The sequence below is a fragment of the Rhamphochromis sp. 'chilingali' genome, assembly GCF_963969265.1.
Source record: "Rhamphochromis sp. 'chilingali' genome assembly, chromosome: 9".
Taxonomy (NCBI): domain Eukaryota; kingdom Metazoa; phylum Chordata; class Actinopteri; order Cichliformes; family Cichlidae; genus Rhamphochromis; species Rhamphochromis sp. 'chilingali'.
In genome coordinates, this window is record NC_137936.1 from 7,819,244 (window position 1) to 7,961,171 (window position 141,928).

The window sequence follows — 141,928 nt, forward strand, 5'->3', positions numbered from 1 at the left end:
TTAAATTACAGTAAAGTACTGGCAGGTTGTATTGTCAGCTTATGAAGAATTATACAATACCATGCTGTATAGAGTAAAAACCCCGTGCAATGCTGTGAGGTGTAGCTATTATAAAGTTACATTAGTGTTTTTTTTTCTCATGCTGCACCAAGAAGCCTACTCTAGTTATCAGATATCCTAAACAGGAATGCTGGCTGGATGTATTGTGTCTCAAACTTACTTCCATACATAACTTGCACCTTTGAATGTGGCCAGCCAGAATGTTTCTCCTACTGTTTGTATGTGAGAACATATTTGAATAACAACATTACTTAGCAATAAATTGGGAATTTAAATAATGAATATATGTCATTAAATATTTTGATATATTAAATATTTTAAATATGTCCATTTAATATTATACACGGTCATCTAAAAACTGTTCATTTATACTGAGTGTAGGCTGTCATTCAGCTGTCAGTATGCCAAGTGAGAGATGTCCAGATTTGTCTACTCTGGGAAGGCTGTAAAACTTAGAGAAAAGAGTCCATTTTGAATTAAAGAGACAGTGAAACTCCTTCTGTCTGGTGGCAGTGATACTGAGGCGACTTGTTGAGGATATACTGAACTATTATGTCAGTAAGTACTGTTGTTTTTGCCACTAGTAGTTGCTGTTAGCTGCTATTAGCGAGTGTTAGCTGCTATTAGCGAGTGTTAGCTGCTGTTAGCCAGTGCTAATGAAATTTTCTTTGAAGTGGATCTCTCATACCATGTGACAAAGTAATCCAACTATTTATAAGAGGGAAAGTGTGACTTGAGCCAAACATTAACTGGCACATAAGGAGAAAGGAGGGTCGCATGTCTAATCTGCTGACAATAATTACATTGATGTGGGGAATAAATTAGCATGTTTATGCACCTTTTCGTGTGTTAGAGCCCTGACACCAATACAGCTTCAGGTGAGAGGGAAGAGAATGACGTGTTGTCTCTTTCCTTTGTGTTTTCACTTTGGGTACCATATATAGGATGGGTCTCTAGCCACATACATAAAACACCATTAGGTAAGAACGCAGATGTCCATCTTGGTCACTGTATTCAAGATAATTGGGCAATACTTTCGCAAATGAGCACCTGCTCCTGTGTATTTAATTCTTTATAAGAATGCATCAGTATGCTGGAAGACATAATTACACACTAATCAATCTACATTCTAAAGTACTAATTCTTTTTTCTATTAAATAACCTAAAAAATGACTAACTGTGCCTGTAACTCTAAGATGACCAACAGTCCTCAGGGAGCAAAATTAGCATTGTCTTCTTTCCCATTCATGTGTACAACTTGTGTTATTTTTGCACTATTATTATTATTTGTCATTTGGTTTGCACATCTATTCTACACTATTGTATTACATCAGCCAAAATAGATGCCCTGCATTTTTAGAGCCACAAAGCTGGACAGCCTCAAGGTTAATATTTTCAGATTTCAGAAGTCTGTCTCATTTGTGTGTACCAAGTAGGTCAGACGCTGAAATGCTAAATAGGATACTTGTGTAAAAAAAAGAATTTACATATTTTTTCACACAATATTTTTAAACCAAAGAGACAGCATGTTATTTCGGGACCGGCCCACACACTGCTCCTTTGTGAGATTTATCTTGCAGAACAACAATCTAAAATAGCCAAATAAAAGAGTGGTTCTTCCCCCCCCCCTTGGACAGTATTTACAAGAAGGCTGTCTTCAGCTGTGGAGTGGAGGTGTGTTTGTTTTCACACTGCTCCAAAGAATATAAGCAGAGACACTATCTCCATTCCCATCTGATCTGGCCAGGTAAAGCTGCAGCAGAAGTGTTGGCAGGCAAAGACTCCTCTGGACCAAATGGAGTTGAGGTATTTGCCTCTAAGGCATCTGAAGTAGGACAGTGAGAGGTGTGTATGCAGCTCCTTCAATCAAGCCCTTTCTTTGCTAAATTAACACATTCCCCATCAGAGGAGAGTAATTTAAGGTAATCACTGATTAGAATTCATCATATTCAGTTATAAGTCTCCATATGTTATAGCTGTCTGGTAGTAGAAAATCTTTACAATCTTTTTTATTGTAGGTGGGATTTATTGGGCAAACAAAATCTTCTTGTGTGGTTCACATCTTGACTGAATAATTCAAAAAATAAATAAATAAATAAATAAAACATTTTTATTGAGCTATGCTATCAGAAACACAAATCGGGAATCAATTTTGTAATTTGATCAGATTTCATTAACAGTTATTGGACATTAGCAAACAGCTTCACCACATGTGGATGCAATCATTGCTGTTTGATGAATTCAAATATGTGGCATCGGTTCATTTAACAGGAAGCTGCTGAAATTTTTGCTGAAATATTCTATGTCCATGCGAGATTATGCCAATCATACAATATGTGGATAGAGAAAATAGGTCCTTGGGGATTTTTTTAATCAACAGAAAATCCAAACAGTGTCTTTGATGAATGGATCAATAAAAACACCAGAATGACCTTAAATTACCTATTTAATGTGCATTTATGAAACTCTCATGAGAGTAACATCAGAGAAAACTGCATCAATCACTTGATTATGTGGGCATGTGTTAAAAGTAAAAGTCTAAAAATACTTAATTTCAGCAGGCGTTGAGTCAAACCCAGACCAGTGTTCCCCATAAGGGAAAGCAATAACTATGACCTCAGTCTGTTATTTTGGTAATGGCTAATTAGAGGGGGCTTGTTTCCGATTAGCTCCTAATGTTACTTACACAGACCATTGCCTTGTTTCCGTGTATATTGAGTTATCCCCCCTTGCTGCTGTGCTACAGGAATAACTGGTCTGACTGTTCCAATCAGGCTGTTTGTTTATGTCTTTGATCACATACGCAATCATGACACTGTCAGTCCATCATTCTTGCTTTTCAAACCCTTGTGTTTTAATGTATGTTTCTCATTTAATCTAATCACTTCTCTGAAGTGATCCTGAGAAGTTTCCGGGGGAATAAATTATTCTTGGCAAAGTGTGATTTGGCTTATCATCGAACAAGTCGTTCTTCTGCATCCGTTTCTACGTGTTATTTTCTTTACTGGGCGATTAGAAACTATAATAGAAGTAAATCTTTAGAATAAGTGGGACCTCCTCCCTAACGGATTTATCACTGTCTTCCAAAAGAACTTATGATCTAGCACCCAGTCTGTTTTTTATCAGTGCCTACCCAAACATGACTGTCACAGAAACCAGACCCGCCACCTTTATGACTGGGGTTTGGTTGTGTTTAGGCAACTGAAACTACTTAGGGAACAATTATCATGATTCAAAGGCAGCAGTACTGCTGCAATCATCAGCTTCCACTAAACATCTACACCAAGTAGAAAGTAATTATCAGTTGTTCTTTTGACCACTGGATATTATTCTCAGAAATCTGCTGCCTCAGACGATGCTCTTTGTGCTTTAATACAGTCAGTGTTGTGTGGAGATTCTTGGATAGCATCGGAGTGAATGTCTCCACCTCCCTGGCTGTTGGTTCCTACAGGGCACCGGGGCACCACCTTTTCTTTTTCAGTTAGTCAGATAGAATAATTCAGAATGAAAGTATAAAAGAATAATTTTCATAATTTTTTAATATATGATAAGTACTTTCTGTCCAAGTACACACATTCATCTTTTGAATTTAGTCATAAATTTTGTATGTTAACATTTTTTGCCATAAGTGCTGATAGTTTTGGAAAGCTGCTGACCTCCTCTGTGTTGGTTGCTTCACATCCTGCTTTTATTGATGCTTTTTTTTAACATTTCCACTTTCCACACCCACCATTTATTCATGTCTTGTTGTAGAGCAGTTCATTATTCGAATAAACTGTTCACCTCCTGTAGTACCAAATAGTTTTTGAATCACATTTCTTCACTAATATAGTTATACTGAACCCAGAACCACTGATTTTGGTACCAATTTGTTGTCTATGTCAGCGGTACCCAACCTTTTTTGCACCACGGACCGGTTTATGCCCAACAATATTTTCACTGATCAGCCTTTAAGGTGTCGCAGATAAAACAACAAAATAAAACCAGTAGTGGTACCAAAAAAAGATTTATTCATAACAGACGGGAAAAGACCCAGGGAAACTGAGTTAACGATAAAAACAATAAAACTAATAAGGATAAAAACCCTGAAAACCATAAATTTCACACCCGAGCCTCAACTCTGGCGACCCGGTACCAAACGACTCACAGACCGGTACCAGTCCATGAACCGGGGGCTGGGGACTGCTGGTCTATGTGACTAAGCAGTGGGAATTCATGATATGCCTTTGCCAGAGTTTTTAACAGTTACAATGAGTCCATAGACTGTAAATAAAAGATGGTTGCTTCCAGGTCTGTAAAGTGCAGTCAGTGCAGAAATGCCTTAAACATGCATTCTTTAGGCAGCAGAATTTGACTCTTCTGGTTGTAAATGTCTAATTTTAGCGTTCAGTGTACTTGCCACTCGGTTTCTCAGTCACATCCAGTCCTTGCTCAGTACCCACTTTCCCATGTGTCCTTAAACTTCACTGAAATATACCATCTGCAACATGCACTACTCATTCTAAAAGAGACAGCCTGGGGAAGTTGGGATCTACAGAGTCCAAGGAATCATAGTCTAATCCGGTTTAATCACCTATTGCCATGTTGATGGCAGGACTAGTTTGCCAACTTACAGATAACAGAGATGTTCAAAGTCTTTTCTAGATGTCTTAGCTATGAGCTGTCACCAGGGGGCGGTGTAAAAAGTATGTACAATCATTATTCTTGCCCATGGTTGTGCATTCATGATTACACTCTCTGGGGGACTATAAATCCTGCATTAGGCTGAAGTTGCATTTGCATTGCAAAGTATCTTTGGACTGAATTTATAATAAATTATTCCAACATCATGCATCATGCCCATTTTTTTATGAGAAACAACAGTTAAGATTCAATTTAAAAAAAAAAGCCAACTTTGATGACTTTTGGCGTCTAAGTGAACAAAGAAGGAATGTTTTTTGTTTGGCAGGAGAATTCTCCATTAGAAACACCATCCGTTCTCTTCCCCTTATCCAATTCAGGGTCACGAAGACTGCATAGATCATTAATGTAAAAGACACATTGTTACTGTTGTGGAAAACTGCTTTATATTTCCACAAAACATACTGAGCAAGAGGTCCCAGCAGGATGAGTGTGTCCTTATTTCCCCTTTCAACTCAATGAAAAGCTGATCGGTGCACTAAATTTAATGGGATCCCAATATTCATCTTCAGCTGACCCATTTGGAACACCATTGCACTATACACCTGGGATATAAGATAAATGTGAAGCAAACTCAAGCCAAAACAGGCCTTTAATGCACCGTCAGAAACAAATGTGAATAATTTCTTTTGCAACTGTGGTAGATTTAATATTTAAGATATAAATAACAGAAGCTTGCAGTCAATTGTTTATATGCAGTGTTTGTCTTGTCACATTCATATATACTGCCTTATTCAAATATAGCTAATCTAATGAGCTACTTGTAGATTTGCATAATAAAGGACTAGAAATGTTGACAGCGCTCAGCTACTATATTCAGAATTGTCTGTGTTTGCTTAAAGTTGCATGCCTGAGCTAAAACTCAACTGCATCTGCATGTGTCCGATCCTGTCTACCAGCAGCTGCTTTACAGAGAGGATACACTGTCACTTCCATCGGCACTGGCCCACATATGATGTGACACAAATGGAGGCAGAATGGCCACTGAACTGAGAGCCTGCAGTGTTTGCAGTGAACAAGTGCCAGAGAAATGTGACTTCCTCTCATGCCGTCAGATCGTCTGTTTCGGTTGAGTTGAAATCTGGCTTCACTTTCTGCTGGAACTCAGCAAACTCTCGCTGGATCAGCAAAAGCAACCGATAAGGATTCCACTATCAGTTTTAACCCTTCCCACAGCTTTTAAATGCGATCTGCAGAAATGCAAGAAGTCCTTGTTAGTTGGGCTTCTTGTGTGCATAATTAAGTTTTTTTTTAACTTGTGGTGTTAAAATTTAAAAAATTAAAAAAGAACCTAGCAGTTCACTTGCAAAGTAAAAAAGCTCACATCCTGTTCATGCTCCACGAATGCGTGGTTTGTGGGAGTGTGCAAGTGTGAACTATGCCTGTTGGACGACCTGTCAACACTATAGTCACAGCTTGCTGGTTCATGGTCGCTGCTCTCATTATCAACAAGCTTTCAGCATAGCAGCTTTTATCTGCAGCTCCAGCCCTGCTGTCACCCTGCTTCAGGTGTTAGGCAAGAGCAAAGAACAGCTTCTCCAACACCACACATTGTTCACTCAACAGAGAAGTTCTGTGAAATCAAGCGACACTCGTGACACTCGCCGAAAAATATGAGCATGTCTTAAGTTTATTACAGTCTTTCTTTTTGCTTTTTTTTGTGGCCACTGCGGGGCTAAAGGTGTGGAGACTACGTTGCTGTATTATTATCACCTTTTATGGCAGCTGTGTTAGCAAACAGTTGATAATTTGCACATTCAACATTACCAGTAATTTGTGTCTTTGCGATATCCACACTACTTTTGATTTCTGCCAACACCTGAGGGAAATATGTGTCTCCTTGGCTGCTAAAACCTCCCTTATATTCACCTGATGTGTCTGATGTTTGGTGTTGAAATTTGTTTAATTAGATGACTTTTCATGCAAAGATTGAGTAAATTCCAGTGCCCCCTAGAGGATATGAGGATCATTAAATACAATAACACTGCATTACACAAAAAGGAAAGCTCACTGAGTATGCAAAGTGGAAAGCTGCCCTTCTTCTAAAAAACTAACTGCGCCTAGAAAATGTGATTTTTCTTGCATCAGCCAAATGTTTGCTTTGCTGAGAACGTTTGGCTGATGCTGTTACTGCAGGAAAGATCAGGCAGAGATTGTGAATGCTGAAAGCGAGAATTCTAGTGACAAATGAGCAAAATACTTGAAAACAAAGTTTTCACCAGATTCTTTGTAGTCCTGTGAAAAAATAAATACACCCCATGATTCAACAGCTTGTAAGACCAGCTTGAGCAGGACTTGTTTTCTGTATGATTTTATCAGTCTCTCACATCATTGTGGAGGAATTTTGGCCCACTCTTCTTACAACATTGCTCCAGTTCATTGAGGTTTGCAGGCATGCATTTCTGCACAGCTCTCATAAAGTCCTGCCACGTCATTTCAATCAGGCTGAGGTCTGGACTTTAACTAGCAACACCTTGATTCTTTTTCCTTTTTTCCCTCAGCAGTTCTCTGGATTTGCTGGTGTGCGTGGGATCACTGTCATGTTGCATGACTGAGTCTGGGCCAAACTTTAACTGTCAGACCTCACTTTTTAGTCTATGGTGTTGTAGTTTTTACATACACCTAACATAAAAAGAATCCCCAGTTCAATCCCAGAAGAAGATTAAAATCCCATTGGGGTTGCAATCATGTGGCAATACCTGCTCCTCTGCATGAAGTGCTACAAACAGCATTTCATGCAGAAGAGCGGATGGTCGATTTAGGCCATGTCCACACTAATAGGTTTTTGTTTGAAAACGCATCTTTTCTCTCTGTTTTGGCCTTCCGTCCACACTGAGATGGCTTTTTTGGTCAAGAAAAACTGAGCTTTTTTAAAAACGCTCTCCAAAGTGGATAAATTTAAAAACCAACCAATTCAATTAAGACGGCGGACAGCATTGTACAGCAGTTGTTTTGTTTGGTCTCAATTTTAACAGTCCTATTAAAGATTAATATCAGTTTGTACAATGTCCAGATAGCTCAAGATAAAACTCGGCAATTTTCCTTGAAAGTTTGCTGCAACGTTTCAAAGAGCCGGCAAGTAAACAAACGGCAGACGGAAATGACGCCAGTCGAATCGTCTTACGTTTCATGCATGCGCGGTACAGCAAGGTAGCTTTTTCAGTGTGGATGAAAATGACCGAGATGAAAACGATGTTTTCGAATTTATTAGTGTAGGCATGGCCTCAGTGACTACAAGGCGTCTGCAAAACAAGCCCAAATCATCATCCCACCACCACCGTGTTTGACACCTGGTGTGAGGTGTTTGTGTTGATGTGCTGTGTTTACTTTTCACCAAATATGGTGTTGAGCATTATAGCCAAACAGCTCCATATTGGTCTTGTATATTTAAAGGATGTTTTAGCAGAAGTCTTGTGGCTTGTTTAGATGCAACTTTACAAAGCTAAGCTGTGCTGTCACGTTCTTTTTAGAGAGCAGAGGCTTTCACCCGGCATCCTTTCAAAGAAAGCCATTCTTGCTCAGTCTTTTTTAGTTGTACTCTCATGAACTTTAACATTTGACATGCTAACTGAGGCCACACTGAGAGTTATCGCTTTGGTTTTTTGCTGTTTCTCTGAGTGTGGGTTGAATTTGCTGGGACGCCCCCTCCTGGGAAGATTGCATCATTGCATTAACACACACCTGAATGCTCCAGAGCAGCCAAGTGCCCAAACATCTGCTTTTATAGAGGTGTGAACGCTTGCTGATGATTAATTAATCAAGAGTATTTGATTAGCAGCACCTGGCTGCTACTTACCCTCTTAATTGCTATGGAAGCAGTAATGGTGTACTCAGTTTTCCACAGGGCTTCATTAAAATCCAGTGAAAACTTTCTTTTTCCACGACTGTATAGCTCCTTGAATTTTGCAAATGTGTTTAAGGCAAAGTTGCCAGGGTATATTTGTACTGATCAAAGTAATGGATGGACCGAACAAGTAAAGGACAAAGCTTTGAATTGCTAGGCCCTCCGGAGTGCAAAATAAATGAAAGATATTAACTATTAAATGTGTCTATTATAGATGTAAAATCAGAACCTTTAAACTTTGTGTGATTTATCTTTAAAGTTCCTTCGTTGAGCTTTTTTTTTTCTTTAATAAGCCACAGGGATAAGATACGCCAAGTATATTTTAAATGTTATTTATGGACTCACTGGGAACAGAGCTTCCAGAAAATCAGCAGTGCTTCACAGGCTTCAGAAAGGAAGATTTGATTGGAGATTCTCAAGTGCCTTCCTCCCCTCTTCTCCCCTGCAGAGCGACTCATCTGTTCCTAATATTGCACACTTGTGCCTTGGAAACCTCTGTAACTAATGCATTATGCTAGTCCTTTTGAAAAAATGCAGAAGGCTTTTTACAAGATCTATAGCGAAACACGGTCTGCAGATAGTGTCAGGTAGAGAATTTGTGATTACACGTTCTCGGTCCTTGAGTGTATGCGCTCTGATGCTACATAAGGGATAGCTATTTGATTCACATTATTCATTGATGGCCACACATTTTACATGAGCTTAGAAAGTATGGCTCTTTCAAGAGTAAGTTATAAAGTCTTACCCTTGGGCAGACACCGTTTTTCTTAGTAACCTTAGGTTAACAGACTTACAGGAGCAAATCAAAACTTGGTCAGAATTTTAAGGATGATTTTTTTTTTTGGCCCTTCTGTGGTAAAGGCCACAGAACCCTTTGTCTGAGTGCTTCTCTTTACGTGACATTAGTAGTACAAGTCTCAAGGCTGTATTTATTCAAAGTATTTATTTTTATTTTTTTAAATCTGACTTTAGGGGCACATTTGTCCTATAGTTCTCTATTTGCATGCTAAATGTAACATCTGTATATTATACGCCATTTTCCATGTAGATTTTTTTTTCCGTGAACCCGGTAAACCTTTAAAATACCGTTAACATTTGACTGAATATTTCTGGGTGCAGAGACAAACAGAGTAAAGATAGATTGTGTGAGAACTAGCAGTAAAATGATGAATTGCTGCTCTTTATCAAGCCCCCTTTACTTTTCTTTCTCTTGGTTTTTTCCCCATCCTGGGAAAATCTGTTGTTTAGCAATGTTACCTTTCATGCAGTCAAATTAGTCTTTGGGAAACCAACTATAACAAAGCGCCAACCAACAGCACCTACACGGTGATAAAGAAACCTACATGTTCATTCATGCATAAACCGAGGTGTAGGGGGGCAGGTTTTCTCACAATGATTATAATAATAATAGCAGCATCTGCCATATTGGCAGCCAATACATCGTGTGATAAAGAAAATTATTATTTTTATTTGGTCCAAAAGATAAGTCGAGCCACAAAGGGCAAAGCCACAGAGTCTTTATACTTTATCTGCACGTCTTTGCCATGACATTTTAATTAGCTACTGTATGTGAAAGCAGATTTAGTTTGGCAGTTTGACTGAGGTCATATAAAATGGGGATTTTTTTTCCTCTCCTTGTGCAGTTTTGCTTTTGTGTAAATCTGGGTTCCACTGACCCACATCCTGTTTCTAACCTCCTTGAGAGAATTCAAAACAGGCAGCTGTGAGAAGCGAAGCAAAGCATTTATTGGCTTTTCTTCATTTACACATAACCATCTGTGATAAAGATCTTCTTAGCAACAGCAAATATTTTGCACATTGTTATCTCTACTGTAGATCTGTTTAGCCTTTTTTCCCCATTTCACGATCGATTTAGCTTGGCCAAAAGTTGGCCATGTGGCATGACGTGTAAACAATCAATCGGGAGCGCCGTGTCCGCGTACTGCTCCGAGTTAACTTCAACCACCCTGCCGCTGACACCTGTGTTGTGCAATCATTCGCACATTTACATGTTTATGCCTGCGAGGATGTTGTGACGGTTGAGCTGCTGTTCTCTGTCATAACAGTTCGACGGGGCTAGAGTTGTTGTTTGGTTCATGCCATCTGTCAGAAGTGGAGGCAACTGTAGCCTTGTTGGTTCCCAGCCACAAGCCCAGCCTACTCATGGGGTCACCGTGAGACCTCTTCCAACAGCCTTTAAAGTTACTAATCCACTCAATGTGCAGGGGCCACAAAGCTCCAGCAAACCCTTGCAAAAAGCTCAATACGTTGCTGATGTTTGTAAGAAAAACAAACCATACTATTGATGTATAAATCATTTGGAGGTTACACTCAGTTTTGACAATATTACCGACTCCCAGGGGAGTTGGAGGCATATATGAAACCACAGCGAGATGGATAGTGTATTCCTTTTGTAGGAACATCATGTTTCAGTGCAACATGAAAAGGCATCCCGAAGTGCAATAACTCATCTTTGCAGTCTCCCACATGGCCCTCATGTCTTTGACATATCTAGGGGAGAGTGGTGATGATTACTAAATGGCCCGGCTCCAAAGCCCAAGCACACACAAAACACCCTCATCTCACATGCTAAAACCTACATGCCTCTGTTGCTTTACAACAAAGGCTTCGAGTACAGAGGATTAACAATGACACCAGGACAACTCTTCACGGCACTCAGAGTGTGCATTACTCTGTACACTTTTTTTTATTTATTTCCCCGCTCAGACTATTTGTGGCTTTTTGTGAACAAAACTGTGGTGACATTATTTTAAGTTACTAATTTGACATTTGGGGCTTATTGTTATCTTGACGGCAGTTGGCAATATTGCTGCTGCCTCATGTTTGTACACTAAATACAAATCTACGATGTACACATATATCATTGCTAACATAAACAATGAGAAATATTAATACACAACACACACAAAAAAACTGCCACGACCATTGTGAGTGCTGCCCAATGTCATCTTCAGAAGTAGCGTTATTCCCTTGGTTGCTGAGAGCTAATAGTTAATAGCAGCTAAATTTGGAGCTACAGCTAGCAATCATTTAGTTTAGCCTAAGGACTGTAAGAACAGCTAGCCTGCTAAGTAGTTAGCTAAAACATTACATATAAAATCTTTACACATTAAGTTATTGTTTAACATAAAAACAATAAGAACCTGAAAAGTAACCGCAGTCTAATGTATTGTGTGTGTCTACACACTGTATAAGTGTATTGTGTTGTTTCAGCTTCAAAGGTGAGTGAAAGCTTTCCTATTATGCTAGTTAATGTTCTTTTAACTCTACCATAAGTATTCTGATTACTTATTGTTGTATTTTTGTCTTGTTTGCTGTATAAACCCTTATCTTATTTCTGCTGATGTACATTTATTGATTTCTATCTTTGTTTGAACTTCCATGCTTTTTTTGGTTGTTGTTGTTTTTTTTTTTTTGTTTGTTTTGGCTAAATTAGAAAGGTCCCCTGCTTCCTGTCTTTTTGCTAAGCTAACCTGACTCTTAGCTGTAGCTTAGCCCAGAGTTGCATGAAAAAAGTTGCTGCCTGCTTATTTTCTTATTCTCATAAGAATGAGTATGTTTCAAAAACTATTTCTTTATATAGGAATTAGGGTCACAATAGAGGCAAGCAAGTGTAAGCTTGGGTTTTATCTCCCAGCACTATTTTAACCTGGAGGCCTGGTGGGAGCATTCAGGCCCAGTCTGTCCTGATGCTTCACTCACAGTTTAGCTTGGAGGAGTGGGATTAACTCTTATCTCCACAGGGATGAGGTCTGTCTTTTGGCGCAGCCTAACATGGACCCGTTTAAACCGCCCCTGTTGCCACTTCACATTCACAAGCATTCCTTAGCGGACAAGTCCTCCAGATAGCGGCTTCTTTAACATACTGTACCATGAAAATTCCAGAAGTTGAGCTTGCCCCGGCTCCGACAAAAGCCCATACAAACAACTGTTAATTTATTCTCACTCCATTTTGAGAGCAAACATTCCTGCCAGTGAGGCAGACCAAACAACCTCTCACAGTAAACATCCACGCACAGACGGGCAGGTTGTTTGTTCCCGGACTGAAATAATAAATCACAGCCTGTAGTTTGGTCCACAGGTTGAAAACCCCGAGCGTGGCCGGCAGGTTGCTGGTTAAATTCTGCAGAGTTCCGAGCACAAGATTTAATAGCAACCTCAAGCTCCGAACTGTGAAATAATATATGGCTTTATACAGCTGATGTGTAACAGCATGGGAAAAAAATCCAATTATTCTGTGAAAACTTGCTAAAGAAACAGGTGCTAAAGTAAAACCCCAGCCCTCTATTTTTCATTTCTCATCCATTCATTTTTCCACATCTGTCTAAACATTTCTTAACTCAAAACGCATTAAGTGTATTAAAGATGATCTTTTTTCTATGAATCTATGAAATACTCAAGAGCCAACCTGATTCCAGACATCTTATCACAAAAATTGTACAATTATTTGGCGACTCTATTGTAGTGCATACCGTTGAGATTAGGCAGGCTTGGGAGAAAGAATCGGGCATGAGGGTGCCCGAATCTATGTGGAGTAAGCGTCTGTCCAAAATTCATTCCTGCTCTATAAACAGTAGACATCAATTAATTCAATTTAAAATCCTCCACCGGTTACACTATTCTAAGATCAGACTGCACAAGTTTTATCCTTCTATTTCCCCAATGTGTGACAGGTGTAGACGAGCAGAAGGTACGTTGTTTCATGCCTTTTGGTCTTGTCCTTCATTAAGAGGCTTTTGGTTTAAAATATTTGACTGGTACTCCAAGGCATATATGAAACCTTTACAGCCTGAACCTGAACTTGCAATTTTTGGATGTTCTCCGACGTCAGAGCTACTTCCGGTTAGATTGCAGGGGCCACTGGAACTAGGCCTGATTGTTGCCAAGAGAATAATACTGAGGGAATGGAAGTCCCCCACCCCTCCTTCCTTTCAGTTGTGGGTAACAGACATGATGTTCATAATACATATGGAAAGGTTCAGTAAATACTCAAAAGACTCTTTTCTGACTGTCCGGAACCCCTTTTTGGAACACTTTGCAAAAGCCAGACTGGGCTAAACTAGATTTGTAAACTTTCATTAATTTCAGGTTTTTGTGTATGTGTATGTATGTATATATGTATATATATGTGTAGATGTGTGTGTGTGTGTATATATATATTTTTTTCTTTCTTTTTTTTGGGGGGGGGGGGGGGGGGGAGGTTGTTTTTGTTTTTGTTTCTGTGTTATATTTTGGAAATTTAAAATAAAATAATCAAAAAAAAAGATGATCTTTTTTAAAAAAAAATGAAGTCATGACCTGAAGAATACTGGCTAAGAAATATATAATATAATCACATGCTGTAGTATATGCAGTACAAGAATCTTCGAGGTGTTCTGCACAGGGAGTTTTTATTCCACTCCATCTAAGCCATCCCATAACATCAGTGTAGGATTACCCACGAGCTCAGACTCTCTCTATCACGCGTTGTCCATGAAGTCTTTGATAAGCCCGTGTTTTTAGTTCTGGATAACGCACATATGGAAAGGTTTTATTGAGCATGGCATTGCATAAAACTGGATTTCCGAAAGAGGAGGCAACCAGTAGGAATGGGTATCTAATCACGGCAGGGTCAGGTCCGACACAGACTGTCTGCTTTAGCAACAGAGGCTATTATTTTCCTTCTCTAGGGCGAAACCAGTGTGTCCACTGGAGTTTACGTTAAAATTCAAACGCATTCAGAGCTACATGCCCTCCTGCTGGTATTGGAAGTGGACTCAGATCAGAGTGTCAAAGTGGTAAAACAATATCACGCTTTCTTTAGGTAAGGCCTCTGGTGAGGGGTGTGTTCAAACACGAATCCCTCGGCGGCGCCTCAGATATTCATTGTCATACCTCGCATTGTGATCTGTGTTGATTTCCCCAACTTTTACCTGATCTCACCCCCTCTTAAAGTGTGTTGTAACTTGAAGTCTCTCTTGTGGTTGTACTGGGTAATGTCCTTCCAAAGATGCTTGTTTTCACAAGTGTTGTGCATGCCTGAACGCTCACCCTCTGTGTGGTGAGTAACATTCATAAACTAACATTTATGAAATGAAATGGCTGTTTATCCTCTAAATATACAGCCGTAGACTTTATAGGTTTATGGGATTTTATAAAGCATTGTATCATTGTTTTTATATAACATTTGAATGATATATTCTGTTTGTTTTTTTCTTTTTTAAACAATTCAGACTTTGTATATAAGTAAAAAAAAACCTAAAAAAAAACCTAAAGGCATTGGTAGGTGAACTCATAACCGCACAGTTACTCATTATAGTTCTTTATAATTCTTTGTATTGTTTTAAATGATCATTTATTCTATTTACCTATTTTATATGGGATTTATTTTGCTGTTTAGCGTCACGGATATCAAAGGAAGAATGTAATTGTATAGGAAAACATGTTTCTTTACTGTGCATATGACAATAAAACTTTGAAAACTTTAGTTTTAGACTAATAGTTTTAGTTCCCAAAACTATTAGTCAGACTCTATTTTTTGCAGAAATAAATAGAAATAAATAAGAAAAAAAATATTTTCACTGGTTACATGGATAAACAAATGACATCTCATCTTTATTTCATTCTTCTATTTGAAAAGAAATGCGCAAGCTACTTTTTATCCCAGTGGCTGAGTACTCTGTGCGCCGTTAGTAGAGTAGTTACGGCAGAAAACTTTCGGAATGTCGCCTTCACCGACTATCAGAAGTGTAGATTTTAAAAGCTGAAGTCACGCAAACGAAGTGAAGATGCGTTCGAATTTGATGTTTTTCATGCACTGATCACCTGTAACTTGCTCCAAATGTAGAAATAAAGGCTGAATTGTGACGGAATAAAAGAAGTTTGCCGTTTCTCACACTTTGGTTCAGAAATTGTTGCTTTTACGTGTCATAAACGGCCCTAAAAATTGTCACCTTTTCCTGATTTCACCTTTTCCTTTGCAGTTACAAAAAACATTTTTTTGCGTGCAAAGGAAACGAAATATATCTATTTTTCAGGGTGAAAAACTTCTAACTTCTAACTTTAGAGAGTTCGCGTACGAGGCGCTCCTGAAGGCACCAAAAAGTCTCGGTCAATTAGTAGAGTTTAGACAGTGAGGAGAGCTCGGAGCAAGTAGGTCTCGGCGAACGCTCCACCAATGACCAGCTAAGAGAAAAACGCCCCACTGCTCCTCCGACTTAGATCTGCGGGGGTGGGGAGTCCACAAGTTTGTCTCTGGATTTAGGGAAACCATGGGATTCGAGTTGGACCGCTTCAAGGGGACTGTGGACCCGGATTTCAAATGCAACTTGTGCAATAAAGTCCTGGAGGACCCGCTGACGACTCCGTGCGGTCACGTCTTTTGCTCTGGCTGCGTGCTGCCCTGGGTCGTCCAGCAGAGCAGCTGCCCGGTCAAATGTCAGCGGATCTCCACCAAAGAGCTGAACCACGTCCTGCCTCTAAAGAACCTCATCCTGAAGCTGGAGATTAAATGCGATAACCATACGAGGGGCTGCGATGCCGTGGTGAAGCTGCAGCATCTGGCCGAGCACGCCGAGATGTGCGACTACTCCCCGGCGAAGTGCAGGAACAGAGGATGCAGCGAGGTGCTCAACCTGCGGGACGTGGATGCTCACATGCGGGAGACGTGCGACTACAGACCGGTGGAGGTTTGCGAGAGCGGCTGCGGGCTGATGCTCACCCAAAAGGAGCAGAAATCAAATAGCCACTGCTGCCTGAGAGCCCTGAAGGCGCACAACAGCGCGCTGCAGTGCAGAATGATCATCCTGGATAGGGAGTTCAAGAAGCAGACCATAGAAGCAAACAAGAGGGAGAAGGCGCTCCTGGCACAACTTTCCGCCGTGCACAGCGAGCTGCAGATGACAGCGCTCAAGTATCAGAAGAAATTCACAGAATACAGCGAGAGGATCGACTCCCTCACCAAGACCGTGGCTTTCTCCTGCAAGGTAAGCAGGAAAAGTTTTTGCTCTGAGTGATTCCCAGTAGCTTCTCCCTGCTGTCATCCACAGTGTGACGCCTGGAAAATCTGTGTTCTGTGAGAATAAAATAATTCCACTGCAACTTAAAGTTGATCCTGACATGCACTGCGCATAAGGCAATTGCCTTAAGGCCAACTTTTATAGGCTGTAAAATATCTTCCTCAGCATGTTTTTGTCGGCACTATGGGAGTTCTTAAAATGTTACTTTAACTGGGCCTCCTTGTTGTTTGGGTGGCTGCCTTTTTGTTTAACTTCAACCCAACTGGAAAAGGAAGTCAATGTTGTTGGCGATTCTGCTTTTTTCTTTTTTTCCCCTGGTGTTTCCAGGAGAACTTCGTGCCTTGGCTGCCTGCTTTGAGACATGGATGTCAGCTGTGCCTCTTGGCCAGCTGGCAGTAAATGTGGGGTGGGGGGAGGGCTAAATATTTACTGCAGTTCTGTACACAACAAGAACCAGGTTCCAGTTATAATGCCTCACCCCCTCACAGCATGCTTGTTTGAGGCTTTTTGTCATCGGATGTTCGCCCTTTCCCCCGAGACCATCATAACAAATTAGAATCAGGGCTGCAGCAGAGTTGCTGGCACCAAAGTTGAATGCGCTAGTAAGGGCTTATGAGGTCCCAAAAGGCCTTAAAAACAGTAAAGCTTGATCTGTGCAAGGCCCCTGCGAGGTGGGGGGGGGGGGGGGGGGGGCTGAGGAAGAGCTGATGTAAGGATGTTTTATGGTTCAAATTTATAAACCCAGTGGCCCATTATCAACATCATAAAGGATGCAGGAGTTCATAAATCTGGTAATGAATTGAATTAGTGTATGGTGCTTGCACTGCTGCTGGGATTAGCAAATGGGAGTGGTCAGGGTTTTGTTTTAGAGGAGAAATAATTATTAGTAGAAATATGGATGAATGGGATGTGCCTTTAAAAAAAAAAAAAAAAAAAAAAAAAAAAAAATTACACCCTTTTTATGTCCCAGAAGTTCTTTAATAAATCACCTATCAAAGATTTCACTCTCTTTTCCTCCCCCTGCTTTTGCTGGGTGCTTTCATTTGTTCATTACGGGCTCAGCTCCCAGTAAAATGTGTTCTAGTAGACTGGTAAATTGCGCATCAAAAGCACCGATGCAGGCAAATCGGGAAATCGCTCATGCTGGTATAAAGAAGCTTCCTGGGCCTGTAGCGCAGCAAGTTATCATAGCTCATTTGACAGCGGCATCTCAGTCCTGCCATTGAGCTCTACATTAAGTGTGTTATTGCCATTGTGGCTGTTCTAACGTAAAAACAGAAGGAATAACGTCTGCACTTGAGGCATGCTTTGAACATATGTATGAGATACAGGAATGGTTGAGAACTTTTCTGAGGATGAGATTTAATATCTGTGGGTGATATTGCAACTCGTTAGAAGCGGTTTCTTTATTTCTTTCTATCTCGAAAGGCCTTTCATTGGATCCAGTCAAGCAGTGAACAGGAATGAGGTTCTCTCACAAATGTGAATACGAACTGGGATTAGCTGTTAGAGGCAGTCTGTCCAAAATCTTTGCTCCCTTTTTTTTTTTTTTTCTCATGATTTCAGTAATCAAGAGCCTAATTACATCAGTGTGTTATTGGTAATTTCCGAAAAGGGATATTTTGACATGCCAAAGCAGCAAAAGCCCAGGTAATGACTTGTCTGATGGACCTACTCCTTTGAAGCCATGCTAGTGAGCCAGCATTCACAATACCACGGACCTGGAACGCGCTAAATGGAGTGCATCCAATGGGAGGTGCATTTCACAATTCAAAAGATCATTGGGGGAAAAAGGTTTTAATGCAGTTTTATGACATGCAGTACTATGCAGAAGTCTCAGGCTACCTGATATTTCTTTATATTTTAGGTTATATTAAAGAAGCCAGACTTTCTTGCAACCTTTGTGGCATTCTTCTTTTTTAAAGCAGTTTTTGGCACTGTCCAGGCTTTGTAAAGTTTTCTTTGGATATTTGTGGTATTTTCACTCGTTTTCAACTCTGCACTTGACCATTTTCAGAGATTTTGAAAGTAGACAAAGGGAGAAGTGGGAAGCCTGTTAAACTAACCAAGCAGCAGCTGAAAATCATGTCCTTAAAAAAATATTAAAAATATAACAAGTCCTGACACGGGACCTGAGAGATGCATCTGGCCCTGCAGTTAACCCATCTGCTGTTCATTGAACCCTCATCAGAAATGGTCTCAGTGGAGGGTGGCATTCTTAAGGAAGGGAAACGGGGACGAAAGACTGAAGTATGCTAAATTACACAACTGAAAAGCTGAAAATCATCTTCTGGGCTGTGGAATTCAGATTTGAAAATTTTGTTTCAAATTATTGAACCAAAAATAAAAGGTCAGGAAAGAGGTATAACAGTGAGTGCCGGTAGTTACCTGTAAAACACGCTGGGGGCTCCGTCATCGTTTGGGCTGCATCTCAGCTGGTGGTGTTGGAGATCTTGTCAAAATTGATGGAATTATGAACTCCAAAAAGTACAGTCAGATTTTGATCAACCATGCAATACCACCTGGAAAACATCTGATTGGCAACAACTTAATTTTTCAGTATGACAGTGTTCCCAAACACATACCTGGATAGAAAAACATACTGTGGAACACTGTCAGTCATGGATTGGCTACCCCAAAGCCCAGACATCAACATTACTGAAGCATCTTGACAGAGAACAGGACAAAAGGCAGCCAACATCCAAAGAAGAGCTCTGAATGTTGTTCAGGGAGCCTGGAGAACTAGTTCAGGGTGTGCTGAAGAATAAAGGTGGTCTTAGCAAATTCGAGTTTTCAAGCTCGTTAGAATTGCGCAAACTCTGTGCTTGCCTTATAAACTGTGTTTTCCTGTATGTTTGCACATGTTTCAATAAATCGCTGCCTCCTATTTCCCAATGTCCTAGCAAACAGAGTGTTGGCTCAAAACCTTTGCTCAGTACTGATCATCAGATCACTACCAAAGGATGAATGCAAGTCCATTGTTACAGCTGACTGGCAACTTACTTTAGTTTAGAGATTCCACCACTCCTCAACTTCAATGTCTTTTAATGCCAAAAACTGGGAGATGAGGAGTAACTGACTGGTATTTAAAAGAAAGATTATTTAATACTAAATGCAAGAAAGACAAATAAAACTGATGGAAAATCAATGAACAAAAAGCTCAGATCTTTACTGTGGTTCATTGCAGGGCTGTTAGAAGTGTTGTCACACTCTCCATAAAAGATTGGATCTGTGTTTTTGAACCAAGATCCCCTTTGGCTGCAGATGACAGCATTAAAGGTTCTTGATCTAATAACAAGTGTCTTTTAAAATCACAAGACATCAAACTGATCGATCCTGCATTGAATTTGATTGGAGTAATTGTGACCTCAAACTGATTAGGCTAATTGTGGACTCTTTTTTTTTTTAAAGCAGGGCTCTGTGAGATAGCTTAACAGAACAAAGGAAGCTATTAGTTATTTCACAAGCGTGGCTATCAATTGAACATGACAGATCACATTAATAAAAGCCATCATGTATTCATTGAAGATGCCCATTTCGTCTAATAAAAATGCATTAGGCTGCTGGTTCCTTTGTGTATATACATTAGCATTGAGTGATAATCCTTGTCATTGATTTGAAATAGACTTCACTACCTCATTAATGGGGTAAACTGCCCTACATTTACAAGGTCACTGAGTTTCTGTCTCTTGACCACATGCCAGTAGTTTATAAATCAATATGTTCCCTTTTTGTTCTGTATTACAGTACCTACACTATAATTAGGTGAACTATATTAAGAGTTAGACAGGGGGAAGGCAGCTTGATGGAGGACAGACTCGGAAAGTGTGACGAGTGCTGAGGTGAAGGCTCACCGTGAGTGTGCCAAGTCACAAGTGAGCAGCAGACTAAAGTTTCACTGCCAGCGTGCCATTTCTTACCTCACCAACAAAGTTTTGTTGTTTTTTTTTTCTCCCCACGGAGCTTTTGTTTACTTGCTGTAGCGCCCATGTCATTGTGTCTCCACGGTTTTGTTTTGGTGGTGTTTAGCACATCAGTTTTTCTTTTTAGTCTTTAATATAACTCAAGCACACCTGATGTTTTTAGTAAATTTGCAACCTCATCCTGAAGACGTTTACTTCATTTTTGGGGGGTTGGATCATTGTTAGAGTGTTTGCAGATGTGGTGAGAAGGGAAGAGAGGGGAAGGGGGGGGGAGAAAAGCTTCATAATTGTTCATTTTAATGGTTCTTGTGGATGAAATTTGAAGACTAGTTTGTTTTGAGGCCTGTGACACATTCAGCATAAGTGAAGAGGATGGAAAAGCCAATTGCTTTGTACCTTTTTTTCATTTGTCATATTAATTCCACTTTGTCTCAACAAGCATAATGCCCAACTGTCTTCTTGTTGACAGCGACGGCTGTAGTTCACTATAATTCGGAAGCATGTGCCACTAATGCTGTCGTGACAGAAGCGCACATTCCTGCAGGGCCAGACTTGCACATGCTGGTGTTTTTAGGCTATATGGCAGTCAGGATGCTGTACATGCCAGTAATATCTGCTTTATATTTAGTCTCAGTGTTTCGCAGAATACTGGAGCGGCAGCTGAAATTATGTTACCTCATAGCTCCCCTCTAAGTCCTCCTTAAAAAAACAGATTAAGGGCTGACTCTGCGAGTTTCCCAGAGGTTTTCATGTCATGTAGCTTCTGAGTCAAGAGGCCCGCTGGTGTATTCATTTACATAGGACAACGGTTCGTGAGAGAGCGGTTCTCTTCTTTGACCTGGTCATCATTTCAGGCTGGGTGTGCTGGCTAAGCCCTGGAGAATGGTGAAATTTGAAGAAGCTAAAGTAACTTGTTACATTACAAGATTCCGGCCATTAGAAACTACATACCAGCTGTTATGTTGTAGCGAAAAATTTGTACCATCCTGTGCTCATTTATATTGTCCAGAAGGTGTGTAACCCACTGTAAATTTACCCGAGTTTGTCCACTTTAGCTCACTGCATAACAGGTTGATATAGGCAGCAGTTTGTCCACCACCTAACTAGAAAGAAACTCGCTTTTGCTAGTTTTGCAGTTCTGAACTGTAGCACCAGCATCTTAGTCCTCCTCAGCAGCGACGTTGTGGAGCTGTGCTTAGCTTGCAGGTACTTCTTCAACAAGAGGAATTGAGCTTTGTAGCAGCTGACAGACTCTTATTATCACCCTGGGTCAGGACAATGCGAATGCTCCAACTGTGTAACTGCAAATCTCTTTGTCATCTCACTAAATGACCTTCACATGCTGACCGGCTCAATGGCCAGATTCCACTCTGCACAACAAAAGGAGCAGGGAAATGTTGGAACACTTCAATAGCAACCAGTTCCTTCATTGGAATAAAATAACAGTATTTGAATTACAAAGCTGACCTTTTGACTTTAAAGTTACAACGAACAAGTAATCTATATACATGGATGCTGTAGTTCATATGTTACACCAACACTGGCTAGCACTGGATTGGCATTTTTTTAAAAAATGGTTGTGGGCCTGAGACTGAAGTTGTCTGTTTTTAGTTATGCACAACTGTTACTTGTAATCAAATCATTTATGATAAGTAATTCAGAGTTAACTTGAATAATGACTAGCTTAATTTGTAAATGGACTGGTACTTGTGAAGTGCTTCTACTCTAGCTGAGCACTCAAAGCATTTTCTAGTACAAGTCTTTATTCACTCATTCACACATATACATACACATAAGTGCTTTGCCTGAAGCCATGTCCACACTAATACGTTTTCATTTGAAAACGCATCTTTTTCTCTCCGGTTTGGCCTTCCGTCCACACTGAGACAGCGTTTTCGGTCAAGGAAAACGCAGCGTTTTCAAACGCTCTCCAAAGCAGATACATTTGAAAACGCCGTTTTGGCGTTGCAGTGACAGTGAACCCGGAGCCTTTTCGAAAACGATGACACGTTTTAGTCATGTGATGCAGTCATGTGACCAATTAAACAAAGATAGCGGAGGGCTAGTGTGGATGTAGCCTAAGATTCATGCAGACACTCACACTTTGATGGCACATTGGGGGCAGCTTGAGGTTCAGGGTACTTTGACATGCAGATTGATGGACATGCATATTCCAGCAGCTGTGGCAGACTATGTAAAATTACAGAGCGAGGTTGGTGAGTCATTAACACCAGCACACAAATGGTGCGCTGGGAGCTTCATGGTGTAATGTGTTGACAGCCCGGTTCTTTTGGTCATGTGCTGAACTTTTTACACGTAAGATTTCCTTTAATAGTTACACAGCAGAAGCAGTACCATAATATACAAAGATGTCTAACCAAAAGATTCAAGGAACTGCTGAAAAGATCTGGCTACTAAGCTAACAGTGTTTGTTTGCTTTCTGCTATGTAGTGAGTATTTGGCCATTTTGAGCAGCAAGTGATATTTTCTTTTGAAGAAACCATGTTTGGCTGGATGTTAATGACAAACAAGGCATGAAGAGAGTTTATTGACAATAGAGCAGTCAATAGTTTCTTATTTTGTTGTTGGGCTACCACAGAGAATTAGGAACATCTGTTTGCTTGCAGCAGTTGTAGCTGGTGAATACAACCTGAAAGTTAGACAGATGCTATCAAAATATGAGTACAATATAGCCCCTGTGTTTTGAAAGTTTCACTCTTTGAATTTAAAAGAATAAAAAGATTAATTAAGATTAATATTGAGTTGTTGTCTATGTTGAATAACTTCCTGCCATCTCTTTGCTCACGTGTGTCTCTCCTGTCTGTTTGTAGGAAGGCGAGACTAAAAGCGTGACCGTTGTCCTTCTTCGTGAGGGCGGCTCTCTGGGTTTTAACATCATAGGAGGAAGGCCATGCGTGGTAGGTTGAAAGCTGAGCAACTTGGAGGTTCCGTCTCCCCCACCCCCTCCCCGGTGATCAGCCAAGTGTCAAATGGCAAATAGTGGAAGTACCACAAGCCTCCTCTGTGCTGACTGCCGCAACTTAGACAGTCGTGCATGTTTTTTTTTTTTTTGACTGTGGATAGATGGACCGCATCTATCAAGTTTTATTGTGTTTATATATTGGTCTGGTTTAGCGGATTTGGCATTACAGATTAAAAAAAAACTATAATTACTTTTATGGGAGTTAAATCTGGGATTATGGCTTCCACCACAGTTGTTTTGTCTCTAATTGAGGGGATTTTGGTGGTGAGGTAAACACAGAGGAGAGGAAAGGGTCTTTTAAACCCAGACTGAACTTTTCTCAGCCGCTTTCTGCCTCGAGGCCCCTGAAGTTAAAGTCATTAATGATGCCACGCGCTCTGCCGAGTGAAGGGTTGGAAAATATCTCAACGCTGGCATCTCCCATACACGGAGCTTCTTTCTGCAGCCGAGGTCTTATTGAAACGCCGTATCTGTTTCACTTCCACTGTTGCAGACTTGGTTTTCCACAGCCACAGTGACGCACTTTTCAGCAGTGACATAGATTATCGCAGTAAAACTTTTTATAGCAGGAAGCTATAAAAAGATCGACATTTAACCGTAGATTTGCTCGTGGAGTTGCTGTGACAGAGCCATGCATCAAACTTGTACGACAGCGGAGATAATACTTGGCTTTTGCTTTCCTAGTGAGCCTCAAATCATCAGGTGGTGTAAGAAGCTACTCATTAGAATTGGAAGTGGCTAATATCCTAGCAGCCTTTGAAATGTGTGTTTCATGTGGCTGTTATACTGGTATGGCATGGTGAGCGCAATCAACTGCCAGGATTTGTGGTCTCCTAGATGAGCTTGTTTGTCTGCAGCTCATGTGATAGCGGTGAGGCAAAGTAGTAGTAGGCATGTTGTGGAACTTGCAGCAAAAGCACTGCAGTGTTAACACTGTACACGATGTCCCTGAAAGAGGAAGCAGACCAGAAATTATTAATTAGCATCTGTTCTGTAACTTCTGGGGTTTCTTTAAGTACCTAGTAAAATGTAGTTGTGTCACAGAGCCCAGCAGGAGTGTGGTACACATTTACATGTGGTTTTAAAGAGAGTACTAACATAGCTGTTAACCCAGACTTAGCTCTGACTCTGGGGTCACGGCCACAGAGTCGGATGTAGGCTACTTCATGCCCCTACAGCATGTCCGCGTGTCAACATTTAGGCCCTTCTGTAGACCAGGGTCAACCCTTTAAGGCCTGGGAAGCATGTGAAGTTAAAGCTTATCCCTAAGTCCACACTCAAGGGTAGGGTTAAAAGGGCATTTCACAGAAATTGCAAAAAGCCATATTTTTTCACTTAGTCTTGTTGCTGTTGAGCCTTCCAGATATTTTTGTTTTCTGTGTGCCCTGATTTGAGATATCTGCCTGGAAATTACTGCTGCCAGTAAAAGAAACTGCTGGCAGTAAAATTTTGTGGATTCACTGGAAATCTCCCTTAAATCTCAAGGCCAAACTAAATGTTGTTTGTGTCATTTATAGGGGTGGCAGCAATAGTTTGCTTGGGATTTTTTTTTTCTTTGTTATTTGGGTGAACTAAACCTTCAACTTTGTAGGCTTGCAAAGCGTTGTACAGACGCTCATGTGGTTTTGCCCACAACAACCAAACCCAGTGTTTCCAGTGTTTTTTAAAAGTACTTTTATTGCGCGATTTATTGAGACTTCTATAGGCTTTCCTTTCCTTAACGAGCCCTGTGAGCGCTGTGCTTCCATTAATCCGCTGAACATGCCTGCAATTTATTCCCGCAGGACGACAACGACAGCACTTCGAATGAAGGAATCTTTGTGTCCAAGATCGTGGAGAAAGGTCCAGCAGACAAAGAGGGAGGCCTTCAGATCCACGACAGAATAATAGAGGTATGTGTGTCCTCCTCTGTAATGCTTCATGTAAATGGGAGGGGGGGGGGGAACTACTGATGTAATGACTGTCTGCACCATAAAGAGGGAGAAACACCAAAGAATCACTCCATCTTTGTGTATGTTTGAGCTCTGAGCTCAAGCTGAACGCAATGCGTGACGTATGGAACCTGAATTAGCATTTTGGCCTTTTGTTGGCGCTCCCGAAAGTCAATCCTGCAGACGGTGAACGTCTCTGATACGATTCTACCAGTCGACATTGGCGATGTCAAGTAGGGCATCATTGCAGATAGGCCGAGATAAACCTGAGGCGAGGCTGTCTGTCTTTACTGTTGCTGGCTGATAGCGAGGGAGAGGAAAAGATGTCTTTTACTTCTCTCGTCCCAGCAAATAAATCCCTTTCGACAGAGCAGCCATGAAGCGTCCCCCTTTCGTCTCTAAACAGAACTTGATGTGGAAAGGCCAGCTCACCCTGAGGTCAACTTGAGGGATCCATTGAAAAACTCAGCATCACAAAGGTTGCTTTTATAGAATGGTTGTCAACCAGAATCGCTCACAACGGCTGCTTTGAAATGAGTCGTTTATGTCAATTGCAAGTGTGTATTACCGCCGGCCGCAAGATGACAAATATGGCTTGTCGCTGGCTTTATTGTTAAACCTCAGTGAAATTGCCCCCGGAGCATTTTTGACCAGCTCATTGCTCACAGAGACGCTTGTGGAAAGTGTTTACACACACGAAAAAAGAAGACTCCCAACATCTGGACTCCGCTGATCGCTCTATCCTGTCATTTATGCAGTCGAATGCTAACTACTTGCAAAAAAAATGCCACAAGTCCTCTGGAGAAAGCCTCACGCTGTTGTTCCAAATAATATGGTTGTAAATCTGGCGACGTCGTGACTGAGAGGTTATGATGTGCTTGTCTTTGGTTTAGACCTCCTGAGCTAACACAGTCAAGTGTCTTGGTGCTCTCTGCAACTTAAGACCTCGTAACGAGGGCCGGTTGAACCAAAAAAGCCACTCAGAGATCAGCGACTCGAGACCTAAAGGGACTTGCCGTGGGCTGCTAGCTGATGTGTGGGGAGATTAGCTCATATGTCACACGAACGTGTACAAGTGTGTGTCTTTGCGAGCATCTGCCCTGCTTGGCTTTATGAGTTTGCGTGCACATGTTTGCCTGGGCGCGTGTAAGCACAGGATGCATGCGTTAATGGGCCAGATGTCGCTGTATTTGGTTACTTGAGAAGGTGTATCTATGGGGTTTAATGCTGTGATAGCCAATCCGGAGCGGAGAGGACGGAATTTGCTATAGGATAATGCTTCCCTCGTGTTTTTCATATTGTTTTCGCGCTATTGTAGGTGAAGCCACAGAATCTCTCCAGTGCAGGAAAGGCCTAAGGAGGTAGCACAGGTTCCTATAAAGTAACCTTTTCTTGACGAGAAGTGAGGGATTGCCATACAATACCCAGCAAATAAATCATCAGATTTAATAGACCGTTAAAGGCCGATACGTCACATTTACGCCATTCATCGGAAGGGAAACCTGAGAGCGAGGCAGCTTATATTTCCAAGGCTGCTTTTTTTTTTTTTTTGGTTGACTGGTTGAAGCAAGAAAGTACAATGTCACGGATTCCTGGACCACAATAAGAAATGTGACATCAAAACACAATTTGCTGTTGCACAGCTTTTATTCTGGACCTGAGGTGACTGGGTCTGTGAACTTTGTTTGTTCGCTGTCAAGAATCAAAGACGATGAAGCCCAAGTGCCTGAAGGCAGTTTCACGGTGTTTGGTAGAAACCAAGCAGCCTGTAACTGTGTCCTGTTTAGCATCCTGTGATGTATGCTGGAATTGCAGGAACAGTCAAACCTGGTTTATCTCGTGTTTTACCAGAGATTGTTTTTCATGCACATAAAATATGATATCCGTGACTGCTGTGTTATCCTTTTTTGTAGTAGTAGTAGTAGTGGAAATCATGCTTGCTTAAGACCTTTGTTTAATTTTATCTGTGCTGCTTTTCAGTATGGTTGCAGGATGTGTAAATATCAGGCAGGGTGTGAGGTTTCCTTTTCTGATTAGGCCCACAGCTAATCATCGGCGCTCAATTTTTACGAGTAATTTTCCAGTTTATCTTTTTAATCCTCCTGCCTGCCCGAACGTTCCCCGAGGCCAAGGTGATATCTTCAGATTGGTTTTTAAATCCATGTTCTTACTTCTGAAATTAGCTCGTTTTTCTTAGACAAGTAGATGGAAAAGTGAAAAGCAGACGACAAACTAACAATCTTTTTTTTGACTGAAGTGGTCCAAGGATAACTTTGCATCAAAGCACGTTTTGATGCATGACGATGGCAACGGAACAACAATAAGAATGAGTCTGTCTATCGTTCTGCTGTGTATTTGTAATTGAATAGAATCAAGTTGGCAGTGAGACGCAATCTGTTTGTGTTAACACGGTAACTAACTGTGATAAACTGGTAAAAGCTGCCTGTTGCCATCTGATGGAAACCTGTTGCTGTGCCCACATACAGAAATTGACATTAACTTTTTCATTCACAGTCCAAGCAGCCCCTCATAGATTTGAAATGGAATAAGAGAGAAGAGGATGGCTACATGTCTGCAAAACGATGACGCTCAACAACATTACTTTTACAGAGGAATGTAACAAGAATCTGACTCAGATTGATTGCAAACCGTCACCAATCTGTCTGAGAGCGATTGCACTTACTCTGAGTTGGGATGTGTTGTTTAGAGGCAGGTTGGCTCTCAGTCGGCGAGAGCAGCAAAAAGCAAATTAGCCCAGTCACCAGGCAACCGCTAATTTATTTCAAAAGGAGGCTGCCGTCCTATTTTTTTACTCTAATTGGCTGAGCCTTAAGAATATAAGTCTCACATTTGCTTTCCTTTTAATTCTGCCATCGGTCTTTTTAACTGCTTGATGCTCTGCTGTGTTCATCAACAAACCAACACTCTCATGTGTTGTTTGCGAGTCTGATAAGCTACTTGCAAAACAAAGTACTGGAGTTTGAATATCAAAACTCTGGGCTATAAGAGGTTCTAAAAAGCCTCAGTCATTCTCAGTGGGTTGTAACTATAAACGATTTTTCATAATGCACCTTTGCACATTTCCTCTGCCCTAAGAGGGGAAAAAATATTGATTAATACAGCTTTAATAAGAAATAATTAATAAATGTGGAATCCTTTATTTTTAGCATCAGTGCCCTCATTTTCCATTATAGTGGAAATGGGAAAAAAAATAGCTTTTTGGGTTTTTTTTTGGTTTTTTTTATCCTAACTCATGAAATCTGATTTGCAAGCCTATAGATGGGATCGTTTTGACAGCCCTTCAAAATCCTGCCATGGGGGCTCAACTGCTCTGTAAAGGACCAATCACATTACGGAGCAGTGAAATGCTCGTGCACCTGTGGAGACAGCGCTGTCATCAGCCCCGCTGTTTTTCTCTACCTGTAGTAGAAGTGTTAGTTCCAGTAAATCTATATGGATGTAACATGTACCTGATGATTCGTGGCTTGTCCTGCTATAACAGGCTCTTAGCGGGGGAGTGCGACAGCAGATGGCTGTCCTCTAACCGAGCTGCAGGCTGGTATGAATCAGCACACGAGTACCTTCTTGTTCAGACACTTCTTTTTTTTTTTTCTTTTTAAAAAAAAAACAACCTTGAGTTGTGTTTGCTTTGGCTCACCTCTCTGCAAGCTGCAGAATCTTAGCACTCTGGTCAGGATCTGCTGGGATTGTGCCAGGATTTGATAAATAAGTTCTGATTGAACCTCGCACTGGTACCCGACTTCCCTAATCATGTCTTCGGGCATGAGTTGACTTTTTAGATCTGATTAAGAATGTTTTTCTCGTGTAAATGTAATCCCAGCATTTTGTCTTCAGCCTCACTTCACACAGATAAAGAGCCTCTTGCTGCTGTGCGTTTTCCTACATAAATGAACTTCCACTCTCTTCAAGCCTCTTTGCTATTCAACGTGACTAAGCCAGTGTCACAATCCCAGGATGGCTGCCCCTGAGCTCTCAGGGTGAACGGGATGTTTTCTGTGTAGGCTCCAAAGTGTGAAGCTAGGAAGAGAACGGAGACGCCTGGGCTGCTGTTGTAAATGTCACCTTGTAAAACCTCAGCAAGGCTTTTTTTGTTTGTTTGTTTGTTTAGGTCAGAAGGTGAACAGAAACAGTTACTTTAAAATAAACAGACACTAGGATAGGGTTGTTCGATATAACGATATATATCGGATGCCGTGTAACTCCGTGTAATAAATACTCACAAAGAAAACGGCGGCCGTTACAACTTATGTCTAAAAATTTATTGTTTCATGCATCGGTTAAAACACTCGACTCCGGGTAAAGGACGCGCAGCTGGAAACACTTCCCGCAAGTAGAGCTGCACGAGATTCACAGAATTTACAGAAAATGTTACATTTTTGTGATTTATATCGTTATCGGGACGATAGAATTCTTATATCGGGATATGAGATTTTGGTCATATCGCACAGCCCTACACTAGGACATATCCGCCTCTACGTGTTACGCCTGTTGTGTTTTTGATCAGAGCAGTGGCTAGCCTGCAGGAATGTGTCCCAGCTAACACAATATTTATATGAATGTGTAACAATGTGTAAACTTGAGCACTAGTCCTAAAACACCCGTATCATATTTATTATGTTCAACACAAGCTTATGTTACTTCAGGTTGGAATAATCGATGGGCTTTGGCCTTGGAGCTGAAGTTAACTGCATCGTAGATGCTACAGCTTGAAGAATTAATTTCAGTTCAATATTTAGAATATAGAACTGTAGTGCTTATTAAGGCAGCACATCTGCAGCTTCTTACTTGGTACTAGCTGCAGGGCTCAAAGGTCTCCTACACTTTGCCAGAATTCTGGCACTGGGTTGTATAATATATGACTGTAGATCATTATTTCTATGGTAAATCTTGGTTATGTTTTTTAACTTTCCCACAGCTATGCTATGGCTGTTTGTCTATGTATAAAAACAGGAAGTCTTTATTTTGTGAAAATTATAAAGTCCTGTTTAAAACAAATAAAAATAACATTAAAAAAGACCAGAAGAGAGAGTGGAGGTGGACGGATGGAGAAGTCATAAACTGGCGGCTAATTACTGTAGTCTTAGTAACAGATTAATAAAACATTAGAGTGTCACTCACTAGAAAATAAACACAATATGATCCAAAAGGCACCAGAATCTCAAAGCAAAGCTTCTACACATTCATATAAATATTGTGTTAGCTGGAGAGGAACAGCTAACACAATATTAGTCTGATGCTTAGGTCTAACGATCAAAACATCCACACCTCCAGCTCCCACACCTTTACACCAACATTACTGTCATCATATATGATGAACTTGTAATCTTGTTGCCGTTGTTAATGGTTGTTTCCAAAATGGGTCCAGTTCTGTGACAAATTGCAGTCAGTTTCTGTCTTCAAGGTGATTTTGGTGTGTCGGGACGGCGATAAGGATTGAGTCGGTCCGTTACAAGTTTGCAGCTGAATGAGCTCAAGTTAGCAATTACGTTGTTTGTGCAGCAAAAATTGATAATCTGTTTACTGTCTACATACATAAAATACAAACTCACTTAACTGCTTACATTCAGAGTCCATCCATATTTAAAAAATAAAAATAAATTCTTAATAAAGAAATGGTGACAACCACAATTTAACTGCTAAATTACAGACGCTCTTAGCAACCTGGGTTTTCGATAGCAACCCAAACAGTTTGCAACCTGTGGAGCGTAGTCCCCTATTGCAAGAAGACACGTCACAGATGAGTTGCGCTCGTTATTGCAGACTGTCTCTTTGCCAACGCGTTCCACTCAATCTGTCTGTGGTTATAAATTAGTCAGCGATTATTTGCAAACCTTCACCAGAGTGATTACAGTCAGTCAGGTCAGACCGTGACTGTTTGGACCAGCCCAGTCACCTTGCAATCGAACGTGGTTGCCCACATGGTGATGATGTCGCACGCTCAATCTCTGGGCAACCATAACTACTTGCAGTCTGTCACCGAATGTGAAAAAATTCAGTTCAGTTTACTTTCCTATTATCACTCAAGAGTAACCGAGCGATTAGGTTGAAGGTGGAGCAGGATCATTTATCTTATAGTCTCGAGACCAAGTAGGCCATGACCCAGTAGGGGTTTGTTAGATTAGAAGTCTCGTTGATAGCTTACTAATTAAACTAACAGGCTATGCGCCCTTTTTTTTCTGGTTGGCTTCAGTAAGGAGGTTGAGATAAAATTGTTCCATTAAAAACTCACCCAAGACGAAGAGATGCGACTTGATAGTTTGGAACGAGTCCAGAAATCTCACAGAAACACTCTGCAGCTATCAAAGTGTGCAAGTTTAAAAGTGAATGAATGAATCTTTGACACCAGTAGGTGCTTTGAGCAAATTTTTCAAAGCAGAGGACACTAAAGAGAACAATAAACTGAAATCTACAAAAAAAAAAATCAGCACTGGTCTTCATTTTGTGATGTTCTTTACAATTATAAAGACAATTTTAACATATTTGTAATATGTGTCAACTGGTTTATTTTAATTGAGTGAAAGCAAATTATATTTTTTTCCAAAACCTCAACTCTGATTTATTTATTTATTCAAGCATTCAGTCACATTCTGTTGTGCACACAGTGTCTGAAAGAAAAACGTCTTTGTTTTATACCCTGACCACCACCAGCACCACAAATATATCTCAGCCACAGAAACACTCCTTGCTTTAAGCCTTGACACTGTATGAGTTGTGTGCTTGCCCACAGTCGAGCATTAAACACCTAAAGCCTCCCCGCAGCTCCTTGAGTATCAAGTCACCAGGTCAGAGAGAGCATAAAACCCAGCCAGATAGCATTTAGCAGTGACTGACATGAAATGTGAAGTGAGCTCTGTTGGAGGTGAGTTCGAAGCACGGGTGTCAATGGCCCTTTATTCCTCCTTGGTGTGAGGACCAGCAAAAGCAAAATGCTGCCTTTTGTCATCGACCCTGTCATTCGTTTCCCTTCAGATACTGTTTGCTGGCAAAGCTTGGTTTCATTGGAGTTGATGTAGTAGGCGATTAAAATTGTGGGATTTGTTGGCTTGTTGCTCATGTCTGGATTTATTTTTTTTAAATGCCATCTTATGACAGACCGGTATGATTGGCTTGTCCCTTATTGTCTCTAACCAGTTGAAACTGCACATGGCCTCTCTAACAGGACATGTGTTAAGAAGTTCCCCAGGCGTTATTTCTGACCCGGAGGCCTATGAGGAGCAGACATAGTTATTTCCCTTAAGGGGATCACATGTTGTTTGGCATTCTGAGGCAAGAAACGGGCCTTTGTCCGGCCCTTTATTGGATTTTGGGCCCCCGTGCGGGAACGACGTGTTTATTCCCCAGATAGGCGAGCTCTGTTGCTCCTGACTGGCCCTGGACAGGATGAATCCACCACAGGCTACGTGGGCCAATCCTAGCAGCGGGCCGCATTCCTGTGCCCCCGTGGTCCAGCTGAGGCAAGAGCAGGACATTAAATCAAATCTAACTTTAAAAGAGTCCATAATCAGCTTCTGGTAGTAGCCAGTGCCCTATGCAGAGCTGGCTTTAAGAAACAAGGACAAGCACATCTTTGTTTCCACTACTCCATATTGGGGGAGAGGGAAAAAAATTAGATTTTAAGATGTGGAGTCATGTCAGTGTAGCGTTAGTGTGAGGTGTGCTTAAACTTCACTGTAGCCAGAAAGCTGCTCCCTTTGTGTGCTTTTTTTTTTATATTTTATTTTTTTTATTAATTGTATTTTCCACTTACTTTAAACAGCTTCTGCCCTTAAAGGCGAGCGGGCGCGTGATGATTTTTTGTGGAGACATACAGTCTGGGGCACACTGTAAACGCGCTCACTCTGCTCCGACACAGTCCCGACTGGCTCCCTCGCTCACAGCTACAGTGGGCTTAATTTATGGTTCCTAAAAGGTTTAAGAACGGGTAGGGACAGATAGGTGCAATTTAGACCAATTTTCCTGTCAATCAATCACTGGCGTTGTGCAAATACATCAGCAACAATCAGCTCCGGTTGCTCTGTCAGCTGCTTCTCATGTCAGCCCCTGACCCCCGAGCACAGACTGCCCACCGACTCCTAATTAACTACCCTCAATTAAACCCTAATAGGCTGATTAACAGACCCTTAGTTGTGCTGTAATGGCCCGTCGTTTCCTCCCAGTGCCCCTCTGAAATGCATCCTGACTCTAGCATGTTAATCACCGCCCACTCCCTCTCACTGTTCCTGCCAATGTCTCTCTCTCACGCTCGCATTCTACCATAGTAGAGACTATCAATGAAATTGCCTTGTTAAATAGCAACAAAAAGGCACACGAGTCACAGTAATTATACCATAACGACACACTTTTCTTTTTTTTTTTTTTGTGATTTGCCTTTTTCTTCCCTTTTGGAGCACGACAATTTAATCATTTCTATTGCATATCAAACAGCAGCGCTCCCCCTCCAAACTGGAAATAGTCAGTCAGTTCAAGAAAACATGTAACTCCTTCCCCGGGGAGACTGCAAGACCACAGTTTAGTACGCACATTGCCACTTCAAACTTCAGTCCTCCCGTCATCCATTCAGCTGCACCAAAAATAGCGCCACGCGTCAGCGTAGCTTTCTCAATATTTGACATGATCACAGCAGGGATCTCACAAGAGAGCAGATCTGAAACAGTGGCACAGTCCTAAAACCATCAGCCTAATGAAAGCGATGACAGTCGTCAGCAGATTTATTCTTCATTATGCAGACCACAGTTTAAAAACTTACTGTTAGTACTTTTAAGAAGTTGTAAATCTCTCTGCTTGGTTTCTGCTGCAAAGAAGCCAGAAGTCTTGAAGTCTTTGACAAAAAAAAGACTGAAAGTACTTACTGTAACATGTAACATTAGGCCTCTATAGTGAACTCCAGTGAACTGTGATAGGAGCATTACGGCAAATAAATAATAAAATAAACGGGGACTGGCGAGGGAGGGAGTACTCCTTGCAGGGAAATCAATTAAGTGGAGAAACAGGCTGCTGAGCTCCGGCAGCAAACTTAAGAATACATGGTAAGGTGTTCCTATGCATGCAGCTTTTGTTTGTTCCATTTTGTAGAGTAGAAATTGAGCCAAACGGTGCCTGCAGTTGTTTCTTGCCTGACACAAGTCTGTTTTTTACGACCGGTGCGTTGATACACAGGGACTTTCCTGTTTTATGACATGGATTCCATCTCTTGTTTGTTGGCGGCAGACACTCTGTATATTTGTTTCTATGGAAATTGCTACTGACAGTGATTTAAACATGGTTTGTGTGGCACCGTGTGATCCAGCGTCGGTCCTCCTGCAGATTATAGGCTATAGATTTTGCTCATCAATCAAAGTGCCAGAGTATGCTTGTCTTCCTCTCATATGGAAGGATTACAGTTGTCGTTCCAGCGAGATGATGAAGTGGACTTCATTTCTTTTCCCACAGCTCTGTAGGACTCTAATCTCAACTTGCTTGTTAATCATGCTCACTTCCATCTGTGTGGTGACATCAGAGATGTTTTTCATGCGTCTCCAAGTCTGCCTGCCTTTAAGATCTCCCTACGTTCTGAAACACTTCATCTCTTCTTAACTCCTGAAATCATTAAACTTAATGGTTCCCCAGAACTTAAAAGGTCCACGACTGACCATCAGCAAGGACAACACAGGAGGAGTCCAGGGTCAGAGGTATTGATTTTAGCATTAAGCCTCCTGGCTTTCTGAGACTTTACATTCTTGGCGAGGTGAGAGGGACGTGCCTTAGGTGGCTGCCCATTCAACCGATAACGGCCAGCAGCGCATGATGAATGTAGCGTGGCGAGCTGTAGTCCACGCCTGCACTGTATCAAGTGCGTCAGTCGTGCTGTCAGTCTTGGTATTCCAGATCAAATGTGATTGGATTAAACCATTGCATTTGCCAATAATTAAAGTATGTATTCAGGAGCATGTCAGAGTAAGCTTGCAGTGTGTGATTTTATTTATTTATTTTTTAACAGTTCTCATATTGTGCCATATTCACGACTTCTATTCTCATGTTCCAAATTGCATCGAAAATTTGCTTACATTTTAATTAACCCACCAGATCGAGCCTAATCAGGCACTGCACACTGCTGCGGCACTAGGGGCCGTTGATAGCACTGCCAGCAGATGTTAGGTTCCTTTTTTTCTTTTTTTGAGGCTCCATTAGGATTTAACAGATGCAAAACACACAAGGTTGACATCACTGTGCATAATTGTCCCTCCTGTACAGACAGATGTTCTGTAATATCTGGGCTAATTGGGATATAACAACACATGCCAACTTAAAGAGAGACCTATTGTCTGTTTTTTTTTTTTGTTTTTTGTTTTTTTCCCCCCCTATACTTTGTCACATATGTACTGTTATGAAAGTGGAGGCTCATGTTGAACATTATTTGAGTTTCAAGTAATGAGCTAATAATCCCAGGGATTATTTGAAAGGATATATCCCTAATATGGCCATCTCAGGAACTCTGCTCTGGAGCCTAGAAGCCCCACCCACCTCCTGATTAAAACTTGATTACGAGGGGCAGCCAATTGCAAGATGGTTGGTTTAAAACGAGAGTGAAGGAAGCTAAAATGGCTTGCTTCACACAGAGGATGGACTGAATGGTTGCAATTTATTCTCATCCAAGAGTGTAAGCATGAAACTTTAGGTGGAATCATTTTTCTCTTTAACAGAATTAATAGCAAATACCTACCATAACATTTTTGCGCACAGCAGTCATGCAGTGCAACATTAGCATTACACCTACACCTGTACACCTGTTTAAACTTCAACATGTTTGGCACCTCCCCTCAGTGTGAGGTGTTCAGCAGTTTGTTGTGGTACAACATGCCTTCAGTTAGACTCACAACAGTAGTTGAGAAGTGGAAGCCTGGCGTCCCTTATCAAAATGTTTTCTTCACTCTACCAGCTAATCCTGACAACACGCCCCACTTTCACCACTCCCATTCTCCCCAGCTCCTCTTTAGAAGGTCTAGCGTGCCCATCCTTTCACCAGCCGACTAGGGGAACTGGTGGCTGCTGTGCTGCCTTTTCTTATGCAAATGTGTGCAAATAGAAAGCATTGTTCATCGGCGTGGCTCTCCGTCTCAGTTACGCCGCTTTGCTCTGGCCTTTCTCTTGTTCCCCTGAGAGAGATGTTCCCTTTCAAGTGTTACCTCTCTGTCTCATTCAAGACTTCCTCTTTCCTTTTTTGACAAACAGCCCGGAGGAATGGTCGGAACCGGCTCATTGAGCAAGCTTTTCAGGGACGTGGAGAAATGGGGAGAGAGAGATGTTCTGCAGGCGCCTCCCTCACACATCCTTGCTTATGTCTTACTTTTTCCCTGCTCTCAAGAGGATGAGTTATTCTATAGCGGGAAGTACAGTGTGCTCTCTCTTGATACTCCCCTTTTCTCTGAGAAAGTACAGGTGCTCTCCCTCCAAGTGCACAATTCTCTGTGCTCTGATTCCACCTGTGTTTATGCTGTAATATATATCCCACATGTTCTGTATCACAGAGTAATATATTTCTAGTGATGGCTTAAAAAAAGCACATTTAACTTAGTCACAATGTTCAAAGCTCATCTGTGAAAAGGTGTTTAGTTATGTAGTTGGGGGAGGGAAAAAAAAAAGGAATTTGGGTTGGCTTGAGTTGGCACTTCTGTTATTCTTCTTTATTAAAAGCATATGTTTAATAACTCGTCTCTTCTGTTAACCCTGATCCACTACGGATTCTGTGCTCTCCTGAAAACGGTGCACCGTGTATCTGGGGCTGAATAGATTGTATCCACAAATTCCTGTAGATTATGACATACGATAGCTCTGAGGCAGAGAAAATCACCGGCAAGCTCAGGAGAAGGCCCGGACCACCGACTGAGAGCTCAGAGCCCCGTGCCAAGGTCAACGCCAAGATATCAATAAAATACCTTTACTCCGTGTTAACAGAGCGCTTCTTTGATTAGAACCTCCGCGAGAATATGTTGCATTTGCCACATGCCAGAAGACGTGCAGTCGCAGCCATTTTGTCTGCTTGTTGGAGAGAGATCCAAGCAGTTTTTTGTTTTTTTTCCCCCTCTTCTTCCCTCCATATTCTCGCTGTGTGATTGATATATGCAGGTGGTAAAGCATATTCCCCTGGGTAAGAATTCCCAGCTAACTTGAAAGGGAATGTTTTCCCTCTTAAACCATCTTATGAAAACAGTAGTCTCACAGCAGAAAGTCAGAAAGACCAAGAAAGGAAAAAGAAGTGTAATTTAATGTGTAATGTCTCTAACGTCATGCCAATTCTGCTTGGACAATAGGCCTCTGTAAGTCCATTGTAGGCTCTTTTAACACTCATAACACCATAAGCCCAGCTGCCTTGGGCTTACTTTTAAATACTGGGATATTAAGCCTTTTGTCACTACAGTTTCCACATTTGCTCCATCTGTGAAGGTTTACCCTGAAAATAAATGGAAGGAGGCTGCATGTGCCAAGAGGGAAGATGGAAAACTATTGCAGGGTAAGGCAGACATTGTTTTTGTCTGCAGTGTTCTGAAGTATTTAGGTCTATGTGTACATCAGTGAGTCCAGAACATTGAGCAGGGATGAAATCATGTTTTACTTTAGATAGTATTTTCTTAAAGAGGCCACAGGATCTTTGGATATGCTTCAGAAGAAGACTGAATCGCTTATGTCTACTACTCAGAATGTTAGTTTTTCTCTAAGAAGTCTTTAGCATTTTAATCTATGCAAAGGTTAAGTGCAACTTGCCTAACAGCATTTCCACAAAACTAATGGAAAGAGCCACAGTACTCGTTGGTTAAGTTACTCACACAGTTAGAGAGACTACGCACATATGTAGTCATGACAGTGGATCCATACACAGTTTAGGAATTGTAGATTTTAAGAGCTCACCTTTCTCAAATGAAGAATATAAAATAACTGTTAGAGATTCATTTATCCTTTGTCATTGTCAGGGATCATTTGTTAAAAGCAATTGATGATGTTTGAAACTCGATACTGATACCCGTAGGAGAAAAAAATCGTTTAAAAAAAAAAATAGAGTCATTATTCATTTTTATAAAAGTCAACCAGTGACAAGATCTGGGACTTAAGTGCATGTAAAAACAAACATTGTTAGTTGCACTTAACTGTGTTATCGTGTTAAATTACTGACTTTGTTAATGACAGGTCGGACTGATAGCATTTGCAGCCTAGCTTCCACATTAACACTGTTAGCCATTAGCTATATCCAGTTCTTGCTACATTAATGAGAACTTAATAGCAGGGCAAATGCTAATAGTTAAATGGCTAATGCTAACGTATGCACCAGCAGTGTTATCATTTATGTTAATGCTTTAAATGTTTTAGTGTTGTTGAATGGGAGCTTTACTGAACTCTCAGAATTCCTTATAACATGTTGCTCAGTGTTGTCAGCTACTGTTAATGTGTTCAGCTACTAGTGAGGGGAGGGGCCGTGTGACTGCCTGTCTGCAGCACTGATGTGTGAAGTTATATGTCAGCTGGAGGGGATGAACACGGCACTGTTGGTATTGTACCGCTGCAAATCGTAGTGATCTAATCCAGGAGTGATTTTTAGTGCTGGTTAGCTTAATGGTATAGTGGTTTACACATTCACCCAGCAGGCAAAGATCCACAGTTCGATTCCTTTGGGATTGTGTCAGGAGCGGCATCCAGCATGGAAAAAAAAATCAGCCAAATACAACTCCTGGAGCTACCTGCTGTGGTGACACGTTGTGAATAAGGCAGCAGCCAAAAGTAGATTTTAGTGTATCGAGTAAAGTTTTTGGATAACCCTGCTGGAAACTGCCATTTATGAATAATGCTGCTGTAAACTCAGAAACGATGACGGAAGCGGTGAACAAACTTCAGGTTTTTAACATTTTGTCAACACTCAACTTGTCTTTACTGGTAAACTTCATTAGTGTAGCCTGTCAGAGACACTGTGAATATTGTGGTGGTGTGGTTTAGTATAGTTTATATGTTATGGGCATTTTGATTTATCAGTGTGAAATTATAAGAGCTCAGTGAATGATACTTGAAAGATGTCTCGGCATTTTGTGTGACCAGCGATGATACTGAAGTGTAGAAAATGACAAATATACATATCCTTTGTGTAAGGGGGAAAAAACATGGACTTTAACAATATGACCAACTCAGGACAAAGGAGAGATACATGCAGACACTCGGTCTGACCTGGCAAGATGGCTGTCCAGGGTTATGGAAAAATACCGCATGAGTGCATTTGTATACGGAATAGATATGTTCACATATTGTCAGATTAAGGGAGTGCATGTCTGCAAGGGAATTTTAATTCTCTCTAGCTTTGCTAAGCATAAGGACCCGCCATATCTCAGACACAGCTTAGATTTATACCAGATATCTATTCCTCTTTTGTTTTCATATCGTACAGCATCATCAAGCCTTATTCTGCCAGGGCATGCACTTTGGGCGATAACAGAAGAAAAAAAAAAAAAAGGAAAATATGAGAGCTCAGGAATCCAGCCATCAGAAGCAGGACTGATGTAGATAAAGCAGAATTGGGCCACATTAAGGGGGAAACTGCCTCACTTTACTTGGCTTTGAAATCGTTGCATGGAAATAAGAAATCATTTTTTAATTAGTTTTATTTATTTATTTATTTTTTGGTTGTACGCCAAATGTGCTAGCTAACTTTTTTTCTGCTGTTGTCGTTAAAGAAGACCCTTGAAGGGAAAGGGAGGGCAAGCCTGTGAACGAACAAGGCTGGTTGTAGCACCGTGGCCTCTTTCCTCTCTAGCCATGCTATATCAGGCCAACAGCTGCTGTCTCTCAGCAAAGGCATGCTGGCTGCTGGAGCTTGGCTTCCATACACAGCGGATCTTACACAAGGCCCTTTATTTTTGGGCTTATGAGTTAGAAAAAGCACACACACAGAGGCCCAGCTCGATCCCGGACTCGGTAGAAGAAATAAAAAAAGCATTTGTTCATGTTCAACATGACAGGTTATGCTGTGCTGCATAGCTGCTGTCGTAGCCTGGAGTTTGAGATTCAAACAAGGTATCTCAGGTAAAGGGTATGCGTTGTGCTCCTCAACTCAAATTCCTTGAATCGGAGCCAAAGAAATGTAAGCCCTCCTCCAGCTGTCCCTTGGTACATCTAAACAAGGCCTTTATCTGATTTTTGGAGAGTTGGTGCTGTTTGAGCACTCGGCCCGTTCAGAGACAACAGGCTTGCACAATACAGGGCGAATGCCGCAGGGACGGCCTCCCAAGACAAAACTCCCCGAGCATCTGTAGTTTCTCTGTCAGCATTTTGCTGTCCTCACTTTTGTTTTTTTGGCATGCAGCAACTTTTTTTTTTTTTCCACGTTCCTACCAGATTTGATGGTTGGTGTAATATTTTTCAAACATTATTGCCTGGTGCTGTGAAAATAAGAACCGCATGTCTGTCTGCATTTTGCACATAAAGGTAAACTAAAAGCTCCTCTGTCTCAAATGAACACCCCCTCACCAAAAAAATCTCTATCTTGCGAGTCAGCTTCTTTGAGGTAAGGGACCACAACTGCAGCTCTTAACTCTGTCATTCGTCCCCAGGAAAGCATTTCAGCTCCTGTGAGAAACATTTCCACGTCCAGAATTCACACAATTCAGGCAACCACCCACCCCCCCCACGTTCACATTTTCATTTAGGGCTTGGTTAGAAAGAGAAGTGGTTCCAGACTTTTAATGTCTGTCACAGCAGAAGTCAGCACAGTGTGATTATTTTAGTGCAAAGGTCCAAATAAACCCTATGTGGGTCACGACCTTACTGATCTGAACCAAATGTGCTGCACTTTGTGAACTTTGTTGAAAAATTGACTGTGCAGAGTAGCTGACTGTGAGCAACAATAGGCATTTTTGTTTTGTATGTTTTCCCCCCACAGTCGCTCTCCTTCCAAACTTTTCTCTGTCCAAAAACTGTCTCAACATTGAGAATGGTGCCGCACACAAACCTGGCTTTCTCCACACTGACATTTATGTGCCGTCGCTATTTGTCAGGGAGTTATCAGGCAGGTTTTTAGACAAATATACAAATCCTTACTTGAGCCAACATTTGAAGGCTCCTTCAAAATGCGTCCAGACAAATGCCTTTGTCATCGATCACTGGGCATTTACAAGTGTTGAGTAAGTGGATTTAGTGTTTTTGATGTTGCCCGCAGCTGCATGGAACTAGCGGACATCGGCATGTACGCTGCCATTCAAGTGGACAAATTTGGTTCGTTAAATTGGGGGGAGGGGGTTTCTTTGGAGAGTGAGTAATTCATCAACTGGTGAAAGTCAACACTTTTCAAACATGTTTAAAGCCTAGAGGAATTTACCAAACATGCTTCAGCTATCCCAGCAGTTTTCTACCACTCGACAAATTACTTGGCCCTTTCAAAAAGGAAAAAAAAACCATGTCAATATTTATGTAAGAGTGTACATTTAAGGGAGACAGACGGATCTCTGATCAAACATCTTTCATCTGCGACCTTCCTCTGACGAGACTCACAGAAGCCTTTAACCAGGCTGAGGGTAATCAGGAGTGCTCTGGGTGTTTGCTAGGAAAGTGAACTTCATGCTAACTTTTTTTTTTTTTTTTTTTGCATGTACCCACCCCTTTCCACTACTATTACCATCATTGGCTTGCCTTAGGGAACCAAATGCATTGTAGACTATAACGATACAACATAGAGATATAACTGCTTAGATTCTGTAGACTGCAGCTGAATTCTGTTGTTTTACTCCTGAGCAATTCAAGTGCTCAATTCTTGCTATTGTGGCTACTGCCAACTCTGGCCACCATTTATTTGCAGTGAGTGTAGGCTGTCAGTCAGCTGTTTACCACAGCCAGGTCTCCACGTCTATTTATTAAGGAGGCTGTGGTCTGAAAAGAGTAAGTGAGTCAGTGATGCTCATTTCTGTCTGGTGACATTGATACTGAGGTGAGTTGTTGAGATATACTTACCAAACTTTTCTTTCGGTAAGTGCCCACTGTTTTTGAGGCTGTTAGCTGCTGTTAGTCCCTGTTAGCTGCTGTTAGTCTGTTAGTCCCTGTTAGCTGCCGTTAGCTTCTGTTAGCAGCTGTTAGCCTCTGCTAACATTGCTGGACTTTGACACCAAAGTATGATTTTTAGGACACTTAAGTCGAACAGTAGGTGACATAACAAACAGGTGCCCACTCCTAAGAATTTTTAATGAATCAATTCAAAGTTTATGATAAACTGATATCTATCAGTTTGTTTGAAGGGTTAATTAGACTCCACTCCAAGGGTGGGGCAACTCCAGGCCTCAAGGGCCGGTGTCCTGCAGATGTGTCCTTGAGCCAATACAGCTGATTCAAATGGCTAAATGACCTCCTCAACATGTCTTGAAGTTCTCCAGAGGCCTGGTAAAGAACTAATCATGTGATTCAGGTGTGTTGACCCACAGTGATATCTAAAACCTGCAGGACCCTCGAAGCCTGGAGTTGCCCGCCCCTGCTCTACTCAATATATGTTTATGAGTACAACAATATTGTTTTCTGTTAAATAACCTAAATAGTACTTACTGTACCTTTTGAACTTTTCTAGACATGAGCCAGCAGAAGTGCATGTGATCCAATGGCAATTGAATTGGGACATTTAACTGTTTTCAATTTGCCAGCTTCTCGGTACAAAATTCATGTGATGTCTGATTGCAGCCAAGGAACAATTGTTCAGAGATTTCACAGAACTGAGTGGGTGTCACGAGTCCTGCCCTCCTCCGTGGTCTATTCCAGACAGCATCGTTGCTTAATGTGGGACTGATGTTCGTCAGTTTTACTTCACTACAAAGATATTCTTTATGTATGGTGAATTAGGTTTTCATCAAGGAAAGAGCTAAGCTTAAAGAGCCAACTCCAGCAGAAAAATGAACAATAGCAGCCCACATTTGCCAGTTCAACTTATTTTCACTTTGTAACACCTACAGACTACAAATGCACAACTGTGTCGGGACTTTAAACCAAACAGAGTATTTTCAGACCTGAGAACTGCCGCGTGTGAGAAAAGATAGCTGCAGACAATGTCCCGACATGATCCTCGCAAGATTTTCCAGTTCAGCTTGACCGTCCTCGACATTTCACTTCACCGTGACACATTGCAGTGACAGAAGTTAAATTCCTTTCAGTGTTTAGAACATAACAAGGGACAAAGACTGTTGGCAGGATTGAAACGTTCAAATCCATAGAGGACATTTGGCTCTGCTCACATTTCCAACTGTGTTTGTCCGTGTGGCCATCACATGCTTCTAAATAAATGATTCATCTAGATAGCTGTAGTTTGTCAAAGCTGTCTTTGAGCTATTTTTCTGTAACTATAACGCCATTAAAACGGGTAGGATGAAACAAATCCTTCACCATTTTGCGTTGAGAATGAGCATGCCAACCTGATGAAGTCGAGGGCTATAAAAACGGCCACCGCTGGTACAGGTATGGCACAGCCTAAATATAAGCTCTCACCGCAAGCCGTAGTTGCAGCTCATATTCTAGAAACCCATGTTTATAGACTAGGAAAGGGATTAACTTCACTATTAGAATCCCTGGAAATGTTTCCTCCAATATTTTTGCACCCATTTGTCTGGCAGTAAAAGCAGAAAATCACCGCCGTTTGTGAACAGGCGCTGCGGTTATGACTCTCTCGGTCCTGTTTGAGCCTCACTCGGGCTTGTGTTTCACAGCCCATGAATGAAATTACATGATGCAGAAACTCTAGGGGGCCAGACTGGAGACTCCACTCACTCAGCGGTGACTGGGGCGGCGAAATAACTCTCCTGGTCTGCCTTTTCTAGCAGGATTCTCTGCCATCTTGCTGAAATGACAAGTGGCTGCTTTTGAGAGCCTCGTGCTCTCTCTCTCTCTCTCCTCCAGCCTTTAGTGTCTCTTTAAATGTTTTCTCAGATGGTTCACTCCTCATCTTGAGCACACATTTATTCCCACCCCCCAACAACCTCTGATTAATCAAGTATGACTCGTCGAGGAAAATATGCAACTCGGTGGTTTTGATGCCTTAGTTTGTGTCAGAGTCCAAATATGGAATGTTTACGGCTAAATATTAAGTCTGGACTTCACGGTGGGGGTGTGTGAGTGTCATCACTTTGGAGTGTTAACCGTAAATGATGGCACTGTAATCTTACATTGGAGTTGCTTGGGCTAGTACCTCACAACGCTCCATGAATTTCACTTTTTTACATATTGTGGGAAAGAAAAGCCAACTCGAGATTCAAGTTCCAAAGGCAGAGTTCATTTGGGGAGACACCCGGCTTGTGTGCTGCATGTCATTTGCATTCCCTTAAGCAGGGATTACCGTAAGCTTCAACCCGCATCACCTGGCTATAGTGTCACTTCGCTGTTGTCGTGTCTCCCGAGGAAACCGCTAGACGAGCTTTCACAGCTGACTGAGCTGTTTGTCCAGCTCCTACACAAGAGAGGAAAAGTCAACACGCAGAGGAAAAACTGCACTCCCCTCATCACAAGAACAAGAGTCATCCAGCTGGAACCGGAGGAGGAACGCTCGCCCGCAAACACATGATTCGCTTTAGTCAATTAGCCTGTTCGCTCAACAAAGCTTTTTATACCTCCGAGAAAATATCCAGCCTTTGTGCACTTCATTCCAGAGGTTAATCTGTAAATCGTAAACAAGCGTGTCTTGAAGGAGAAGAGCAATAACCTTGCAAAGGAATGAGGCATGTCAGGAGGAAGTGATCAAGGAGCTGAAGGGGTTTCAGCAAAGATCCAGCAGCACCTGAGAATAATTATAGTCATAAAATTAATATTCAAGCAAATGAGTAAGAACACAAACCTGTTTCTTCTTTCCTTTCCTTTGCCACATAACATTCACTGTGCTCCCTGCATATAATGCACTGGTGCAGAAGCCATTGTGGGAGAGTGTAGCCCGGCTTCATTTTTCATAGCTTCAGTTTGTAATATATGGTCACATGCAGACAATCAAGAAATTACTGTTTTGAAAAGAGGATATCTAGAAGGGTGTACTCAATGAATGTGTGTGTGCCTGTTTAAAACATGGCTGTTCAGAACAGTGTGATTGTGGCTTGCGGCTTTCTCAAGAACCACTCGTCCAAACAACATGAGCGAGTGAGTAACTGATGTTATTAGTCACAGGAAACCAAAAACGCAAGAATGATTAAAATTAGGTTTAAAACATAAATAAAATTAGGGATGATTTGGTTCTAAAAATTTGAATTTTTTCACCAGCCCTCATGATTTTTACACCCTACAAAGACTTTGAATTAGGTTTAAGTGAGTATAAGGTTCTGGCTCTTAGCTTTAATGGTAAAACTGTAGGGGTAAGAGGTTTGGGAACTCATATTTGTAACATGTATATGTATATATAATGCCTCCCTCCATTTACATATATAGTGGAGCAGGTAGTAGTTACTCTAGGGGAAACACTGGCAACAGAGAGCAACTTTTAGCCAAAATATAAGCATTGCTCATCCAAACAACCTCAAACTTGGCGCTGCATGGTGCTGTGATGTTGGGTCCCCAACATCACACTTGCCATGTCTAAAGCAGATCCAATAAGCAGTTGTCAAAACAGGCAAAGAACAGATGGACAGATGAACCGAGATTTCTGAAGTTATTAGTAAGATAAACTTTGTCACAATCTTTTTGAGAAGTACAGAATACAGAAGTTTGTGCTCTTTGTTCGGCTTTTTAGGATTTGTTGGTGTAAAACATGGACTGCTTGCTTGTAGATCCACTGGAGTCTTGTTTCTTTAGATAATCTTAAAGATCTGATTAAAAGGTTAAACAAAGAATATACATTGACTTGGGTTTTGGCAAATGAAAAATAGGGCTGATAGCGTTTTGATGACTGGAAAGAGCCACCTTGTTAACATGTTCATTTCTGTTCCCTTTTTCGTTTTTTTTAAAGGTGCAACATTTCTGCTGTGAAAGATTGCACAAAGTTGTACACTGATTAGCAAGTGTGACATCACTCTCCTGTCAAGCGTGGACAAAGATTGTGTTGAAGCACTGAAAGGAGCTTTGTACACTGTAAAACAAGAAGGCACAAAGGAGGGGATAGTGTATGTCTGGTCACCGTAGAGAAGGCTTGAGAAAACATTCCTGCACAGGTTCCCATCTGGAAAAAGACTGCAGAACCATATTGGCGAAAGAAAATATGAAGGAGACAAAGAAGGGAGTGGAATTAAAACTCTTCCAGTTCCAGCTGGTCAATTCAAAAGCTGCGTTTCTTCGGGGCTGTCTGCTGGGCACCCGGCTATGCTGTATTGCTCTAAGGGGCAGATCCCCTCCGGTTCCGCTTATCTAAGCACATCCAGCCTGGTCCAGTTTTTGACCCGCTGCTCACTTTCAGGCCTGATGTTTCCTCCTTTGAGCTGGATGTGTGGTCCATTGTGAGTGTGGTTAAAGAACTGGCAGCACAGAGACCACCAAAGTGATAGAAAAGCCTTATGGCTTGTGTCAGCAGGCCTGCACCTAAAACCAAATGTGACAATATTGAACATTGTCCTCTGTCTTCCTCTTCGCCTTAATATGCGGGTTTCCACTAGTGCTGGATAAACTGAAAGGTGCACTTAACAGTTTTTCTGTTTTTTCAGTCAGCATTTATTAGCAAAAAATATCTACCTCGATTATGCTTCGTATGTTCTGGTCAGATATCGTATATCATGTGTAAGTACAACCAAAAAACACCCAAAACAAATCTTGTTACTCTCTCCAGCTAATGGGGACCCGTCATGATTTCATGAATGTAATCCAGTGTATCTGATACCACGCTGTAGTTTGGGATTTTGAGAGCACCACTAAAAGTCACATGTGTAAACATTGAGTCTTCGGTTCTTGTCGTGACCTGCTGAAGACAGACTAATGACCACTGCAGCAATGAACTTTTCCAAACATCGCCCTGCAGAGGGGAATGTGAGAACACAAATCTCAGATGCAATGCGATCCGACATTAGCTTGTCTTTAACCTACCAGCCCCCTGAGACAAAGTCTGTTACTGGATATCTGATAGTACCAATCCGCAATTAGTGCAGCTAATATTCCAGTGCATTTACTGCTTGGGAGTGGCTATCAGGCAAGCTGCCTCCTGCACACTCTATACAGTCAGCTCCCTCGCCTCAACCACAAAGTGGACGATTGCTGTTTGCTACAGAGCTACAACAACTGTGGGAAATTATACTGCCCTGGATTTTCAAGGTTTGGAAATAGGAAAGTTCAGTTGTCCAAGCTTCTTGAAGGACACTCAAAGCTCTTCTTTGGATATTTGCTGCTATTTGTTCTGTTCTGTGTCAAGATAATCCCACGCTGCGTCAATAATGTTGCGGTCGGGGTTCTGTAAACGCCAATCCATGACTGATTGTGTTCCATTGTTCGTTTTTGTATCCAGATATGCTTTTACTGCATTGGCAGTGTCTTTGGGATTGTTGCCATGTGGAAAAATGAAAACATTGCCAATTAGACATGTTCCAGATGGTGTTTCATGTTTGATTAAAATCTGACAGTACTTTTCTGAGTTCAAAATTCCATCGGTTTTGGCAAGACATTACCACTGAAGTGCAGCCCCAAACCATGATAGAGCCTCCACCATGTTTTAAATGCTATTGTAGCTCTGTTATACTCCTTCGCCGGACATGTGCCATATATATTGAGGACAACTTGAAATAATTGGATTTACTTGGGCCTACAACTTATTTTTTTATACTCCTCCCAGAATGTCCCAGAATGGAAATAACATTGACAGGCATAAAGCAGTATTTGTGCACCAACAAACTGTGATGTCTTTGGCAAAGAAATGGGGAAATGAGTTTTTGCGACAGTGTGCTAGTAACAAAGATCCAACTTAAAACTGGTTCTTTGCTAAGTTGTCTGTTATATGTAGACACAATACTGGTTCATCTATTATGCTTTAATGATTCATTGGTCAGTGTTAGGTGGCTTAAATAATTTCACTGAAAATTGTCAGGTGCAATGGCTGGACTGAAAATGAGGAAAAAAGCAGCCAATGCCCACAGAAAAGAGGTCTTGACAAAGCCTGGAGAACTATTGCTCAAGACCCCTTAAAATATGAAGAAAGTCTGGCTCCTTAGCAAAGCAAAGGCAAAGCAAAATGTAAATAAATGAGGGCTGGCTTAAGACTTTTTCAGAGCACTTAATGTAAGGGTTATTGTTTATTATTTCCCGTATTTTATGGGAAGATTGCACCACACTGGCCAGGTCTACAAATCATGTCATCTGCATATTCATTTGTTTTCATATTGCACCCCTAGTGATCGAAGATTTAACTTGGTTCATTGAAGCCACACTAGAGAATATTAAAAAGTCATTAAAGTAAAGCCATCTTATTGTAAATCAAAGTTGAAACTGCAGGAAAGTAGTTCATCCTTGCTAATGGAAACATTGTAGATAATCTATGACATATCATGTTTAATTCCTACGCCTGAAGCCATCCATACCTGATTTCCATAATAATGTCCATGCTTGTACTTTTTGGTGGTTATTGGATCTTAATATGTCAGCAGTGTACTTGGCAAGGTTACTCTCATGCTCTGTTACAGATCCACAGCCATATTCATTTTCCTCCAGCACACATGCTGACTCATCCAGCCTCCACAGCTCTGGATGGGAGCAGCTGGGAGGCTCACATGTCCCAAACACATTATTAATGTGTACAAGCAGAGCAAAACTCACATTGCCAATGGAGATCTCAGTTATCACTGTGTCCATATCCTTGATGTATCAGCTGGATCTCTTTATAGTTTTGAGTAATGGCCCTGAGACTAATGGATGTTGTTGTGGGGGGGATCAAGTTCTGTTGCCTATCTAAACATCAGATTTCATACTAGATATGCTGCAGTCTGTTCATATTTCATCAGTTTGTCAGCTGTTCTTGATAAGTTCATGTGATATCAGGATCTGGAATTTGCATTTTTGGAAAAGAAGCAGCTTGGCAGGGAGTTTAAGGCGCTTCATTTTTACAAGATTCTTTAAAGAGATCTATTTTCAGAACTTCAGCCCAAGTTTTTCACTCCAGTTTATTTACTAGCAGCATCGCTTTGTTTTCAGCACCGCAACAACCCCTTTAAAATTATTTAACTTTCAGACTGAAGCTTTGCCAGTCCAGTAATCCCAACCTCAGACTCAGGCTTATCTCACGTATTTCTTGAAATTGTTCTCATAGGACGCTAAAGCAAAACGGGATAATCAAAGGAAATTTTGGGTTGTTAGTAGGTGCAGAATGTGTGTGTCACCCTCCATGCTCTGCATAATCGAGACATCAGTCTCAGATTCTCAGAGACCGCAGTGATGACACGGGCCCATATGCTCCCATATGTGCCTCTGTGTGCTTTTTGTCCACAGAACGAGTGTCATTCCTCACATTCCTGAGCGGAGTCTCTGTTCTCTCGGGATGACCTTCAACTTATCTCTCCATCAGAGCATGTCGAGGAGGGAGAGAGTAGTGGGGACAAAAGAGGGGGTGGAGTGGTGGTATCTCATACACACAAACTAGCCTAGCCTGTCGGTGAGCTCAGGAGACTCACAGGACTGGCTCAGTGTTGTTTCACTGGTCCGTTTGTGTGTCTGTTACTGCTGTGCTTTCAGTCATGTGTGTGTGTTCCTGTCTTTCCATATCTTTGAGAGCCAGTTTGAGCTTTAGTCCTGTTTTTTTGAGTTGGAGTTTTATGAAGTGAAGTCATTTTGGCCGGTTCCCACTCCCAACATTTTCCTATTTTAGAACTAATCCTTTGGTTCAGGACTTCATTTACATGCAGTTTTACCACAGAAATGGAAATGAACTCGATAAGTATTGTTTTCAAGCGTACATTTAACAGCTTTCAAGGTTAATGTCAACCCCCGACGAGCAAGCTCTTGCATCATGATGAAAACTTGAGGTTCCAGTTGGGTTGAGGTGGCTCCTGTGGACAACGATCCCATCTTTAATTTGGTTTCTCTGGTCGCCCCGGGCTTTCCCGCACTGGAAGCTCGCTGGAGAACTCTGTACTGGCTGCCAAGATCGTCTCCATAGTAACAGCTCCGTCCCCGTCCATTAGAAGAGGGGTCCTGACAATTGCTTCATCTGTAATTGTAGATCAGAGCCGGTGGTTTAAGCAGCTCTGAGACTCTCAAACACGTCTGACTGAATAGGAAACAGCCGAGGCATCTCTGCTCCAACCCCTCAACTTCGGGCTTCCACTTCTCTACTCAAAATGTCAACTTCACTTTATTAAGCCATTTCAGCCGCACAGGATCCAAGAACAGCACTAAATCTGTCATTTGTCTGCAGAGCATGCCAAGAAAGCACTGAGCTTGCTTTGCTAGATTATTACCCCCCTTAAAGGTAATGGAGTCATTTCGAGGATGTTAATCGAGGTAGGGAGTCTACTGCTGGTGGCCCTGACTATAAGGTTTGATTGGCTAATCTGATCTGGTAGCTATCTCAACACATGCTAGCAAATATTATCTGCTTGTATTTTTTTTTTCTTGGCCTCACCAGATATCTCGAGAAAAACTCCAGCTGGATTATCCCGACTCAATCAGAATAAAACATTCTGGCAAAACCGTGGCTAACGTTTTAAGCTGCAAGCTCACTAGCTCTTTGACTGTGAGGATGGAAATTCCACTTTGTTTCCTGCTCAGTCAGACCAGCCTTTGGTCTGAGAGAGTCTTATTAATGGAATTCAATTGAATGTTTAGATGGCTATTGATTGACTCCCACAAGATGAATTCTAATAGCTTTATTGATGAGAGTGCCTTCTCATCCAGTGCTACTGGCAGGTCAGATTTGTCATTTACCCAGTGAAATGCCACAAGCTTTACAAAGTGAATCTGTATAGACATCCAGGATTCACAGACGATATGTCCTACCGACTTTGGTCACCCCCAGAATTTGATGAGTTGTAGTAACTTTTGTTCCCTGCAGGGGAAAGGGAGTAACCGAAAATAGCTTTATCAGCTCACCTATGCCTCCTCTGTCTAAATACAAGCTTATAGAACCACAGGCATGGCAATGTCATGAAATTAATACAAAAATAATGGCACATTGTGAAACTATTAGGATGATCAACATGAACCTGGATGAATCAATAAGTTTCATTATAAATGAATCAGCATTGAATATCTTGTTAAAATGCAATGTTCTGATTGGAAATCTTGGGTTTCCTGTGGCATCTTGTTACTTTTGACACATAAAACTATCATAATTAGAATTATAAATTGATTCGATTTGTGGCCGTGGCAACCCTGTGATGGCAGTAAACATGACAAAGGATGCTGACCCAGCCTCCAAACATCGAAACCCGACTAGGCAGCTGTGGGATACGTGATAATAAGCAATAACCACAGAGGTGCAAGCCCTGCTACCCGCAGGACCCAAAGGCTTATCAATATCAAACCACAACTCGTTACCGGAGATGTGCTGACCTACACACTTACTAAGCAGTTGTTGTTTTTTTAATTGTGTGACTCAGTTGTGTTTCCACACTGCAGACATTTTTTCCGAAGATGTTTTAACATTCACCAAATTGGAGCATAATCGCTACCACGCAATGAAAAGTTAGTTAAGCTGTGAAGCAGGGGTATCAGGTACTGCTTAGCCTTGTGTTCTTGTTGTTTTTCACACCACTACTCTGACTGGCAGATTGAATTACTTCACCCTCCCAGCAACAGCGTGCCTGGAAAAATAAGGTTCCCTCAGAACAATTTTGCTGTTATGAGTTCATATTTCATTTATGTAGGGGATAAGAGCAGTTCAGTGGGGAGCGGTGTAATAAAAGAGGAACGCTGTACACTCATTATGCTGTATACATCATTAGCTGTGTGGATGGAGTTTTTCAGTGAAATTCCGAATTTAAGTAGAGTTGCTGCTTACATTCAGCAATGCAAATGACAGGAGAGATCACAGCATTACTTATTCTGCACATTAATTTTACATGTGCAACTGTCTATTCCTGCTCGTGTGTGTGTGTTGTGTGTGTGGGCCTGAGTGAAGCCCTGTAGACTTTACACATCACCCCCTCTTATGGCCCCTGTAATGCCTGATAGCCAAACGCTACAGGGCTAATTGGAGACTGTGCGTTTGTGTGCTTGGCTAGAGCCAAGGTTGCAGGGTGTCATAACCTAGCTAATCAACATCAACTGCTTGCAAATTACCCACACATGCTGCCTGGTTAATGTAGGTTGTGGGCCTGAGCTTAGTGCCGGAGATGTAGACTGACTGACTAATGTGTGTTCTGCAGGGTGGGACTGTATTTCGTTATCTGTCTTTTCTTTCTTTTTCTTTTCTTTTAAACTCTAGGGTTAAACTTAATTTCTGATTTGCTGTTCAGTTATGAGCCAACCGGAACTCTGACAATCCCTGGTGTCAAGACAAACATCCTGGAGAAGCAGCAGTCAGTTGGGCTCCAAAGTTGGTTGTTTTAAAGAACAGGGCTTTAGTTTTCTTTGTTTCTTTCTGTTTTTAAGTAAAACAAATTTGTAAAGTAAAACAAGTTTTTATTCATATCTTACATCTTCATCTTTAAAAAAGAAAAAAGGTATTTGTGTTTTTTATAATGCTTGATTGTTATAAAACTCATACTTCATTGTATGAGAGCTTATTTACAAAGCGCCAGTCTCCAAAAAAGACAGCCTCAAACACAGTTTCATAAACACCAGCTAACAGCAACTAACACAGACTTAAAAGCAGCAAAAGCAGCAGCTCTTACTGAGAGGAAAATTCAACATATCCTCAGCAGCTCACCTCAGCACCATAGCCTTCAGTCAGAAAGAGCCTCTTTGACTCCTTAAGCTGTACTGGACTCTTTCACAAAGTTTTACAGTCTATTTTCAGAGTAAATAAACATAGACGTTTCTCACCCGTTATTGACAGCTGAGGTCAACAGTGGACTGACAGCCTTCAACAGACAGGAAAAAAAACTCTGGTGCAGATCTGATGCAAAGAGTAGCAGAAACATGCCGGCCAGGCATGGCCGTTAGCGGTACAGTCTAAAACAAAAGGTTTTCAGTTCTCTCATGGGTGACTAAAACAAGTTTGTCCTGTAGGAACCACCATAGAAAAAATAACTCATTTGACTGCAATCTGAGATCCAGCGGTAAAAACTTTACACACTGTAACTTGAACTGATTTATGTATCGTCTTTGAGTTCCTTTTTTTTTAATGTCACTTCTTTGACATGCCTTCTAAATCTTTGTGTTTCCTTGTAGATGTTTATTTGTTTAGCAATTTTCATGCCTCGCCTCAATAAACTAGAGTGAAAGATAATTATTGGCTGATAGATTTCTTTCCTCTGAAAATCAGTGCCTCCTTCATTCTGCCGCAGTGCGGATGAAAACACTTTTCTGCTGCTCTCAGTAGCATAGCAGAACTGCCATTTAACATTATGCACACATGAGTCCCAGTTCACATCACACATTTGTCGAAACCATGAACAAATAGTAGCTCAGAGCTCTCCGGGTAGCGCTGTGCCTAGTGAAATTTGCCCAGATGGCTACTTCACTATCACCAGAAGAATTTGACTTGGAGTCGAGTCTGCACTCATGTTCCAAACCAAGCTCAGCGTGGATTTCGGCACGCTTTGCACTGCTGCTAGCTACCAATCACGGCAGGGAGAGGTTTGTCGTATGAGGCACAATGCTGAGTGGTGGTGGACCTACTGAAAACCACACAGTCCCCAGGCTGCTGCTCCACCGCTCTCCTAATTAGCTCCTCGTAGCTTCAGTCATGTTTTAGGTCTGGACCAAAAATCCCCCTGTTCCCCCTCTGGAGACCATAAATCTGCTTAAAACCGGCCCAGTCAGAGCACGGGCAGCTCGCCGAGATCCGTGCACTGTAGCTGTGTTCACGTCCACACAGATGAACCTTTCTAATTTCATTAGCAGACTGCATATAAAGCCTCAGTTTTCCCCCTCCGTTTGCCCATCCCGCTGGACTCAACATGCAGTGAATTATTGCATCTTCTCGGGAGCTGATTTAGAGGGCTTCTGCTTTACGTACTGTAGCAGGCAGCCATGTTAAACTTGGCAGTAAAGGCCTGCGCTGAGCTGCGCTGGGCTCAGGGAATGGCTGACTGAGTTAAAGCTTGCCTCAGCATCCAGCTGGAGCTGAGCTCATCCCCGTGGTCTGACTCAGGTCTGAGTAAAGAAGCAGATGATGTGTTTGTGTGTGCGTGCATGTGTGGGACTACACTAGGCAGAGGTGTATTTACAGACATTGTTAATAGCTCGCTGCCCCGTGTGGTCACATTGTTGAAGTTAGGCATCATCAGTCGGATTAGGGAGAGCGATTGTTAGCAATGACCTAAATCTCTTTCTAGTGTTTCTCCAGCCGTCCCTTCAAATTATGCTCGTTACAACAAACATAAAACCAGCACACTTTGCTGCTTTATACAAATCTGGACTCTCAGAGTGTCAGTGAAGGATTTTGAAACACGACTATAAGAAAAAAAAATGATGGGCTCCTACTTTAAAGTACAATTTTCCTCTGAAGTTAAAACCATCCTGTTTGAAACTTGGAACATTTTCACATCTGCCTAAGCCCGATATTCATTCCACCAACTCCTGGGTGAAATATCAAGCTCTGTGTTGTTGCTGAGGGTGGCGGGGTGGATGGTGGGTTTGTCTGGACTGTTGCATGCTGCAAGAGAGTCTAAATATGACTAAAAAGCCCCACACAGTTACAGAGTTTGGCGATAATTCTCTGAGGGCTTCTCACCTTTCACGTTACACACGGCCATTTGATCCACTGTTGATGTAAAAATATTGATTAGTGCAGCTTCGTGTTTGGTATGCCTGCTCTAGTTGGCAGTCATCCTGGCTGCGGGACTGAATGCACTTCTTTTATTTGTTTTTTTTATTAAGCTAATCTTCAAAAAAACAAAATACAAGATGATGTGTGAAAAACAAGCACTCAGGGCTCAAAACAGCAATTTAGAGAATGATAGCCTAACACCAGCACCTGTAGTCCCTGGACATTGAGTGGTATCTATCTAAACATTAGCCACTTTGGAAAGCTCTCTCATTTAAAGCGTCTGTGATCTTTGAAAGGCGGCTTAAAGCAGTTAAAGTGTCACATTATCACGAGGCATGGAAGCTTGTTCCGTTTTTGGTCGAGGCCTTTTGGTTGGGGGAACGACACAGAATTTGCCCCCACCCACCAACAGGTGCGGCTGCTATTCTCAGCGTGCTCTCGCTCCATCGTGACCAGCCTTGCATGTTACTGCACAGCACCCTATCAGGCCCTGGGTGCGGTTTCGCCGCCGTCAAGACATCAGCTTTATCTCCCTCGGATCCTGAAGTTACATGTCTGCGGCTGGTTCGCACGCTCTGAGGCGTCGAACGAGTAGCTGTATATCAGCCTTTAATTTGGCACGAGAGAAACTGATCTGCGTTTAACGCCACGCTTGGACGGCACAGAGTGTCAAAGCAATCAGCATTGATGGAAACTAATAGCACTGATGAGCACGCAGCCGTGTAACTTCATCCTCCAGCCTGCACATGCCTTCGTGTGGATTTACGCTGATAACTACCTGCATAAACTAGTGCTGAGTGCATAAAAAACACATATCCAAGAGGCTGTGCAACGGCTCATAAACGGTCTTTATTAATAGGCAGGTCTTTCAGGTATTTGCAGTGTAATTGGGCTGGAGCAACCAGGAGGTATTCTGGGTAGTGTTGCCTCCTAAAACACTAGCTTGCTGTTCGCCCCGTAGAGCAGACATATAAACTTTCTTCTCTACCTCCCAGCGATATGTTTATCCTGGATTAGGTCATTTGTATCCTTACACCTCGGAGGCCCGCTTTTAGCGGCGTGGCTCAAAGTGAGAGAGGCCTCTGTCTAAGCGTTTGAAGTGTTTCTCTCTTCCACGCCGCCTTCCAGTTGGAGTCGCGGCGTGTGGTTGCTCTCTCCCATCACGGCTCAGGTTCTGCTTGCGTTGCTTGTTTATGTGTTCCTCATGAGCGGCGTGCTGCCCGCACATTCAAACATCTTCCGTGTGACACGGGGTTTTAATTATGAAAAGTCGTAGCTGTCATTTTTTTTTCTTCTTCCTCCTCTTCCAAACAGAGTGTGTGCCTCTCTGCCTCCATTCATTCCTGTGTGTGTGTGTGTGTGTGTGGGTGTGTGTGGGTGTGGGTGTGTGTGTGTGTGGGGTTTACTTTTAAAGGTCCACATTCATCCAGACAGGCTCAGTGGTGGCCAGGAGCTGGCCAAGTGCACAACAGAGTGCCTGTTGTGTGATAGGTCTGAAGCTGCGTCAGCTCCTTTGGGGAGAGACGTTAAAAAATGGCCTCTGTCAAGACTCCAATTTCTCTCTGCAAGAATTAGTCCACCCCAAAGCCCGGAGTGCGATGATACCAAGTCGATCACAGTGGGTCTGAGTGACGTTTGCACAGATTTGGCCCAACAGCCTCGAGCAAAGTAGCAATGTTTGTTTATTAAGTGCTTTGGTCAGCTATTAAAAACTTCCCATTGTAGCCAAAATCCCTCCCTACCTACTCTTCCTCCTTACAGACAAAAGAAGGTGCATAGCTCGTTACACTTGCGGTCATGCAGTGCTGGTCATTACTGCCATCGATTAGGTTGTGACAGCATTTAATTTTTTATTTCAAGTTTTTAAAGAAGCCAAAAAGCTGCTGCAGCTCTCACCCGTATGCGCCATCGATCACTGCTTCTCCCTTGCGTTGGCGAGACTGATTTCTCACAGCAGAGTTGTTTGTCGTCTCTACTTACTGTGTTGTCCAAAAAAAATGCAACATGAAAAAAATGAATAAATGTAATTATGTAATTATTACGCAGGAAAAATGTTGTCGAAATGAGATGTTTTAATCAGGTGGATTTTACTTGGATTAAAGAACCGACGCGACAGTCTTACCATAATTGCCTTGAAGTAGAGGTACATACCCACTCTCTAATTCACTGGGAGAACGACACAGTGAAAACAGTGCACTGTAGCAAACACACTGGTTTAAATATCCACCGTTTTTGGCTGGAGTACAAGTTGAGAGAGTGCAGAATCGTCCATATAGGTACACTCGGCTCATCTCGTCCAGGAAGTAGCATAAGTTTTTTGGGTTTTTTTTGTTTTTTGGCTGACCTAAATAAAGTAGGGCGAGATTTAATATCTTTTCTGTTCTGCATCTCCTTTTGCCTGAGGAAACATCACATCATTTTATCTAAACTGTCTGGCAACGTGCCGCTGTGTCAGTCTGCCGCAGCTCTATCTTAATTTGGTCAGATTGCTCTTAAGATGGCCGGGGAAGGGAAAGCGGCAGGGGGAGACGGATGGACAAAGGCAAGAGGAAAATAAACATGGGAGGAAAAGTAAGCAAGCCGTCTGTGCTACTTTTCCATTTCGAAGGCCAAGGGAAGATATGAGCCCTCTGCGAGAAAGTTACAAAACAAAACAAGTGAAAAGAGCTGCCTTTAGAGAGTTGGGGCAGGGGAGGGGGATTAAAAATAAAATTCCACCAAACTGCAAACTTATTCGAGTCAAGTGACATTTTCTTAATACAACTGAAGTCGTTTGGCTTCCTCTGCCTGGTTTCAAGCTCCCTAGGTGCCAGAGAATCCCTGAAATACGTGGCGAGGGAATTATTTGACCTTTTTGCAAAGATTTACAAAGTAAGAGGGAGTGAATGTCAAAATAATAACTCTGAGAAACACTGTCGCAGTTCATACCGCGTGCATATTTCCCACGAACTTATGCATTATTCAGAAAAAATGTCGCCTCGCCGTTTAATCAGATCGAGATCAAATGCACGCAAATGCAGTCGACACGTCGTACACCGTGCCTCCAAATTTTCCATCTTTTTGTTGCTGTTTTTATGAGTAGTAGCTTTTTTTTCTCCTCCTCCTCCATCACCCCCACCAGGTCCCTCTAGGTTTGAGTTGTATTACGTCTCCCAAATGCACAGCTCTCTGTGATGGCATAACTCTTCATGATGGCTGGATTTGGGTAAAGCTGCTGTCAGAACGGGATATCTTGCTAATGTGTTGAGCAGGCCCAGTCCTGGCACAGTAGAGAGCGAGCAGGAGGGAGAAAGGGACAGGAAAAAGAAGGAGAACACAACAAAAAAGGAGACTTGAGACCCAGTGGGAAAGTCTTTACTGGGTTCAGCATTAGAGGAGGGTGGAAGATGAATCTGTCGGGTGATGTCTGTGATTTGATCTCAGTCGATCATTTTAGGACAGTATGGCTTTTTCATCTCCCTCCTTCTCCAACTCTTCTTTTTTCCCCCAGCTCCCCTCCTCTCTCACTTTCTCTCTCTGTGAGCAAGCAAGCTGGCCTGACAGCCATGCACAGCTGCACCTACAGCTGTGCGTCGGTCCACAGCAGACCCTGCTCTTTATCAGCCTGATTGGTCGCATCTGGCGTCATTACTTCCACCTTTGTGCTGTCCGGTGGGGAGCAGGGAAAGGGGAGTTAGGGTTAGACCCACACAGGGGCATGGCACTGGATGTAAGGCTTTAGCTAAAAGCAACATGGCTCTGATTGTGTTTGCTGGCTGGTCCCCCCTTGTTTGTTTTTGCCTTCCGTGCCCTCGAGGATTTTCCAGCAGACTGGGCCACAAGTTTCCTCACACTCACATGCATCTCTTCCTGAGGTCTCATACACACAGTGTGTTTGGGGGGGGAATTGCCAATTTGGTGAAAATAATGCAAAACGTCCTATTAGTCCACAGTAGATACCCGCAGCTGCAGTAGGTAGGACTGGTTAGTGGACATCAGAAGATATTTGGTGTGTGCCAAAATGTTTCTGTAGTATTGAAAACTGCCAAGTGTTAAAGGCTTCAATGAAACAAATGAAAGTTCTGGTCAGAATGTGCTTTAGCTTTTACCTTAATCTAGGCACAAACCCTCTTTAACGAAGAGATAACTTCTTACCCGAATATTACCATCGTTTAGACTTCAGTGAGTATCCACTGGATCTGTAGGATTGTTTCATGTTTTTTATATTTTTAACTGATCCTTTTGTGAGTTCTACTCAAATTCATAATATGCACAAACAGAACGATTGATGTTATGTTTGGACAAACATCCAATATGCTGTTAATGTTGATTAAAAATGACTGGAGCATGGTCATTGGCATTGATATTCACTTAATTCTGAGGTAGGTACAACAAAGAGCGGGGACTATACCTTCTTACACAAACACATGGCATGAACATGTGTGATACTGGGACAATTTGTCATTCCAGTTCTTTATTTTCTTTATTGGTCTCATGTTGTTTAGACATTTAGTGTTTGAGAAGCTCGGCTTCCTTGTGAAACGAACAAAAGGCTTTTGTTATAGAAATCCATCCTTAATCCATTATCTCTTCCCAGTATGAAACTTTTTGTTACGTGTTGAATGTAACTGCTGTCAAATTGCAACTAGTATTGCAAAACCTTTTACAGCCTTAATGGTGCATTTTGTGTGTCTGTGTGTTTTGTTTTAATTTTTCTTTATAGTGAGAACGGTTCTTGTGCCGTGGCAGCTCTCTGTGAGCACATTTACATGAAACGTGGTGCAAGACTAACAAAAGCAAGAGACTACTTGTTTTGTTTATGTAGGAAATGACTTTCCTTTGACACTGGCTTCTCGTTCCCCCTCACACGAGTTTCTCCATTTCTAAGAAAACCTCATCATAGCTCACACCCTCTGAGACACAAAAAAGCTTTATTTTCCATCATCTCTCCCCCCCCCCCACCTCCACTTACAGCTGAACTCGACCCTCGCAGTGAAGTGCCAGCAGCTTGCTGCTACCGCAGAGCGCATTGGAAGTCGATGTCACTGCGAAGCTGCCTAGAAGCAGTAGAAAAACCAAGCCAGTGACAAATAAGATCAAGACAGTTGTGCATGTGCAGAGTAGCGTGTTACATGGAGGCTAAGTAACAAAGGGTTTTTAAACCTCTGAACGCTCCGTATCCAGAGCTAATTCCCTGCACATGTGCTCTGAGTAGTATCCCTCCAGCTCCCCAGCCGAGCTGTGATGCAGATGCAGATACAAATCACTGAACTGAGCTGACCCCCGTGTGGCATTAAGGATATGCATCAGGGGCTCGTGCCTACCTCTGTGAACGCTGCAAAAGGTGACGCGGAACAGCTAGATCCATCTACACGTCAGCCATCCTAGCTCGGATGACTGTCCTCTTTCCATTTCTGATGTTTAACCCCCCCCTTCACCCCAGAGGAACCAGTTTCCTGCCATGCCTCCAATGCTGAAATCAGATCCCAGCGTCGCTCCGGCCTTGTTTTTCTTGGCAAGAGCTGCAAACAGACACTCTCAGAACCGAGTCTCCCCAACAATTTCAACCCCACCGTCGTTCCCCGGCTCCCTCCCTCCACCTCTGTTCCTCATCTGCAACGTACAAGGAAGCGTGGCCTTATTTATTTATTCATGTATTTATTTTTATCTATCAGCTTTGCCTCCAAACCAGTTTTCACACCTGCGGAGCCTGAGTATTTTGCTGATAATCGCCGAATGCGCTCACGAAGTCTGAACGATTGGGAAAAGTTTGCGACGAGGAGGAGAGATGCTTGACTCGCTTGTTTCTCCAGCCATTTCGGGGCTGTAATTTGAGCCCGGCTCCGTTCAGCCAGCGCATATTTTAATGACATTTAAACGTCTCCAGATGTAATTTGAAATGAGTCCAAACAAATGCCTCGTGATGCTTTAAAGATGATATTTTTCCTCCTTGTAGCAGACCAATGCATCATGTTTTAGAGATAATCTTTACAGTAAATTTGCTCCTTTTTTTTGTTTTCCTGACACCGAAAAACCCCAGAACTTCTCAATGGCTCGTCTTTGTGGAGCAGGGCAGCATTCCACTGAGTTCAGGAGTTTTTTCTCCCCCTCTCTCTTCCCCCTTCCTCCAGTTTTGGACTCTACTATCCCTTCAGGTCCTAGTGAGCACAAACCTGACAAAATGTGAGTGATGCAAAGTCAGTGTATTGTTTTCCAGCGTAGCTCTGCGGCTTGTGGGAACAGGGCTGTAAAGAGGCTTTGAATGACAGAAGCGTGCACTCTGGTCAGTCTGCTCATTGTTGTCTGGTGTTTACATGCCTTTGGCCCTCGCACCACTGCCATGGCCCGGGGCAGTTTAACTGCAAAACCCATGAGTTAGTGCTGTGTTGAAAAGGTGCTCTGTTTCAGGGCCCAGCGGTGTGGAGAGGCGCTGTCTATGTGTGCTTTTCATGGATGGATACACAAGGCTCACGTCCCCCCCCTCCAATTCCCTTCCACCCCTAACTTGTCTGCTTGTGTTTGTTTGGTTATGCATGCTCCAACAACAAACTGGGCTCATCGTGACATTAAACAGTCCCCGTATTTTAGGAAGAAGTCAAACAGGACTGGCTGTTGCGTTTGCAAGTCAGAAAAATTAAAAACAACCCTCCTCCCCCACCGTGCAAGGACACTCAATCCAGAATCAAAGATCGGTGACGGGAGCTTAGTTGTGTCAGGCAAGTCTCCAGCTTCCTTTTGTCTTTTTACCTACAGCAGAGCTCAGAATGAAACTCATATGCCAATCGAACAGGCAGTGTGACTTACCGAATCTCAAAAAAAAACAAAACAGACCTATCTATTCCTCATGCAATGTTTCCCACTCAGATGAGGGTGGGTGTGGTGGGGGAGACAGACAGAGGAGCGGAGGCCCCTGGTCGTCTGCTCCACGTCACCACTCCCCCCGTGCAGCCCGACGGAGTTATCGCACAATAATAGCTTTTTAAACACATAGACAGGCCTTGTAATGTAGCCGCCATGCTCTGACCTCAGTCCCAGCTCATCGTAGCGATCATGTGTACACCCCTCTACTCATTGCACAAGCATACAGCTGTGCACAGCTTTTCTTTTCTTTTTTTATCCTCCTTATTGCCTCGGCTCTCTAATTTGATTTTCAGCTGCTGCTATAGGTCATTGCTGTTTTTTCCCGGTGTAGAGATTTTAAAGGCCTGAGGTATGGAAAAGGAGTGGATGTTAGGTGAGGTGGGTAAGGATGAACCCCCCCTGACAATCCTCCCCCCCTGCACCCACCCACAACCCCTCCACCTGCCTCGGGTCTGCGCGTCTCTCAAGGCCAAATTAAAAGCCTTGGCAACTTGCATTCACGTTCAATTAAAAGCTCCCCCTCTGTGGCCGCGCAGAAACAGCTGCACAGACTCCGTGCTGTCTGTTCCCCTCAGTTGTTGTGGAGAAGGCCACGGCGGCTCTTCTTCCGTCACAATTTTACACCCCCCTGACACACACACACACACACACACACACACACACACACACACACACACACACACACACACACACACACACACACACACACACACACACACACACACACAGGCATTAGACACCAAGAGAAAACAGCCAAGATAGCACGGGGCAAAAATCACATCCAAATGTTTACATGAGAGGCGGTGTCCCTGTTTCATCATCCCCTTATCGCGCCAGCAAAATGAGGCACAATTACAGAAACGATAACACGGCCGGGACAAGGAGCAGGAAAGAGAAAGGAAGTGAGTAATAGCTTGTAAACAGATCCTCTCCTGCCGGCGCACTTTTGATGGGAAAAGATGGCGCACCTCAGAGAATGAGACTGTCCGCAATTATGCCTTATTTGCTGATTCGAATATCCGAATATCAGAAGCGCTGATAAGACATATCACTGCCTCAAGTTGAGAGTGAGTCGCTCATTTCTTTTTAAAAACTTTGTTTTTATTGTTGTCAAAGTAAAAACAATAACAATAAAAAATGAGCCACTGTTTTCCACAAGGTGGAATTTTAGAGTGGAATGCATACAGGAGGCTAAGGTTTTGGATTTAGAGGTGGGAACTATTGCATTGTAACATCAATGCACCGACTTATGAATAGAACTCTTTAATTCCCGAGGTTTGTTTTTCATGCACCCAGTCAAGTTTAATGTTGGGTGGTCGTATCTTTCTCAGCAAGAGGTGAGGCGGCGGGGGGACGGCAGTGCGGTCGGCGATGGAACTTCCACAAGTTCCTCGTTGGCTGGCTGGCTGCGAGGGCCGAGGCGTCACGTCTCATCCAGCCTAAATTTAAACCTGTGGACAGACGAGTCTAGCCAGCAGCCAGCCTCATTCCAGCCACTGATCACGGAGAGACAAAGACAGAGAGAGAGAGACGACCTCAGGCCTTTTAAGTCCGTCTTCCCACACCTCTCACTCCCTGCCCTGGTCTCCTTCACCTCCTTCATCTGTTTTTTCTTCTGCTTTCTTTAAACTCCTGCTTTGATACGATACCTTACAATATCTCTAACCTCACCGACCCTCTACCAGTGGGTGAGACACTTGTATATATCAGAGTACTTAAAGCATCGCTGAGGTGAAATATAGTGGAACCGACAGGCTTCGCTTGCTATTCAGTCCCTTCTGGACTTTTCTTTTTGCTTTGAAAACTTGTCAGGTTTAATTAATTATTCACAAAATTCTCCAACGGTCACATCTGGCTTCTTTCAGCTACTGATGGATGTGACACCAGAGCGATTTAATTTGAAGCAAAGCTGTTTTTCTTTGTTGTGATGGGTACAGGGAAATGATGTGATGTTCCCAGTTTAAACTGCACTGGAAGTGGTGTGTTTTTATAGTGTTTAACTCAACAATTGGTTTGTCTGGAACAGAAGTAAATAAAACGAGGAAGAGGCAGAAGTGTTTGACACTGTGCCTGGAGAGCAAATAGACTGGTACACGTTTGGAAAAACTACAAGGGCTGAAAAATGAAGCCAAGTTAGATTTGGTGAAAGCTGCAATTCCTCTGATGACCACTTGGGGCCGGCTCGAGAAGTGAGTCAATCCCCATAAGCTACCATGCTAAAACGGCCAACTTAAAAGTATAAATTAACACATTTAAGGACTGGTCAAATCAAACTTTGCTCTCTATAGCTAGATTAAGCATTTATAATCACTGTACAGTAAGTGAATATTTTCAGAACCCAAATATTTGTATATTGATGAGCATTAAAATTAGTGGAACAGCTTTACTAGCTGGCAGTTTTGCTGGGGTGTACACTTGCAACCCCTACTGTAATTGCATGCTAGGCTTCCACCTAGGGTTGCCAACCGTCCCTTAAAAAACGGAATCGTCCCGTATTTAGAAACAAAAGTACACGTCCCGTATTGAGCTAATAAGGGACGCACTTTATCCTGTAACACAGTGAGAATCAAAAGTAGTCTATAAATGTTTATGGAATTAACGCTTTGTTTGAAAACATAATTCCCAGCCCCTCTCCTGCTTTGTGACCAATGAGCTGACAGCACACTTATGACAATTCGAGTATGACAATTCAGATTACCGCTCATCTCATTGGTCGAGGAAAGGTCGCTTGCGGAGAAAATACCGGAAGACAACAGATGACCACAACAAGAAGCATGGCCAACAGGGAAACAAACGCTGACACTGCGGTGCAAGTCTCGGACGACTGTACACCTAAAGCTGGGCAAACACTGTGCGATTTTTTCAGTCGCGTTATTCAGCTCCTGCTCAAACTGCACGATTGACTCGCAGGGGTTAGAAGTTGGTAGGTCACGATGCAGGTCTCACACTATACCGCCCGATGCTCTGATGCGACCTGAGTGCTCACACTGTGCGTCCATAAAATGAAGGTTATAACAGAAAATCTGTCGCTCTCTCTGTCTTTCACTCACACAGACACACAAACCACCACCATCAACTTTGCTAAATTGCTAATGAAAAACATGATCAGGCAGCTGTGATTTAGCAGCGATGTAGATCCAACTATTTTCACGGTTGTTGTGGTCGTGATAATTTTGTGATGCCACATCGAAAAGGCTCTGATGAGCTTTCCAAAGTTCTACAAGTTGTGCCTCCATCGCTTGTGTCCAGATCACACGCTGCACAGCCGTGCTGCTCCATCTTTTTCACCGACGTTTACGTGTTTGCGCATGTGCAGTGTGGTGACACCCTCACGAGCGATTGATGATCGGGAGCTGGTCGTGAGGTGTTAATCACTTCTCGCCGATCACCAAATCGGTCGCACGACTCAAAAATCTTCTCAAAATGGGCCAAAAATCGCACAGTGTGAGCCCAGCATCAGAGCAGCAATGTTTGTTGCTCAGAGAAAGAAAAGAAAAAAAGGCTGCAAAAGTACAGGGAGGAATGGGAAAAGGAAAACACCTGGCTGGAAAAGTGCACGATAACACCTATAAAACGCACTGCACTGTGTGCCGGCGCACTTTTTCCATAGGCATGCTTTTAGTGGTGGGCACATGAAGAACATGAGGGGCGTGAAAGCTCGGGGAACCCTTAACCAATTTTTTATCCACCAGGCCACGGCAGAAGCAGATATGGTATGTAAACATTGGTTTGTTGTTTTTAAACCCTCTGGTTAAGGTTAATATGGGCATGTGCAGTGAATATCAGCGCTATGTGGCCAGAAGTGTGATAATATAATTTATTTTGTGTAATAGACAACTGCAAGGATAGATGATTATAACAAATAGATCACTAATACATAAAAGTAATACATAGATTAATAATGATGATGAGTTATGATGCGTAATCATGGGAACAAGTGGGTTTACAAACAGGAGCAGCTGATTAGCTTTAGAAAAGCTGAAATAATACCTCAACTGAAGCCAATTGTACTAAATGCACTAAATGTGCACAGTTACAAGAATATTTTTCGTTCTATTGCTTTCTATTAATTTATATAATTTTAAGTTAAGCAGGACAGAGTTCTTTTAAAGAAAGATTTACTTATATTCTCAAAAGTTAAGCATGACAGGCTTCTGTTTAAGAAAGAGACCTGTTTTACTGTGTTAATGTTGTCATTGTGAGCTAAAAATAAATGGCTAAATGATCACTTGTTTCCTATATGGTCATATCACAAAGAATATGCATCTGCTTAAATCAAGTTCAAGTCAAATGGTTAAAAAATAATTTCACACACAAAAAAAAGAGCTACCACACTGGGAAGGGTGAAGACAACTGGGTTGCCCGGCCCTGGCCACGAGGTGTCCCTTATTTATTTTTCAGGGAGTTGGCAACCCTACTTCCACCTCTGCTAATTTGTGTCACAGAACTAGACCACTTGTTTAATGTTTTTGGCGCTTTGCAACAGTTTGATATGTCCTGTCCAGAAACCAGTGGATAATCTCACAGTTGCTGTTTCTGTCATTCTAAAACAATCTATGATGACATCTAAAGAAAATCCAACAATCAGGCTTTTTAGCTTTTATTCTGCTGGGTAAGTAGACACAAACTTCTTCAGGGTTATAATAATAGCGGTCTGTTGATCTGTTTCATGGTCCCTCATGTGCTTGTGCTGCTTCTCCTTATCGCTTCTCTGAACTCACCGGCTCTTCAAATCATGTAATAGATGGAAGAGTTGAGACAGTCTTGGTGGAGGACTGGAAAATGCTCAGAAAGGCAGATGTTCGCTGAAACAGTGCTTCTATTATGCTACATTTGTCTGCGTGGTTTTATTGCCACGTTGAGAATCAGTCTGCTGCTCATGTTATGATGGAAAAAGGGCTTTGAGTGTATATGCTCGTAGCCTCAAAGGCGAGACATTTGAGCACAGTTTCACATGGTTTGCACTTTAAAGGGCTGAGCTAAGTCGGTGAAGAAGCACCAGTCGGAAGATGAGCAGATCCCCGGAAGCTCCCCTACATGGGCTGCCTTTATAGGTTAAAAGTATCGGTATCGGCGAGTAAATAAGTACTGCACAGCCCTACTTTCCACTCTGGCTCTGTCCACCTTCCTTCCCTCCTTCCTTCTTTTTATCCCTCTGTCTTTCCGTTTAACCTGTTTCTCTCTCGCTCTCTCATTCGCTCTCTCTTGCTTCATTCTTCTCCTCCCTGTAATCAGGGCCCTTTGAAGTGGGCCGAGGAGACGGATTAGAGTGGGACCTGCAGGGTCTTTGACCGGGGGTGAGCCGGGGACGAGTAATTAGACAGGGAATTAAGAGGAAGCCCAGCCCCTTGCTCTGTTTCTCTCATGAATTGTACGCCTGCTGCATTGGAAACCGCCTGCTGTGTTTTTGTGGAATTGTTTTTACTATTTTGCATTCGTAATGTTGAATTAAAGGAGAAAATGGTGGTGTCTTAGCGACATAATTGGTTTTTTTGGCAAAGGGAGTCAACGGAAGAAGCCGTAAACACAGAATTGACATTTTATCGCCCTATAAAATTTGATATTGACCACATGTTCAATCTTTGCTCTCCTTTCAAGTCATGCTCAGGTCTCTCAACAAGTCCTCAGAGACAGCTGCTTACTCTCGCAGCTACTACATCTGCAGTGGCTCGGTTAGTGTCGCAGAGCTTGTTTGCTGAAAAACAAAAAACTAATAATGTCATAATTTCGGCTTCATTACACATGTCATTTCCGGTGGCTGTGGCTCAGGAGGTAGAGCAGGTCGTCTGCTAATCGGAAGGCTGGTGGTTCGGATCCCCAGCTGTTCCAGTCTGCCTGCTCGAGTATCCTTGGGCAAGCAGACTGAACACTGTGTTCATCAGGGTGTGAATATATGTGTGAATGTGTGATACAAAGCTTTGAGTGTTCAAGTAGACTAGAAAACTGCACCACACAGAGCACAAGCCCCGCCTACCTTCTCTTTATGAGAATCAACCAGTTACCCAAAAAACTGGCTTAAAGAGACGTGCACCAGCTGGTTTAGTCCTCTTTTCCACCAGCACCTACCCAGCTCTACTCTACTCTACTCTATTTCAACTGTATACCACCTCAATATGGGTGTGGTCGTTATAGCAAGGTGGACCGAAAGCCATGTATGCAACACAACACAACAATAGAGGACATTAAAGCAACCTGCTACTCGGTCTATAGCTTTTTGTCAGACTTGAGGTTAAAAAAAAAAAGTTTGTGTGCTGCTCTTTCCCTTGTTGTCGAGTCCCTAGCCCAGGGGTGGGCAATTCCAGGTCCCGAGGGCCGGTGTCCTGCAGGTTTTAATGTCACCTTGGGTCAACACACCTGAATCACATGATTAGTTCGTTACCAGGCCTCTGGAGAACTGCAGGAGCTAATTTAGCCATTTAAATCAGCTGTGTTGGTTCAAGGACACATCTAAAACCTGCAGGGACACTGGCCCTCAGGGCCTGGAATTGCCCACCCCTGCCCTAGCCAGTCAATGGCATGGAGTCTGACGTCACAGTTTTTGGTTTGACTCAGCTCGCTTGAAACATCGGCCGAGTCGGGACTATAAAAGTACCTGGTACCAGATATTACCCCCTAATAGGAAACCCTAAAAACTGAGTAGAGCCAAGCCCAGTCAATGGTAATGGAAAATAGACTTCAGACAGATAAACTCTGCTCAGAGAAAGACTTACAGTACATGGAGTAAGAAGTGAGCGTAGCAGGCAGTCTTTAATGACCTTTAATGTAACTAGAATGGAGGATGTAAGCGATAGGAGCAATATCTGTCCTTTCAAATAGTGCATTACTACCCGTAGAAAACTATTAGTAGTAATTCTCTGTGGATAACAAGAGCAGGAATAGAAGTGATTGAAGTCATAATGTTGGCAGTATCAGTGTAATTGTTGTGGTGCAGTGGTTTTATGACAGTAGTGGTGTCAAAAAGCATTATGGGTAACCATCACTTTAGTAGCAACAATAGTGTTTGACAGCAGTTTTTATTTGTGTTTATTATGCTTCTGTGGCCTGTGGTGACTGCGTGGACAGCTTTGTTGAAGATGAGAGTGGAGAGAGTGGCGGGGGGGGGGTTGTGCCCATCACCCCAACCAGCTGAGACCAGGCACTGTATTATTAAACAGAGACCGTCTAGGAGAGCGCCCACGTGGCCAAATATGGACATCCAGTCATCCTCTGTCTCTGTGAGGGGAAAGAGGAATGAACCCAATCCAACTGGCCAACAAGTGACATGAACCCTCTGTGCTAAAGAAATCCACTAAACATGATCTGTCTCTGTCTCTTTTTTTTCTTTCTCTCTGCAGGTAAGAAAGATTTTTCAGTGCTACAGAAACCTTTGTGATCTGCCAAGTAAGTAAAAAAGAAAGCCAACAATTTTAGGTTCTCTATCCTTTCTCCCCTGCCTACTTCCTGACATCCCTTTCCTGGATGCATCTTTATTTGGTGTGTGTGTGTGTGTGTGTGTGTGTGTGTGTGTGTGTGTGTGTGTGTGTGTGTGTGTGTGTGTGTGTGTGTGTGTGTGTGTGTGTGTGAGAGAGAGTGAGAGAGATATCCCCAGGGTACCTATTGTTGTGACAGGCTCTTGACTTGAGCAGCGTTAGAAGATAATGCATAAATTGTGATCTGGGAGCTCTCATTCCTGTAGCCTGTGTCATGCTAATAATGCAGCACGTCAGTCAAACCTGGCCGCTGATTGCAGGCGTGAGCCGATGCTATCTCTCTCCCTTCTACTACAGTGCAGGCGCCACAAAAGGAGCCACTTACTGTTGGCCGTTCAGCGCCAGGAGGGAGAGTATTGGCTGTGTGATAATAGCGACTTAACCTGTATTGACTCAGTCCTTTGCATAATCCCAGCACTACGAGAGTAAGTTCCGGTCGCAAGTGGCAATTTGAACAGATGAGCGACATTTGGTCACTTCTTCAAAAAGCTAATGGTGAGCATTACTCTAGACGGGGGGTTTCAAACATAGGGCCCAGGGGCCATAATTGGACTGGCAAAGACTCCAATCCGGCTCCACTGGGCGGTCTTGTGAAATGTAAAGGAGGGCGTACATTTTTGGACTTTCAACTGTATTTTTATAACTTTCATTGCTTATTTGTTTACTGATAAAGACCTCCCCATGGCTATTGATACAGCTTCAAAGTAACTAAGTAACACTTTTTTTTTTAAATCTACTATCGAAATTTATGCCTTTTAAAATAGATCCACAGTGAAGAAATAGGACTCTTTTTGTTAATTGACAAAACGTCCTGTTTTATAATTACAGGAGTAAGCCAACAGACCTTTTTCTGTGATTTTACAAGTTTATTTGTTACAGTTTAAGCTGAAGGAGTCATGCTGACTTCTTTCATTTACTACATCAGCATTTCTTTATTGTGTAGAAAAACTGAGACATACTGTTGAGATTGCACCTCCTTTCCTTCTAATTAGATATCTCAGGGATTCAATGTGTAGTTAAACTTCTTTACACTGACAGAAAGGGGAGTTTCACTGGTCTGGCCCACTTAAGATCAAAGTGGGCCGTATGTGGCCCACGTTGCAAAATGAGTTTGACATCCCTCCTCTAGACGAAAGAGAATATCTGCAAGAATATCTAAAAGAAAAAAGAGAAGGATGGAGTGGAAAGGGAGTCTCGAGGGGAGGGCGTGGGAGTTTCGCGATACTGGACCGCGGAGAATCTTAGACTCAAACACGCCTCCCACGCAAACACATAAACACTCACAGGTACACACTTCTTCTTAAGCCCATGGCTCCTGCTTACATAACCCACCTGCCTTTCCTTGACCTCAGCCACATCCTGGGAGCAACAGGGAGTGGAGGAGGGGTGTAAGACGGAGGTGGGGGCTGTTAAAGATAAGAGTGTTTACTCTAACTTTGTAGGGAAGTTGTAGACACACTGATCACGTAGAATGAACAAAGTCAACAATAGATTTTTCTTTTTTTTTTAATGCTTTTTTTGCTGCTGTGTTTTTATCGACGGCTCGAATCGCTGTTAAAGAAAATGGGAAGCAAAAAAACAAAACAGAGGATGATTGTAAAGATGTCCGTATATTACACAGATGTTATTCTCAGTTGAAGTTTTGTTCAGTGCAGTAGCGTGTCTTCAGAGGACAAGAGTGAAAAAGAATCCGTTAGGAAACTGGCATTAAAAAAAGTTTGCGGTGCACAGTAGTGACGTGGAGGTGTGTCGCTTAAACCTCAAGAGCAGAAGCGGAAATTACAGCTTGGCTATAACACGTCTTTAGGGTGCCAAGTACAGGAGCAGCAGCAGTGCACTTGTGCTGTAAAGAACCCTTCGAGATCCATCGCTTTAACCTCTGATTTTGACCACATTTCAAGCCCGCTGACCTCTCCTCACGATCAAACCCTATCCTTGCATTGCCTCCAATAACTGACATCATCACTGTTTTGCCCATTAGCTTCGCGTTTCTTGAGAAGAAACAGCTGCGTCACCCAGAGACCGTGTTGAGGGTGTATTTCGGTTCCTCGGTTAAAAAGAACATTTGAACTCGGGTTCCTCGCGCAGGCAGCCAAGCCGAACGCCGGGGCTGGGGAACGGAGCGCGTTGTGCAGTTTCACATTCAACCTCATTTCCCTTCCAAACCTTCATCCACTTTGGCCAGACCACACATCCTTAAACGTCGATAGTTCTGCTGGGTTGCTCATATTCTCCCTGAACACACAACCACACAGTCACGACCTCAGATAGGGATCACATTCAGCCTCGCTTGGCTGCTAACTACCCTCAGTCGCATTTAGGGTTTACAACCGAGCTGAGCTTGAGGTACCCCTCAGTATTTATAAACACCGATCGCATTTGCTCAATGAAAAGATCTGAAATTAGTATATTTCTAAGAAGGTCAACAGAAACACGTCTGACAAGTACATTGAATTTGCACAGCGTGTTCTGAACTCGTGCTGTTTATGCGGTTTGCTGTTGGCTGGGCTGCCAGTGGAAATGCAGAGTGGATGGGGTTGAGCAGGAGGTTACAAAGGGCTGCCGCTGCAGCCGTAATGGATCATGTGGGCAGTCGGTAGAGAGCAACCGGGCTCTTCTACCACTGATATATCCGGGGCCTGTTTTGGGCCCTTCTGTGCAGAGAATGAAAGTGCCTGTCAAGGGCACGAACAGAGATCCTGCTGATGTCTTAGATTTCCTTATGATGCGAATGCTGTGTAAAGTCAGAAACAGATGGGAGTATTCACTTTCAGATAAAAGACACAACAATGTCTTCCTCGCTGGCGTTAGAGATCCATTCTGCTCACAGTGGGGGCCGTACATGGGGAGCAAGTCACTGTTTGTTATTAGATGGTGATGCGAGAGGTGGAAGGGTAGTGGGTGATGTGATGCAGAGAGGTGCAAATAAGCTTTGTCTTACTGTTCCACACCCCCCATGTCCCCATCGCTGCCATGCTATCAGTGCCATCTGCTGCTCTGATTGCGCTTCATCTACATTACCACTGACTAAGTGGCTGGCAGCCCTTCCTCTCTCCTCTGGGTCATCTCTGTGAGCATGTGTTCTTCATCAGCTTCCCTCTTTTCACCTATTGTGTTCTTTTTCTTCCTTTTTATTATCCGTCTCTCTCTCTCAAAAAAAGGCCTCATTTGGGATGCAATCTGCAGATGGAGGCAGTGAAGAGGGTTTGAGATCAGCTGATGACTTTCCCCAGGGGTCATGAGTACATGACTTGTAGCTCTGGCACATGATGAGCTAGCAGCTCCAGCTTATCAGGGAGAATGATGGCAGAGCCTTGGCATCAGCGCTTCTTGGGGGGGGGGGTGAAATGACGGCATGTTGTAACTGGCTGGCAGCACGATGACATTTACTGGCTAAAATGCCACTTTACCCTTCAAAAACTTCCAGATCCAGCTTCAGGAGCCCGTGACGTGTCACTCGTTAAAGCCTGATGGAAATGAATTTGGGGGTCACTGACATTTATCAGGGATACGACCACTTCAGAAACGAGCCAGGTTGTTGGGAGATCCTGAGTTTAACAAGCGTGCCAACACAGAGCGCTGTGTAGCTTTCTCTCAGTTTAACCCCACTGGACTTCTGCACAGCTGAAGGGGGAACCCCGTTCACTGGATACAAATCCTCTGCTCGTACACTGCACAAACCCCCTCCAGAGTGGCTCGCTCACCGTGGTGTATTCCTGCTTTAACCAGGATGGCGATTGGCTGGACGATCCTTTACCCTATTGAAGCCCTTGATGTTCGAGTTGATGCAAGCTTTGAGTCAGGTAGAAGTTGCTCTGAGAGAAAAATCTCTTGGTTTCTGTATTTCTTTCGCTGCCTGTCTTTATTAGAACCAGATGGAAAGATGAAAACTGAAAGAAAAAACAAAAAACCCTCCCTGTCTGGACTGCTGTTGGTAATTTTCTGATCAAAGCATTAAAGTGGGTTATTATGCTGGTGAATACTTCTATTAAACATAGCCAAACTTTCAAATGAGGTCAGAGTTTGTACATGCAATCCCTGTGAGCAAAATGCTGAGGCTTCAGACTGCAGCAGCAGCTCGTTCTTCATGTATACGTTTTGTTACTGCTCGCTCTATGTGATGACATTAAAAAGGGGTATCCTTCATGCCGCTGGCTGCGAGGACAGAAGCCTCACCCATATGCTGTTTAAACATCCAACAGAGGTCCTGGACTCACTCTATCACTGAAATTAGTTTGGAGACCAACCCACTCTTTAATCCAGCCTCGCCAGCCACTTACAAAAATTAACAGATGCACAAAAAGCCAAAACGACTTTAAACAACGGCAAGGCTGAAATAGAAGCTGTTTGTTTTCAAATAGCAGATGAAGTGAGGGTTCAGTTTAAGTCAAGTAAAGATTATTTTTGGCTGTAAATCATGCAAAGCTACCCTAGAAGAGTCACATGCTAAACATAAGGAGTTAGAACTGAGCACAACAGGACCGGTTCAAACACAGAAGGTTGTCAAATTGTCATCCTGAAGCTTCCACAGGCCCGGTTTGATCACAACTGTTCAACTGACCAAATCAAGCTGACTCCAGACTGCGTGCAGTGTAGGGTTCTCACAGAGATATAAATACAGTCAATTGTTTGTGTGCTGTGCAATATGTTTTCACATGTGATTTTATATATAAGTGCACTGTGCACTCTCAGGGCTGCTTGTTAGTGCAATGTCAGACACGTCCATCAGTAGCATCCCTCGCCGCTCAGTGGGCGCGCCCCAAGCCACAACTCTGGCGAACGTTTCACCCTCCTCTCCATGTTTACCTCCTCACCCCCATCTCCTTGTCTCTTTGCCTTAGGCGTTTTCTTTTCAATTACCTTCCGAGTTTCCCATCTTCACAGTCTTGCCTCTCGCTCTGTGTCCTGGCCCCTCGTCTTTGCCTTGCGAGGTAAACTTGATTATAAAGCATCCCCGGGTTCACAAAGCCTTCACAGGTGTCTTTTTCCTTTTTTAAAAAATGCTTATTTAATGCCTGTGAGCATGCAGCGGGAGCTCCTTTCCTGACCTTCTCTTCCCGTTTTGCTATAACTGACAAAAATGACGAATCCAGCTCAAGTTTGAATCTTTTCCTCTCACACACCCCGAGTGCTTTTATTTCCTTCAGCACTGCTGAGAAACCCCAGTGGTCTAAGCTGACCTTTTTGCAATCAGAAACCTCAACGAAGAGCAAAGAAGGTAAAGAACAAGACCTTCCATGCCATTATTGACCTTTTTCTTTTTGCTCCGATATGAGAAATCAGATGAGGTTAGCTGGCATAAAGGCGGGAATTCTGTATATGACTGAGTGACATAAGGGAAGAGAGAAATCAAGGTCAGATGTTTCCAATCCAGGTCTTCCTTATCAGTGTGTGTGTGTGTGTGTGTGTGTGTGTGTGTGTTAATCTTTTAAGAGTCTCTTCTTTGCGAAGTTAGAGAGTTGCTTTTCATTCCCGTAGTCCGATCAGACTTCAAAGGCAGCACGGGAAGTGGCAGTCATCCTTTCTTTCATTACCCGAAGCTTTGCACTAATCTGAAGCGGCACACCTGACACCCCTCCCCTCAAACCCACAATCTCCCCTGAATCACTGTTACCTACCCCCGACCCCGTCCCCACCACTGGAGCTAAGTGTTGCATAATCTGGGTATAAAGGAGCCTTAATCCTAAGAAAGTCGGGTCATGTACTCGTGCACCATTGCCCGAAGCCTGGATAAATTCCCGAGCTCGTTAATTTGTTAATTGGAGCCGGGTCAGAGGGAAGGCCTGGCAGGGATCAGAGGATGAGTCAGAGTAGATGTTAGTTATAGGGGGAGTCAGTACCTCTGACCTGTGCGTGAGGGCATATGTGGCAGAGAGAGACGCACATTTACTCAGATTGTTTGAAAAAGGACAAAACATTTGCTAAAAATATACCAAAACCCGTGAATGTGACTTGTCAGTTATCCTGAGCCAAACACCATCTCGGGCTTTTCTAGACTAAACGTTTGGCACAATAGCGAGGCAATTTGTGTTGTTTTTTAACTTCTTCACTCAGAGAAATGTTTGACAGAGGGCTTCTTGTATCATTTACACAGAAGTTGTACTTGGAGTTAAAGAGTAACATCTATCCACTGCTGCAGAGGCGCCCTTCAAAAATAATAGCCCCCCTGAGTGGTTTTCACTGGTTTCTCACTTCAGGTCAAGGTTTGCATGCTCATGAAGGGGGGAAAAAGGAGGCGCTAATTGGTTGGTGTAGTCGGGTTCGTTAAAAAGCCTTTGTTGTGTGCGAAGGAGGACATCAACAAAAAATCAACAACAACAGAAGAAGTGCAAACGTCGGTGTACTTTTTTTCAGGCTAGCCCACAAAGCTTTAATGTTAACGGGAACATATTTCCATTGCCTTCCAGAGATGTTTTATTTTCCTGAGGTTAGCATGGGGAATACTTGAAGAGGTATGAGCCATAAGCCCACACGGAGCTTTCTTTCAGGCACTTCAGGTCACAGGCAGAGAGATCAGCAGATAAAACTTGGATAAGATTTCTTCTTCTCCTTCTTCTTTTTAATGCAATTCCATTGTAAGAGGAAAATGAATTTCCTCTAACTTCATTTTCAGCTCTCTGGCTCTCAGTAGCATTGGAGATGATTTGCCAAGGGCCTCTGAAATGGAGAATGTAACAAGAAGGGTTTGACTTGAGAGTGCACCGCTGGTGTGAACTCCGCTCCCTGCCCCGGGCGTTCTTTCCCTGGGAATATGTGATAGATAAAGATCGATGTGAGGGTTGGAAACCTGCCCCCCACCCCACCCCGGCCCTTTGCTCCAGCCCTCATGGCCCTGTTTCCCTCCCTCCTGGTCTGCTGCTTCTTCTCCTCCCTTTCTCTAAATCTCTATTCATCATCTCATGACCAGCAAAAACTACAGCAGCTTCTTGGTCTCACCGCCAGAATGAGCTGTTTACATTTGGCCACTTGCCTCTGGCTGGTGTGGGCTGCGCCCCCCTCACCACCGAGCACAGCGGGAGCAATTGCGCAGTCACCAAAATGTGACCAGTGCCCAGCGCACCCAGGCTCCCGCCCAGCCACGCACGCTCCGCCCCTAAAGCCACAGAACTCCATCAGTCATGTTCCCAGTATAAGCCCTTTCCTCCTCCTTTCCAGTGGCAGCTCACTACAGTTTGCATTTCCAGCCCAGCTGAGGGAAAAGCATTTAATTTATTGAATGGTTTAGTGTAAAGAGGCAGGTCTCCGAGCCAACAGTTCTACCACATGCTGCTTTCCTCTGTGTTTTCTGCGCCTGAGGGTTGACGTAGAATGAAAGAGCTCCCCCGGTGCCACGCACAGAGAGAGGATGCTTGTTTACTCTCTGGCAGTCCAGTTTAGAGCCACCGAGGCTGCGCAGGACCCCCGGGCTCGGAGTGATGAGGTGTTGTTGGGTGGAGCCGGTGGCCCCTGCCGTTCTCTGGCCCTCGGACCCAGGTGCTTCCTGTCTGCCTGTTGGAAAAGTACGAATAACCACGTGATAGGCCGAGTCAGCCGTGAGCCTTGTGCTGTTGCTGCTCCTACGGTGCCCTGTGGGACCAGCAGAAAGGCTTTAAACATCCTACTGTTTTTTCCAGTCTTCCACTGCCTGAGCTCCCTCTGTTTCTGCTGTTCTCAATCTCTTGTAATATAACATCTGCAGAGAGACTTAAATCCTAAGCAAAGAGCTTTACAATTCTCCTCTTATGCACCCCCCCTCTCAGGTGTGGCCTGTTACACTGGCAAAACAAGCAGATTTCATACTCAAACACTAATTTAGCCTGACAGCGTGTTATTCTGTTTGCTTTACTTGTGTACTGCTCTCCAAAGGAGTTCTAGAGGTGCACTCCAGTCTTAATCCCAAGACAAAGGAATACTTTGGCAGATATTTTCCCAAATGAGAAAGGATTTACAAGATTTAGTGGCAGCTGTGGCAGCTCCATAAAGTATTTTTATACGCTCCCCCCAAAATCTGCGTTTTACATGTAACTGGAGCTGTTGTCTGTGTAAAGAGCGCAGGTCAAACTGCAGGAGCTGCAGCCTGGGTTTTGAATCTGGACAGGGGCTCATTTCTATAAAGGCTTTCATTTAGCTGCCCTTGCCCTAATCTGTGAAACAGTGGAGGGATGGAGCGACCCCTGGTGGCTGCCGTGTGCACCTACAGGTCCAGAAATATTCTCCCCCTCTTCAGAGCCAGCTGTGGAGCCACAGCGAGGGGAGCACGTCACAGGTAGTCTCCACTGCAGTTGCATTCGTTGTCTTTGTTTGTGAGCAGACTCTCCTGTCACGCTTAAGACAGACCAGCAAACTCTGATTTATGACTCCTCCAAAAGCTGTAATTTAAGGTGGGAGCTCAGGAAAAAAACCCCACTGGATATCTCTCAACTGTCATATCATGCAGAGACGGAGCTGTGATTGTTTGCACCCTCTTCCCCCACACAGACGTTCAGGTTTTCCAACCTGTGGTGAAGAGAAGCGGCAACAGAATACATTAATTACAACTCTTCTTCTTCACCTTCCTTGTGCTCTGTAGCATGAGTCATCAGATGAGTCTAGGTGTACAAAGGTAATAATGGGCAGCCCTGACACAGGCATGAAAGTACATTAGCTGCTCATAAATTTAAAAAAAGGAGAAAAAAAAAGATGGCTCTTGCTTGCAGGTTTTTCCTCTTCATTGTCAAGCATTTCATTGGCCCTCCTCCCTTAGGGTACAGCCATAGTGTTGGGTGCAGTTAAGGTGGTGTTTATTTCCAGGTACAGCAGTCTCCCTCGTACGACGCCAGGAGTCTGCATCTGCTGATAAGGAGCGAGACTGGCTGGGAAGAGACAGACTCAAGGTTAATGTGCACAGTCTGGGAGACGTTTGCTTTTGCTTTAGGCTAATGTTGTGCAAGAGCAGCTTTGTTAGGCTGTTGGACAAACGGCAGCAGGGCAAATTACTGTACTTCCACACTTATGAACTAGTTCACTGCATGAACACGGTGCGCAATACTGTCAAGTCACAAATCATCATGTATGTGCACATTTTTCCTCTCTGTTTATGCATAACCTTTTTCTTGGCTGTCTAAATAGAGAGCAATACTTTAAGGTAAGATGGATCATACCCAGCTTTGACCTTAGGAGTCATCCCTCACTTCAGCGTGAGACCTGCTCACGTTTGTTTCTGTCCCCCTTGGCTGCCACTCATGCATGGCGCTCTTTAGCACTCGCCGAGGTTCAGCCAGTTCAAAGCTTCAGTGTCCTTCTGGGTGAAGGGGACTGGTGAATAATTACAGACTCACTGAAACAGACAGCCACTTTTAAGTTTTCTTCACATAGCCCGACTGTTGCAGACATACAGGCATTCAGAAAAAAAAGGAAGGAGGAAACAAAGCAGTGACATTCATGACCTTCATTTTTCAGTTGAATCCACAGAGGTATTTTTTGTTTGTTTGATTTTTTTTTTTTAAGATATGTATTATTTGGTTGTGTGTTGGGTCTAGATGTGCAGATAGGTGGGGGAGAGACACTCCTGCAGCCAGCTGTGGAAACAGAAGACAGCGAGCGAGCTGGAGAGGAAGTGAAAGGGATTTGGTGTGCAGGGTCTGCACAGCTCTGCAGAAATGGAAGTTTTCATTTCTTCATTTCCTCAGGATAGCTCTGGCTGTTTGAACAGGTGTGCGAGCCGCCTCCCCCACAGCCCCAGGGATATAAAGGCTCCAGCATCCTCTCGTGTTGTCCAGCTCGGGCCGTTGCTTTCATCAGTCCACGGCGCAGGGCAACAACCTCACACAGGGAAGCCTAAACCGACTAATGCTTTTCCAATCGCCCTCCTGTCTCGGTTGTTATTACTCCAAAACAGCTGGGCTAAGAGACACAGAAGAGCTCGTTAAATGGGGGAAAGTGAGCATCTGAACGTTCTGATTACAGAGGGCGAGGAGAGGGGAGAGCCGTGTTTGGTACATGCTTTGTGTTTTCCCCCCAAGGCAATGAATACACCCGGACTGAGTCATGCTAGACTGGAGCCACAGCTCTGGCTCCTTAAGCTCCTCTCCCTCTTCACTCTCCTCCCACTGTTGACACAACCAGCTGGGCTCCTGATGCATCCAAACACACACATATAACCCAACACATGTTGGGAGAGGTGCTTGATGGGAGGACAGAGGGAGGGAGGAGTGATGAAATGGCAGAAGGAACAGGGGCAGCCGGTGCGAGAGGCCCACACTGAGATTGATGAGCTGCTGTAGAATCTAGCAGGTAAACACCAGTGTGGCTCCTCTTCCCCCACACAGAGCTTCTCTGGGATTAAGCCACTTGTTGAAAGAGGTTTCCTGTTTGCTAAACGTCACGCTCACTCTCTCTTGTACCACCCCTTCATTTGTCTCAGCTTGTTTACATGTTTTTTCATTTATTTATTTACCGACCTTTCTTTTTTTTTTCTTCATTTCCTGCTCGACACCTGAGAAAGTCATTGCAGTGTTTCTGTGCTTTGAACGTGCAGCTCCTTTGCTCCTCAGCATCACTATGTTCATGGCCTTTTAAATATCACCAGTAGGTGGTGATATGACTCTTTAAAAGCTGCCTCAGAGATCTCCTAAATAAATAACCTCTCCTACATGGCCTTATTTGATCCCACATCCCTTCAGCAAAACAATGTCTCGTTACTGCAGTGTGATATTTTTTTCCCCCGTAAGAAAGGAACCTGGAGGTTTCAAACCGCTTTCCTTTTTTTCTGACTCTTTGAGCCGTCTACTTTTAACGAGACACATGAATATGTATTCGATAGTGGGGCATGTACAATGCTTAGGGAATCTCACCCTCAAATAATGCAGGAAGGATGAATGATGGTTTGCTCCCTTTTAGGCAGGAACAAAAGAAGATTGTTCCTGCCAAGATTGCTTGCACGGTTATATTTACAGCAGATTTCTCAAAAACGTAGCTTATTTACATCAGTGGGTTAACTGCACTGATGGGAGAATAAGGTTTTTGCCTCACTGGATATTCAAGGCGGATCACTTCTTTGGTATTTTAGAATCTATTTCAAGATAAACATTTCAAGTCAAATATGTTTGAGAAAGACTCCTGTATTCAGTTCAGTTCAGATCTTTTATATAGCGCCAAATCACAACAACAGTTGCCTCAAGGTACTTTATGTTGTAAAGTAAAGTCCCTACAATAAAAACAGAGAGCCCAACAATCAGAGCGAGCACTTGGCGACAGTGGGAAGGAAAAACTAAGAATCGTCAGGCAGAACCAGGCTCAGGGAATCAGCCTGTGAAGGGGATGTTACTGTCATTATTTGCCACAGTTTTCTCCTCTTTTTTTTTTTTTTTTTTTCCTGTCTGTTAAAGGTCTGACCTTGTGGATATAACCCTGAGGTGGTTTTCTATCGGTCCCTCTCTGTAGCCTAGATCACAGCTCTGTGAGAGTTATTTGGTCTGGACTGTGGCTGAAGTCTCAGTAGGCTCACTTCCTTCTCTATCTGCAAGAATGTTTTGCTCGGGGAAGCGGTTTGTTATTTCCCCATCGATCAGGAAGTGTAAGAGAATGTGCACGCGTGTGTGTGTTGGCTATGTGTGCCATGAGAGGTGGACTCCACGGTCCAAATCTCCGTGTTACGTCCACTGGCAGCGGACAGGAGCTTGGAGCAAATTTGTGATGTAATCAGGAGTTAATCTCTACCCTGCTGCTTGCTGATCAGCCCCACAGGGGCATGCATGGCAACTCGGGCGTGCATGCACCCCCCCGCCCCACCTTTGAAATACACCCACGCACATTCCATGCATCTGCAGCTCTGCCATCCTTCAGCCCCTTTAACTCCCAGCTGAACTGCTAATCCCATTACCAAAGCAAGAGAGCAAAAGCCTCCAATTCACCTGAACCCTCATACTCATTACACATCAAGAGCAGCATTAGAGCCCAATGGATGGCGAAATCACATTCCTGACCCGGCTCAGGTTGCATAACATGGCTCTGCGTAGCCGTACTGGTTGAACCATCACCAGAACTAGAGCTTTTGGCCAAGCCGCTAACGTAGGCAGGGTTGTACTTTATTGGCTAAAAGATCTCAGCATGACTTTAGGAGCAGAAACAGTTATCTAACATTTGTTGGCACATTTGAATCATTCCCTTGTTCTTTTGGGTAAAAAGTGAATGCAGATTATGACCTCGGAAGGCTGGTTCAGTCTCTTTCATTCACCCAATTACTGCAAATAATAACAATAATAATCCTAGCATGTTTGAGTTTTGTACTGTAGCCTCTGGAGAGGAATCTTCACCAACAGGACGTCATCCCTCAGAGGGAGCCTTCACCACTTTTTGGATAAAGGTTGCCATGGTGACAGTCGGAAACAGGTTGTTTCCTTGGTGACTGAAGGTCCTGCCCAGCGTGCGCATTAGCTTCATTGTTACCGTCCTCTCATATGCAGCCTTGCTCACAGTCACACACAGGCAGAGAGGTGTTCGAACCAAAAACCAAACTGCAGCACCATTACCAGCCTGCTGCAGTACCATGTTTTGTTCTGTTATTAGTTTAAAACTAGCCAGCCTTTCTTTACTTATTTCCATCTGTCTTTCAAGATGCCAATACTGAGGTCGGCTAATGTTTTTCCCTGCTCACCTGGTTCTCCCATTAGGAGCCTGTCTGTGGTCAGACGGGCAGCATCAAAGCAGAGGTGTTAGTGAGGCACCATGTCAACCTGTGGCTCACTGTCGGAGGGAAGGGGGGGAGTATTACCCTGGGATAGCTAATGATAGCCTGCTGGGAGGGGGGAGAGAGGACAGTGGTGGGGTATCTTTTTTTGATTAGCATGCTTTGATTTGGGTTTCTTTTCTTTTTGTGGAGGTTATATATAAAATACTTCTTGTGATCAGCTGTCCACAGGCATTCACTCAGCTGGCAGCACAGCCAACCGTGACTGGCACATAATACCTCCTCACCTCTACCACTCAGCTGCAAAAATCAATCTTTTTTTTTCCGAGCCTGGAACGTCCACTGGCTCGGAAGCAGTCTGAATGATGGTGTGTTGGCTCGCAGATAAGGAAGTAGTCAGTGGAGGACTGAGGAGGGAGTGCTTTGTAGTGAGAGGCTTTGACTGAGATAGATGGGGCTGAAAGAGTGTGAACTTTGGTGGAAAGAAAAGCTCAGACTCTATCATTGAGTTGTGCATTTGGATGCTGCGAATGGCAGCGGTGTTAAGAGGCCTATATTGAACTGATTGAACTGGAGGAGTAAGACAATAGATTGGAGTTTAAGAGTTCTGACATATTTCATAACCTCAGTTTCTATAATGTGTTTTTCCGTACACATTGAGCTGTTGCATTAAAGGAGCCAGAAGCTCTGCCCTTCGTTTTGTCATTGTGAGCCTTCTTTTTTTTCTTTCTTTCAAAAACAGCGGGTGGGAGTCACCTGCTAGAGGGGGATTGCCCTTTGGTTGAGGACCTCTCACCTCACTCGCCTCTTGAGGCATCCCCCAGCAGGCTGCCTGTGTCACAGCTTGACTGGCAGGTACAAAGTAACCACTGTGTGCTCATAGGTCCTAAACTCACCCCTGCCACTCAGCTGTCACAGGACAATGCTGGGCTGCCCCACCCGCCTGACCTGCCTCTTTGTGTCCTCATTGAATTACAGGACAAGTTGGTTCTGTGCACTCTCAAAGTAATTGAAAACATGTGATTAAAAAAAGGCAGGGATTTGCACCAGTGAACGTGACTCCATCCAACAGGAGCAACAGTCAGAGCCTGTGAAAGATGATATCGGCATGTGGCATCCTCATTATGAGGACTTAAACATCTCTTTGTTAAGGTGTTAAGAGTGGAGCCGGGCTCTTTGATACGGTTGAAGGGGATTGTGTTGACCTCAAAATGAAGTCATGTTCCAGCAGTCTGCTGCAGACAGAGCAGAACCTTTTAAGTTCCCTCTTGGCCTTGTCAGGGTGTCTGCTGGGAAACAGGACTACAGTGTCTTCTTACTAGCTCGTACATTTTTATGGAGGAGATACCTTGTTGTTTTTTTATTTATCCTTACATTCAACTCAGATAAAGTAAACAGATGGATATAAGCTAGCTAGTATGTAGCCAGTCTTCTTTTTTCACCTATTTTGACAGTTCCGCTCTGAACTTGGAACTGTTTATGATATTACTCAGCAATATGGTTGAAAGCCCAGCATCCCAGATCAACACGCGTCACAATTCCATGTAGATTTGAGTCATACCATCTCTTACAGTTTATTATTGTCTAATTTTAGATACAATATTTCCACTGAAACCAAAAAAAGCTGCCACGTTGTTGTTTTCAAGTTTGCATTTTTGTTCAAACAGCTTGGTTGAAGTGCTGTCTGTACGATGGTAGAAGAAAGAAATGTTCTTGCAAAGTGGGACAAAGGCTGCGTATCCCATTAATGTGCGGATGGATTTCCTTGGGCGTTTTTCACACATCTGTATCTGTCTGTAGTTGGCCCCCTTCTGTCACACGGTACAAAGACACTGCAGGCAACATCAGTGTGTAGGTATAAGGACACACCGTCTGTCCGTCTAGGAGTAGACGGGGGAATGAGGTGCATAATTGTTGCTTTCAGGGAGTATCCGCTCTCATGAATGTGTGCTCTGTTTTTATTACTACCCTTGATTACCTTAATCCGCCGTCTGAGCTCAGGCCTGTCACACACACACCGAGGGATTTGAGAGGTCAGAGATCAAACCATCCCCCTGCTTGCTCCTAAAGTCACTGTCTCCTCATTAAACTACAGCCTTGTCTTTATCCCTCCTTTTCTACGTGATTCCAGCCCCAGCTCCTGCTTTGTCGCTGTCCACCATTCCCCTCTGTCTGTTGCTCTTTTGTCCCTCTCCACTTCTCTGCTCCTCTTAAAAGAGAGCATGCTTCTGTCTGCCCGTCTTCCTTAATGGACTAGGTCCTCTCAGCATCACCATAGCACTATGTTCAGTAAAGGCAGCGTTTGCGGGGTACTTCAGCGCAAATGAAGTTGGAGCTAGATGGAAATTACAGGCTTCGGTTCCTTAAAAGCATTCTTTTCTTCCCTTCCATTTGGAAGGGGATGGGGTGTAAATGGGGATGGCGGTGAAGGGTTGGGGGCAGGAGGCTGAATTTTCAGAGAGGTTTTGTTATTTGCAATCAAATGCACTCGTTCTAAAGATGTTTTAGTGGAAACACTGCTCAAGAAATTATATTTGGGTTAATGATGCTTTCAGCATGAAAGACAAACCTGCACTATGGGCCCATTTTCCAATGCATTTTTGAACAAGCACACACTAAGAAAGGGCATCATGTTGATCCATTGAATTGGTTAATAATGGTGCTAATAGCTTTGTTTATGTGGAAAATAGACAGGAAAATGACACACAGGCCTCTTTTTTTGCAGTTTCCATTCATGTTTCATTTTAATTTCTAACTCTGCATGCGTTGCACAGCATTAGGACACTTGCTAAGCATTATACCAACGCTTTAAATGCACATTTTTTGCGCTGACGAAACCCTTCCACACAATCCTTTTAGTACATTAATTGACACGTGTCACAAATGAAACCTCCATTAGTGCTAATGGCATTAGCATTTCCTTTGTTAAAAGCCTCACTGTTTTGGGTAATCACCAAGGAAGCAGTGGAGAATCAGGGCATTGTTCACACTTGGAAATCTCAGAAGTTGATAATCAAATTAACTTTGGGCAAACCTGGTTTGTATTGTCATGAGCAGATGTGTGATGGGAAGCCTCAAGCACTGCTCATGACTGTTTTACATAATTAGAGATGGAAAATCCTGTAACATTGAAATTGTGTCATCTTCAGTCCTTAACCAGATATTTAGTATGTTTTACAAGTTTGCTGTTAAACTGATTTTGATAAAACCGGTAACATTGAGCTAGGATTTGGTTATCTTTAAAATGTTCTATAATTGACAGATTTAAACATTTCCTTCATTTATAAGCAGTTGCAGGCAAAGCTGTGGAATCGGCCTTTTGGATAACCTGGATAACTATACGGCCGTACGGATAGGATAAACGATAAAGAGCAGAATTCACCGTGTCTGTAGTAAATGTGCTTCTCAAAGACGTTTTAACTTTCAAAGTAGCCATGACGAAGAAAATGAATCTTGTAGTTCATCTAATCCAAAAGGTCAGCCTTCATCATTAAACCAGATTGTCTCAGAGACCCTGTGGGATTTCTTCGTTAATGATGATCTTCAGTGTACAACATTCACTGTCATTTCACACCACTTGAAAATTCTAAAATGGTTAAAGAGACAGTGCCCATTTAAGCCATAGTGTGCCTGCCATCACATTAAAGTTGCCCACTTTTACTGTATATAATTATTTCCGTGTCTTTCTGTGGGATGGGAAATGTGTTCTGTTATTGAAAGGCCCAGGAATTAAATGGCCCCGGGTGTTTCTTCTTCTTTTGTAACATAAGAAACTGTTCTTCTCCTGTGTATTACCTTTTTATAGAAAGGTTTATTCAGCCACATGTGAAGCGCTAACCATCAGTCAAAGTGATGTTTAAGATGTGCCATCAGGCAGCCAGTGGAGCTTGACACTGAGGAGGAGCAGACGTCTCACTTTGAAATTGCTCACTCGTTCGGCGAGAACATCGGGGAGGCTGCGAGTCGCTTCCCCCCCAAGGCCTTAGAGGTCACTGCCTCGGCCTGACTAATGGGCCACAGGTCACGTTGTAAAGAGATTTACCGACTGGCCAAGACATCCAGTTAGCATCACTCGTAGTTTCATTCAATTTCCTTCTACTGCTAAAGACTGCAGTGTGTGTAAAACCTAATATTTTCCCCTCCAGGGTAGTGGACTCATTTATCACAGCAGGCTTCAGGCTGTTAAACTCAGCTGTCCTTCTGGGTATTGAGACATGTGAGTGATGTCAAGCAACATGTCAGTCACTTACCTCTCAGTGACCTCAGCTCCCACTCAGAGCCTTTCATTTGGGAGAGCACTGTAATGTAATGAGATAAGGCCGTAGGCTGTAAGTCACTTTTCAGAACCTTTCACTAAGAGAGGCTGATTTATTCCCCCTTTCCTGTACAGGAACCCAAACACATTTACTGTCACGTGTAAACAATGTGAGAGTGGGCACTATTATTCCCATTGCCAATCATTTTCTTGCTGAATAAAGCACTTCTCAGATTCAGAGCTTGTGATTGTAAGCACACGAGGAAGAAGTTTTCAATCCCCTAAGGCTCGATTGTGTTTCTATATCCCTTATCCAAAGTGTTTTGCAGCTTGCATCTCATTGCTGTGAGTTACAACACTGACCTAACCATCAGCAACAGCTGTGGACACATGATCTACCTGCCAGCCCTGCAGGTAACGGAGGATCTCCTCAGCCTTTTAAGCGCCAACTGTAATGTGTTATTGGAGAAACTCAGCTGTCAAATCCAGTTCTGATGCTGTGAAACTGATCTCCAAAGGGAAAGGCTGTTAAATCTGCACGGACACTGGGTTTTCTTTGGTTGTTTTTTTTGGGGGTTTTTTGTCCAACTCATCCGCTTGTCTCTTTTGAACCTCAGTCCAGAACCAATCCACTCACTGTCAGCTTCCCAGCTCTGCCTACTGTATCCTCGCTGTGTTTGCCCACACTGTCTCACTCTGCACCCGGTCTAGCTGGAGGCCTTTGTTGGTGACTTTGGCTGCCAACATGCTGGAACAGCCAGGAGTGATGAAGGCTTGGGGGGGAATTAGCTAGTGACAGGAACTCTGTGAGGACCGCCGAGCTGGCAGAGCCCTTCAGGGAGCCTCAGAGCGGAGTCACGTCGCCGCAAAGCCCTGCTCTCTCTGCAGGAGAGGGGGATGAAATATGAACTCCTTTTAATATCCCACCTAATAACTGTGTTGACAAGCGCCATGAGTTACCTTCTGCAGGAATGTCGTGGCATTTGGATAATTAGCACGTAAATAGAATTTTGTGATACCCTGCTATAACACAGCGGTGGAGACGTTTTTATAGTGGCAAAGGTTAGGCGGTAATTTTACTAGCCTTCTTGTGGAGCCAAGTACAGGTCTCTCATTGGTGGTGGTGGTGGTAGCTTACAGGCCAGTCAGCTGGGAGGGGACCAAGCCAAGAGATTCACTGCCTGCACTGAGACCAATTAATTTACACTCAAATCCATGCCTGCATCCACTTGGCACTTGTTTGCTCAGAGAACCAGAAAGCTGTTCTTTGCTCTCTTTTTTTTTTTTTTTTGCCAGAGTTGTTTGTGGGATAGCTCGACAGAAATCTTTTTGGGAAAACGCGGATTCTTTCACACTTGTCGCACTCCAGCGATGCCACACAAAAAAAACTGATAATTGCTTTTGTGGCGCAATGTTTGTTCAAACCATCTCAGTGAGTGCAGCGCACCAACGAATGCCTGCCTGAAGCTGTTTTCCAAACCCTGGAAAGTGAAGGTGACTTTAACCAACCTGGAGCAAAATTATGAGCATTTTACTGTCGAGTTGTTGATAATGGGAAACCGCCTTGGGCAGCCTGGAAAGAAGACACCAGGTTTACAGATTTATATCTTCTGTTAACAAAAAAAAAAGAGAAGGAGGGGAAAAAACTGTATCCTAAAAACATCCAGTGTCACGGCTGTTTGTGTATGAAAGGGGCATTATCATAGCATTTTAGCATATCAGTCTTGTTAACATCCCCTCCATACTTAAGTAGTTACTCTGAAGAGATAGTGATGGCATTATTAATTGTTTAAGTCTCCAATTAAATCGTTTCGGTGGCTGTCATTCCCGCTGGCTCGGGTCCCTGTTGGCACGGGATCTGGCTCGCAAAGTAAATAGGAGTACAAAGCTGACAGCTGTCTGATAAATTATGCACAGCCCTGTGTTTCAGAGGTGCAGGCACACACACACACACACTCTTGCACCCACACACACACTGATCCTCGCATGCTTAGGCCCCAGCGGTACTGTTGAGAGGATCTGGAGACTCATTAAACTCCTCCACACATTTAGTTTGTTTCTGCCCCTCCTCTGTGGATTCTGTCTCGCGTGTCTGTCTTCTTCCTCTTCTTCACACCTTCTTTTAGCGTCCCTCGTGTTAGCTCTCGCTCCATCTTGGCGCTCCTGTTTGCTCATCTGGCATCTCCATTAACACGGTGGTATTATAGCTCCCTTCTCCTCTCATATCCTCTGCAGATTACAGGGCTGATATGAGGGCTCAGGCCGCAGCCAAATGGAGTGTGGGGGTGGAGGGGGTGGGCTACAGAGCCGTGGCCAAAATCCACTGAGTAGAGTCCATCTATGCTGGGCCAAACCTGTTGACAGAGAAATTTCATGGTTCAGTATAGAATTTTAATAACATGGTTTTGCGTTTGCCTGAACTTTATTCATAGTAATCTTTTCAAAAAAGGGAATTGTTACAAAATCATGTAATCCTGCAAAATCAATCAAATGGCAGCTTTTCTATGACGCTGCCATACCTGGGAATGCTCATGCCATGCTGCGGTTTATCCAGAGGACTGGAAGATGTTAGAAAAGTATTTTCACTGGTTGAGCAGCACTAATTATGATGAGTAAGCAGTGTTTCCCACAGACGTCGACTCTGATCAGCCATAATATCATGAACACCTGACTAATGTTGTGGTGGTCCCCCCAGAACAGCCCTTAGCCATCAAGGTATGGACTCCACTAGACCAGCGGTCCCCAACCCCTGGGCCATGGACCGGTCCGTCGTTTGGTACCGGGCCGCGAGAGTGGAAGCTCGGGTGTGAAATTTATGGTTTCAGGGTTTTTATCGTTAACTCTGTTTCCCTGAAGGTGTGCTGTGGTATCCGACACCAAGAGAATAATAGATCCTGTAAGTTTGTAAGTCCATGTTTGTCCAGCACATGCCACTGATGCTCGATTGGATTGAGATCCGGGGAATTTGGAGTCTGAGTGAGCACCTCAAACTCATTGTTGTGCTCCTCAAACCATTCCTGAACCATTTTAAATTTTTCAGCAGTTTGACCTACCTCTGCTCATCTGTTGAATCGGACCGCCTTCACTCCCCACCTGTATTAATGAATCTTGACCGCTGCTGACCCTGTTCCTGGTTCACCGCTGTTCTTTACTTGGATCACTTTGATAGATACCACTGCAGACCAGGAACACCCCACAAGAGCTGCAGTTTTGGAGATGCTCAGTCTTCCAGTAATAACTGTTTGGTTCTTGTCAAACTCGCTCAAATTGTCCACTTGCCCACTTTTCCCGCTTCTAACATCAACTTTGATGCTAAAATGTCCAGCCGGTTCCCTGTTAACATACCTGTGCAGCTAAGTCAGTGTGAGAAACACAGATTCAGTTTCACTTGTTGAACCCTCCACTAGATATACGACTGCTTCATATAATTTAATTTCCCTGTCGATGGGCTGCATAGTAATTAAAGCAAAATCCATTTGCCGTATAAAGAACAGGTGTTTTAAATATCCCATATCAGGTACAGTGCAGCATCGTTGACCACTGCTGCTTTTATAAAAATATGTCTTTATGAATCGGTACTGGTTTGTCTGGTGTGCACAAGGATTTGAATGTGTGCTTATTAGAAAGTGGTGTCCTGTAAGAAGCAACCCAAACAGCTCATTATCCGCTCTTGTTGGAAAACTTGAGTGTCTTCCTGTTTATGTTAGTCAGCATTTGTGGCGTCTCACCACAAAAACACGAGGAGTTACAGACAGCGGAAAGTCTTCGCCTGACCTCGAGCAACATGACGTGAAGTGACGTTAGTACAGACTCCATCGCCGCACAGAACAATGACACTTTATACAACAGAAAGCCACGTTAGTCTAGTTTTCCCCTCCATCAATCTATCATTCCCAGTCTTCCACCCCTCCTCTCTCTCTCTGTTTCCCTCATCCTGCTGTCTGGACAGCACATTAGAGTGGTGTGAGAGGACCTGGACATTATTATGCCTTTTCCCTTTGTGTTATCACTCCTAGCCATCAGTTTCCAGTTACTTCGCATGTTGCCACGTCGTCACCTTCTGTAGATTTCCTCTCCGCACCCTCTTACCTCCACTTTCTTTCTTTTTTCTTTAATCCTTTCTCTTCTCTGATGACTGAAAGATAAATGGCCAATAAATTGGCTTGGTGAGGTAGGCTGAAACATGTGGTCAGGTTACATACATTTTAAATAGATCAGCAGTGGACCTGCATATGAACCGAAACACTGTGTGCCGTTACTTCTCAGTCAGATGCAGTTTTTACGTATGAGCTTGAGACGGCGTTGGGCGGAAAAGGTCTGGACGTTGTCTCACTCAAGGAAACAGTTTAATGTCCACTTAAACCAGACATTTACGTTGTCACCTGCATGTCTTTGTTTAAAGTCATGAAAAGTTCAGCACCAAGGTGCATGTGTGACAACTACAGTGTACAGTAAATATTCAGACAGTAAAGGGATTAAAGGTTAAAACTACAGTGTGCATTTTTGTACAGCAGTAGGTCTGACTCACTACATACTGCATAAATTGCTTAGCTTCTGGTCATACGAAGTGCAAAGCTGCGTTAGGCTTTTAGTTTATGTACTAATGTCTAAAAAATGAGATGAAGGTCATAAAGTAGTTTTAGTTTTGCTTGAAGAAAGTTAATGATAAGTTGCCATTTACTTAGATTTTGTGGTTAAACAAGGAAATAATGTCAGCAGTCATTCATTTCACTTTATAGTAACCGTGACTGAACTAATCTATGGACATTATCTGAAGGATTATTGCACGAGGTTAAAGAATACTGCTTAGTGCATCTAAATGCAATGTACTTGGATTTATATAGTATTTACTGACCCCCTAGACTGCACATTACATTCTGATCACACAGTCATCTAAAAGACAACAATAAAGTTGTAATTGATGGGTTTTTTAAGAGCAGGTGATGTGGTGGGTGCTTAAATCACAAGACTTGAGCATGGTTTATATTCAGCTTCACTTGCACTATGTTTTTCTCCAGACACTACTTGGTCGAGTTGCAGGAAAGGAGTGTGGTTTCAGTTATAACACGATGAGGTAGAATTCATTAACGCTGTGAGACGTGCATCACAAGACCAAAGATAAAGGACAGCCTGTGCAAATCGCATATGTGTCGTTGTCATCGGATTGTAATTTTAATGGCAGTAGCAGGGATAGAGTTTATTAGTGAAGCTACATTAAAATGCTAGCAGTTGCAGTTGTAGCTGTGTAAGCTTTAGTTTGTGACTTCAAGAAAAATTGTCAGTTTCTGAAGTTATGTGAGCTGAATAAAGTGGCCCGGGGGAGGAGGAGGAGGAGGAGGAGGAGGAGGAGACGATGCATTAGAACGGTATAAAGCACATAGGGATGGTGCACGCTGCAGCGATCGCCACCTGATCCCTCGGTGGCTCCGGCTAAAGTCATGACTTTTAAACTGGGCCCAGTGGGACGCGGACACACTGCCAGGCAGCCTCTATGAATATGAATGACTCAACTGAGCATTGATCAAGTGCACAGCAGCATCCGCACACTATGAAAGCAGCACGCTGGTAATTGGAAGGGGATGTGGTAACCTCGAGCCCTCTGGTCGCCATGAAAAAATGTTGATGTTTATTATAACAAACCGTATGACATTATTATTGTTTGGTCTCGATCCCGCTGAGATAGAACCTCTGATACCGTGTCATGTCTAGGCCAGTAATGAATAAAAGCTGAAGAGTGTGCGCGTGCATGTGTGTGTCTGCCTGCCGAGCCCACTGATCAGACCACCGCACACGGATGGAGGACGGCTTTGTTGCCAGAGAGGGCGAGAAATTCAATCAGCAATGACAAAATTAAATCTCAGACACAAAGACGATGTGCAGGCGCTTTTCCTGCCAGCTGTGGTTGAACAGGTTCTCAGTCGACTTCCCAACTCTATATTTCACCTCTGCTGATTGTTTATTAATATGCACATTTTTTATTTCTCCTCCAGCTGCTGCAACCTTTAGCGCAGTTGTTCGTCGCGGAGCGCTGTCTTCGTTTTGACTTGGCGAATGGGATAATCTCAGTGTGAAAGAAAGATTATCCAGGCAACAGCGCCGGCTTGAACCCTCCACTGATCCCAGCCCCAGGCACAACAGTACAGCTAATGTGAGCGTAGAATGAGTTTTCATGCTTCTCTGGATCAACGTTTTGAGCCTATAGCACCCAGACAAGCAAAAGCCTGCAGTGATGATGAACAATTGTCAAATTTACACAGATACCTTCTTGGTTGGCCCGAGGCAAGTTTTTGTCTCTTGCCTTAAGGAACTCCTTTTAACGTTGTCCAGAGTTCTGTGCAGCTAAGATTGTGGGAAAGAGGAATTTATCTAACGCAAGGCTTTGTTTGGAAGACGCTGGAAAGGAATACAAACACGGAGATTAAATGGATAAGTCAAATCTTATTAGTCAGATTCCCCTCCAAGTGGTCGTATGTAAATGAGAAATTAGAGGAAGTGAATAAAAATGGGAAATTCTGTAAAAACAAAAATGTGAGGTTGGCTGGAGACGGTTTTGCCGAGACCAGTCGTACCATTTAACACAATACAGTGAGTCTGCTTGTAGCAACAAACTGTCAAAGATGAAAACCTTGAAAACTGCTGCATGCTCTTATTGTTTTGAAAAGTTTTTGTATTAGTTGATGGAAAAAATGCAGCATTCAGCTGGATGTAAGTTCGGTGTTCCGTCTGCAGGGAAACCTTGCGTCCTGCCATTCGTGTAGATGTTACTTTGACACTTACCACCTACTTAGGCATTGTTACAGATCATGCCCACCCTTTTATGGAAACGGTACTCCCTGATGGCTGTGGCCTCTTTCAGCAGGATAACACAACCTGGTTCAGGAACGGTGCGAGGAGCACAACAACGAATGCGAGGTGCTCACAACGCCTACGAATTCTTCAGATCTCAATCCTGTCGAACATCTGTGGGACGCGTTGGACGAACAAATCTGATATATTGTTATGCCTGACAAGGTGTATGTTGTTATATCTGCAGGACGCCTGGATTAGAAAAAAAATCATCCAATGTTACTTTGTATGCACACTTTTCCAAAATAAGTCGCGTGACATGTGGGAGACGAGACAAAAGTTGAGCAGAATCTAAATTTTGAAGGTGTGGCAATATCCACACTGCTACTTCTGAATTATTGCACAAATGGAAAAAGTATTTGATAAAGAGCAAATTTTGCCCAGTCCAGGAACAGTATTTCCACGTTAACCTCTTCTCTATCCAAATTACTGCATGTTACAAACACAAAGCCAGCAGGGAAAGAGAGAGAATCTCAAATGCAGTGTATGCCAACCACAACTAAGCAGCAAAAACGTGCTTTTTCTACAGGTAACAGAAGCAGAGACATACAGTGCATTTTGTGTGACGGCCTCTATCGGCTGGTTTTCATCTGCTTTGTGCTAAACAGGCTGCTAAGTAAAATCTGCAAAAGTAATGCAACAAGTACTGTAACAAATTACTTTCTCCAGGAGGTAAATAAAAAAAAAAGTAGCTACTTTCTGTTTCTTTCTTTTTTTAAACAAGCCCAGCGTCTGCTCACTTGTATTGCAGCGGTTTTGGAGCAGTGGTGAAGCTGATAGAGATCACAGGACACATCTGGCTGGAGGAAATGCCTTCAACCGCCAGCAGTTAGTGGTAGGTCTTACAGGAGAAACCCTAACTACTGCCATGAAATCTATCCAGGCTTGCGGCTTAGCGCTTCAGTCCTTGAAAATTCACATCAACCATGCGATCAGATCGTGAAGAGGTGACGATATCATACAGTGAAGTCCTGCAATGATCGTTTTTATCACACGCATGATGTTTTTCTCCACTGTGATGCCTGCAAATAACACTCGAACGCTTTGGTTGCCCCTCTTGCTGCCCCCTGTGAGCATTTATCTGTGCTTGGCTGCGTGGCACACGAGCAAACAGCAGGACAGATGCCAGGTCTGGCTTATGGAGCCATCACCCGCCGTGCGCTGGCAGGGTAGCGGACACCGTGAAGGACCCCGAGAACTAACTGTATGTCGCTACGCTTCAGATGCTCCGCTGGGTAAAGTTTGTCCAACTGCGCCACAGAGGGCCAGCATAAATATTTATCTGGTTTATTTGTTTTCACTGGCTGTGGGCCTTGTGTATATGGAAAGAAAAACACGAGGAAAGAATGCTGGATTAGTATACCAGAGGTCACCAAGTGCTAATTTAACAAGGGGCACAGAAAGGGTAAAAGCTGCAAAGCGCAGCGCTGGATGTGTACGTCCTGCTGTCAGAGATGAAGGCTTTCTCGAAGCGCTTTGAATTTCAAATTAAAAGTCTACATCTGGCTAGAAAGAAGCTCCTGGAGTCTCTTTAGTATATTTGTCCTGCCGGGATATTAAAATGCTTTTCATCACTCAGCTTGTTTCTACACAAAGGATCCAACTATGCTTATTAATTAAGACTTTATCTAGCCTGATGACCACCACTCCCCTCCTCACATTCATGAACTAGCCCCACCCTTCATGAATATTCAATGAGCAGCTGCTTAATAAACATGAGGGTCGTATAAAGCCGATCTCAGTTGCTGGCCTCCAAAAGCTGAGCAGGAAGCTGGAGAGCGACGGAGTGGGAGGGAGACATGTGAAGCAAGAAGGAAGGGGGGCGGTCAGTGTGTATGTGTGTGTGCATGAGTGTGTGTGGTGTGTGCGCGTGTGTGTGTGTGAAGGACGAGGCTGAGTGGCGAGATAGAGCCACAAGCTAGGGGGAAGTCAATCCTGTCAGCCCAAGTTGTCGTGTGGCTGTGGAAGAAAGACACATCGCACTGGAGTGGGAGTGAGTTCAGAGAGGAGAAGAAGAAGAAACAAGATAACTGCTGCTTCTCTTCTTCTTGGCTCGAGGGAGAGCGTGGATGGTGTGATCTCCTCCACCATGGGATGCAGCCTCTGTACCCTGCAGAAGCCCGAGGAGCAATATAAACTACTCTACGAAGTATGCCAGGTACTGTGACCAAGCTTCTGCAAGCCTCAGGAGGAGCTGCTTCTTTTTTTCTTTCTTTTTATAGTTTGTTTTGTTGTTTTTTGCAGTTTCTTTAAGAGCCACAGTCTGGTTTGGTAGCTCCCAGACTTTGTTGAAGTGCAGCTCAGTTAGTTTGCGTCTCTGGGGGAAGGTCACTGGCTGAGTGGGAGTTGGAAGAGAGTGGAGTGGAGCTGAGCTGTTGCCGGCCGGAGCTCTCGCAGCTGAGCAGCCTGAACGCCGGTCACAGGGGTCAGTGAGAGGTGGCGCGCTGTGGTTTAAAGGAGGAGGGGGTGACGAAGAGGCGACGGCTCCCTCGGTGTGTCTGCTAGTGTGTGTCGATCGCTAACCCACCTCCTCATTGTCAGTTGAATGCTGACTCGGAGCTTTCCGAGCTTTAACCCCAGTTTGACTTTGACTAAAGTTTATGTTTAACACTCGGGTGCTTGTTGTGCATTTTTTCTTCCCACCAAAGAAACTGGACCAGGCAGATGCATCATTAACAAGCAGGGAGAGCATTTTCTCCCAAGAGCCCTGAACTTGTCTGTTTTTTAGCACTTTTTATGGCTCCAAGTTGCTCCTTAACATACTCAGGATTTTCCCACTTAAGTATCACTTCCAAAAAAATAAGCATATGCTACTTTTATTCCATCTCATAATGTTGTAAATTATCTATTTTTTGGCTGTTGGGCTGAGAAAAGGGAAGAATCGATGAAGAAAATAAAGTTGCCTCAGTGCTTTTGTAGTGTTAAACTTTTATTGGTTTTTTGGGTTCATGTGGAAAAAGTATGCGAAACATAACTTTTTTTTTTTTTTGTTGAAAGTGATCTAAGCAATTCTGCTCGTCTGCGGCATTAAAACAAACAAAAACAAAAACAGTACCGTTGTGAAATTTAGCCGGATGTATCGTGTGAGTGTGTTTGCTTGTTCTTTGAGCAGAGAAGCTGTTCACGCTTCGGGACAAAACCCTACAACATGTTGCCGTTCTCTGATCCCCGCGAGCTTTCCTGCGGTGTCGAATTCAATTGAGACGACACATCCAGAGTGCTGGTGTATTCATGTGAGAGCGTTTGGATTCAAGTGTCAGTCTGCTCTAATGAGTGAAAACACTGACCCATCTGACAGCAGACAGTGCGCGACTCTGACAGACTGTGTTGAACATCTTTGTGAGCGCTGCTTTCTGTAACACACTCAAATCTGCTTTTTTGTTGTGTTTTTTTTCTTCCTCCCTCCCTGACTGTCTTTTCATCTATAATGGAGCCCAGCCAAGTGTTATCCTCCTATCACACCAAATTACATCTCCATTTACTGCACAGGGTGCCGGGTGGCTAGCGGCTGCTTTAAATGAATGTAATGATCAAGCTCTCTGTGGATCTCACTTATTATCCTCGCCTTTTTTTAAATTCTTTTTTTCTTTAAAAAAAAAAAAAAGCTCCCAGGGTAGATAACAGGAGGGAGTCTTACATTGTGCCTGCAAATAGTTTGGCTTTGATCAGGTCTGTTCTGGGGGAAAAAAGACTAAAAGGTTTTGATTCTCTGAAAGGAAAAAGAAGGAGGGGGGGGGGGGGGGGTTGTATTCAGGGGTATAATAAATGGATTATGAGTGCTAATACTGAGGTCAGAAAGCCCACCAACCAAAAACACAGTTTATGGAAATGTGCATCACTTCTATTTCTTCTTTAACTTCCATCCTTGTGTCATCTTGCTTGGAAGTTGCTCCGGATCGGGAGAGCGTTCACCCACCTTTCCGACTCACGGCTCTCATGTCAGTGAGTCAGTCTGTGGAGAAAGTCGGCGTGCCGGCTTCAGCAGCACAGATCATCTCTGTTTCACTGAGGCGTCTGTGCCTCTAACAAGCCAATCGGCTGCCTCACATGACAGCACAGATCTCACCTTTTTTCTCCTTCTGGTGTACATCATATTTTAAAATGTGAGGAATACTTTTTTCTGTGGTGTACTGAGACTTTGCTTGCTTTTTACAGGTTACTGTTGTTTGCAACTTTAAAACAAAAGGGGAAAAAATACATGTTTTTGTGTTTCGTGTTGCCTCACCAGTGGCTCCAATGTCAAAAATATTAGTTTTATTTTCACCTACAACAGACAAAAAGAGCCAAGTCTCACAGTGCCAACATTGCTTAAACAATCACTGACTGTAAATGCTTTAACCTCTATCATTAGTACTTAAGGAACTTTTAAGAAGAATTGCTTGTCTGTCCTGAAACTAAAGAAAAGTCGATTGTGATCGGGTCAAGTATTTATTTACAGTACAGACAGACTTAGTCCAACCCCCCGTCCCCCCCGTCCCGACACATTTAGTGTTTAATCATTACATGTGTCCTACTGGCGTGGGGGGATCCACTGTCTTTAACTTTCCTTCTAGCATTAGTTAATGATAGCCAAGCTGAGACACATGCTACCTGACTGCAGGCTATTGCAGGGGTTAAATCATTAAATATGCATCAGTGTGATGATCTGCTGCATGAATGATCATCACACTAATCCTAAACTGTCAGAATGCAAGATTTTTTGGGGGGCTTGTTTTGTCCTTTTTGGTTTTCTTCAAAACATATTGTAAATTTAAGCTTACTTGTCACTTGTTACCTCATGTGGTTAACAGTGTTTTTTAGTTTTTAGTGTCAGTCCAATTAGTGTGACAGTGTCTCATGAGACCTACCCAGCGTGATGCATAGACTGGTAATGGAATGGTATTTCATGCTTGCAGCGTCCCTGTAATAACCATTTTCGTCTTTCGCTGTGAGATCAGATTATCTAGTGTCATCTTAGGTTTAAAGGCCCAGAAAATGTCAGGTTTACAACATCAGATATCACTTTTGGAAGGAGAGAGTGTCGCTGTATCAGAGTGTTTTCAGTCTGTTGACTAAAAGCGAGCGTTTCAGGCCCTAAAATGGTGTTGTGTTTGTCTCTTTCAACCTGCAGCTTTTTTCCTGAAGGCTTGTATGACTTGTTTTGCTTCCACTGAGTAAATCAATTCACAGCTAATAAAAACAAGTTTACAGCTTCTTGAAACGCCTTTACTGCAGAAATGAAGAGAGGGTAAAATCTGTCGGGCGGAGAAGAATTACGTCTGTCACAGACGATGAGCTCCGAAAGGCGGTCTGAGAAACGCTAGCTGTCAAAACGAGTGATTCAGACTGCTTCGGTATTGATTCAGTGATTCAGCTCCTCTCCTCAGAGTAATGATACCTCTGGTAAACATCTCCACCGGGATCAGACCACAAGTGGACTTTGTTTTTGATTGAAATAATTATCTGCTGTGCAACTTGTTTAATTTTTCTTTTCTTTTTTTCAATTTATTTACTTATTTATTGCAATATTTGATGTAAAGTGTGCAGATTGCACTGAAGCCTGGTTTCTGAATGTTTTGTCTCTGCAGTCTGATGGTGGCTGCGAGCTCATTAGAGCTTAGTCTCACTGAAGGCGGGCACATAGCTCTGGCGCTCATGCATAAACCATTCGGTAAAATGAATATGTAGTGCATGTTTGCGCTGCATGCTCTTTCATAGTACAGTAGAAGGCGATGAGTGAAATATTATATGTGAGCAAATTCTCAGCTTGTACCTCTGGGGCGATTCTGGGAAGCCGTTTTTTTCCTCCCTCTCCTCACTGATAACACACAGGCAGATCCTCTTGATCAGCGGCCCTGGCACGGCGCCCGCTCCACTCTGCTCGTCATCTCTCCAAGGACTTAATAATCCATGAACACTTGAAATCTTTCCAGTTCATTAAACACCTTAGCTCTAAATCCCATGTTGGGAGTATGAGAAATATGGTTTTGCACTGTTCTATAAAAGTCAGCAGAGTTGCACATCTTTTTTTTTCTGCTTGTTTGTTTGTTTTTTCCTACCTCGAGGCATTTTTAAGCAGTCCTGGCAGGATTCGAAACACTCAGTTGACTTGGTAACTCGAGCAATCTGTTTGGGAAGAATTCATTAAGAGGATCTGCATACATTACCGTCTCCAAGGAATTGCAGATTTTTTTTTTTTGTTTACAGTGCTGACTGTCAATAGAGCCATTCTGGAGATCAAACACGGTTAGGGTCTATCAATCGCAGCCAACGCTGCAGTCTGTAGAAGTGTTTTCCCTTTTCGTCACGATCATTAAAGGCCTGAGCTGCAGTGGGCTCAGCGCTCCCTTTTCAACTTGACCCCTCTGACAGCGCTGAACCCTCGGCCCCTTTCTTCAAAGCTTCAAGGTAAGCGCCGTGTGGAGATGTAAGCTCAGCTGCTTTTGTCAGAGACTAGAAGGTAGAGGCCTTGGAAACTCTGTTTGACAGTCCTACGGCACTTAATCTCTCAGAAGCGCTCCGTAATGGCTGTGGCGCCGTGCAGCAGCTCTTATGAGACCCGAGCTTAATTAGAGCCTCAGCACAAACTGCCCACTGTGGCTCAGATCCATGCTGAACTGATCTGGACTGTTGTTTTCCTGCTAAATCTTTTGCTTTCTTAGCTCTCGCTTTCTGTATTTTTTTTATTTTCCTCTGTTCCATGCATGTTAAACCAAAAGCGACTGATCTGCTGAGCAAAAGAAGTTTGCAAATGAGTCCGCTGGAACATTTCCTATCCGGAGCTTTCCACGCACCGCTGCCTAATTAGCCACATTTCTGATTGAACGCTGCTAAGATGTCACGCTCGGCTCAAGAAGCCAAGTTGTCATAGCGCCAGATGGTCTCAGTGCGACATCTTCTCCACCAAGCAGACAAAAAAATGAGATGGAAATATTTGTACAAAACACTTTCTTCATCCAGTCAGTCCTCCGCCCCCCTTGTCCCGCTGTCAGAGACCCCCTCTGTCTTCAGAGACCCAGCTCTGCCTGCTCCTTGGCACCCCGTAACGAAGCCTGACACGGACAGCGTGCAGAGACAAAGCAGGGACCGCCAGCGCTTGAGCATGGCCGGCTTTTAATAACGGCGAAGATCGGTCCCGGTGTGCCGTCACATCTGTTACACACTGGAGCAGGTGGCTGACTGCCACGGTGGAGCGCTCACAGGAGCCTGTGTACTTAGTGTGAGCCTAAAGCAAATGGCAGAGAGGGATCACAGAGACATAACACGATGCTGACAGTACAGCAGTATAACACTGCGAGCCAGCTGCGAGTCTCTCAAACAGACCTTTAATGGACTTTGACAGAATATTGGCACACTTAATAGGTGTAGCATGAGATGGTGTTAGATATTTCTTGAGAGATTAACTCAACCAGTCTCTGCCACACAATTGCCGAAACAATTTTTCTTTTGTTTTTTAGGTGCAATTGTCAAAGGAAGCACAACAAACGCACAGTCTTGGGTTAACCTGATATCGTTGTTATGTTAGCTGATTTCTTGGTGGTCTGAATAAACCAGAAGGGATGTATTAGCCTGCCAACTTCAGATTTAGCTGAAACTGAACCTACAAGCTAATCCCCTACAAAGCTATCATTACTTTGATGTAGCTTTTCCACCAGTGGAAATAACTGACAAGTAAGTACTAATTAAAGTCATGCTCTTATGCTTTTGCCAACCCCTACTAGAGTGGCTTTGTGTGATTCACAGTTCAGAATAATCCTTTTTTATCTTATTTGCAGTCAGGGTGAAGTCTCTCATTTCAGCCACGAGCCCATTTTAGCTTCCTTCTGAATGCCTTAAAGCAAGTATACGTTATTTGTTTGTCATTTGCAAACAGAAGGTTTGAACAGCAGGGTAGCAAGGCTTCCAAAACTTTAAAAATCGCGCTTATGTCTCATTTCCTGAAAAACTCCCATCTCCCACAATGGCTTAGATCTATTTCCTGTCAGAAAATCAGCATTTTCTGCCCAGTTACAGTTAAAAGATTGACTGATTGACTGCGAGTGTCGTGCAAAACACCAGGCTATGTCTTCACTGCAACTTTGCCGTGTTTCACTTCACCAGCATCAGTCTTTGCACAGATAGTGTAAATATGTCGATTCACAATTTTATTGGAGTTTACTGTCTACCGCAGCATATTTTCAAAGAGTTTTTATGCTATAAAATCCAAAAAAAGAAGTTAGGCAAGAAAAATCTTATTTCCATCCTCAGTTACTTTGACAGAGTAGCATCTTCTGTAATATTTACACCTCTGATTAAGTCTCACAAGTGTGGCTTTATTTTGATACAAAGATTTTTTACACAGTTTGTAATTGCAGAAAAATACTCTTCTCTTTTAGTGGCATGATGTTTTTTTTCTTCTCATTTAAAAAGACAAGGACCAGTTACCAAAAGCTTCGACAAATTCCTCACAACTATAACTCCATATGGTACTTAAAAGCTATAACCTATACACATTATATAAAAATATAACAGAGTACACAAACCTACATAGATTTATATTTCAAGCACATTGTGTTTTAGTACAGTGACGTTTGCTCTATAAAGAAAATTGATACTGACTTTGACAAACAGGTAAAGTTTAACAATTTTGTAATTTTTTTCTTTTTTTTAAATGACTGTTGTCTTTGCTCACTCAATAATGACTTAAAGTAAAACCTACCAAGTTGAACTGGCTTAAACTGTCGTCATTGTTATGGACAAACACTAGCCACAGACCCGATGCCATTATAAGACGATAGAATGGGTCCTAGTCAGCTTTGAATAGGTTGTCTTCTAATTAGTTAGGTGTGTGTGCTCATAGTAAAGGTCTCCTAATTAGTTTCACTCAGCTGTTGTTTTATAGGAGCAGCAGTGCTTCACCCTGATTGTCACAGCGGGTACATGATTAAAAGATTGGTGATTATATAATAAGTGTTCATGAACCTTGTAAGCAGAGCTTTATTCATGTACTTATATACAGCACTCAGCCACAACAGTTAATACTGTTGCCCACTTAATACCCACTTAATGCTGTTAGCCAAAACAGCTCTGATCCCCTCAGGGTCACGCAGATCCTCTGGAGGTGTCTTGGTATCCAGCACCAGGACCTTGGAAGCAGATGTTTGATTTCTGGGTGTTTTTCATTATCTGGCCTCTCCCAGCATGACGTTGACTAAGAGCTCTTTTTCTGATTTAGTGTCCTAGTATAATGTAGTTATGGCCGTGGATGGCTCCAGTATGTCCTATCTCGACGCAGATTGTGGCTTTTCGTATTTACTTTTCTGTCCCCCACCCCCTCCTCTCCCCTAAGAGCAAAAATGTCTTTGCTGCCATGGACAAATAGACTTGGCCCTGGCAAAGAGCTGTGATGGGGTAAGTGTGTGTTTATAGTGTGGGTCGACATCTGTGTAGCTGGACAGTTAGGGGGCGCCTGAGGCACTGGTGTGAGATAAGTGCGTAAATGAAACATGGCACAATCCTTAGGTTTCAACCTGACTGCTGATATGAGCAGCCCCATGAACCTGACCCTTCACTTTGCCTTATACCTGTAATTTCATACATGTGCTGAGGGGCAGAGAGCGATGTTCCCCACACTCTGCTCAGGCAGGCCGGGCTACACAAGCACACAGTGGGAGATACAGGCGTGCAAAAGCTATTTAAAAAATTATGTCTAATAGTCTATTTGAAAAGAATTTATTATAAAGAGATTGAAAGCAGAAGACAAATGGAGTGCGGTGAAGTTCAGCATCTCCATCAGACACACATCACACCTTCATTTGGGCTCATTAGGCCTGAGATGGGGAGCAGAAAGCATACTGAAGTAATCTGTTTTATCCACAGCTGATCAGTTAAGAAGTCAATGTCCCATGCTTCAATCAGATTAGGTGAAAGTAAACAGCAGTATCTCTTTCAGCCAGCATTAAGTTTTTAGCTGTTTGTTCTGTAATCCTCTGTAAGCTCACAGGCTGCTGTAAATAAAGACTGCTGTGTTTCTAAGCCTCCTGCTGTGGAGAGTTTCCTGCCTGGTCAGTTAAAAAACAAAATGCAGATTTTTAAAGACTTTAAAAAAAACAAAAAAAAAAAAAACACTAAGTGTGCACAAAAATCATCAATTGCTTCTCAGTTTTTAGGTTTTTCCTCTCATGAAGAGGTCCTTGCATGTGCTTGCATGTGAGCTGTCATGTCCTTGCATGTGAGCTGACTGGACCCATTCCCACCATCATAGCTACTGTATACCGCCCTCCCAAACCTAACCCTGTCTTCCTCAGTGACTTTGCTAATCTACTAACCCATCTTTCATCTCTCTCCCCAAATGTGATCTTGGTGGGAGATTTCAACATTCACATGGACAATAATGACCTTCTGCTCACCAGAGACTTTTCCTCCTGTCTCGAAGGCTCTGAATTTAAACAATTTATCGACTTCCCCACTCACTCTAAAGGACACACCCTGGACTTGGTCTGCTGTTCTGGTCTTACTCCCTTGAATCTTTCTGCTACTGAAATCCCCATAACTGACCACTTCCTCCTTTCATTTAACCTCACTCTCTGCTGCTCTTCTACCAAGCCAACCCGTCTCATCTCGTTCCGCAACATCAAGAACATTGATATGGACATTCTCACTACCAGTTTGGACAATGTTCAGATTCCAGACTTCTATTCTACTCCTGATGATTTGTTGTTATATTATAATAATTGTCTACGCACTGTCCTTGATTCTCTGGCTCCTGTAAAAACCCACTCTGTTTCCTTCACTCGCTCTGCTCCCTGGTTTACCTCTGACCTCCGAGCTCTGAAGGCCAAAGCTCGGCAGCTAGAGCGTAAATATAAGAAATCTGGTTTAACTGTTGATTCAGAAATCTATAAATACCATGTACTTCAGTATAAAAACTCCATTAACAAGGCCAAACAAAGCTTCTACTCTGGTATTATCAGTTCTTGTGAGGGTAATGCTAGGACTCTGTTTTCAGTTTTCAACAAACTAATTCAACCCCCCAACGCTTTACCACCGCACTTCTATTCCTCTGAAACATGCAACTCCTTGATGCTGTTCTGGACTACGAAAATCGATAACATCCACCAGCAACTCAGATCGAATGTTGTGTCTACGCCCTCTCCAGAACCTTTTCTCCTTTTTGAGCCGTTTTCCACTTTTCATCTTCCTGATTTATCTGATATTTCCGAGTTAATATGTAAATCAAAGCCTGCCACATGTCATCTTGACCCCATGCCCACGGGGCTTGTGAAATCCCGCCTCTCTTCTTTACTCCCACTCATCTGTGCTATCATTCACTCTTCTCTCACCACCGGTATCGTTCCCTCCTTATTGAAGACTGCTCTAGTCACTCCTATACTGAAAAAACCTTCTTTAGATCCTAACAACTTTAACAACCTCCGTCCGATTTCCAATCTACCCTTCATTTCTAAGATACTCGAAAAAGTGGTTGCAGCTCAACTTCATTTACACCTGGTTAATAATAACATCTATGAGAGATTTCAATCTGGTTTTCGCTCATGTCACAGTACCGAAACTGCTCTACTTAAAGTCACTAACGATCTCTTAATCGGAGCTGACTCTGGTCTTCTCACCATTCTCGTCCTTTTAGATCTGAGCTCTGCCTTTGACACCATTTCTCACTCTGTCCTTCTAAGCAGACTTTCCTCTCTCGGCATCTCTGACACACCCCTCGCCTGGTTTCAATCATATCTCCTCGACCGTTCCCAGTTTATTCAACTAAGATCATTCCGCTCTCGCCTATTCCCCGTCACCTCTGGTGTACCCCAAGGTTCAGTTTTAGGCCCTCTTCTCTTTATAATATACATCCTCCCTCTAGGTACCATCTTCCGCAAATTTGATCTTCAGTTTCACTGTTTTGCTGATGACACCCAGTTATATCTCTCTTGCAAACCTGATTCCTCCCTCCCACCTTCTTCCCTTACAGAATGTCTATCCGAGTTAAAATCCTGGTTTACCCCTAATTTTCTAAAGCTCAATGAGGATAAAACTGAGATCCTCCTTATTGGCACCAAATCCAACCTTTTGAAGGCAAACCATTTCTCACTTACCATCGATAACTCCACAGTTTTCCCTTCTCCTCAGGTTAAGAGCCTTGGTGTCATCCTAGACAGTACACTTTCTTATAAATCACACATCAATAACCTCACCCGTTCTGCCTACTTCCATCTACGTAACATTAACAGATTGCTTCCTTCTCTTTCCACCCAGTCTACGTCCATTCTTGTACATAGTCTTGTTACCTCCCGTATTGACTACTGCAATTCTCTTCTGCATGGTCTCCCCCAAAAATCCCTCCATAAGCTTCAACTGGTTCAGAACTCTGCTGCTCGCATTATCACCAGAACCCCCTCCTACCAGCACATCACCCCTGTTCTTCAGGAACTTCACTGGCTCCCTGTGAAATTCCGGATAATTTTCAAACTTCTCCTGCTCACCTTCAAGGCCATTCATAACCTCGCTCCTTCTTACCTTTCTGACCTGTTAACCACCACTTGTTCTGCCCGTTCACTTCGTTCTTCTTCTTCTGTCCAGCTTACTGTACCTTCCTTCCGCCTCACCACCATGGGAAGCAGAGCTTTCAGCTGCTCTGCTCCCAGGCTGTGGAATTCTCTGCCCCCTGAAATAAGAAATATTGGTTCTCTCCCCCAGTTTAAATCCCAACTCAAAACTCATCTGTTCAAATCTGCATATTCACTGTGAATCCACTGTTTGTTAATTTTATCTTGTGCTTTATTTTATTGTTCTTATTCTGCCATTGTTTTACTAAGTGTTTTATTCTATTGTAAAGTGTCCTTGGGTGACTTGAAAGGCGCTCATAAATAAAATTTATTATTATTATTATTATTATTATTATGAAGATGCTTTAAAGTGAAATAAAAGAGGGATTAGCTGTGCTTTATGAGTAGAATGACCTACATTCAGGCTGCCACTCAAACGTAGCATAGGCCCCACTGAATATAAGCCTTCATGCTCTCTATAATGTCAGCGCTCCTTTCTGTTGGGAAATAGAGATTTGGAAGAATTTGTCTAAGAAGTGTACCCAACCAGAAAGACGAGTGCTCCGGCTTTCAAACTGCTTGAAAATGCTCGACTATAGAGTGAAGTTCCCAGGGTTTCCTCTGCCACACTGTCAAAGGCACCGTGTGTCTGGCAGAGTTTCCACTCTGCTCACCTCGCCGCATCTCCCCGAGGAACAGAAACACTGGCTGTCCTCTTTATTAAAGGATTATGTGGTGATTCAATAGCCATATCAAAGACTAATGCTACATTCACTTAATATCCTGCAAAGCCTTTCCTGTATGATGATGATTAGAACTGGTGGGAGGGGGGCTGTCTTACTGGCATTGTAGTGTATCGGGCTGGTTTAGTCTCATTTTAGCTGATTCAAAATGCTCCTGTTAGCATACTGTTAGCATAGCGTTTCCATTTATCATTAGCTGCAGTAGACTTTGCCATGCTGGTGTCCAGTGTTGGGATTATTATTCAAAAAAAAGTAATGTATTATACATTTCTTGTTACTTTTATTAAAAGTAACAAAGTGTTAGCATGCTGTTTGTGCAGAAGCTTGCAAAGAGCCAAAGTCGTGTTAGCATCTTAATGCGGTTGTTTCTATCTTGGATGCAGGTTGCAGTTAGCATCACACTCCTGTTCTTTTGTGCAATAAAAATAATAATAATATCAATTTCCTCCTCCCACATACAAACTCAAATCGGCTGAATGTAATGTGAGCCTGCAGGAAGGGGGAAAAAAAGCATCACTACTGGTGTCATTCCTACAACATCAGTATTTATGTCATTGCAACCAGCCACTTAGAGCAAGCTGCTCATTAATATTATTATTGACATATTTATCCACCTTGCCCTCTTCCTTATGCAAACTTTGACACTCTTTAAACTCCCTGAGCTGACTCCCCTAAAGCGAAAACCCCTGAAGGCAACGCTGACAAGCAAGCATTTAGTATTTTTCCAGCCTTTTCCCTGAATTGCAGAGCTATGACATCACATCAACATGATTGGCGAGTTGAAATTATGAGTGATAACAGTGTCCGATTCAAAACTACGACTATAATTTGCGGTGGAGTGCCCTTTATGTTTTTTCCACCACAGCAAAAATTCATAAAGCCACTTTTTACTCTGTGTCTTTAAGCCCACAAACACACCCCTCACTGATGGATGCATATGGGAAAGTTTGGAGTTTAGTATCTTACCCGGCAACACTTAGACTGCAGAAGCACCCACCGTTCAATTAGCAGATAACCCATTTCACCTTATGAGCGATGATGTGGTGCAGTACACATGTGGCAAGCATGAACTAAAAGCTTGAGTTACAGCAGAGCTTAGAGAACCGTCCTGTCTATTACATTTATTATCCTTGATTACAGTTATTTCCCTTGTTTTTCATCATAATCATTCTCGTATTTAAAGAAGCTCGATTTCACTGGGGATATCTGATTAAATAAAAACTAAATAGAAATGGAAAACAGAGGCCGCCTCGCTCCATGCAGTGTAATATGAATATAATAATCAAAGAGATGAAGCCCACTGCCTGGCAGATAAGCATTTCTGGCAGCAGGTTGCCAATCACTGAAGAGACAATACACAGAGAGTCCCACATCAACATCTCAATCCAGCCTGATTTGCCTTCCAGAGCATCTGAGCTCGATGGCTCACACCTGCTGCCCCTTATTATTACCCAGCAGGCTGAAGACTGACACAGCTACCACACGAAGCACCGAGGAAGAGCGCTCCGGAGCACGAAAGTCCTGTGATACAGGTCGTCCGCTCTGCTTTTGCTTCAGATGTGATCATTTATTGAAGGAAAATCGGTGAATAACAAAGCCACAGCTGTGTAAATTCCACCACTGCAACGGTCGTTTGATTTCAAACTAATTAGTATTCCTTTAAGTGGGGCTTTGCCGCCCTCTTGTCATTAAAACGGATTTAAGCCAGGCCTCTCAGAGGATGCGCCGGAGGATGACGGAGTAATTTCTGCATGTCAGTCATCGTGGTGTCAGCGTGAAGAACACATCTCAAGGCGAACTTGGCCTTCAGTTGCAGCTGAGCAGCTGCTAAACCTGTTAAAGTCTGGCTTGTTTGGCTGTGCGTGTAAACGGAGTTGTGCGCTCTGAACTGCGGCTGAGTTGGGGCTTGACACGGCGCAGTTTGGGGGTCTCAGCGGTGCCGAGGCATTGTGTATTGTGTCGGGAGAGTGTTGTGGGTTTTTTCCCCAGTGTGCCGCAAAGGGTCGCTCCGTGTCAGAGGTGAGCCTAGTGAATGGAGGCTGTGGGACCCCCTCCACAGTTGGGAGGACACTCTGCCCCCCCCCCCCCCCCTCCCCCATTGAGAGCACTGAGGCAGAATGCTGTAGGCACAACAAGAAGGGGACTAAAGGCTTTGTCTCTGGTTCACTGCCTTCAAGTAGGCTCGGGATTCCTGGCAACCAGGTTTAACTGCTGGAGCCTGCGTGCAGAGGGGAGAAGGCACAAAGGCGCTTGTTTTCCTCAGCTGATGTGCAACATCGTGGCCTGCTGTGGGAAACAAAGATCAGTCCAGACATCAGGTCTGGACTGATTGAATTTCTTACATTAGCATTTTCTGTTATGATAAAACTTTTCTCACTGTTGAATTATTCTGAGCAAACCCAAATTAGCTATTAATTTTTTTTTTGGCCAAGTTTTAATGTAGAAAAAGTTTAAAGTCCACTGTGATGATCCAATTATCCTGCAAACCCAGGATTAGCATTAATCTGCTCTGGTTATTAGCAGGCACATGGCCTCTCCCCACAGCGTTTCCTCCGTTTTCCAGCCTTTCTCTTTCAGCACATACTCAAGCCTAGCGCTTTTTGGTATACGTCCTCCTTTTATAAAAATATACCTTCACTTTTCACGTTCTGTGGGTCAAAGTCGGGTTGTGTGTATATACCACCGTTATCCCCCTGGAGGTGTTTTAATATTGCTGCTACTTCTGATGTGTCGGACTACAGTTAAGTCTGCAAACTGTGCTATGAATTGGAATGAGACTACTATAGCTGGGGGCAGGCACAGCAACCACCTACATGTTTATCAGAAAATTAATCCTCAGACGGGGACTTGCACGTGTGTCAGATGTGAAGAAGAGTGAAGAAGGGATGCTGGAGATTCATGACATGCCTAATGACCTGCAAACTAGATACTGATGTGAGAAAGTACCTTCATTCTAGGTAGAAATGAGCATGTGTGTGCGTGTGTGTGCAAACGCAGCAGAGAAGCAGGAGGAGGAGACCTGTGAAATGAGAAGACCCTCAGGCTCAGATTCTATCAAAGCTCTCAACACATCCGGGAATCACAGACCAAAAAATTCCACATGACGTGGTGATTGAGAGCGGAACGGCAGCTCTGTGTAAACCCCGATAAAGTGTACTGACCCAGGCTGCGGATTACATGCAAGAAACCTCAGCTGTTAATAAAGTTTAGCGAGCCGCCGCTTGTTTTGGATTCGCTCCCAGTGTCGATCCTCCAGTAAATTTCCTGTAAGATTTAGCCTATAGCGATAAACCACAGATCTAATTTGTACACCCAGCCGTGACCTTCTTGGACAGCGTAGATCTGCGTGCAAGTCACACTGGGTCTGGTGACATGTTCTTTTGAGGGTCTGTGCTCATCTCTCATCAGCACTCAGACACTTTAAGTGGCTCAGCCACACTTAATTAGCCTCTTCTTCGCGACTCGCTGCAGCTTTTTTGCTCAAATTAATCTTCTCAGGTTAGCGCCTGGCACCCACTCCACTGTCTCTGACGGGAGGTCAAATTTATCCTCTGCTAAGAAATTACTTAGCTAAACGAGGGCTTCTTCATGCAGCCACGGATAATAACCTCGATTAATTAAAGAGAGACTCTTCCTAATTAAGGTCTTACTCTGCGTGGTCCAACTGTGACCCTGTAAAACAAGCTGAAGGCGGTAATGAGTCATTTCTCAAACAGAACATTGCTTCTGATTTTGTGTGGGCATAGTGTGACGTGAGCTTCACAGAGAGAGCTCGGCACCAAATAGAAAAATAACCTTCTCCATTATTATCATGGTTATTGACCTTGGTGTCTCCTTCCTCCTTCCAGGTCAATGGAAAGGACCTCTCAAAGGCCACACACGACCAGGCGGTGGAGGCCTTCCGCACCGCCAAGGAGCCCATCGTGGTCCAGGTTCTGCGTCGGGCCCCTTACCCCAAAGTGGCCAACCCTGCCGTTGACACCCAAGTCACAGACATCAGCACCCAGACGGACATCACCCTCCAGCACATCATGGCCCTCACCAATCTGCCCCCCTCTTCACCCCCAATCTCAGAGCTGGAGGAGTATCTGCTTCCAGAGGAGTAAGTACCAGCTCGGTTTTTTTTTTTTACTCAAGGAGTTCAACCTTGCAAGTTAGTGAGCACAGAACGGCACAAGAACAACTGGAGGCAGACTATTTCAAGAGTAGTCAGAGAACTCTTGTTTTAAATATAGAGAAGGCAGTTTATTCTGTAAATTATGTGTGGGACACACATTTGAACATTAAATAACTGTACATGTCAATGAAACTGTGTTGCTAACAATCTCTTCCCCTGTCACCGATTCAAAGTGTTCAAGTTACACATTAAACTAATCTCAAATTTGAGGTGGTTAATTAAACCGTCTACCAGTGGTTTTAAAAAAGGACACATTTGAAAGGGTCTCATAAGCCTTTATGTGTCGCCAGCCTTTCTGGACCACGTTTCTTCATCTTCTTAAAAGCTTCTTAAGCTTCTCCTGTTTCCTTAGTTTAAAGCAAGGCCAGCTGCAGTTAAGCACACTCACCCTCAGTTGCTAAAGACCCCTCACGCCTTTTTCACAACTTGCTTGTTCAGAAATTCCTTTTGCCAAATGGAGAAGAGTGTCGAAATCTTTGTTGTTAGAACTCGGCAGTGTTGGAAAGGTCATGCCAGTTTTGGTCACCGTCCAACGTTTTACCTCAAATGCTAATTGAAAGAGCTTATCTTGCTCTGCAGAATGCACCGCTGCGATCGTGTAACACCAGTGTGGAAGTTTGAAGGGAAAATGTCCCTGTCACTCACGGGAGATAACAGCTCCTCCGGGGCACGCAGCCACATTAAAATGATGGCCGTGCTCATTTGCACATTCTCAAAATGCATCTTTTGTTTCTGACTCCGTGTGTGTGTGTGAGCCCTGGAGCCTGGCTATACTTTCCACTCTGTGGCAGCAGGAGTCGCCCTTTAATGAATAATAGCGATTTAATTGATTTCCGAGACAAATTAATAACACGGCGTTAATTTGTGATTAGCTTCAGGCTGCAGTTTCAATGAATCTGATTCAAGAGTGATTTCTTCATTGAATTCTTATTACTTTCCCACTACTTCTCCATTTAATTTTCCAACTCTGGGGCAAAATTAAATCCAGATTGACAAACGCGTCACTACTTCTTGTTTCCTTTTCTAATGTGTGTGTTCAATTTGACTTCCACTCTTTTCCAATTTATCGTATTCTCTTTTTTTCCTTTCCTCAGGCATCCTCCTGGGCACGTGTACTTTGACCCTGATTTCCTTGAGGGTATACAGCAGGACATAGAGCGGGAGGAGCTGGAATATGAGGTAAAAACACCATCTCCGTTCTTAGTCGTCCACTCAATGAAGCTCTACTTTTGGGCAGAAGTGCATTATTGCTCCATAAGCAGACCTGAGGTCGTCTCGGCGTCTCCGCTCCAATGGCCTTGTTAGCGACCCCAAGCCCTGATATATTGCACTTATTGATGGAGCAGTCTCCCTATGCGGAGACACTGAGATGCATGCCAGACAGGAATCGAGTTGCTGGTTTGTTCCAGCAGATGCACAACGGTGACATCATTACTTATTAGTGACAGGGCCTAATAAGTCTTCCTCTGCTCCTACGCAGTGGAGATGAGGCCGAGCGGATAATTAGATGGCACAAGATAATAGGGCTGCGGTGATGAATCTGACGATGCTAACAGAGGCTGGAAGAGGCCACGATCAAACCTCCATCGTGCACCTTCGTTGACCTCTGCCAACCCTCGCTCCCCCTCTTATTAAACCTCAGGGACCACCTGCCTGATATTAATAATATCTGTGGAGGTGCTCTTGAAGAATGACTCTGCTTCATAATGTTTAAATTCACACAACAGCAAATTAGCGATTAAATCAAATCCGACAGGTTGACCGCTAATTTGTTTATATTAATACCAGAAGCTTTTTTGTTTACTTTACTTTTCTTCCCAAATCATATTTATTGTTTTGTTTAGTTGTTTTTTTGCTAGTTAAAATAATAGATTCACACAGTCAGTGTTATGAATCCTGTATAATATAATCCAAATTAATGAATCCTATAGGTATCCCTGTGATTCAGTTCAGTTTTATTTAGCACTAAATCACAGCAACAGTCACCTCGAAGCACTTTGTATCGTAAGATGAAGACCCCAACAGTCATACGACCCACTATGTTGCGCTTGGCAACATTGGGAAGGAAAAACTCCCTTTAAACAGGAAGAAACCTCTGCAGAAGCTGCAGGTATTTAATAAATCCAGAAGAAAGACTGCTACAAACAGCTAGAAGCAACAATCTAAACTTCTAGTGTCGGTTTCAGCCATTCACGAGGATCACCCCTGCTTACCATACCTCACTATAGCATCATATTTACTGAATAAGAATAGTCATCTAATTCTTGGTGTTTTCCAGAGGTTTTTCCTCAAAGATGGTCTCCATTTTTTAGCTGCGAGTTTTTTAGAGTGCTAACCCCTTTCAGAATCTGCCCTCTGCCCCCAAAAACGAGCGCTGCTCATATCTTTATCTGTATCTGTGAGATTACACGTGTTGACAAGTGAAAAATGGCACTCTCCGCAACTGCAGTCCACTGCATCATCTCTCATTCTGTCAGAGGGCTTTGTCAGGAGCCTGTGGCCTTGCTGCCTCCAGCTGAAAGATTCATTACAGAGATTGATGGATCACTCCTTCTCTGGTGTCCCAGTTTTGATCCCATTTAGATAGTCCTGGGACACAGACGTATAAATACAGTGTTTCTCTGCTCTATGGGCCAAAATAATTCCAGCTATGTAGGTTATTAATCTGTGCATGTGTCCTTCCAGGAGGTGGATTTGTACAGAGACAACATTCAAGACAAGCTCGGCCTGACTATCTGTTACAGGACTGACGATGAGGATGAGGCTGGGATCTACATTAGTGAGGTATGTGGCGCAGGCGGACAGCGATTTCTTTGCCTGTCGGCGTCAATAACGCTCACTTTAACTCACAAATGTAATGTGTGCTCTCTTTAGATTGATCCAAACAGCATTGCAGCAAAAGATGGCAGAATTAGAGAAGGTGACAAAATCATACAGGTATGATTTCGTGTGTGTGTGCATGTTTCTGTGATCTCATATCATGACAGTGAACAAAAACAGCTTTTTTTTATTTAAATGGCTCTTTCTGTGTCAATAAGATCAATGGTGTTGAGATCCAAAATCGAGAGGATGCCGTGGCACTGCTAACCAGTGAGAGCAACCAGAACATCTCCCTGCTGGTGGCCAGGCCAGAGATCCAGGTAATTTCACAAACTGTTATTGGTGTCAACTCAATAAAGGTTTTAGTTTGGAACCAAATGTGATTTCACATCAAATTGATTCAAATCTGAAAACAGCACTTGGACTTTGAATAGCAGATGGTCTTTTTTGTGTGTGTGTGTAAAACTTTGCATCTAATGAGGCGTCTCTTCTCTCCGCCGCGTCTCAGCTGGATGAGGGCTGGATGGATGATGACAGGAACGACTTCCTGGATGACCTCCACATGGATATGCTGGAGCAGCAGCACCATCAGGCCATGCAGTTCACTGCCAGCATGCTGCAGCAGGTACGCGCACATGTGCGCAGCGTGAAGAGCGTGAGCACGCACAATCAATCTCCACTAACACATATGTCCATCAATAGATTATGTCGGCCGAGCCCGTTCTGGCGAGGTGAACAGATGCTCCGCGGTTTCCAACTGTTTTTTTCCATTAACAGAAATTGTCTTTGTTATGGAGAACCTCAGGCTCAGCGACACAGCCTTTGTTATTCGTCCATTTGTGACTAAAAGTGCAGTGAATGCTCATAATTAAAGCAGATGTGATATTAACAGTTTTGCACATATTTGTCCAAATGTGAAAAACAGTTGTGAAACAGTTACGCTTATTTCTTCCCCCTGTGCGGGCTGTTTGCTTGTTTTGTTTAGAAGAAGCACGAGGAGGATGGGGGCACCACAGATACAGCCACGCTGCTCTCTAACCATCACGAGAAGGACAGCGGCGTCGGCCGCACGGACGAGAGCACGCGAAACGACGAGAGCTCTGAGCAGGAGAACCTCGGCGATGACCAGACCACGGCCTCCAACACGCTGGGCAGCTGCAGAAAGCTGACCTACAGCCAGGACACGCTCGGTAGCACCGACCTGCCCTTCAGCAGCGAGTCGTTCATGTCGGTCGACTACGCCGACGCCGACTTCCTGGGCATTCCGGTTGACGAGTGCGAGCGCTTCAGGGAACTCCTGGAGCTCAAGTGCCAGATGAGGAGCAGTGGAGCCCAGGGCCTCTATGGGCAGGGCGGTGGAGCGGTGGGTCAGGACCAGGAGGGTGTGGACAAGGAGCTTGAGATGCTCAATGAAGAGCTGCGCACCATAGAGCTGGAGTGCCTGAACATCGTCCGCGCCCACAAGATGCAGCAGCTGAGGGAGCAGTGCCGTGAATCCTGGATGCTGCACAACAGCGGCTTCCGCAACTATAACACTAGCATAGATGCTCGCCGCCACGAGCTGTCAGACATCACGGAGCTGCCAGAGAAGTCTGACAAGGACAGCTCCAGTGCCTATAACACTGGTGAGAGCTGCCGCAGCACCCCTCTGACTCTGGAACTGTCTCCAGATAATTCACTCCGTAGAGTAGCAGAAAACCAAGCTGGGCCGTCGGGCTCCAGCGGCAGGATGCTGAAGCCCCTCCTGTCTCCTGTGCAGGAAGCTTGCAGCCCGAGCCGGAGCAGAAGCTCATCCAAGGATCCAGATGGAGCACTGCAGGCAGAGGGCAAAGAGAGAAAGCCCGGAGAGTCTAGTAAGAGCGGGCGAGGCTTCTCTCAGCCGCACTCACCTTACAAGCACGCTCACATCCCCGCCCATGCCCAGCACTACCAGAGCTACATGCAGCTGATCCAGCAGAAGTCAGCCGTAGAGTACGCTCAGAGCCAGATGAGCCTGGTCAGCATGTGTCGGGATCCCATTACCCCCAGCGACCTGGAGCCTAAGATGGAGTGGAAGGTGAAGATCCGCAGCGACGGCACACGTTACATCACCAAGAGGCCCGTCCGGGACAAGCTGCTGAGGGAACGCGCCCTCCGGATTCACGAGGAGCGCAGCGGTATGACCACAGATGACGACGCCATAAGCGAGCTGAAGATGGGCCGCTACTGGAGCAAGGAAGAGAGGAAGCAGCACGCGGTGCGTGCCAAGGAGCAGAGGCAGCGCCGCGAGTTCATGAAGCAGAGCCGAGCCGACTGTCTGAAGGAGCAGGCCACCCTGGAGGACAAAAAGGAGCCGAACATCATCGAACTCAGCCACAAAAAGATGATGAAAAAGAGGAATAAGAAAATATTTGACAACTGGATGACCATTCAAGAACTTCTCACCCATGGTACCAAGTCACCAGATGGCACGAGGGTGTACAACTCCCTCCTGTCTGTGACTACGGTCTAAGTCCTGTTCAGGCCTGCTAGAGGAGAAGAGACTTGAGTGTAATGGTCTGTACATAGGACTCTAACAGCTGGGGTACAGATTCCTGCCTCGTTCAAGGTGGCAACACGTGTAAATAGGAAATAAACACCTTTTCTGTGTGAGCATTTTCCCCACTGCAGTGAAAAGAGGGCTCCTGAAACAACGGTTGGACCTCGAGTGAGTTGGATTAGGAGACCGTGTATGAGGAAGATTTTGGAAGCATAATTCAATAATCTCTTCTACCTTTGTGCCTGCTTTTTTGAAGATTTTTTTGAAACACAAATACAATATTTGACTTTTTGGAAGGTTTTGAAAGTGTGTAAAGACAGTGTGCCATACATTAAAAAGCCAGCATTTACACTATTTTACATTATTTTGTTCGTACTATATATCTCTTCAGTATTTTTGCTGTAATGTGTACGTAATGCTTTTACCAAAACAATATTTTCCTGCGAGGTGAAACGCTTAACCTTTTCAAAAGGACTTTTTGTAAATTAAAAAAAATCCAACTTTTGTATCAAATTCACTTTGTTGTTTTGCTTTCCCTTGAATGGTGCTGATCTCCCAAAGTTTAAAGCCACCAGCGATGTACCGTCTGTTACATAATGTAGAGAACATCATAACGTGATATCACCATGTATGTACGTATATTTAGAGAAAGACATTTCTCACGTTGCTGAAACTGAAATGTCTGTTTGTTCAAGCACACACTGTAGTTGCTTTGGTAGGGTTTCATGTATTGGTCAGAATAACAGCTTAAGCAAATCTTTAGTTAACCACCCAATTTGATGTCTTGTAAAATGAGAGAAATAATAAATTATTGTTTTATATATGACGAGCTTTGAAAACTTGTGAGAATTTTGTCATTTATAAGAGATGTTGTTTATTTCCTTCTGGCATTTTAGCATTTAAGTATTTTTACTCAATAAGGGGAGGTTGGACCAAAGTAGATGGTGCAAGACTCCAGTCAAAGTATTCATGTCGATTAAGGTTTTTGAACCAAGTTTGAAAATGCACAGAAAGTGTTTTTGTTCAAAGACATGAAAGAAAACGGGACATTTCCACACAACAGTACGTGCTACTCCCTTTCTGGCTCTTACAGGTGCCTTTCAATAAAAAGTTACCATTTGGAAAAATTAACGAGGCATCTTTTTTCTCAAACTAGAGCCTGGATGTTCCCGTCCTCATGCTCGTTTTTGTCTCCCCCTCTTTTTTTCCTGTGTAGAGCCAGTTCTCTACACAGCTCTCTTTGTGGAAGCAAAGAATTTTTGTTTTGGTGATATTCTTTATTAAAAGGTCCACTAATTAATAACGTATAGCAAAAACACTCTGACAAGAAATGTTTTGTTAATTTTATTCATTTATTTTTTAGTTTTTGAGGTTTTTACCGATGGGGTATTGTCGTTACCCCACCACACGGGCGGACAGGTTGGTGGTGTGGAGATCAAAGTTTGCGAAAACAATAACTCAACAAAAGGTGATGTAGGATTTTGAAATTCCTACCATAGATCAGTCTACTAAAAATCTCAGACAGGTTTGAATCTCAGTGACGTCGAGGTCAGAGGTTGCATTTTCCAAAAATCGTGTTAAAGGAAGTCACGTAGGATTTTCAGATTTATACCACACATGCATCGGCTAGAAGTCTGACTGGCAGCACTACGTTTGTTCTTTGTTTAGTTGAGTTTTTTGGTTTGGAGACTGTAACCTACAAAGGCTACAATAGTTTGTTTAAACAGCACATGACTTTTATTTTATTTAAAACATCTCAGCCCAACCTAATTTCTCACCAGTACAGAGTGATGTTGCTACAAATCTGCTCCTAAAAGCTTGAGTAGCTATTTCACTAAAGTTGTTAATGATTTGTGAACAATGCGTCTGTTAGTCAGTAACTGTAATTTACATTTTTCCTTGTGATATTAGCGATGATAGTGATAGCATTTTGATGTTTATACAAAGAGTATCAGAGACATTTCAACTTCACGGCACACAGCAGTGCATTTAGGCTGGAGAGCTTAATAATCCATCAGATCTCTCAGGCTGCAACGCTGCTGAATTTCATTCAGTTCAAATCCAACTTTAAATAGATTTCTTTGCTGTGCTGCTTAGTCCGTTTCAATATCTCGAGTAACACGTTTTTGATTTTAGCATGTGGTATCAAAGGCACCCTCCCTCTCTTGGAATACTTTTTTTTTTTTTCAATCTAGGATGAAGTCTTACTGGTATCACAGAAGCATCCATTCATCTGCCAGCCAGTAGTAATGATAGCAGAAGTCCTGAGGCAAAAAGTGTTTTGGCTGTGTCTGCATTTCATATCAGAACCCAAGTAGGGCAACAGCATGACAGGCTGGCATTAACATAAAACAGTCCAGTCAGTAGAGATCCCTGCTGTCCAAGTCTGACGGGGCTCAAGGTTGACAACAAAGATTTACATACTGACAGCCTTTTCTACATATCTCACAGTGGCTTCCCTCCATTATCTTTTCCTCAGCCAAAGAAAAGTGGTCCATCAGCTCGTAGCTCAGATCTGATGGGTCGTTTCACGCTGTCTGTAATGCTGGCAATAAGCTTTGTCTTATGGTGATGTCCCCATGCTGGGCTGATGGTTTATTTATCTGACGCCGGACTCCTACCATCTGTTACAGAGACCTTGTCGCCTCAGTCCCGTATGATCCTTCAATTATCAGCTCAGCGCCTCGTTACCGAGGACAAAAGCAGCTCACCCTCTGCTGATCCACTTTGTCGTCACCTTAGTTGTTCAGTGCACCGTTGTTTTTTAATGAGACGACAACAACAAGGGCAGGAGTAACATGCATTTAACGTGTTTACTCACAGATGAGTCCATTTAAAGACTGATCAATTTGAGGGTTTGGACATTCAATATGTAGATATTTTTACTTTAGCAGGTCAATTAATTATTGTGTAGGGTCTGAAAGTGAATACTAGAGCCCATTTTCCTGCCATTTGAACTCTGTTCGCTTTGTTAAAATGTAGATATTTATTCAGTTGTAAGCTGTTTTGTGCAGCAAGTATCTAATAAACATACAGTCTTGTCTGATGAACGTAGACTACATGATTTAGAAAAAATACTGAGTATGTGTGTTTTCGCCACTGTTTCTTCCAAAGCTATGACACCTCTGGCACAGTCAAAGCAGCTGGAGGAGACTTCATCTAAACAATAACTTAAAGAAATTTCTTCCATTTGGGTTTAGATATGCAAACATTCAGCTTGTTGTGCTGGTCCCAAGAGATTTAACAAATATGTATAAAAGAGTGCTCAAAACTGCAAACAAAGGTTGTAATATCTTCTTTTTGTTAGGGGATCAAATATTCGTCAAGCTCCAAAACTTCATATATACCCCATAGTACGTCCTGCCAAACCCTGCTTAGTCAGTGTGTCAAGCTAACAGAAACATGCACATCATGGTGATACTGATACAACCTAATGATACCGATTATCTCTACATCATGACCCCTGTTGGTGGAGGTGGGGGAATATATGGGGGAGCAAATGAACATTTTGTCCTCAAATCTCATGTTAAAAGCAAGAAAAATGTGCAGACGTGAGGATTTGAACAAGTTTGACAAGGACCAAAGGTTGGTGGTTCAATTCTTGGCAGCTCCAAAGTAGCGCCAAACTATCCTTGGGCAAGATACTGAACTACAAGTTGCTCTCTGATGCATTCATTGGAGGCATCAATGTGTGTGAGGACTTCAGGTATAGAAAAATTGCTTGGAGGGATTGGGCGAATGAAGCTTGTATGAAATGCTCGAGAACAGTAGAAAAGCAGTATAAAGGAACAAGTCTATTTACCATTGGTACTCCCTGATGGTTGTGGCCTCTTTCAGCAGGATAGTTCACCCTGAGGTGTTGACTTGGCCTCCATATTCCCCAGATCTCAATCAAGTCGAGCCTCTGTGGGATGGGATGGGCTGGACGAATGAGTCCAATCCATAGAGGCCCCTCTCACAACTTACAGGATTTACTGCTATCATCTTGGAGGCCAGCTACAGGGTTGTTTTGGCAGCAAAAAGGGGCGGGCAGACAGGCGGTCATAATGCTGTGCCTTATCGGTGTACATGTTCCTCCCTTCTGTAGCCTATCACAAAAAGACTGACTTAAAATTCCTTTATGAACTGGCAGTGCTGTCTTCAGTTTGTATTATTAGTCAGTCTGGATAGTTCATGAATCTCTCTCGTCTCCATTCTTCAGTCACTTATGAGGGATGATTATGATAATGAGGGGTGCAAGCTCAGCCTCTCCCTCTGTGTCTGGTAGAGTATAATTGATGACTCCAAGCTCTTTACGCTTGACCGAACCCAAGCCTCTTGATTTATGTCTGGGTACAAATCTCCGTGCACACTCTTTTAATAGGAGATAACAATGTGGCATGCAAGGCAAACTATAAGATATAGCATCAATTCTGGGTTGCCCCACCACCAGCATCACAGACTCCTTGGAGATTATCTGATCACGTACCTGTTTTGCTACCTCCATGTGTTTTTATTATCGTTGGGATGAAAGTGTTGCTCTTCCCCTCCCCACATGGTTTGACAGTCCAGTGTTTGGCTTGGACTGAGGGACTCATCAGTTTAAATGTCAGCATGGAGAAGAGGCCGACATTCCGGTGCACTTACCCATTAACTGATAAGGAGGCGGCTCCTCTGCTTCCTGCGAGCGCTGCCGATCCCAATGCTGTCTCACTATGGAGACGAAAATGGTCATACCTGCTCGATAAGTCTGGAAACTCCACCTCAGCTTGCCAATATTTACAAGCAGACTGATACTGCCTCTATATGAGATTTGACACATAACAATAGAATTCATCTCATTCACGTCTTGCCAAAAAAGAACACACACACAAAAACCATGTACTTGACCTACATTAACATGGCCAACTTTTTCCATCTTTTTGCTCGGTGTGACGATCCTCGGAGGCACGGCATCGCTCCAGCGAGTTCAGCATGTGCTGAGACTGTGTTTGCACATGTTGGATTAAAGAGAACAAGCTGCTGGATAAACAGGAAGAATCGCTGAACCACATGTTTGTGTCTCAACATCAGTGGAAAAAAGGGAACGCTCAATTGTCGAATCGTGCCCTCTGGGACTTTGATTTTTCACAATAAAACTTAAAACTAAAACCCCAAAAGTACTGCAGATGTGAAACTGGAACCCAGCAAAATTTTTTGGTGCTTTTCTTTTAAATTAATAAGTAGGCATCCGTATTGAGAGCGATTGTTCTGACCTTGACTTGCATGACTGATCATTAAGATTACCGCGCTAACCCTGGTAGATATTAAGAAAAGTGGATTTATGGTTTCATGTGGGTTCTTTTTTAGTTATTGCTACTATGTACTTTGACGGAATGACCTGTTTTACCATTAACTCATATGTAGTTTTTTAGACAGGTCCCGGAAGCCAAAAATAAGAAGAACACACACACGAGTGGATTTTTTCTGTGTAAAAACTATAACCATAATTTTTCTGAGTGAGCTGGGGAATTGCGAATGACATGTGTTTGTGCGTTGCTTTTAAATGCATTTTATCACTTCAACGCATCTGCTGTGAAATCATGCAGTATGAGACAGTCAGGAGAGATGAATCACTCTCCATACGGTGGACAGTGATCGGGTACATAAAAAGAATAATAAAATCCACAAGGATGTATGTCATTTACCTCCTCAGGATATGAGCTCAGACAGCATCCAGGAACCTGACAGTTTGATTTCGAGCTCTTTTCCACAGTGTATCCTGCCCCCCTCACCCCTAACCGGTGGCAGCAGATGCATCCCCCTCCCCGAGCCTGGCTCTGGTTATAAGGGAGTTTTTCCTTCCCACTGTTGCCAAGAGCTTGGCCATAGAGAGCTGTCTGATTCTTGTGTTTTCTCTGTAATGGTGTAGGGTCTTTACTTTACAATATAAAGTGCTTTGAGGTCAGCGTTGTTGTGATCTGGCGCTATATGAATAAAACTGAATGGAACTGAACTGAAATATGGGAACGGATGTTAGAATGTGTGCTCACAAAGCAGTAACACCTACATTTTATTAACTACAAACATAGACGTGAAGTTAATTCATAATGAGTTCATTAAACTGAATTATAAGACGCCTTGGAGAGGTTGCCGATCCATTGCAGGGGAAACGCAAATAGGCAAACATTTACGCTCACAACCACACTGATGGCCAATTTAGAATCACCAATTAACCTAACAAACTGGAGCACCCAGAGAAAACCCACAAACTGCTCTTTGAACCCGGGATTTTCTAGCTGTGAGGTGAGTCGCCCCATCACTCCCACACACACATGCACTTTTTGTTCTCCATGCTAATGACATTTGTAGGGAATTTGGAAGAAACATCATCTATTCCCAGTGTAATCATTGGTTTATCTCTTATTATGTGACTTTAAAAAATAAATTTACATTAAAGTGACATAAAATGTTCGTTTTGTTCAAAAGAATGTGTCTAAAAGTTCATACAAAAAGTATAAACCTATCTATGCATATCTATATTTTATTATCTATCTGTATTTGTTTTATTGATCCACCCACCTCTGTTGAAAAGCACTGCAGTAAGAATCGCAGTCCCCCACTTTTAGAGGCTCAAAGGGACCTGGATAATTGACAGAGAAGCAGTTCCATGGTCAGGTGAGACCAGCTCCCTCATCATTCAGTGGCAAACTGGGCAGATAATAAATCTGGAGTTGGTTCAAATTGTTGAATTTGTGTTATTTTACATACGAAAACCTAAGGAATTGTCTCTGTATTGAGACTGAAAATATAAGACAATAAAATATAAACCTACTAAAGAGACAGCAAAAATGTTAGAAGTGGCCAAATCAGCAATGTTGTACTTTCTTAAAAAGAGCAACAAGTTGCAAACTGCTGGTTACACTCAAGATTAGGAAATAAGATCAGATCTAGCCAGAAAACCAAATCCATCCAGTCATGAAAAAAATACTTTGGAGGGATGAAACCAAGGTCATCTTGTACCAGAATGATGGGAAAATGTGTAGAAAAGGAAAGGAACAACTTACGGCCCAACACATGATCTGTCAAACATGGTGTTAATAAACTATTATGGACTGGTCATGTATGGCTGCATGGAACTGGATGACACAGATCGAAGGATGAATTCTGATGTATACAGAGTTATACTCTGCTCAGATTCAGCCAAATGCTGCAGAACAGATCAGCCACAGCGTCACAGTGTAGATGGATATTGATTCAAAGCAATCTGTAAAAGCAACCTGGAGTTTCTCAAGGCAAACAAATGGGTTTTCTTCAATGACCAAATCAGACGCCTGATCTCAACCCAGTACAGCATGCTTTCCAGCTACTGAAGACAAAAATCAATGCAGAAAGTCCCATAAACAAGCAGCAACTGAAGGTGGCTATAGCCTTAGCAGGTCATCTCAAGGGATGGAAAACGGAGCATTTTGGGATGTCCATGGGTTCCAGACTCCAGGCATTCATCAGTGAAGACAAAGGAATTTCATCCAAGTCTGTACATATAAATTATGTTAGTTTAGTATAAAATCCTCAACAAATTCTTACTTTACTTGGTTAGCTTTAGGAAAACATTGTGGTTTGGGTTGAAATATGCTCCTTTCTCAGCACGAAGAGTGGATGTGGAAAGATAACACTAACCCAATGTGTTACCAAAAACAAATATATTAACAAGTGTTCATATGTAACGATTTAGGAGTGACAGATCCTCTTGCTATTACTCAAAGCCATAAATTTTACATGCTTGGAATGAAAACTAACTTACTCACACAGTAAGTCAAAGAGGCTGACGAGAATGGAAGGCAATATTTTGCAAAACCCTGGATTCTTATATAAAAATCCAGCAGCAAGACAGGGCTGTCAAGAGACTCGCAGAGAAACAGGAAAAGATAAAAAGTAAGTTGTATGGTTTGAGTCAAAGAGGGAAGGAAGAATATTTTGAAAGGTTCTTAATTAACTCTAAGAAACCTTCACCGGGGTTTGATACAGCTGCACCGTGGCACCATCACTGCCTGCTGCTCCTGCTTCTGTCTTCAAGTCATTTCTTTGCACTTTTGCTAAAAGGTCAGGACGGGCAATAAGGCAGCAAGTTCCCTGTCTGCTAAAGCCGGTGTGCCACCTAATCTTCTCTTTAATTAGACAGACGGCCGGCAGAAACAGGACTGACTTTCAGAAGTGACATCTACTATCAGGGGTTGCCAATGAACCTAGAAATATAATTTCTTCATTTAAGAAAAAATTCAGAACTTAGAATGAAACACTGTATTATAGCTTTTGGCCAAATGAGAGCTTTATAATGTGAAATGTATCTTTGCTTTCCATCTAACAGCCTTTCCTCTTCTGTCCTTTGAATGAATACGAAATGTGGGCCAACTCTTTGAATACTAAAGACACATTAAATTCCTCTGAGTACGTTTTTGACCCTTGCGTGGTCTTGTTAGCTTCAAAGGCCCCTTTTCCTGTGTTTTGTTTATGGCCCGGCAGAGCCGTAACTCACTGCAGCCCGTCCTCCCACAGCCGCTAAACTATTCTCTCCGCACAGTTTCCTGGGTCAGATCGCATGAACCTCTGTGGCTCCCTTTTCTGCAGATTTATTGGTTGACAGCTAATTTATCCATTATACACATTCCAAATTATAGGCTTCGGTCAACAGGATGGCGGCAAAAGAGCAAGGATCAAGAGAAAGAACGGGAAAGACGAGCTGTCCACCACATTACCCACTGGATCCGAAGGACTCATCTCACCCCTGAGCAGGGCCTGATGTTTGCAGGCTCAGCCAGTGAGGTTTTGGCTTTGGAAGGAATCAGAGCTTTTGATCATTGCCTGAGTCATACTTGTTAGAGAATCTCTACTTGTGTTTTTCTTCTACCACCCACTAACATTACTGATATCATCTTCATGCACATTGTAGTAACAAATGCAAGATCATTCATCAGCAGCTCCGGGGTTCTTCATGACCCTGGAGCTTCTTCAGTGGTTCTTGATGTTATATGGGGGACAAGCGGGTATAATGTCCAGTGACTAAAGTGTTAATGCTCCCCACTCCATTCTAGATGTTCAAAAAACTTTGTGTGATAGTTAGGAAGTTAGGAATAGTTATATTTGCAATAGAGAAATGTTGACATTTTTGCCATTTTCGCCATCAGGTGGTGAACACCTGATTAGCCCTGAATGATAAGAAAAAAAGGAAGAACGTGCAAATTAGTGAGGTTTAGAGATGCCAGTAAGTGTATTTTTTTTTTAACTTGACCTAGCTAATTAGCCTCAGTTCCACCTCCCTGCAGTTCTGTACTTGACACCGAGGCTTTAAAGTTTCATCTAACCCTAATAAACCCAAAAAAACAACTAAAAGCATTTATCAAAAGTCAGCAAACTCTTTTTCATTTTTGTCAATTTTCCTTAAAACCAAATTTAATTTAAACAGCTATTCTTGAGCGCTATAAAGCTTCAGATACGACCCTCCTAAAATTCTACAAAGAACTAACATTCTTTGCAGTGCTACGGCCCCTGAAATAGAAATTAGCAAATCTGATTCATGAAACTAGCTAAGCTAACAGCTATTCATGAAGCTAGCTAAGCTAACAGCTATTCATGAAGCTAGCTAAGCTAGCTGCCCTCATATTACTCCTGGGTCGAGCAGTTTGATGCAGGTTACAGGTGGAGGTTTGTCTAAACGTTTGTCCCTGTACAAACTATTGCTCAGCAGGGTAGGTATCGATGTGTAACCACTTCACTGTCTATTGTACTAAAAAGTAGAAAAGTAGACCCCCAATACTCCAGTGTCACAGTCTTGCCACTGTAGTCTGTAGAGGCTGTTAGCAAGCCTTTAGAATTTCAGTCTTGTTATGTCAAATAACATTGTTTGATCAGGTCAGTTCAGAAAGTGCACTTTGAAGGAGTCCACAGATACAGTAATTTTGTCTTGCCAAAAGACAATTTAGTCACAAGTACCATACAGCTTTGAAAAAACAAAGCCTTAAATATTCCAAACTCCCAAAATGATTGATGAAATAATGATGGAATTAAAATCCACCCCACTCTCCATCGTTAAACACTGTTGTTTTTGTTCTCTTAGGAACTATGCTAGCATTTGGCTTTGATTCTGCACATCTGCGAGCTAAACCAACAGCGCCACTGTACTAAATGAAATGGTGGGAAAAAATAAAATTAATCTGTTCTTCATTTTCAAAGCATTTCCCCTCCCACATTAAGAAGCACTGCAGTAAAACAAGTAAGAATTTCAGCATGGTACGAGTGGTTATTGAGAGACGAGACATCACTTTAAATTCAGACTGTTGAGTTTACATTTTAAATTCAACCTCAAACAGAAAATAAGCTAAAAAGAGAAAAGTGTGTGTGTGTGTGTGTGTGTGTGTGTGTGTGTGTGTGTGTGTGTGTGTGTGTGTGTGGTTTGCTTATATAGGCCGTTAGCTTTTATTAATCTCCTCTGAAAGCATGAGGTAAACCTGAAGTTCACATCTTTAGAAAGGTTTGATTCTTTTAATATTTGCACCCTCCATCTTGTGCATTCATTTATAATGTATATGCCATGTCTCAGTAATTCATGTCCCGTACACGTTAGAATGCAGCTCTCTAGACCTTTCCAGCAAGCTCAGTGAGTCCTGCCTGTTGATTTAAAATAGCGACAGGAGATCTATTCTTGTGTTGAAAGCACGCTGCTTGTGGCACGGGATTTTTGTTTTTTTCTGGCCTCCCACAGCAGCAGTTTTCAGCCATGCATAGCATGTTCTCTCAAGCTACATTTCAACTTTATGTTCTTCCAGCTGAAGCTTAAATCAATAAAGCTTAAGTGGCCACAACAGAGGAGCTTGTGTTATTTAGCTGTTTTTGAAGGCTTCAGACAGAGAAATGCTGAATGTATTTATTTTTCAGAGCTGAAGTGAAGCGCGCACTCAGTTTGTTGCTTATTTTTGCTTTTGGCCATTAGAATAATTACTATATGTCTGTTTTTTTGCATGGACAGGTATCTCAGGCAGATCCTCTCCCATGTGCCTCTTCACTGTGGCCAAACAATCCATTATCATCCTCATAAAGCATCCAGGCAACCTGCCTCCTCAGCCACAGGACGCACACATGCACAGACCCACTCAGAGGCAGTATCACCGCATACACACACACAATCGCTATAATTGCACCTTTATTAGTCTCCCATTCACACTTTTTACAACCCGGCGCAAAGAGCAGGTCGCATCTCTGGAAATGGCCTCTAAAAGCACGGGACTGTTATAAACAAGACCCTCCAGTGCCATTAGGCTGAGTGGCTCAGGGAAGCAGGCAGGCCCTATGCTGCCAGCATGGTGAGTAAAGTCAGTAAGTGTACTTCATAGGAGTGTCACATGCAGAAAGGCTATCAAGGAAACTTTTTTCTATTACACTGGATGGCCCGTGATGCTTTTTTAAGGTAAAGAACTGGATGTCAGCTGGTGGCATCTTAGCTGAAGTGCTACAGATTGGACCGAGAACCCATCAGGGTCATAAGAAAATCATAAAATTCTATCTATGTCCATCTAACCAGGATGTAGCACATCCTAGATGATGATTTTAATTGTGGGCAGACCTCCACTTCTATAAACATGCATATAAGACATGGGTGCCCCATAGCAAATATGGTGGTTGCACGGAAGCAAATTATAGATTTGTAGTTATGGCGCTAACAAAATACAGCCTGGTTGCAAGTGAAGGAAAACTTTGAAAACATCCACTCTGAATGAGGAAAAAACGTCATGCTGGATATATATACTGATATACAGACTAAGTAATGTGTTAGGAACAAACAAATAGAAAATAAAATGATCGACCTACAGAGGGCAGAATTCAAAGACATGTCAGTGGCCTTCACTTGTAAAACCACTCCTGTTTTGGGGGTTGCCCCCTCTATGTAGACTTCTCGTGAGCTTGCAGTGTACGACCAACGTTTTTCCCATGAAAGGTTTACCATCCATACATCACACCATGTTTCTGTCTTTTTGTGGGGTTGTGCCACTCCAGGGCGCCCTTTAGTTAAACAAGTGGCCCAAGTTTTCTTCAACAAATTGTTTTCAGTTTTGTTTCTATGACTTTTTGCCAGTAACACCCCATGTGACCTTACTCTGCAGTGCCTCTCTGGACTGCTTATCAAATATTGTAGAAGACAGCTCAGGTCGTCAGGCACAGGCCTTCAGACTGTTTCAAGTGTTACATAAAAGATTTGCGAAGCTGCATCATTGTTGCTCAATATTTCTCAATATTGCAGTGTCTATGGGACTAAGACGCACAGCTTTCAAACATAAGGTTAAGCGCTTCAGTACGAGTCAAATCGACAATCTCTTTTTTAACACTGACCTGATTTTCCCCAGCCAGGCTCACTGCCAGCATTTTATCACCAGCCATAAATGTCACCACTTCACATAATGTGTAATGTCCTACAATTTCCTGCCTTGGCGTTCTTGACAGGACTTGAAGCCGATCAGAAGGATGATGCTGAAAGGCGCTGACACAAATAGACTGGCTAGATCAAAGCATTAACCCCATATACTGTCGCTTTGTGATGATGCCATTCTGACAGCAAAGTGGAAATTCAAACAGCAGCCACCTGAGGATGGTGCCCTCAGAGTGCACTGCCTCCACGAGGAGTTGCATAAAACTCCACTCCGCAAAAACCCCCAGTCTGGGCATCAATCCCTACCTTTTTCAGCACACCCATTCAGGACATTACATAGTATTTCTCAGTGTCCGCACTTTGCTAAGCGCTTCTTGTGAAGTCTGTCTGGAGGCCTCCTGTGGTTGAACCAAATCCATTTTTAGATACGCCTCGTGTTCTTGAAATACGGAGAGACTTTATGTTTTTTTTCCCCAGCGACTTGTCTAGTCTGCCAACACACTGAACAGAGTCCCACCACTGCTGCTGCATGCCGTTTTGACAGAGGGGTTCAGAATGTTAAACCCTGCTGTGCATCAAATAATGCAACCTGACATTGACACCAACCTGCAGACCAGAAAATCTACACTAACTGTTTACAGAAAGTCAAAAAGACACCGAACTAGCTACAAGCAGCATATTCAAATAAAATATTTGAATATGCTGCTATCAACACATGGGAGTTGATCTGATGCGGTTCTCAAACAGGCGTGATAAATGCATCGGTAGAAGGAGGCAGCAAACACGCTGTCTGGCTGTTAGACGGTGAAGAAAAAGACAGCTGTGTCATCTTCATTCACAAGCAATCGCAGACTGAGCACCCACAGAAAGAAAATTAGACGGGCGAGGGTTCATTGTGCGGACAGCACTGGATGGAACTGAAAGGGGTCATGATGATTCAAGGCAGTGTATTAGGAGGCATACTGACTATGTCACCATGAGCAGCAGCAGCGAGAGGACGAGGGGGAGGAGGGGGAGAAAGAAAACCTGGGCTGCATTCTGATCTTAGAGGAGGATATAAGCATGTTTGGTCTGCCTGCGAAACTAAACAGTACCCTCTATTGGATGAGACGGAGATTGCGTCTGCCGGTCTCTTACTGGTCAGGAAGGACGTAGTGATGCTGACACTGCTGCTGCTCCATCTGTGAACTTTCAATCCTATTGAGCCACTCGCATGCTCCAATCTGTTATAATGACTTTCAAAAGACTCGGTATATTTCTTCTTTTAATCCTGTCTCTGTCGCTGACTGTATCCAACGCTGAACTCCTTCCACTTAACATGACGACTCAAGGGAACGATTATGATTTGACAAAAACTTCCAAAGACACCCCAATCCCCAGTGGGGTGCAGAGTGGGTTGGATTTTAATTTCATAGTTATTTTACTGAGGAGTTTGATCAAAGGCTCCACTTTATTCGCTCCACCTATCACTCCAACCTCTACATAAACTCTTATAATTACTTGCTAACAACAAGTCTGCCGGCAGTGAGACAATTTACACCATGCGAAGGGTTTCGAAATATATATTTTTTATCTGAAAGGTGTTTTCTTTTCTTTTATTCCAGCAGTTTAAATAATGCTAACACTAATGGTAATACTACTACTATTGTTGTTATTATGACTATTATTGCTGATTATGTGAGACAAAGTTTTTACAGGGGCTTTGTGATTCATATAAAATGAATCAATAGCCTGTAGAAGCACTAGTATTTGAGAGTAAGGGCTGGACTGCTATACCTTCATTCATCGTTTTTTGGCCTCACATTTGACTTGAATACTTTGTTATACAGAGGAGTTCTTGTTTGAGTCGATGACTGCAAGTCGCCCAAGTAAATGAACCCAAATCATCAGGCCTCCGCCACCGTGCAGGACAGTTGGTATGAGGTCTTTGTGTTGATATGCTTTTGCTTTATCCTAAATGTGATGCTGTTCATTATGACCAAACAGCTTCACTTCAGTCTCAACGGTCGGACAGTATTGTTCCAGAGGTCTTGTGGCTTGTTCAGATGCAAGTTTGCAAGCTTAAACCATGCGACCAAATTCTCTGGAGAGAAGACGCTTCCTGCTGGCAACCCTTGGCAGCCGTACTTGTTTTGTATTTTTCTGTACTGTCATGAAATTTAACATGGTAACTGATTCCTTTAATATCTGAGCTCAAGGGCAGGTTGCCATTTGGGGTGAGTAAAGTTCAAGTATTTTATTAGTGTGTTGCTTAACATTAATTACCAGATAAATACTGATGCAATTTGCTAATACCAGCATTTGCTAACAATAAAAGGCTCCAGTCTCACTTTTAGCTCCAAAACTCATAACGGCAGATCTTAAAATGCTGACATTGATGTTTCAAACTGTCAACAACCAATGGGTTACATGACGGTGGTTAGTCCAACATTTATATACAGTCTATGAGAATAACATATGCACTAAAGAGTAGTTATGAAAACCACAAAACCTATGAAAACTGCCATCTTCCTCTGTGGACAGCACCTGCCATTCATGAATCTCGGGTCAGATTAAAAATCATCTTGGGTCAAAGCTGTGTTTAATATCCCTCCGGATCTGGCATTTGTCTCCCTGGAGACTAGTCTTCAAAGCCCACCGTTTAATCAGAGCTGCACAGATTAATGCAGTCCGCTCTTTATTTCCTCTGTGAGCCTGGATAAATTTCAGCAGTGAAGGCAGCGGCAAAAGCTGATAATATGGACATACAGGCAGAAGCATCTCTTATTCTTATGGGTTTACCGAAGAAAGAGAGGTGAAAGGTCATCTTTATTTAAAAGTCAAAGGTTTACTCCTTTTTATATTTCCATTGTAGCCATAGGCCCAGAAATGCTTGTGAGCTTTAACAGAAAACATGTCTTTAATATCTCCAAAGTCAAACAGATCATGTTTTTTTCCTCTTTTATGTAAAATGAAAAATTCCATCCATTTTTTAACATCATTATCCAATTCAGCGTTACAGTGGGGGCAGGAGTCTGTCCCTGCTCTCACAGGGCAAAGAGGAAGGGTACACCTGTGAACAGAAAACATGATTCTTGTACTTGGCCTATGAGGAACCTAACAGAACTACAAACTACACTTCGTACACCATGTGCGCATGATGGCATCAAAGCTGGACATTAAAGTCGACCGCTGCGCATGTAACGGAGGAATAAACCTAACAAAGCAACTGCTGGAGGAACAGAACAGCTGCATTTCATTACAGGCTGTTGTCATGCAGGCTACGTGGCACGTTTTACCTCGGCTCATAAAAGGATTAGAAGCTCTGTTAAAGTTCTTAGCACCAGCTGTTTTTCATGATCCCAGCATGTTATTGCATGTGCAGCCTGTGTTGAGGCTGAATTGCATCAGTCAACATGCAATAATGGGAACAGAGTTGTGTCACAATGCAGGGTAAACAACAATTTTGATTTTTTCTTCTCGTTTGTTCTGATGAATTTACATAAGTTATCATTACATGACTATCTTTAATACTAAGTAGTGCTGTGTAATACTTTAGTTAGTATTGATCTGATACAAAGTAAATACAGGGCCAGTATTGCAGCTTATGTAGAGAGAGTGTGCTGTGATTTATGAATTTGACTTTCCTCAATAATTAGTTAACGCAACAAAACACACCTTTCAGCTTTCCACATATTTTGAAAACTGGGTTCTGATCCAAAGCAGTTTGGATCATTGTGTTGTTTAAATGTGATATAGGCTATAAATAAAATAAGAGGACAGAACGAAAGTATCGATCTGATACAAATACCACCGTTGGAACCAACTATCAACATCTGGACTGATCCACCTACCTTTAGTGTTAGAACTATGGTATGCCATTGTGTGTGTGATGCAGAATTAGAGTACAGCAGAACTTTGTATGGCTAGGAAAAACCAGGGTACGAAAATTATTTCCAAATCAGAAACTACTGTAAAACCAGGCATCCATGTGCATCACTCATTTTAGTTCGAGGGCCACACGTCTGATCAAGTGTTTTCATATTATGTATAAAAACAATTGTTTTGTTTTTTGATCTTAAGTATAAACACATTCTGAACAACATTTGCCTCAAGGCACTTTATATTGTAGGGAAAAGACCCTACAGCAGGGGTGGGGGAGCTCCAGGCCTCAAGGGCCGGTGTCCTGCAGAGTTTAGATCTCACCATGGATCAAGACACCGGAATCAGATGATTAGCTCATTACCAGGCTTATGGTGAACTTCAAAACATGTTGAAGAGTTAATTTAGCCATTTAAATCAGCTGTGTTGGATCAGGGACATATCTAAAACCTGCAGGACACCGGCCCTTGAGGCCCGAGTTCCCCCACCCCTGACCTACAGTATTGGAAAGGAAAATCAGCAATCACATGACTACACTTGGTGACAGTGGGAAGGAAAAACTCCCTTTTACCAGGAAGAAATGTCCAGTAAAACTAGGCTTGGGAAAAAAAAACAAAAAAAACAAAAACAAAAAAAAACCCAAGTGGAAATGTGCCAGGATTTGCTTAACCAACTTATCACCAACACTCTGTGGCAATCTAAGCCATAGGTAGCAACTTCATTATTAAAAGGGCTGTAAAGCCGACAAGGATTCAGACAGAAATAATATACGGACAGTGTTAAGTCCAAATATTACACAACCATTTAGTGGGCTGGACTTCCTGCTCATTCACAAATGAGCACGCACACACACCCAAACTGGACCCTGGAAAGAACTCGCCCCTAAATTAACTAAAGCCATCAAATATATGCTTGTTGTTCACATCATCTACATATTCCTAAATAATTAATGCACAACATGAATGGTTAAGTGAGCAAGACCACCAACCATAAAAATGTTAACATTTATTGCTGTTTCTGAATACCCCATTGAAAGCAAAAGCATTCAGAGTATACACAGAAATTGTACAATTAGATATGGTTTCACAAAGGCAGTGAACACATACTGTATTACAATCTACAAAAAAATCTACTTTACAGAAATTTAAAATTCTAAATATCAAAAAGTACAGCTGCAGAAACAAGTGTAGAACTGGAACCAGAAAACTGCTCTGGATATCGGTTGGTGAAACAACATGGTGACATCACAATACAAAGAAAGCATCTGATCTTTGTACTTACAGCTGGTATTTGGAAACTACAACTGGCAGACGAAACTAAACAAAAAACAAATATACGTCAAAATAACTCATTGAAATGATCATAAATTATGTTGGTTTTATGCATCCAAAATATCATTTTACAAAGGACGCCTCTACAAGGTAGACCGTCATAGTACTGTTCAGTAGGATTGGTAGTGTATCAATGTGGGGTGGGTTAAACAGGACACGGGGGGGGGGGGGGGGGGGGGGGGGGGGGGGGATCTCACATCTCTGGTGGAACACACGTTGGTTAGTTGGTTGCCATAGTTTAGGTCAGGAACAGATTTGCTGGTTTGTTTAGCTTACATGTGAAATTCTTAAATAATGAAGATCTGATGCAGCTCTGTTCTGACCCTGGCAGTGTGCTACACTACGGTTAAAGACTACCAATCCTGTAATAATGTCAAAATGGCTGGAGTGAGTGGCATTAAACAACCAGACCACCACAGAACTCAAACAACCCCAGTGAAAGAGACAAAAACCAAAACACAGCTGCAGAAACCAACCCCTTTTAGGGGAAACTTAAAAGCAAACTTAAAAACAGAAGAGAGGAAGATCAATAAAATATTCCAGTTAAAAAGAAGGAAAAGAAAAAAAAATTTTGGGATGCCCACATCAGTGCCAGGTAGCCATTTTGGAGGAGTGTCCAAAGCGTAACGAGGCGTTCTTCTTGTGTTTGAGGTGCTGTCCTCGTTCCCAGTGACAGTCAAGCTGGAGTCAAGGACAAGCTGGTTTATGGTCACACATGGCTGCAAAGGGAGGGGGAGGCTCTCAGTCTAGTCCTGCTCCATAGGCTCCTCGGTGTTCCCAGTGTTTAAGATGGCACTTCCCATATCGCCCTCTGTAGGAGGTTCACTTGTACTGCTGGAGGGAGTGAGAGCTACATCTTCACTGGCTGCTTCTGCTCTCTCCTCTATGCTACAGCTGCTATCGCTGCTGCTACTGCTGCTGATGACTGGGTCACTGTTGCTCTCCTCACTGTCTCTGCTGGTCTCGGGGCTTTCCAGGTCGCCTGTGGGTGCCTGCTGCTCTGTCTGATCCATGTCACTGCCCTCGTCCTCTGAGCCACACGGCACTTCCCTCTCGGCCTGCTCGGCCTCCTGGCCCGAGTCTGCACATGCATCGGCCGCCGTGCTGCTAGTTGGTTCTGTAAAAAGTGAAAAAGAGCAGAGGAAAAACTAAATCAAAAGTAGCTCCAGAGGGGGAGGGATGCACGCGATCCCAACATTACACTGGCGAGTACAGTATGAAGATATTTACAGAAAGAAAATTATATATTCTTGAGAATTCACTCTCACCTCCAATAATGCTTCTGCATTATAATAAATGAAATGTTACCTTTTGTATCAGTAAATGAACTCTTTATGTGGTTTACATCATTTAAAACTATCCTTTCGTGCCTACAAATAATTCCTTTTTACTTTACTTAACCATCTGTTCAGGTCTTGCTCTACGAGTACACATGCAGAGGTATTTGTAGGCCACTCTGGTCTAAACTACGTAATGCAAGAACCACAGCCACCACATTGTCATTGCAGTAAAAGGTACTGACAGCATCTTCAGGTATCAGCAGACCTGGCCTCTTAAACCTGGATTATATTGTGCTGAGAATACAGCTGGAGACCCAACGGCCAAGTGGTCATTCGTATTATACTCGTTTGATATCTGCTTGAAGTCCGATGCCTGGATTGTAATGCAAGTTCACCACAAAAAAAAAAAAACAACAACAACAACAACAGGCACAGAGACGTCTGCATGAATCCTTTTGCTAACTGCGTAATGACGACATTTACACCAGTGGAACTCGCAGACTTGCGGGTGCAGAGTAATCCCTGCTTCATCGTTAACAAATCCAGCACCACTCGGCCCTCAGCTCGGCTGTCCCTCTCTTCTGCCAGCTGCCCAAATTACACACACTGTGCATCAAATTATATGGTATTAATAGGACATGGGGTCAGTTTTATTTTCAACGCTATTCCTTAGTTAACTAGTTAAATTACAGCTTACATCAATGTAGCGACAATTTGTGAAACTGGACTGGAAACTGGTTACAATCTATATCAATTCCTCAGTCATGATGTTGAATATTGGGCAGTAAAGTCACACTTTACACAGAAAGTACTGCTTGAATTGTTCAACAACCAACAAGAGACACCAAAACATGTGTTTGTGAAAAGTACCCTTGAAAATCTAAAAGCCACAAGTTGTCCCTTTATTGAGATCAAAGAAAAAGTACCAGATGTTCACACCTTACGTGTTATAGTTATATATGTCAGAGTTTAAGCCAACTCTGACTTTGATGCTTCATGTTGCAGTGTAAAGTCAGAGCAAGCATGTCATTTGTAAGAAAGTGAGTAGTCTCGCTTTTCTTTTCTTAAAACATAAAAACAATTACTTTTTAACCAAAATAGTGACAAGCTGTTTTGCCGTACCACGACTTGTTCTCCAGGTTCCCTATGGTAAAGTTCTGAAGCATGTTTTTGAACAAGGTAAACTATCACAAAGCATCTGAGCTGTTTCTGTTTTTAAACTCTGCAATCTGATTGTTAACTGGGGTTGGTTTAGTACGCTAGAAACCTGAACAGCCAATACAGCCAGCACATTTGCACAATCGCTTGTATTTTTCATTATCTACGTTTGTAGAGTCAGCTCGACTTTGTAGCCTCAAACTGCTCAGTACTAAATTTATTGCCTTAACGTCCACAACCAATGAACAAACAGCACTGAAGAACACCTACCTTGGTCTTCAGTGGCAGCAGCACTGCTAGAGGCTTCATCCTCCTTATATGCAACCTTTTCTTCTTCTTCCTCTTCTTGGACCATGGCTTCTGCTTCTTTTGAGTGGCAGGTGGCATCTGAAGGCCTCAATGCATCCACCCCATGCTCCTCCTCTTCATCCTCCTCCTCATCTTCTTCCTCTTCATCCTTGCTGAACTTAAGTCTCTTCACCTCTTGCTGTTCAGCTTCCATGTCCTCTTCTGTTTCATCGTGTTTGTTCTTTACCGAGCTTCCCGGGGATCCGCCTGATGCCGAAACCTCACTAAAAATGAAATAAGAAACCAGAGATACACGTGAGACCAGCAGCTTTGATTGCGCTCCTGGTGTGTTAAGAATTCGGACATACCTGGAATCTTTGTCGCCATCTGGGTCCGTGTCAGTGTCTTTGTTGTCTGTGCTGTCTGGCAGACCATTAGCTGTTAGTGAGCTGGCCAGAGAAACTTTCGGTCTGTTCAGTGGTCGTGGAGTTCCTGGACCATTCACTTTCCTATCACAAAAGCAAACCAAAACAAATAAATAAATGAAAATACATATTTATTTTTTTAAATCAGGTCAATAATCTGTCCTCAACACAACCTCTCTGTAAACGCAGATGTGCTTCCAGGAGCCATTACTCCATTCATTCTATTCACAGCACTGCATCCATTTTTTCTGCAAAAGCATGAAAGAGAAAAAAATATTAATGCATTATTAAAACCCTCTGCATGGACACTGAATGCAGATAAATATTCTATTAAACTCTAAACTTGAACACATCACTTACTCTGAGATTGGATGGACACAGCTTACCACCATTACGTTCTAGAGGGAAATAAAAATTTCTAAAGTTAATCACAGACATTATTAGTTGAAAAATACCTAACTTTTCTGTTCACGTCTTACCTTCTCCACCCCCCGAAGAAACTTATCTGTTCCTGTATAGTTCCTCTTAGGTTCTGTAAGTAGCTCACACAGGCGCTGGATCGTGAATGGGATTCTACAAATGGAAGCAGAGCAACAGATTCACCATACAGTGACCAGGACAAGTGTCCTTCAGAAGGTCCATGAATCTATTTTATGTGGTTCGTAAGTGGGAAGTCACCAGTTATAAAAATCAACAGGGAAGGACAGATAATATTGAGAAACACTGTTCTGAGCTCTAATAGTCTCCCTTTAAGAAATGAGATTCAACTCGGTGTTGATTGATATACCCCCAAATCACAACAGTCACCTCAAGGTGCTTCATACTGTAGAGTAAAGACCCTACACTAATACAGAGAAAACCCCAGCAATCAGGCAACCCCTTACGAGCAAGTTTTATGGCAACAGCGGGAAGGAAAAGCTCCCTTTAAACAGGAAGAAACCTGTGGCAGAACCAGGCTAAGAGAGGGTCCAGTTGGGCAACCAGTTGAAGAGGAGATGAAGAGAAACAAACTTAGTTGGGTACAGCTCTAGTTGAATCAGGTTTTGAACAATCTTTGTACTCTGCTAATTTAATCTAGTTTTACAGCATGGTTTTTCATCTAGAACTGGTCTTATGTGGTCTAGATGGTGCTGAAGGGTTGGAGGTGGGCTAAATCCCAACTCTGAAAGTAGGTTATAAGTAGTAGCATGGTTCCTTTAACTATAGGTTTAACAGCAAAATTGTGCAAATAACTGAACTAGTTGCTCAGTACACTCATTTATTTAAAGCTGCCAACCACAAATTAACTTGAAATGTATCCAAAATTGATGAATAAAAGTACTGTTGACACACATTATGCAAAATTCTGAAAGAAAGTGCAAACTGACTGGCCTGAAAAGACTTGGGCAATAGGAAATGCTTTCACAACAAGCAAAAAAACACGAAAGAAAGAAAAAGTGTATATGTGCACATATAACACACAGTGTAACCTTGCTTGGCTTCTCTATTGATACCACTTCTGCCTCACGTGTTCCACTTCAGCTCAGTACCCACCCATTGTATCCCTTCACAATCTTTAGAATTCTCTCTTTCATATCTTCAAATGGAACTGACTCCACATTGGGATTTGCAGGACCTCTTTGCTCAGGGGCTGAGGCTCTGAAGTCATCCATCACTTTCTCCAATTTAAACAGGAAGTAGTTCTTAAATTGAGACCATTGAACCCTAAAGGAAATACAGTGAATAATTAGAAACAGGTCAACACACTGGCAGAAGACATGTTAGAAGCTTAAAACAAGTCAAAGTTCAACATTTCCACCACTGTGACAAATGGCAGATAAATTAGAAACTGCAATGTTGTTAAAGTTAACAGACCTATGCTATATGAAAGAAATGGACCCTTCCACTGTATTTTTACAGTCTGAAATCTACCCCACACTTTTGTATTTTTGCGATTATCTAATAAGACCAGGTAATGTCAGATACCACAAATCATTTTGGAAATCAAATGCAATATTAAAAAAAGGGTCATCCATCCATCCATCCATTCGCTTCCGCTTATCCTTTTTCAGGGTCGCAGGGGGCGCTGGAGCCTATCCCAGCTGTCATAGGGCGAAAGGCGGGGTACACCCTGGACAGGTCGCCAGTCTGTCGCAGGGCTAACACATAGGGACAGACAACCATTCACACTCACATTCACTCGCACATTCACACCTAGTGGCAATTTGGATTATCCAATTAACCTATCCCCACAAGCTGCATGTCTTTGGACGGTGGGAGGAAGCCGGAGTACCCGGAGAGAACCCACGCAAACACGGGGAGAACATGCAAACTCCACACAGAAAGACCCCGGCCTGATGGTGGAATTGAACTCAGGACCTTCTTGCTGTGAGGCAACAGTGCTAACCACCGTGCCACCGTGCTGCCCAAAAAAGGCAAAAAAAGGTCAAAAAAAAAAAAAAAGGGTCAAATAAACAATTTTTAAAAATGTTAAAAAAAAACAAAACTTTATTGATTACTCTGTGAAAAGAGTAATTTTAACATGGCCTTAAAAACATGTCACCCCTAGACTGAATATGTGTTTATGTGTGTAGTACAATTTTTCCAAGGTTAGGTCTAGCTGCAAAAAAAAAAAAAAAAAAAAAAAAAAAAAAAAAAAAAAGGCATTAGGCAAACACTGTGGTTGATGTTTATCTGTTGTGTCAAATCAGTTTGTACAAACTATAAATGTATGAAAGTTAGATACTCCAAAACATCTTTAGCTTGACACCAAAACTACAACCACACACACTGACTAGCTGCTTCAAATCCCTGCAGAGGGCCCTGGACATCTGACACCTCCGTTTGAAAAAGCTCTTACAACACTTACAAAAAGAAAGCTAGTGGTCATTTTGTGTACACCTCTTGTCATTTGCCACCGTTTCCTCCTGCTGGCTTGAGGGGCTGCTGTCTGCACCAGCATGTGGAATTTCTGGTAGCAGGTCAATGCTGACCCACCACAAACAAACTCACTTACTATCCCCAAAATACAGGTGAATTCCCATCATAGGTCTTTGTTAGTACCTTAAACTTTTCTCATTACAATATTTTAATAATTGTTCTGTTTACCATTTCCTTTTTAATCACCCAACCCCACGTGTTTATTTGGCCCATTTTCTTTAATCTTATGCCTTATGTAAGAATAACTCACTTAGATTTCAACAGTACTTACTACAGGATACTGCAGTAAGAAACCCTTATGATTTTAAATGATCCAATTATAAAAACACATGTTAACTAATATAACAGCAAATTGAAATTACTTATAGTCATGAAAGCTTTGAGCCACACATACTTTAGGCTGTTATCTCAAGTCCAAAAAGTCTATAAAATGTCATCATACAGGGCCTATTTAAAATGATAACACTTGTGTATTTGTGTGTGTGTGTGTGTGTGTGTGTGTGTGTGTGTGTGTGTGTGTGTGTGTGTGTGTGTGTGTGTGTGAGAGAGAGAGTAAGAGAGAGAGCAAAGGGATACAATAAATAGGTCTGTAGTTTTCACCTACATGGCATCGCCAGTTTTGGCGATATGGCATAGAAACTGTTCCAGTAGAGGAGATGGCTCCTTCTTTCCTTTCTTGTCGAAATCTGTTAAGATGAAAAATAAAATAAAAAACCCTGAGTGGCTTAACATGACCATTTAACTAGTGGAGGTGCACAGGCTTTGATTTACCTCAGCTTTCCCAACAGTTTTGATAACTCTGCCAATAAACCTGGATATTTTGTTTACTTTCAGTTATAATCTACTCTAGCCGACACGTAAAAAGCTGGTACCAGATCCCCGAGGAGTCACCCTATCTCGTTAAAGTTATCTATTTACATAACCAGTGTTGCTAATTCGCTGGCTAGCCTAAGTTTAGCATGTTAAGTTAGCCAGAAGACCATAGCCGGCAAATAACTGTACAAAAAGCCGGTGACAGTCGTCATATACTTAATACATATCTGTGAGAATATTATCAGTTACTGAGGGCAAATACATAAGAACTTTACAGTAAATCCAAAGGAATAAGTTGTATTTTCTCGTCGTTCTTTCATGACTAAACCATTTCCGTGAAACCGCTTATAATGCTAGCCTTAGCTAACGCTAGCCTCGAGTATCAGCTAGCTAGCGCCATTAGCGTGAGAGATACAATCCGATCATTTGTTACAAAAGAGTAATCTGGGCCGGACACAAATATCGTGTGGTCTCGGCCGATGAAAGAACAAGAGGAATAAACTGAGTATAACCTCTGAGAGCTTCTTGAAGCGAATCAATTTCCATCACGTCGTTGCCCTCTGTCAGTCTTGTAGATGTAAAAAAAAAAGCAGACTGGCGGCTAGCTGCGGCTGCTAAGCTACAACCTCACAGACAGGCAAAGAGGAGGAAGCATTTTAATATGGCGCCGTGAGGTCACTGCCTGTTCGCTGAAACACACGGGGGGAGACAAGCGCTCCACTTATGAATGGAGGTGGATTTACACAAACAGACGGAGAAAATGAGACAATGTTTTAAGGGGCGACATTCTTTTAACACAATATCGACTTAAAACAGAATTTATACCAAAACAAATTCATCTTAAACATAAAAAAGTATATCAGAAAAATGTGAACCAAACTTGTAATTTAAATGTCTTTATCAGCACAAGTTTTGGATTTATGCTATCCAATACAATGCATGTGCATTTCTTTTTATTCGTGAAAAAAGGCATGGTTGGCTGAATGCCAATCTATTTGCGTTATGTAACATTATGATATACACATTTAGACGTGGGAAATTCAAGCTCAGCTGTATAATTTTTTAATAACAAGTGGATCAGAATGATTTCTATAAAAGTACACTGAACATAAAAAGATGCTGCATGTGAAATATGGATACATTAAGATGCTATGCACAGATACAATCTGGGACTGAGAGGCACTCATCACCATTTGCATACAGAGAATATTTACAAAGATATTTTTCTGAATCATTAGTTATGATACCTGACAATTTAAAATGTCGATTCTAAATATAGATTTTGTATCTTAAGTTAAATTTAGACTAAATTTAGGAGGGGTGTCAAATTTAGGTTTACCCACTGTGAAGCTGTGAACACACGGACCAGATGTGTATATGTGAGTTTGACAGCTGACATTCTTTAATTAACACCATCCCTGCCAATGACAATATATTCCAGCAATATGTTTTGC

General features: G+C 42.9%; 2 protein-coding genes across 4 annotated transcripts; one reads left to right on the plus strand and one right to left on the minus strand.

Annotated features, from left to right (window-relative positions):
* Positions 1 to 15,702: 15,702 nt before the first annotated feature.
* Positions 15,703 to 117,154, plus strand: pdzrn3b (PDZ domain containing RING finger 3b). 3 transcript variants are annotated; one of them, XM_080892732.1, is made up of 10 exons: positions 15,703 to 16,569; positions 23,357 to 23,443; positions 25,293 to 25,400; positions 110,357 to 110,610; positions 111,780 to 111,864; positions 113,371 to 113,469; positions 113,560 to 113,622; positions 113,724 to 113,825; positions 114,014 to 114,130; positions 114,491 to 117,154. In XM_080892732.1, the coding sequence occupies exons 1-10, from the start codon at positions 15,856 to 15,858 to the stop codon at positions 115,994 to 115,996; spliced, it is 3,135 nt and encodes a 1,044-aa protein (XP_080748858.1). In that variant the 5' UTR covers positions 15,703 to 15,855; the 3' UTR covers positions 115,997 to 117,154. The 3 variants fall into 3 exon arrangements, with proteins under 3 accessions (XP_080748858.1, XP_080748859.1, XP_080748860.1); XM_080892733.1 differs by lacking the exon at positions 23,357 to 23,443; XM_080892734.1 differs by lacking the exons at positions 15,703 to 16,569; positions 23,357 to 23,443; positions 25,293 to 25,400 and adding an exon at positions 94,997 to 95,411.
* Positions 117,155 to 133,771: 16,617 nt separating this feature from the next.
* ppp4r2b (protein phosphatase 4, regulatory subunit 2b) lies at positions 133,772 to 141,145 on the minus strand. The gene is made up of 9 exons (XM_080890666.1): positions 140,987 to 141,145; positions 140,266 to 140,347; positions 138,276 to 138,446; positions 137,222 to 137,315; positions 137,103 to 137,140; positions 136,916 to 136,990; positions 136,686 to 136,826; positions 136,300 to 136,601; positions 133,772 to 134,708 (listed from the first exon to the last, which is right to left on the minus strand). The coding sequence occupies exons 1-9, from the start codon at positions 141,018 to 141,020 to the stop codon at positions 134,338 to 134,340; spliced, it is 1,308 nt and encodes a 435-aa protein (XP_080746792.1). The 5' UTR covers positions 141,021 to 141,145; the 3' UTR covers positions 133,772 to 134,337.
* Positions 141,146 to 141,928: the final 783 nt, after the last annotated feature.

Excerpts from the sequence above, each read along its gene's own strand:
- pdzrn3b (XM_080892732.1), top strand. The coding sequence starts at position 15,856 with ATGGGATTCGAGTTGGACCGCTTCAAGGGGACTGTGGACCCGGATTTC. Across the intron at positions 113,623-113,723 it reads AAGGTGACAAAATCATACAG|ATCAATGGTGTTGAGATCCA; the intron begins GTATGATTTCGT and ends TGTGTCAATAAG. Across the intron at positions 114,131-114,490 it reads CTGCCAGCATGCTGCAGCAG|AAGAAGCACGAGGAGGATGG; the intron begins GTACGCGCACAT and ends TGTTTTGTTTAG.
- ppp4r2b (XM_080890666.1), bottom strand. The coding sequence starts at position 141,020 with ATGGAAATTGATTCGCTTCAAGAAGCTCTCAGAG. Across the intron at positions 138,447-140,265 it reads GCCAAAACTGGCGATGCCAT|GGTTCAATGGTCTCAATTTA; the intron begins GTAGGTGAAAAC and ends TATTTCCTTTAG. Across the intron at positions 137,141-137,221 it reads TTCTTCGGGGGGTGGAGAAG|AACGTAATGGTGGTAAGCTG; the intron begins GTAAGACGTGAA and ends ATTTCCCTCTAG.